The sequence below is a fragment of the Rhododendron vialii genome, chromosome 1a (assembly GCF_030253575.1).
Source record: "Rhododendron vialii isolate Sample 1 chromosome 1a, ASM3025357v1".
In the NCBI taxonomy this organism is placed as follows: domain Eukaryota; kingdom Viridiplantae; phylum Streptophyta; class Magnoliopsida; order Ericales; family Ericaceae; genus Rhododendron; species Rhododendron vialii.
In genome coordinates, this window is record NC_080557.1 from 8,147,008 (window position 1) to 8,259,483 (window position 112,476).

Below are 112,476 nucleotides of genomic sequence, written 5' to 3' on the forward strand. Positions count from 1 at the left end.
TCGAACACCTATAGGTATCGGAATTAGCTGATTTTTTGCGATGATTCTTGAAAAAATGTATTACAATTATTGAACGGCTCGGATTGTTTGTGTGAGATTCGTAGTAGACCCCACAGTGGATCTGCGCACGCAATATGTGTATATATGTTATGTGAGTAGCAACGTTGATGAGAAAATCCTTCTATTTCCTATTATGAACTCCTTTTTGAAGCCAAGTCAAGTATGTTGTTTTCGAATCCCAGCAGCATCAAACAAAATAATTGTGCACTGCTTGCCAGAGAACCAAAATCGGTTAGAAATTTTTTTGACAAACAAAATCATCCCAGATATATTATAGATATCAAATAAACAGTAAAGTCGATTACAAATTACACAAACAGACCCATACAGCAATTGAAACACAACTCATACTGTGTTTCGTATTACACCCTTCGTACGTACTCAACTCTTCATCAAAAGGATAGCCAATAGGAAAATCATATTGTCGTGAATAATTTTCCAAATTTCTTTACACTGTTTAAAAGTTCTTATTAAGGTCTTTAAAACCATGTAAAAAAAATTAAAAACCATACGACTTTAGCTTTTTTCATCCCTATAATGGGAGACTTAGCCAAAAATTTATTATATTTATATTTTTTGAGCTCAAGAACAAGCACCTTTTTACAATCAAACATAAGGACAAATGTTCTTATGAAAGTGCCTAAAACCCTAGGGTAGCCTATGAAAAGGTTTAGAACCCTAGGGTACCCTATATATGAAAGTGCCTAAAACCTTTGAGTAACCCTATGAAAGTGTTTAAACCACTAAAACCCTATAATAGGAAAGTGAACCCTAAACTCCTATAAAAGTGCCTAAATATGTTTGGGAAAATGGCTAAAAAACTCAAAAAGTTGAAAACTATCTTGCTGGCATCCTTCCCCTAAATGAAAAGGGAAAATGATAGCCAATGACGTGTTTTGATAATTAATACCGCCCAGGACATTTTCAGCATTAACAAATGCTCTTAGCTTGTCGTTGGCGGATATAAATTATCAAAACACATCCTGAACCGTCATTTTCCCAAATGAAAACTATTTTGGTTGTGTTTGGTTGGTAGTTTAGTTTAGTTTAGTTTTGGTAGTGGGTGGAGAGAGAAATAGGGTAATGATTGGAGATAGGGGTAATGATTGGAGAGAGATAGAGAGAGAAATGAAATTAATAATTAGAGATATAGGATAATGATTGGAGAAATATATAGGATAATGATTGGAAACAAAACTAAAACTAAAACTAAATTGGCAACCGAACAAAGCCTTTATTGTCTTTATGGCTAATTTTCCCTACGAATAATTGGAACTTTCAAGGGCCTAATCATAGAAGAGACTTGATTAGGAAACCAAAAAAAAAGAAGAGACCAGGAAAAACCCCAATCTGGTCCTGGTAGATTCCATTTGGACCCTAATGCCCTCTACTTCTACCCGTCAATCGCCACTATCGAACAACAGGAAGTTGTGCGCCCTAAACTCTGCAGGCCCAGGAAAATCAAAGTTTATCGTATCTTACGTTAATGAAATGTGTGGAGCAGTACGTTGTGGTACACCTCAGGGCCACTCAAACAATCAAACCTTTGGAACCAAAAGGCCAAACCCACCATGGGCAGCAATTGTCTGGTCCAAACAAATGGTCCCACGATGGGCCTTCGTGTTATGGTTAATTGGCCGTTCAAACCAAGCTGAGTACTAAGGACAGGTTAGCTAATTGGGGGATGTAGGTGGAAGACGAATGTGTGCTCTGCAATAACGCTAGAGAGACTCGCCACCATTTATTTTTCCAGTGTCCCTTCTCCTCTATGGTTTGGCAGCAAGTTCTGGTGAGGACTTTGGTGCGAGGCATTCCTAACACCCTCACGGACATTGTGGACTGGCTTGTCCAATATGCGACGTCCAAGGGTATTCGGAATTTAGTGTTACATAGCACCTTAGCAGCTGCAATGTATGGCGTTTGGATTGAAAGGAACGCTAGTGTTTAAAAGGCCTATCCAAATAGGTTGACGTCGTGTCCCTTAACTTAGTTAACTCTATCAAAGATTTTCTACGCTTCAAAAGACGTGTTAAGAACTCCAGTTTGAACAGGACTTTGGGTGACAAATGGAGGCTTCCAAATAGAATTTTTTTTCAATGTAAATGTTGATTCTGCTTTGTATAGCCAGTAGATACCTTAAAGTTGTTCGTGTTTCCCACAGGGGATGCCCCTATTACGTTTTGTAGTGAGAATTTTGTTTCACATTGGGAGATGCCCCTTTTAGTTTTTAATAGTTTGAACTTTTCAATGAAATTGTGCTTATCAAAAAAAACAAAAAAAAACTTTCATTCTCGCTCAAATAGGGAGTCAAATCTTGTTCATCCTCCCCGAAAAGCTCACGCACTCCACCGCGGGTAGCATAACCGCCCTCTGATTCCGGAAAGGGTGTGAGACCCTGTAAATCACACCTAATCACATTGGACGTAGGGTATTTCCGGAAAGGCCTTTGCCAGAAAATCTTCCTCAACTAATAGACGTGCATCCATTAAAAATTGTTCACCCTCATTGAATGAACAAAATAATCTTCTTCAAAATGGACTCACGTCAATTAAGATACCATAGTTCAGCAGACCATAACATTAAAGTATAGAGCCTTTCCAAGAGTAGCTGAATGTCCCCCACAACGAAAAAGCACAAAAATAAAGATGTACTCGTGATAATGAGGGAAACAAGGCACATTTCATTGTTGACCACCTCACTGATTTCAAGGCTCTATTTCCTGCCTTCTGTAGCTCATCAAACATGAGTCAGGTTTCAAAGAATGGTGCAACAGTATAGAAAAATACAAATTATCAATCTTCTTACGAGCTGGACGCTTAAAAGGGGGGAGGGTGGAAGAAAAAAAGAAATTCAAAAGAAGACGTTCAGCATGCTAACGCTAATAACAAATGGCATCAACTGACCTGAAAGATACCCGATTCTTCCTGTCAGATCCAAAGCTGAACTTAATATCTGCTGTGTCGTTATCTTGTATAGAGGCATTGCTTGTAGAAGGGAAAGAGAAAACAAGAGGTGGTTTCGACCTCTTTGTTCCAAAGCTGTAAGATGGAATAGCAGGCCCATCTTTCGGCTGAGGCGGGCTACTGGCTAAAGTAGACGGCATGATAGATGGCGTTGGCGGCTCTGGGAGAACACCAGAAGACGTGGAAACCGGGAATGTGAACCCAAAGCTAGGCTTGCTGACAGAAATAGAGGCCAGGTTTGGCTTTGAAGCCGAAGAGTGAACTGGAGGCTTTTTCAGCAACTCAGATCCAACAAAGTTGGGGACGGTGTTGGAAATTCCCTGCCTTTCACTTTGGCTGTGGAGAGGCCAAAGTTGATTCTTTCCTTTCTGCTCTATGCTGTCTTTGAGCTTGAACGAAGTAGTCTGCAATGGAAGGATAGTAGCTCTGAGTGAGAGGTTCAAAGTTAAGTTAATTGAATAAATTTTGTGAATGAACCTAACTATAAGTGCATACATTGAATCTAAGAATAAGTACATGCAATGAATTAACATGTGTTTAATCTATCTAAAGGCAAATTAATGCAACTAGTAGATCCATGGGATGAACCTTGAACGACCGATCCTTGAACGAAACCCATGCTGCCCCGATTAGGATCTCTGCCATTACCAAATACCCTCATCTAGCAATTAACCTTTTTTTTGTTGACCTCGTCGTTCTCCCTTCGTTGGAAAAAACTAGACCTTGAGTTTTGTAATGCCAAAGTATGAAATATAAGGAGCATCGGAGTCTAATCCATTAAAATCGATATTTTTAAAGCAACAAAATGCCAAAATGAGAAGGACCAAACGCCAAAATTTTCCCCACCCCATTGGCTCCATCGAACTTATGCAGAAAATAACAAACTCAATGTCAACATTTTCCGTCCCCGAAGAAGCATAGAGTTCAGCCTTTATTTGCTCTCCTTTGGATTTCCCAACTTGCAACTCTTCACAACTATGCTCGTTCATGCCTTCATGGACTGAGACATCAGCTTTTGCTTCCCTGAGGTGCAAGTTATGATCACGATGTTGTTGGTTTCTTGTTTCACTTTCAACACTTGTCTGGATGTCTCTTGCAATGTGGTCAGCGTCCAATTTGCTGGTTTCTTCAACTACATCATCAGCTCCACAAGTTTCCCCTAGAAGTGCGACCATCAATCTTTGTAGTAATGCTTTCATCTCATTTACATCACTTACTAACGTAGAAACACTACTTTTTATTGTTGCCACATCACTTTTCAAAGTAGCAACACCTTCCTGAGTAGCCTTAAGGTCTTTGGAAAGAGCGTCAACCTTGGAATTAAGTTCATTAGTTGTGACCATTGTAAATAAATAAACTTTTAGGATGCAGGATTAAGCTCTGACACCAAACTGATGTAGGAAGGTTTTGGGACACTTGAGTACTACAGCCTACAATAGGAGTCGTGATGGTTTTTGTTGGGGAAATAGGAATAGTACTTGGGGAAAGTGTGGGAACAAGAATAAAGGAAAGAATGAGCAGAAGAAGAGAAAGAAAGGGTGCTTCATCCTCACAAGGGTTGGCAATTTCTACAAGGACCACGGACTATCACAATGACCGCTGCCTCCATACTAATTCAATAATCAAATCTATTCATAACATGAAAGATAACATCCATATTTATAAGCCCTAAGAGCATCCGCATTGAGAATAATCAAAATCAATAATCAAAATGTGTCACGTCAGCATTTGATTATCCATTTAGTTCATAATCAAACTTAACAAACTTTACCTCCACATTGGTTATTTTTGCATCCCTATAAAAAAAACCCCCCAGAATACGCAATGCACCTATGTCCAATTGCAAACGAGTTTTAATCACGCACCCGACCACACCAAATTATTCGTCTCGATAATGTGGGGTGTTTTTTAGTTTTTTAGTTTTGAGTTTGGTCATTGGGTTTGGTTATTGAGTTTTGGTTATTGGTAAAAGTTGTTAAGTTTGGTTATGGAATGGATGGAATTTGATTATTTGCTAAAAGACTTGTAACTTTGCTTATTACAATGTGAGGTGTTTTTTTAGCATTGTTGTTAAGTTTGCTTATCCATACCAATTTGCTTATTACAATGTGGATGCTCTAAAAGGCTATTCTACTTTCTAGTCTAGATAGAACGAACCTGATATGTATCAGTGATCCTTAACTAATGAACACATCGAATATTGGATAAATTATGTGAATCAGTGAATGAACTTAAGTACAAATGCGTACATTAAAACCTGACAAGAAGTACATGCAATGAGTTAACAACATGAGTTTGATGTATCTAAAAGCATATTCATGCAACTAGTAGATCCATGGGATGACCTTTGAATGACCGATCCCTGAACGACCCATGCATTACTATTACAAGTAGCAACAATTTTAAGTGTTCCATATGAATATTTACTTTCCGACATGTGCTTCACAAATTTAGTATGCATCATTACTTTTACAAGTAAGAAAATTCTTCAGAAGTTCATATTACATCAGCCATCAGTTCAACAAAAAAAAAAAAAAAAACCCAGCCATATACAAATCCAATGTGTGAATCATTTTGAAAACAACCACCATATGAGCATGAATACAGGAAGGAAAAATGTCGATAGAGAATGCAATGGATGAATGTGGCAAAAAGAAGTTGACGTAAAATAGGAAAAATAAGACAATGTATCCTGTGTGGTATATAAGTAACTTGCCAAAGCAACCAGGAACAAATTTTGATGAAAACGGTTGTTGAAACCAGTAGTTGGAAAATCGATTCACCAAGATGATAGGTGTCTTCTTTCTTGACTCAATCAGCAACCTCCATTAGCAGATTCATTTTGGTGGTCACTTGGTTTGCATCATCAAACCAGCAGTTACCAAGGAACAATGCAATTTACAGGTAAAGGAAACCGCCAAATACACAAACTGTAGCTAACATGTGACATGAATGCTCAAGTATATTCTGCTCATCCTGAGAATACAAATCCTGAATATGAAAGAACCAAAGCTTCCCAGAGGCACGCTATAAGAAAAACTTCATTGACAAATTCACATGCTCAATATGCATACAACTCAGAGCAATCCATGCAATTATCGACATCCATGGGGCAACTTACAGGTGGTTACAACATGTCATAATGTGCCAATTATTATCATGTTCACATCAATAAACCACCTAATGGTGACAGGCATTAATGATTCACTTTCATATAAACAGTTGCATTTAGAAATAAATAAATTACCTCATTGGTGAACTTGATTTGGGGACTGTTGCTTCTGTTGAGAGTGCTAGAAGTCCCAATATCTTTACTCCCATCAGCTGCTTGACTAGTACTTTTCTCTGCAGGTTTTACTTTAAAATTGGAGTTCTCTCTATCATTTTCTTGAGCAGAGGATCCCTTCTCAACAATGCTTTTGTTCTTAAGAAAATCATAGCCTTCTAAACGTGGCAACGGGGTACCTTCTTTTACCATCGCATCAGTTACTATAGAAGATGAAAATTTCTTCCATTCGGTGGCTAGCTGCAACTCAGCTGACTTCTCTTTAGGTGTGGGCTTGTTCCTATCAAGATGCTCCAATATTGCTCTAACAGCGGGGTTAGAGGATTGGAGAGCTGGGATGCCCACTTCAGAAGTGTTCCTCGTGTTGTCAACTGACTGAAACTCTGTATGTGTGCTTGTAGATCCAACTTCCAAATTCCCACTTGTGTGTGCAGGCAAGAACAGATTAGAAAGGCTAGAATTTCCCACTTGTAAGGGACTATTTTGAGGAAAACGAAGGGAACCAGATCCTCTGGGTCGTGCTTCAGAAACAAACTTACGCCGTGCACGACGAATAGGTCCCACCGATGCATTGACGTCCTTAATTGCATCATCCTTACACATAACAAGCACAGGTAAGACAACAATCAATTCATATGTCAGACGTTGGTCACATGAAAAGATGATGGATGCTGTTCTGTAAGAACAGGTACAAGCATGGCACCAAAAGATTTACTCAAATGGACTGCCACTTACCACCAAAGAAATCAGTTCACCAGCCATTTAAAAAAGGGAGAAGTACAAATAACTCGTAGTTTTCCATTCCAAAGACCATTATGTCTTAAAAATAGTGAAGTCCTCCATTCACAGCGAGTAGCGTCTGCCCTCTTTAAACGATACCCGCATCTATATTTCATACTTTAGTCTTTAGTAGCACACAAAAACCCTCGACATTTTCTTTTTCTCCTCATCCTTCTGCAACTACCACATCCTTGTGAACAATGTGATCATACTTAGACATTGAAGTTGGTTGTCATGAAAATTAGTAAGTAAATTATCTGATTCAGGTTTAATTATAAATAAATAATTGAGTACTTGACCGAGTATCATTCAAAAAGCACAACTTCCTTCAATTTATGGTAATGTCGAGTAGAGCAAAAAGATATAACCAAATATTTTTAAAATGACAATTCACAAACCATTCAAGAACTTCAAATAATAGACATCCAACAAGACTCAACAGGTCATGTCTCCAAACAAATCATATACTCCGTTCTAGAAGCGAACAATCTCTAGACATTGAAACGGGAAATGTCTACCACTTAGACACAAACAAAACTTATTGCAAGTATGAAGAAAATGCCTTGGGTGCCCAAAAAAGGCCGCATCCTCGCACAAAAAACTATAAAGATAACCCCTAAACCCCCATGAACCTCCTATATACTAGTATCTGCAGAAAAAATTACAAATTCTAGTGATAATTATATAACAAGTATGGTAAAAGAAAAGCGTTGCAAGGAAAAAACTTTTCCTTTTTAGCAACATTTAGGGCACTCGCTTTCAAAAGACATCTTGTTCCTATCCAAGACAAGCATCACATCAAATACAAAAGAGTAGCCTCCACTTGGCAAATTTAACAGGAAAAACCCTGCTCCAAGGAGCCAACAACACCCAAACTGATCAAGGCATCATCAACCTAATGCAAATTATAGATAATCTCCCCACTCACAATCTCTCTAGCGACTGGACAATGCTGCATAAGATGCTTCACACATTACCAACCTCTTACACAAACAACCACAGCCCAACATAACTTCAACCTTTTATTCGTATTGTCACGAATAAAATAGCTTCGTGAGCCTGCCACCCAACCAAAGAAAACCAACTTTGAAGGAGCCTGAAATGTCATACTCATACTACCTTCCACGATGAGGCATCCCCATTCATGAATAGAATCAAATAAAAGAGGCAACAGAGAGTACTTCATTCCGTAACTTTTCCCACACACAGCTCATCCCAACACGAACCAAGCTATCCTGAACACCCAGCATAGAGAAATTGTGCATAACCCCAACACCCACCCACCCACAGACCAAAACATGCTAAATAACGCAATTCATACCAAGTTCTTGAAAAGGAAAAGGGTGATGCATAGAAGATAGTATCTGTAAAAGGGCGCCAATGTCCAATGCATCAGTTCGCTGGGGCCTGCGTTCGCGCGGCCCCCATCAAAAAAATATAGGAATTTCCCCTGCTTCGCAAGAATGCTAAACGAGTGATCATTACATCATCCAGCCCAAATTTTTAGGCCTCCTTTTCATTTTCGGAGAAGTCTGCTTTGAAAAAAAAAAATGCTTATATCTTTATTTCTCTCTCCTGTGAGTTCTTATAATTTTGTTGACGAATGAGAATGAAAAAGTATTTCGGGAACTAGAACTGTCAAATTTGAATTCCAGTACATAAATTGCAAGTATCCTGAAAAAGTTAAAGCTCTAAAAACGACTCATAAACTGGGGAACGGAGTATATTTTTATTGGACTTCAAAATAAGAAAAAATTTCAACAGAGAACATTAGGAAGAAATTCATCAAAAATTGAACCGAGATATAAGAAAGGCTGCAAATTTATTTTAAACCCACCACTTTCCAATCACTATTGTGAAGGCAAATGGACTTGCAAATAACCAAATGAGAAGGAAACGACTACATAGGATGGAAGTTTCAAAGCCATCAGAAATACTTCGTTAAATGTCAAATGGTTGGTAAAGAATTAACTGAGCAAATTTTGCAAAATAAAACACAAATTGAAAAAACTTAAATAAGCCATGGAAGCAAATGAAGACAAAAATGATCAGATATACCTTTCCAAAGAGAGTAGTTTGAGGTTGCAGCCGGGGAGTTGACAGAATGTTCAGATACCTTTTCTTGTCCGTTTGTGAACGAGTCAGCTAGGAATATGAAAAGGGAAACGGATCAACAAAAAAATATCACAAACATGCATCGAAATTCTTACAACTATACATAAAAATGTGCATATATTAGCCCACCATAATACAGATTATATGTAGTTCCACAAACCTCAGGTTTGGATTTCGAATACATAGTTCTGGAATATGGGGTCCGTTGGAAGAGATGAAGCCCATATCTGCTACTTTGTGGGGTTGAATAACCATGTTGATCTTGTACCATGGAACCCGGCCAACACACAGATGACTTAGGTGAATGTGATGGCATCAATGGCGAAGCGAATCCACCACTTTGTTGTAAACTTTTTTCTTCATCGGAGATTATTTCCCTAGAAGCAGTGCTTACTTCTGAGACTCGAGTTCTCATATAAGCTCTTGCAATATCAACAGGTGAAGCACCAACAGGTTCTTTGGCCTGCGAATTTCACAAGACTAGCATATTTTACAAATACACGTACATACAAAATAAAAGATCAATGCCAGGAGTAAAGTTGCTATCAGTTTTACTCTACATTTCCGTAAGCTTTTGCCTCATTTACAGTAGTTCCTTACCCATGAAGATGGATCCAAAGCTTTTACTGGTTCAATCCATGTTCTTAGATTCTATGGTATTCCACCCCATGAATCAGAAGTATCACAAAATATTGAATACTTATCAACAGATATTGGAAGCTTGTGGAATGATCGAGTTAAATAGTGAATTGACCTGTGTAATTCTGAAACATGCATTATGATCGACTTTCTTTCTTTAGCACCAATGGAATGCTCTGACTGGCGATTCCAGTACTCAACCAAACCAGGCACCTGTGGCTAATCCAGAGGCTCCCATCAACTCAGGTACCCCACATGCCCTTTTGAATGGCTCGATTAAAAAGGTTTGAGCCCTCTAGGCACAATAAGGACCATAAACGTGCAGCATGGTCATACTAAACACAAAACACTGTCACCAGGACTCATGGGACCTTCTTTATCAGTTTGTTGGCTTTCAAGGGCAAGGCTGCAGAGCAAGACTATATACATCCATTCAAGGTTTGCCGTCAGCTATTGACCTCAGCTAGTTAGACGTTACTTGATTTGCCCCCTTATTCTTCACTCTCTTTTACTTTGCCCAAATTTTCCACTCCCTCGCTAATTTTTCTGTAAGTCACAGTTGCCCTGTCCTAAGCTTCTTTAGTTGACTTCTAACAGTTGACAAGTTTTTTCGCACCTATTTTTTTCAATCTTCTTTTCCAACTATGGAAAAAATTGATGTCATTTCACATTGAGAGTTTAATAGCAGTTTTACCAGTTTTAAGTGCTTAGTATGAGCTTCATGCTCGAGTCTTTATTGAGCAGACAAAAGTTGAAAATGAAATAAAATATGATGAAGAAAGAACCCAAAGGACCTTGCTTTTCTTGATGTAGTACGGCAATGTAGTGTAGAATAAACCTCCCCTTCTCCTTCCCATCCAGAAAAAAGGAAACAGAGAATCTCAAGTAGGCAAGAGACCTTTGGCCCAATGGTATCAGGGGGTGCATTTAGGTGCTAGGGGAAAAGAGGTCAGGAGTTCAACTCCTCTTCAATCGAACTACTATTCTAACATGTTGACTTTCACCAATCAAAAAAAAATAAAACAGACAATCTCAAGTAGGACACTATTTTGGAGAACTTAATCTTTGCATAGTCCATCATTTCATCTTGTCAAATGAGATAACTTGGGGAGAACTACAGGGCATGATATGCTTAGGTACTGAAAACTAAAAGGAAAAAATTGAAAATTAGAAAAATACACATTGAACAAAATACATGTACAAGCATACGCCAGGTTTACCATTGCATCATCTGCTTGCAATGAAAACTGTGGGTAAAGGTCCATAGGTCACATTCAATAATATCATTCGCTAGATGATCAGCACCTTGATTTTCAAAATACTTACATTATCCAATATTTATGCCGTTTGGACTTTAAAAAGTATGGATGTAAGTTGTTCTGCACTGTGCCCTTGGATAAGAGTGCTTTGCGCATATTCTACAAAAATTACAGTCACTAGAAGTTTCTTGATGCACTCACCGCGTATAGGAATTCTAAAGATGAAAACATGTTACATGTGACATGTGACATTAGAAAAATATGAGTCTGAATTTCATTTAAGAAAAGCTAGTTCAACAGGAATACACCAACGATAGAGGACAGAGTTGTCTTAAGAATATACTCACAGCTAATGGAAGTAAAGGTGTTGAGGTTCCTACTCTAGCTCCAACCCAACCATCTTGCTTTTCTTCAATGGACATTCTTCGGTTCTCATGGACCAACACAGCCTCTTTTCCTTCTCTTTTAATGGCTATATTTTGTGTCTTTTCCTCCGAATAAGTATTAGAAAGATCCCCAACCCTAGAATTTAATATCCCTGTCAAACGATTGAGTTCATCCCTGCATAGTAATGCCGAGTTCAGACAAGCATGTTTCAAAAGCACTTGTCATACTTCTGTGTTTGCAGTCCTTCAAAGGTTGCCAAAACAGTGTTAAAAGCTATTTTCGCACTCTGTTGAGTAAGGATTGTACTATTCCAAACATAAATATGTTATGTTTGGTGAAAAAGCACCTTGAGGAAAAACAAAATTTTCAAGACTTAGAGGTAATAAATTGCCAAAAGTTGGTCTCTAAGAAAGCAACTCATTCCCTTGGACATCACAAAAAGGCTTCTTTATTTTAGATTCATGCACATCAGCAAAGAAATGAAACTATTGCTATACAATTATAGAAAGTAAATAAAGGGCACCCACATGAATCGAAAGCTATGCCCCTTCATCTTAAATGCATCCGTGAGCAATATGATTAATGAAGCTTATTCGTGAAAAAAGAGAATTAAACTACGAATAAACCAGAATAATAAATAGCTATCCAGAAACGAGATAAGAATATCAATCAAAATGGCAGCACTTTACCTAGAAAACTTTCTTCCCTTTACCAGCTGCTCAATTTTTGAGAACTCGGTACCGTCAGGTAAGTTGTTGATTTTGTCCCGTCCAAGCTGAACACAATCAGAATTTCCATTCCCTAATTCTGCTCCTTCCTTGGAATTAATTCCTTCAGGTTTGGATATTTCAAGCTGCGGAGATACATTCCCAACAAATTCAAATAGTCCTGATTCGGGTCTTAAAATCAAATAAATGATTAAACTGAAAACGAAATAATTCAACCAAAAACAAAACGAAAGACAACTTTCTTCCTCTTTAAGTACCAAAAGTTCTAAGAGCAAGTTAAGTTTGTATTTCAAACACCAAAAACAACAATAACGACAACGATGATTGAGCCTCTAAGTTACAACGATTAAATGCTATGCATGGGAGAGGATCAGATCCCAAACACATAAAGGAATGCATTTGGATACATACTGGATGAAGAAGAACTAAGAGTCAAATGCTGAAATGTATGTTAGCATCTTCTTCTGTGTATGTGGAGGCAGGCTGGAGCAACAACGGAGTTATTAGTGTTCTTTACCATACTTCCTTATCTCCATGTGCTAAAGTCTCCAATGCTAAAACAAAAATTTGCATATAAGTAACATAATGGATAGCAATTTTTTTTTGTAATGGGCCGAATTGGAAACAATATAGGAGGAGGTGATAGTGGAAGGGAAAACCTCTGCTGACACTATACCACCAACTCCAGTATTTCCAACGTACCAACATTTTCCCAACTCCTTCCACCAACTCCAGTATTTCCAACTTACTAACATTTTCCCAACTCCCAATACCCTCATCAAGAACTAACAGGCCCCCTATTTGAGACACGATGAAGCGTCAAAACAATGCAAGGATGATATTACCACTCAACTTCTCCCAGGATGCAGACATCACCTTTGTCGATACATGTGCCTAACGTGGTTAGGTTGGGAAGCACCATGAAAATTGATTGCAGCGCACTGTTACTGTTAGTTATTTCCGAAACAGTTAACAGCATGCATGAGAAAGTATCAGAAAGACCAGTGTATAATACCCCAAACACATTAAGGACTGCATGTAGAACATGCCACATGAAGGAGTAAGTACTAAATGCTGGAATTAGGTGTTATAACCTCTGTTTGTGCCTGTGGATGAAGAACCAAAGGAATTCATACAGTTCTTTATTATATATTGCATATATCTATGAATAACTATTGCATGCAATAAATGAAAGATGGCATATAGTAAGAAAATAGCAAGATGAAATTTCTAAAATGATCCAACTTGGAAGAAAATTGTAGGAGGAGGAGGTGGTGTGAAAAGGAAACCCAAAGTACTTAGAAAGTAAAATGCAAACAAATTCCCTGAAACTCATACAGTCCATGTCAAGGATTTTCAAAATTACCACAATATTTCTAACTACTACAATAGCAGTACTTAATACTAATTCATTTCTGTCCACAGCATTCTAATCTATAAATGCATAAAACAATATTATTCAAAATAACCCAACCAAAATTAAAGATTTACCACTGGTATTTGTTCCATGTTCGACATTACTATCAACTACAAGCATTGAAGAAGATAATAAGCGTCGATGAATAATATAGACACCATTTCACTAAAGCTCAAAAGTTAATGATCTAAACAAGAAACTCCATCAGAACTGAAATTTGTGGAAGGATGCTCCTGAATCCTGATTGTTAGGCGGCCAAGTAAGAGGAATGTAGGATATTACATTGTCCTCTGAAAAGTTCCTCAAATTGTAACATATGAAAGTTGCCAACCAATCTAATGGAAATGACGCATATACTGACGCATGTAGCTTGGAAATTACCATTACACGTTGTTTAACTTTCACATTCAGATTACAGTTCAAGGAAGTTGGCATGAAGCCATGTTTTGGCATACAGATGTAGTCTGTCGCACATCAGTAAACATACAGATGTAGTCTGTTGCCCATCAGTAAACATATAGATTCCACCACCAAATTCCCGGCAGTAAGAACTTTATACACTTAGTAGACAACATTTGGCCCTTGAAAGACATAGGACAACACAAACATAAGAAGAATGGTATGAACTCACATTCACAGTGTGTCCTTCACTACCGCCATAGGCCGTTTCTTCTACCTCTGATCCCTCACTATCTGTTTCAGAAAAAAAACAAAACAAAACAGAAGAACCCAAGTATTGGCTAAAGATGAACATAAACCTGAGAAAAACAATTGTCCTCCGTGAAAGCAATGTAAGTCAAACAAATGAAAGCTAATACACTACAAGGGAAAGTGTAATTTAAATACTCAAACAAATGATGCAAATAAGTCTACAAAGGCAGTACCGTGTAGAAAACAAATTGAAAAAATGTGTGTTTGTGTGTGTAGAAACAGCATGCTGGCTGATCAAATTTGCCTACAACAGAAATCCAAAGACATCCTCCCTGCATGCTGATGTAAAATGAAATGGAGAAGCGATCCTCTTACAAAGTTCAGATCAAAGTTACTAAAGAATGGCACTGATGCCACAACTGCCATCTCTCTAAACGCTACTGCTGCCTTCACCAATCCCCAATGATCTATCTTCACATCCAAGCTATATTATGGAACTAACCTCCAAATCTGTTGATCACTTAATATGCTCAATGCAATCATCCACTCTCAGGGATATACCCTTTTAAGACTTAAATCATCAGTTCAAGGATGATACAAAACTCAATACAAATACAAAAAAAAAGATGCCTTCCGCAACTCCTTCCATGTTATTTTGAAGCCTGATTTTCATACAATGTGTCCACCAGGCAAAATAAGGATGGTTGTGTGTTAGGCAGCCAAACCGCCAACACGTGAAGAACTCTGTCTAGTCATCTACTCCCTATCAAAATGAATCCAACTAAGATGGGTTCACGTGTGAGCTGTGAAGAAAAATTCAGTCACAGCAGTTTCTGTCCAGACGGGAGTCACGTCCGTCCGGACAGCGATGAAGTGGAAGCAAAGACAGACATTGCAGGATCTTCCGTCCCCCCGGTCGAGCCGCAGAATAATGCGAACAGTGCATTTTGATGTGGGTTTCTCTTGAAGCTATATAAGCATTAGCTAGGGAACTCCAAGTTGTAACTTCATACTTCTCTCATCGTAGTGAAACACACCAACACCCTGTGGAGTACAATTAAGCGATTTGCGTAAGTTGTAACCATGTAAAATCTGTCTTGCTTTTCTTGTTCTTGATTGTTCTGCGCGATTGAGTGTTTGTTGGTTTGGCCGTTTGATCCCCAACATTTGGTAGCCGAACCCAAGAGAATGGGATACAAGACTTGGTTTAGTTAAGTTTGAGTTGGATAGTTTCTCTGTGCAAATACATCTCGAGTTTCCAACTTTTGGGGATAGAATTAAATTTTTTCCACGCCACATCCCTTTACACACATGCTAGAATAGCCTTTTCAACCAAATAAGTCCAAACTCTAACACTTGTTATTGCGCCTTGAAAGAGCGTCGATACACTTGTAAATGAAGTGCTACCCTTATCTAGTAGTCTAGTTGCTAGTTCGTACACTCAAACAATTAGTACGGGGCGCCCCTCCACCACTGTTTATGCCTAAAGAGAACGAATTCCCAAAACTCTCAAAATAGCATACATCCAACATGGGAGCAGAATAGACCATCTCTTGTAAGACGACTACGCCATTACAAGGAAACATCCAAGATAGTAGTTGAGATCCAATTGCCATGAGGGAAATTCCTACTCCTGGTTTCTCTAACTTTGATTATTCAACAGTATTTAACCATCTAAAATGATTTCCTTCCCACAAACATCTAAAAGTGCACCTAAGTTTAATTGGTGCAACACTCAAAATGGAAATCTAGTCTCATCTATGCTTCAGAAAGCATATCACAGAAACCATAATATACTTTCTAGTTCCCATGCACTATGCAAGGGCCTGGCAGGTATAAAATAACAGCACAAGAGGATTATTCATATTGTAGAATTTCCCTGTATTTAGTTGGGATCATGGATGGGGCTGTAAACTGCCATTGCAAAGTTAAACAGCTTGTTTAATAGAACCGACCCAAGTAGTCTTCCTTTTCCAAAAATTGATTGAAGAAGAGTTAGCACGTGAAGATACACGGTTATCTTCTCAAAGCTTTTTCCTTCTTGTTTTCGAGCAGAAGGGGGGAGGGGGGTCTTTTGCATGTGGACGTGGGATTGAGGGGTTATGCATTTCATGTCTTGGCTTTCCCTATAAGCTCTACTACCTATACACATTGTTCATATGGGGCCAGCACTATCTTGAGAAAATGTATTTTACAAGCATGAAAGCTACGTTCAAGTTACCGCTCCACATCTACTAGGGTTTTTGATTCTTGTGTAGCAAGGAAACTTTTGGGTACATTGACGTGATCATCCAGCGGCTTTGGATCCCCTAGTCCCTACTAAGTGGAAATGAAAGGGCAACAATTTACCGCTTTTCCTCTTGTATCCAAGATTGGGAAGTACTTCAGTTATTTTCCTTCAACCAATTGCTGTTTATGGTCCTTGCTCCTACTAAGGATACATGTACAATAACTTTTAAGGTTATTCCGCTTCCTGGATCACCTAACAGTCAAAAACACACATTTATGCCAAGGTACTCATTATCTTCTTGAAACCATCATCCATACCTAGGGTTTTCTAGTGCTGAAAGAAACTCAAAACTACTACATTGTAGCAGCACACCATCGGTTCACTATAAGCAGTACGGAGGCAGCATGTGCAATATCCTACAAATTGCTAGTCGCTACTCAGGCAGAAAATGTGGCTGCCTAATATAGGCGTTGGACCACCGCCTAGAGCTTAGGCGGGGATTAGGCGGGGACTAGGCCAACTTGTAGAACACTGAGCATGTGCCCACCGCGGCCACGCATCCCCACTGCAATTCTTCTTTTTTCAAACTACTTGAACTAGTTTGCACCTTTAAGTTTAAAAACACATTTATCTCACAGCTCAAAGTCTCAAACATCACATACTTATCATTGCAATTTGGGTACGACGGGATTGGAAAGTATGAGCTTTCCTTTGAACAGGTCGACCTTAGCAATAACCCTAATTATTGCTACAATGCATTCAAATACGCGTACAGATATCTGATACATACGACTCACCATGATCTTCGGTGGATGAGGCGGCGGAAAAAGGTGACTTTGAGAAGATAGAAGGGAGGATTCTGGTGGCGCCGCCGGCGATGAGGCGGTAAGCGGGATCCACGAGCTTCGACAACCATCCGCCATCGCCGGAGGCGTGCGACCGACTCGACGGCGGACGGTCGTAAGGAGTCGGCGGCGGCCTACGCGCCGCTGGGTTCCTGAACTTGCCGCCCCCGCCTCCTCTCCGTTCTCCGTCTCCGTATAGCCCCGATGACGACGGCGTCGCTTGTTCCATCGCCGTTGGGAAATTTACAGTACTTTTCTGATTTTTCCCTCTCTCCCTCTCTCTCTCTCTCTCCGTTCACCCGTTCGCGTTTTATAATTTGCTTCGAGGGCTACTGAACTTCCCAACTACGTGAGTTTTTGGAGTATTTTAGCCCAAAAAGAAAGACATTTTAGCTTTGCTTCAAAACCTCCTCCCAATTGTAAGGCCATGCACAGTAGTATAATTAAAAAATGATAATCAAAAGTTAACACATCAGTTTTTGATTATTCATTTAAGAGGTTGCTAAGCTTAACAATGTTAAGCTTCACTATGGTCACTTCTAGTCCATAATCAAAATATGGGGTCCACTACAATTTCATTCTCTCCCCCTCTGTTTCCCGACATTCATTTCCCTCCATTTACGTTTTTTATGAGTTAAAATATATCGATTCCCTCTCTTAATTTTGAAAAAAAAAATCGGTGACTTCCTTCCCTCCTATTATGATTTTTTCCTTCTTTTTTTTTTCGGGGATGGGTAGTAGAAACAGGAAAGAAGAGTGACATACCTTAATCCGGCGACAATGCATTGGATTGTAGATAATCGAGAGATATGAGTTTCACTTTTAGAGGAAAAGAAAGATAAATAGTTTATTGGCGAAGTAAAAAAAATATAGAGTAGCGAAAAAACTTGGCTACATAAAATTTTTATTCTTCAATTTTATTTATTTAACCAAAAAAAAAAAAGAGTGGGCGAAGAAGGAAAGAAGAAAATACTAGTTGAAACACGTGTGTATATAAATTTTGGAACTAGTTAACTTATGTAGTGTAGGATCCACATATTTTGATTATTGAAAAAGGTTGTTAGTTTTGGTTATCCAAAGCCCAAAATTTGATTATTTCTAAGAATGTTGCTAAGTTTGATTATACCATTGTGAGTAATCTTTTGCACCAACATTGTTAACTTTAAAAACAATTGACATTTGATTATACCACTGTGGATGGCCTAATAGGTAGCCTACTAGTACCCCCGACCTAATTGATTGTTTTTTTTGAAAGTTTGAGTTATTTTTTAATTGATTATATCTTGTAATTTATCTATTATAAAACAAATCAAGATTTATCAAACAAAGTTCATATTAAATATAAAATTTATTATCAATTTAAAAATACAACTAATTTTTTTATCGAGTATTTTTTTTAAGGAGTATTATTGTTGATGGATGACCTATGATAATAGCGTGTATTTTTGGAAAGGTGGAATTATATCGATCATTTTGAGTGCCACCTCCAAATTTAAATCCCGAATGTATTTTTGGAAAGGTCGAATTATATCGATTATTTTGAGTGCCACCTCCAAATTTAAATCCCGAATTTGACACTGAATTAATCTTGTGTGTCCACTAAGGCTGCAAACGAGCCGAGCCGAGCCGAGTTTTAGAGTGTTCGAGCTCGGCTTGGCAAAAATTTAGTTGGCTCGAGCTCGGCTCGAGCTCGTGACGAGCAGCAGGACTCGAGCTCGAGCTCGGCTCGATATGTATTTACGGAGCTCGAGCTCGGCTCGTTCGGCTCGTTTATGAAACAAATATATATAAATATATATATATATAAATAAATATAAATATGTAAAAATATATATATATATATAAATATATATATAAATATATTATATAATCGAGCTCGCGAGCCAATTCGAGCCGAGTTTCGACTAGCTCGAGCTCGGCTCGTTTATGAAACGAGCCCAGGACTCGAGCTCGAGCTCGGCTCGTTTTTGTCTTGAACCGAGCCGAGCCGAGCCGAGCCGTTATCGAGCCGAGCTCCGAGCCGCTCGCGAGCGGCTCGGATCGTTTGCAGCCCTAGTGTCCACATACATTTTTAAAAACAATATCATATTACAAAAATACAAGTATCGGGCAAATCTGACAGTATTTTCTCCCAAACTCTTGGTTGAGCGGATATTAGATTGTTCAAAACGATAGGCGGGCAAACTTATATAATTTTAAAAATTTGGAAAAATATTACTATTAGTCTAATTAAAAACTTGAAACATGGCTAGGGCAGTCATTTGGACAGTTGAGCTCATCCGTCCTTGAGTTCATTTGGAAAAACATTGAAGTAGAAAAACTTTTCTTCTTCTTGTTATTCTATTATCTGACAAGCTAGTTAAAAAAATATCCCAATGAAATAAAGCCATATATATGTGGCCAACAACTAAAAAATGAACATTTGGGTACAGTTTATGATCTTATTAGCTAATAAGAATAGTATATCCTACAGCTTTAGGGCTTGTTTGATAACTTAAATTCAGCACTTAATATTGAATCAATTAAGTAATAAGTGATTCAGTAAGTTTGATAACCACATTTCATATTACTTAACAAATTAAGTACCACTTAAAATATAGGCTAAAAAGTTGAAAAAAATTAAGTAGCTTTGAGCTACTTAATTGTGGCTGAATTTTTGTATACTTACATTCAACCGTCATACTACCACCACAACCACTTCCACCAACACCTCCACCACTCCACCACCACCACCACTACCACCACCTCCACCACTCCACCACCACCACCTCCACTACCACCACTCCTCCTCCACCATATCACCACCACCACCACCACCACTCCCTGCACTACCACCACCAACTCCACCACCACCACTTCCTCCACCACCACCAGCTCCACCACCACCACTACCATCACTACACCACCACCACCACCGCTCCACCACTCCACCACCATCACCACCACCGCCACTCCCCCACCACTACCATCACTACACCACCACCACCACTCCACCACCACCACTACCACTTCCTCCACCACCACCAGCTCCACCACTCCACCACCACCACCACCACTCCACCACTACTATCATTACACCACCACACACCACCGCTCCTACCACCACCTCCACCACCATCACCACCACCGCCACTCCACCACCACTACCATCACTACACCACCACCACCACTACCAGCACTCCTACTACCTCCACCACTCCCCCACCACCACTCCACCACAATTACCAAAAGTATATTGTGACCGTTAGTAAATTAAGATAAAATTGGAACAAAATTAATTCATCATTTTTTTAATTTAGTACTTAATATATTTATCAAACAGCTTTTCAGCTTAAAAATTTCAGCATTCAGTTTTCAGTACTTAATTTTTCAGCTTTCAATTTCAGTTTTCAGTTTTATCAAACAGCCCCTTAGTGTCTAACTTCTGACTTTATTGTTTTCAAATCCCCTAAATTCCCTCCTATATTTTGGATCCTAGAATCGGTTCATATTTTTTTTACGGCTGAGATTCATGGTAGAAGGGCTAACAATATATTCGGAAAGAATGATACAAATATTTCTACCTTCTATCTAGCTACCTAAAAATATGGAAAGGATGGTACAATGATTTTGGAAAGTCATCACCTAAACGGTTAAGGCTAAACCTATACGGGTATTCCCACGGGATTTTGGAAACGGCAATTTTTTCACGGAAAATGTCTTTCAAGTGGTATGATTCTTCCACACTTTATTTATTTTTTTAAAAATCTATGTTGTTTGAATAATGATACGTATCAGTAATTTAAACCATGACCATGTACTCTTCTACAAATTTCTGTAATCGTTTACCATGATTTGTTGCCTCCACCCTACTTCTAGCTTTGTGATATACTAATCAAATAAGTTGAACCAAGGCTAAGTCCTTACAAAACTAAAGCAACATATGAAGAATTTAGAGATGCACATAATTATGCTGTGAAAACGAAAAGGAATTAAACATGCACACAGCTTCGGCAAAAATTGTTGACTATAATGTTCCAAAAGAAATAGCTATATAGATATAGATATGAACTGAAGCGCCATTTGTTTTGTTGACAAGTTGCATCGGCTAACCAGTAACAGATAGCTTAGAAAGTCTACAACTTTGTTGATGATTTTGAATCGGAATTACATTTCTATAGTGGATGATTTTGAATCGAACTACAGTCTCTATTTAGGAAGAACAACGTAGAAATCAGTACGTCATGGTTTGCCGTTATTTACTTCTTTTTTTGACAGGTTGTATGATATTAATTTTCTTGCTAGATGATTGAAATGGTATATGAATGGAAGCGTCATCTTTTTTTTTTTTGACAAGTTGCATCGGCTAACCGGTAACATATACCAAATTGGCTTTCGCTAGGTTAATTGCCTAGCTTAGAAGATCTACAACTTTGTTATGAATGATTCAGTAGAAGTGAAATTACATTTTTACATTCAATTGAAGGGCTGATTACGTTTTGCCTTTTCTTCTTGATTTTATAAAACTTGATAAATAAAAGCTAGGTGTTGCTATATTATCATTAAGTTTAATTACTGGTTTTGTATTCTTACATTTTGAAGCTTGATTTTTTTTAAACCCATAAAGTGGATTTTGTGATTACAGTTGGGTTTTGCCAGTTATGATCCGTAGTTTGTAGCGTGGTTGAACTGGCTGTGAATTTAAATAGCTGGCGATAAGTGCCTTCAGGTATGGGCGCTTCAACTACTAGTTTGTTAGTTTGTTTATATGCAAATTCAAATTAACCGGTGGATATATTTGAGCTTTTATTTTTTATTTTTACGTAGTTAGAATTTTGCAATTGGGGCCTTGGCCTTCAAAATTGGATATGAGTTGAATACCGATTTTGAGGCACTGACAATTCCTATCTATATAAACTTGATTTCTTTGCATTCAATTCTATATTTGCTTTTAAGTTGATTCCTTTTAGGTTGATTTTCCTACGGTTAAAAAGAAACAATCATTTTTAGATTCATACGCGAAAAAAAAACAACCCTTTTTATAAGAATACACACAATTCTTTGAATAATATTGATGAGTGAAAGAAGACGATGTGTTGAGATTTTTTTGCCCTTGCGTTAAAGAGGTTAGAGGGATATTCAAGAATAATTTTTTGCCCATCAATTCGGAGCAGGCATGCGCTAATGTTTTCATATTTTAAATTTTATGCGATTCAAAAGGCCGAAAATACACAGGTATAGAGATATCAAGGAATTTTGGTACGGAGGAATTAGAAACATACAACGGTGAGTGGATGCGAACTCTTCCATCAAACTTTCATCCATTTTACCGTTCATGATTTTCATCACTATTAATTGTCTATTTTGCCTTTCCATATCTCCATTATTTGCTATTGAACTCATCTTCCTCTCCGTCTTTGCCTCTCCATACCCATTTGACCGATCCCTCCCCTGTCTGCGACGTCTCCGTTGAACTCTCTATCCCTCCCAGCTTCTCCCCATGCCCTCAATTAAGATCGCTGCCCGGCCACCACCTCACCTCCGCAACTACTGCATGCACCAATTCGTACTTAGTGATTCTTAGGGTTTCTGAAGTATGGGCATGGAATAGATCAAATGTTCCTACTACCAAACACCTACACTTCAAAAACTCAAGTTGTCTCATGTCTGTATACCCAACCATAAGCAAATAGGTTATGATCGGTAATACTCCATTTGTTCGAATTTGCTTGTTCACTTTTTGCTCATCTCGAAATGTTTATTTGACCAATTTTAAGTTAAGACTTCAGAAACGTGACGCAACGTATACCAGCCATTCGTATTTCAGATAGTTGATCGATTTCAACAGTGTCAATGGGTAGCCTGACCCTTCTTTAGGGGCGATAAACGAGCCAAACAGGAGATCAAGCTCGGTTTGATAACTTAACGAGCTAGTTTCAAAAATATTTTCAAGCTTAGCTTATTTTTTAGACAAGCCAATGTCGAACGATCTTTAATCAAGCCAAACACGAGCCGATATCAAGTAGTTTGAATTTTTTTTATACGTGCATAATAAGCTGAACGAGCCAAGTAATAGATTGTTCAAGCTTGACTTGAAATCTTAACGAGCTTCAAAAAAGTGTTCAAGCTTGGTTCGATTATGTAACAAATTAATCTTAAACAAGTTTTTTAACGGATGAACACGAACTCAAACTCAAGTAGCTTCGTTCGTTTAGCAGATCTACCCTTTAGAAATTCTCTCTTTTTTTAAACTCTATCTTCTAGTTTTTTTTTTTTGGAGGTTGATAATGCTCCATTTGATGATGTGTGTCTCTGACGTCATTGGCAACTACATGTATCTGTCGCATCTCTATATGGTGGGGCTTTGGTCGGTTTGGGCTAGAAGCTAATTACTATTGTACTGGTTCGTGTTAATAATTTTGGTATTGAACTTCTTGTTCTTTTTTCATTTTTTTTCATATATGAGGGATATTGATGTGGTACATGCAAAAAATTACTCATGAGTGGAATTCGAGCCTAAATTCGGCTCGGTTCGACTCGTTTAAGTTTAATGAGCCCTAACAAACCGAGTCCAAGCCCAACACGAGCCGGACCTAGACCTTACCAAAAATTTTGAACGTTACAAGGTTCGGCTCATTCACGTCCCTATCTGTAATTGTAGATTGTCATACAAAATATTCTCAATTTCTCTCACATTTACGGAGTTAAGTAGTTTTTGGTTACTTGAAGAAATTGCATTTGGCTAAAAATAAACATATATACAAAAACACAAACGATATGTAATATCAAGAGTGCATTTCTTCGGATGAAGATTGTCTCCTCACCTGGCACCACTTGAATCGAAACCCTAGCTCTATCCTTGAAATCAAAGAAACTAGCTAGTTTGGAAGCAAATGCAAAATACGTCTCTCAGTGAAAATGTTACGCCTCTCAATAGTGGGTGCATATCATATCCCAAAAAAAGAGGTGTGTATTTACCTAAACTTCTTTCTAGATTGTCAACAGTAAGTATTTTTCTGTTAATTAGTTAATCACCTCTACCATTTTAATAGAACTAGTATAAACTTTCAAAACCAAGTCATTAAAGGAAGAGTCGGTAAAGTACCAAAATGGGGCTAGTAGAGGCAACAGCTTCAGGGATTAGAACATCAGCTGATTTGCAGAGCATTGAAGTACGGTTGGGAATGGTTGCCTCATCACTTTTGCCGATGATCAAGGCCACACGCTCCTCCTCCCGCGATCCCAGCATCTTTGTTAGGAACAGAATCCCACGGTCCAGTTTTAATTGTTTTTAGGTTATTTTCGGGACCATTTTAATGATCCAAAACATTCGTATTTTAAAGCTTGTCGAAAATATTGATCATAACTCAACCTAACACACATGGTCACACCAATACGTACGTACACCGTTACTCCACCAAATATCCTCGCATATTCCTCGTCTTCCCTTACCCTGCGTTGTGGCATATCATCTCCCTTCTTGACCTGACCCACATGTTTCTCACCCGCGGCCTCAATGTCACCGTACTAATCGCTCCTCCTCATCTCTCTCTCCTCGACCATCTCCTCTCGTCCCATCCCTCCCCTTCCATCCAACTTTTCCTCCAAAAGTAAAATTAGCTTTTCAATATTAATTTTTATGTCTTTTTAAAAAGTTAGAATTTCTAAAAATAAACAAACAAATAGGGATGGTAGGAGTAATGAATTTTGAATTTATTTCTGATGTTATAAAATTACAAGTCGTACAAAAATCAACTACCTAAATCAAATGCCTCGCAATTCTCTTCAATCCAAAAGTAAAATATGATATAAATTCAAGCTTAGTACTGTATAAAATTAAGCATGACAAATACGTTACAAACAATAACGGTATATACCATTTTTTCGTTATTCCAATGAATACGTTCAAAATAGTAGACGACAGAAGATAGTTATCATGGAAAACTTTTCAGTGCCGGTGGGTACCACGTGGTATCCGTTCGACTCATTCAAGCCGTCCATTGCGATTTTAAACAGATAGAATTTGGAGAGAAAAAAAGAAGAGAGAAAATGTTGAGGTGAGATGAGAGGGAAAGTTTCAATCCGAATCGTCTAAAAAGTATATTAAATAGTCCGAATATGCCAAACAAGTACCACGTAAAACATGCCGTAAAATTTGTCAGTTATCATACAAAGATTGTGGGTAGTCCGCGGTCAAAGAGAGCAGAGCAGAGCATCTGCATGCGCAAGCCATGACGAAAAACAGAGTGCCACATGATGTACTTTTCCATGCTTTTCCATTAAACTACTCAATCAATTGACCTTTATGTCAGGCTCAGAGGCTTGCTTGACTCATCTTCAACCAAAACCAAGACGCAATACATACCTAAATTCCTCAACTGTGGTAGTCTCTTTGTTGTAATTTCTGTTCGTTTAGTTTCCAGACTAAAATCATGTCCACACCTGATCATGTTGGTAGCAGCAGCAGCGGTGCACGCATCCTCGTCTTCCCTTACCCTACGCCGGGGCATATCATCGCCCTCATTGACCTCACCCGCCTCTTACTCACCCGCGGCCTCACCGTCACCGTACTCGTCACCCCCAACCACCTGCCCCTCCTCCAACCACTCCTCTCCTCCACCCACGCCTCCACCTCCATCCACCCCTTGGTTCTCTCCCCACCCGAAACACCACCTAACACTAACACTTCTTCACTTCCTGGAATCGTCTCCAGTGTTTGCCGCTACGGCGCGCTCTACACTCCTATCCTCCACTGGTTCAACTCCCACCCTTCTCCTCCCGTCGCCATCCTATCCGATATCTTCCTCGGCTGGACCCACCACCTCGCCACCAATCTCGGCCTTCCACGTCTCGTTTTCTGGCCCTCCGGCGCACTTACCGCCTCCCTTTCGAATCACATGTGGCGCGACCTACCCAAGGTTGGTGATCCGGCCAATCAGAATTCGACCGTTTCTTTTCCAGGAATCCCAAATTTCCCCACATTCCCTTGGTGGCAGATATCCAATACCTTTCGAGATTTCAAGGAAGGGGACAAAGATTATGAGTTCTTCAGAGACGGCATGGTGGCCAACACCAGGAGTTGGGGACTCGTTTTCAACTCGTTCACCGAGTTAGAGCGACTTTACATCGATCATTTGAAGTGCGATTTGGGTCACAACCGGGTTTGGGCTGTTGGTCCGTTGCTGCCTCCACTTGACGACGTAACCGGACCTGCCAATCGTGGTGGGTCCAGTTCGGCGCCAACTGACAAGTTGATGGCGTGGCTTGACTCGAAGCCGGGTGACTCGGTGGTTTATATTTGTTTCGGTAGCCGAGTTGTTCTGACGAGTAAGCAAGTGGAGGTTTTAGCGGCTGCGATTGAGTGTAGCGGGGTGCATTTTATTTGGTGCGTGAAAAAGTCTGGTAGAGGAGACGCGGAGGGTGATGCTGGTTTCATTCCGGATGGGTTTGAGGATCGTGTGGGAGGAAGGGGTTTTGTAATCAGGGGATGGGCCCCACAAGTGACGATATTGAGGCACCGAGCTGTGAGTGTGTTTGTGACTCACTGCGGGTGGAACTCGGTGCTCGAAGGACTCGCCGCGGGCGTGTTGATGCTGACGTGGCCAAGGGGTGCGGACCAGTTCACCAATGCTAAGTTGCTGGTGGACCAACTCGGAGTTGGGTTTCGAGTCTGTGAAGGAGGAGAGCAAAACATTCCGAATCTGGACGAGTTGACAGGGTTGCTGGCCGAGTCAGTTGGTGTGAATCGGGCAAAGAGAGAAGGGGTTGTGCGGCTGCATGAGGAGGCCTGGAATGCTGTTAATGGAGGAAGCTCAGCTAGAGATTTGGACAAGTTAGTCAAAGAACTCAACTTGCTCGGAGCATCCACATTTGACTCTTGAAGATTTTGTATTTTATACATGTATGGTTATTAAAATCTTACATACGGAATACATATCCTACGATTCGTATCGTCTCCTTTCAAATACGATATGTATCCCAGACTGTATTTTTTTTGTACAGAAATCTTACGATACGGCGACGTATCCTACGATATAATAGCGTATCCCAATTCATAGCATATCCTACGATTACTTACAAAAGAACAAATCATACCATATTTTAAGGTGTGGAACACCAAACACATTATGATCTTTTCATCTAATTATGGTCGTATCCAATTCATTTAAAAGAAACCCAAACCCAAAGCTCGAATAAAAGAAAGAACGTATTTCGATCATGTTTTGCGTGAATCTGATAATGGCTCTTTTCTCTTCCCTTAACCTCAGGCACCAGAAAGTGTCAATGCGATAGACCCTACCTGAAAGACTTGGATTTTTTCATCCTAAAAACAGTTTTTTCATACATAAAACACTTATTTTTCAAATATACACCGAAATTTTAGATTATTATTAATATAACTATTAGAGCATCCGCAATATAATAATCAAAAGTGAATAATCAAAATTTGCCACATCAGCTTTTGATTATTCATTTAGAGGGTCGCTAAAATTAGTAATGTAAAGTCCCATATTGTTACTTTTGATTATTCAAATGTCCAAATTTGATTATTCGTTTGGAGGTTGCTAACTTTGATTACTACAATGTAAGCATTTTTTTAAGCACACGTTGCTAAATTTAATAATCTTTTGATTTTGATTATTACATTGTGGATACTCTTATTTATTACATATTAGCTTGTTAACGTATCTTACGATATGCGATACGTATCTCTATACGATTCGTAAAATGAAATAAACGATACACAATACGTTTTCGATTTGAAACTACTAGTTTTATATGTCAAAAAATAGGAGTAAAAAAATGTTTGTTAGAGAGTTAGGCAGAGTAGAAAGAAGTGGCACATTTGACATTTTTAGGATTCTTTAGTATTAGTTGAGGAGAATCATAACTTTCACATTCACCGAATTGTTAACCACAATCCCTTTTGAGCCAGGATTGACTGGCTAGAGACCACGGGCGAACCAACGCTCGAGGAAGTACGCCTCGCCTTCCATCACTACCGCTCTTCACCCCTCCAATGAAATTTCTTTGGTTTACACCAATTCAGAAGTTGTGGATCCCGTTGGATATGCCGGTGGCATTTGGCATTTGGCATTTGGTTTTGCCACGTGCGTTGCACGTGGAATGTACTTTTAGCCTTCTGTTGACATTTTTATTTTGTTTGGAGCAGCACCTCCAACTAACACTTGAAAAAATGGTTTTCAACATTTCCGAAAAAAAAAGTTCCAGCAATGAACTACCACTTTCAGAAAGTAAAGATCATAGAAGTTGTAGTTTCAGCAGCAATTTAAATAATGTAGTGGCAGTTCCAAGCAGTTGCAGAAAACAAATTCATCAAATGAAGAACTTTTTCATAATTGAAAATGCAGAATTGATACCACAACAGTGTCATGACAGAAAATGATACCACATTAGTCCCCTAGAATTGACGCCAAATGTAGTTCCGTAGCAAAAAAACAAATATCGTTTAAGGGAAAAAACTCATAGCAAAAACGTTCTAGGGGAAAAATTACATGACAGCGTTAATTCCTTGAAATCCTACTTCGCTAGCTATTTCTTGTTTTCCTTCAGTTTTCTTCCCTCAAGCCTCAATCCCGACTTCATTCCATCCTCTGTCATTGAAATTAGTTAGATACCCCCACAACCAAAAAAAACAAGGAAAAAAAGGAAAAGTAAAAGAAAAGGAAAGGAAAGGAAAACAAAAGCAAAATCAAATGAAGCAGAATTTCACATAAATTTATGTAGAAAACAGAATCATCATGAGAATGAGATAACTTATTAAGTCATTGTGAAATCTATAGGGACAAAACATACAAAGTAATCTGGAGGACAACAACATAAAAGGGATGCACATATAGAGAAAGAGGGGATAGTTTGGATTTTCAAGCAGGCAAGCATTTTTTTTATTCCAAATGCCACCTTGCCAGAGAAAGAGGGGATAGTTTGGTACCGGTCCTTCACCATATATACCAAATTCTTAGAATAGAATAGTACCTGCAATGAGAACATTTAAAATGAAAGAAAATGAGGTGCATGGAAACAGGAAGTCATGGATTAGCAATGACAATTCAAGAAGTTGGTGATGTTTGGGATCTCTGGGTTATAAAGAGGCTTGGAGAGGCACAAGCCTTTTTGCATTCCAAACATCGCTTCAAAGCTATAAAGCGCTGATACTCCTAGCTGCTCGCCGAATCCATGTCAAACACTCTAAGGACACACAACACACTGTGGACCCGAGGGGACATACATGAGACACTCTACGTGCAGCATCCAATAAGTTTAATTATTTTTCAGCCGGGGACACCCATGTCACAATTTCGGTATGGACCGCAACATGAGAGGAATCAATATATGACATTGAAAGCTTATTTTGGGGGTATAAGATTCCAAAAATATGAGGAAAAAAGCAAGAATAGATAAATTAAGATCAAATGAAACCATTGTTCAACTTGAGAAAATTTAAATTGGAAACAATGAGAACTGTAAAATACTATTAGTTCTGGTTATTTCCGAATGGAATGTACATATCACTAATACCTAAATATCTATCCTTCTACATAAACACTATTTGATGTGTTTCCTATTGTTTCTGTGTCCCCATTTATTCAAAATTGCCATGTCCTGTATTCGAGTCTGTGTGAATATTCAAGTTCGTGTCCATATCAGCTTGGAATTTACCTGAGGTCTTAAGGCATCTTAGCTAGACTTGCTTACATGTACGTATCTGTAGCTAGTGGGTGGAGCTGTAATTAGCAAAGCCAAGTGGTAAACATTTTCATTAACTCCACAATATGTAAAGTGGTAGAACAATTTTAAATTACACCTACCGAAATAAGGCTTCCCCTAAGGTAGAGTCTATCCAAGAATAGGCAACTGCTATTTTTTGAAGTCCCCACTACAAAAATTATTCGAAAAAAAATAAAGCAAATTTGAAACATTACTGAAGTTTCAACATTAGTAGACTTGACATATCTTAATATCCGCATGAAAGCAACATGTGTAAGTGCAGATATGTTTGCAGAATCCCAAATCCTCGGTAGTTCTAAAAAATTCCGTGGGCTTGGGGAACAGAGGGGCTTTGCGGTACCACAAGTGAAATGTAAGAATTTTTTTGAAAGTATATACATAGTAGAATCTATAATCAATAAGGCTTTTTACCACTAGGTATAGAAAATAGAAAGTATTTCCCACCAAGTCACCTCCAATTAATAAAACACTAAAACTCTATAAAAGTACCTAAAACCTGAAAGTGCCTAAATCCTAAGATACTCCATGAAAATGCCCAAACCCTAGGGCACCCTATAAAAGTGCCTAAACCATAGGGTATCCTATGAAAATGCATAAACCCTCGAGTACGAAAGTGTCTAAATCGCTAAAACCCTATGATAGGAAAGTGCACCATAAAACCCCTATGCAAGTACCTAAACCTAAACCCCAGGGCTCTATGAAAGCACCTAAACTTAAACCCTAGGGTACCCAATGAAAGTGCCTAAATCGCTAAAACCCTATGATAGAAAAGTGCATCCTAAAATCCCTATGAAAGTGCCTAAACCTAAACCCTAGGGCTCTATGAAAACGCCTAAACTTAAACCCTAGGGTATCCTAAACCCTAAAATCTTAGGGCACCCTAAAACCCTAAGGTGTCCTAGGGTGACACTTCTATTAATGGTAAATGTATTTTGTAAAAAGTAGACCTAGTGGTAATTAAGTATTCTATCTTACCTTAATGGAAAATACTTTTTATTTTCTGTACCTAGTGGTAATAACCCAAAAATCATAGGGTGTCCTAGGATGGCACTTCTATTAATGGTAAATGTATTTTGAGTGGACCTAGTGTTAATTAAGTATTCTATCTTACCTTAATGGAAAATACTTTTTATTTTCTATACCTAGTGGTAATAATCTCGATCAATAACACCTTTTATTGCACTTACCAATGGGTTGTCACTTAGTTTGGTGGCCTTCCGGAGGGCAATTTGGCGATGTCATTTGTGTTTGTCCAACAAAGAAATCCTAACCATGACTGATGTTTTGAGATGTGTCATGAATGTTGAGTTTCCACTTCCTATTTAGCAAGGTGTTTTAAGTATATCTACTCTCTGTTCAGTAGTAAATGTAGCATATTGTTTCCTTTGCAAATGTCTCGCTTAACAATTTCATCTGCTCTAAGCCATTCCGAACTTCTATTTTTTTCCATCAACTTCTAGCACAAAACGTGTACTTCGGAGGTAGTTGTATTGTGTCTATTGACAATCCCTCTTATAAGCACGATAACTTACTCCTAAGATTAAAATGCATCAGATCATCCATCGAGTCAAGGGAAAATTGGGTTAAACACTAACACAGCCTACATAACTGATGGGTAAATCATGTAAACTAGTATAAGAACTCCCAAAACAGAAATTTCATCAACCATCTCCAATGACGAAAGAATTGAGCCTTAACAATCTTTCCACCCTAAAAGATCTGTACTTGAAAACAAAATAGTAACCTTGGAAATTTAAATTACACATTATAGTGTGTTGACTTTGGTACATTGGTTGTGTTGACCTTTACCTACCAGTGTATAATCAGTTACCATCACTAAGAGGAGAATGAGGATAACCACACCCTCAACAAACGGGTTAAACGTATCTAATCCTATTCAAGTTAAAAAGTAAAATATTGACTTAAAAGACAACATACGCATAATTATAATGATGCTATGAAATTTGGATAAGAACTCACAAATAAACGTTAGAATTGTTTGACTTCGATTTTCATTCAATTCAAAACAAGCACTGTGGATTTTAGTGCCAAAAAATGCTACGAACCTTTAGGAAACTTTAAGTGTAGAATTCAAGGGAAAAACGCAAGCAAAGCAAAACACAAAATTTCTTATGTTCGCCTACAAATTAAAGGTTTATAATCCAATTAAACCTAACATGTCAAATTGGTTACTCAATGAAGCTCCCAACTCAAAAGGCAAACAAGACTTATATTGGCACACATATTCTTTGGTGGATTTGCAAATTCAGGTAGATGACTTAGTGTCCACCGAAACAAATTAAGCGCCTATTAACATCTACTGTTAGGTCCTCTTTCTCTTTGTTTGGTTTCTCTTGGCAGTGTTATCTTGAATGTCGTCTGCGAAACTTGTTTGGATTATAATCGATGGTCATAGAAGCAATTCATCAAACATCTTAAGTGCAATAACTATTTGGCATGACCAACAATATCCAAACCCAACATTAGATTAACACGTTTTAGAAATGGTTACCATTTCAAATCAGTAGAACACTGGCTGGAAGAGATTGCAAGCACCGAAGGAGCCGTGTTGCGCTGTGTGCTGCTGTTGTGCGTGTCATCCGTAGAAGTCCCTCTGGAGCAGCCGGTGCATTTGATGTTGCATTTGGTGTCTGATGTCAACTTACAGTTGTGCACCGGGTTTGGAATTTGGAGGCGCGACTGTGCAAGAAATGTTTCAGTGCTGGGTGGGCACGGGACACGTGGTGCCCGTGCCCAATCTCGGCCGTCCAATGAAGTGTTGGACAGTTCAGATCTGTTCGGCTGCCGAGGGGTATTTTAGTCATTTCACACTTTAAAATTGTCGAACAGATCTGAGCCGTCCAACACTTCATTGGACGGCCGAGATGGGCACGGGCACCACGTGTCCTGTGCCCACCCGGGACTGAAAATTTTTCCGCAAGAAATGGGATTGGAGTTGCTTCGTTTGTCATTTTGGTGTCGTTTGGGAACATTGCAATAGTTGAAGTTGCATGGACGTTGGCCTTTGGGCGGGTTAGTTATTGAAGATGTTTTGAAAGGGTATTTTTGGGAGACAAAAAGTAGGAAACACTTTCTTTCATACATTTAAAAGAAGTAGTAAAGATTAAACGTAAACTCAACATTAAGGAAGTATTATGAGGTTGACAAATCATGAAAGAGAATAAATTTTTTACACCGCTGGTGTAAACATTTGTTTCCTCCAAATCAATAACATCGCGCCACATTGCAAAACAATGGTCCCAATCAATAGAACATGGCAACATGGCGCAATATAATTAATTTGGAGGAAACAAATGTTTGCACCGGTGGTGTAAAAAATTTATTCTCATTATGAAAACTACTTGTTCAGCATTCCATTTTTTCTTGTCACGTAACTTTGTTGATAAGAAAGCTAGGCCTTATTTTTTCTTTTGATTTCTTATTTTTCGTTAATGGTAGAATCTTTAAACAAAGTCTCCATGGACTATCCACGTTTTTTTTTTTTGTTTTACACCTCTTAACTCTGCCTCAGCCAGGCTTGGGCATAATAGCAAAGCTAGTACAAGTATTACTAGCATAACAAAAATGTCTTCCTCGTCTTAGTTTTAACCAAAACAAAAAAGAGCTTCGCATAAATATAACTTGCGGATGACTTTGGTACAGTAGAGTTCCATGACAAGAGGTTCGTGATGCTAAAAAATATAAGAGAAAGAGTACAAATTATCAATCACAGAATAGGACCTAAAAATTTAACAAAACTTACTTACAATGACAGGTTTTTGACAAAAACTCGTACAAAAACAAGAGAAATAATACCATTTTACCAAAATGATCAGCCATTGTTGACTTGTTAGACGAGGACATTGTGGTAGTTTCTAGCTCAAACTCGAGATTTAGTCTCTGTAATAAACGAGCAGAGCTGTCGACAAGCCAAATGATATTAGCTTTGAAGGAACTGACTTGAAAATGGAAACATCTATTACCACAGTATTTATGTGGGTAGATGTATGAGTGTGCTTTAGATGTTTTACCGGTAAATGGAGCATTAATGGGCTAATAGTAAAGGCCCAGAAATACTAAGGCATTTATGAATTCCGACCATATATTTTTAAATTCTTGTGTAGGTATACAATCGTCAAAGAGCTAGGCCAAGGGTTTTTCAGGAAAACGTGGCTTGTCTCCCAATCGGGAAACGAAATGAAAAGTTGTCCTGAATCTGATTAAGGTAGAATTCTCAATGTTATATTATCTATTTTAGATGTTCATAGTTTGGGAAAAAAACATAATTAGTCCTACAACTCTCACTAGCTTCATTGTTTGTTAGAGACAAGTATATGGCACATGAGCTTCTATTCCACTGGATTGAGGGAGTGTCCTTCGGACAGATGATTTTGAAGAGTGGGGAACACGTTGGTCGATTTGTGGAGTCGTTTGACGACAAGAATGACATATACATTGCTTCATTTTTTGAAAGAATTTCACTTGAGGACCTAATATACGATATCAAAGGAACGAGGCTAAAACGAAGCAACTGGTGAATTTGGTTGAGAAAAACTGATGGGGGGAAAGATCAAGAAAAACTTCTTTTCCAATTGGGAAGCGCTAAACATGTTATGTAAAGTCTTATAAATGAAACAGTTTCACCTTATATAGTTCTTCTATTGTTCTCTTCGAGTTCTGAGTTTCTCTGATTTGCTTCGACTTCAGCGAGTTTCTTCGGCCGGGTTTTTGGAATATTTAATGGTTTATATGTATATGCGTATATATGTGTGTATATATATGATTTTTGTGATTTTCTAGAGGCAAATGGCTAGACTATTGGGTGTTGCACTTGTTTGGTGGCTAGCTGAGACACTTTTCCTAACCAAAATGACTAAAAACATGGTTAGGTTGTTCAAGATGCTCAAAGTGGTGCCGGAGGCAACCAATGCTGTTGTCTCCTTATTGTGAAGTAAAGCCATACTTTAAGTTGATTTATTGCAAAGCATACATTTTCAGATTGTTTACCTTTATATAGCCTTCCACCTCCACAATGGTGGGTTAGGATCGACTTGATCTTACGATCAACGTAAGCTCTCCTGAAGGATCTTAATAATATCTAGAATACTTTTTCTACGATATTTTATAATCTTCTTGAATGTTCTAATAGTATGTAGTAAAATAATATTCTTATAGAATACTTAGGAACAATCCGAACAACTTATAAAAATTCTGGAGTCTTCAAGGTTCTTTGTATATTGAACATTGCCTTAATTCCATGTGTTGCTTTCTTCAATTAAGCTTCTCGTGACATTCTACCTCGAGATCTCCCTGTGACACTCTACCTCAAGATTTGTGGCCATAGTTACCTAGTCAATTGCATGTGTGTACTCAATGAGCTCTACGATTTGAACCCAACAGGGCCGACAACCAACTATACGTGCAAACTGCCGACAAGCCATGTCCAATATTAATTATACTGACACAGCGGAGCAGAATTAACAAATAGATTAGTTACGTAGCAATCCAAACGAATGATAAACTCGAGTCCACGAGAGAAAAAGATAAAGTCTGAATATTATAGCAAAATCCTAACTTAAAAATGAAGTTTTCAAAAATTTGGGGAAAATAATAGAATTAAAAAAAAGAAAGAAAAAACGGGACTTTTCCATAAAGAATCAACTGAAACTGAAATACGGAATCATAGTCTAAGGGGTTGTTTGATATCTCATATTCAGCACTTAAAACTAAAAGAATTAAGTAATAAGTGATTAAGTAGGTTTGATAATCACATTTTACTTTGCTTAACAGATTAAATGCTATTTAAAATATGATATAAATAGTTGATAAAAATTAAGTAGCTCTAAATTCTTATATGCTTACATTCAACCACCACCACCACTGTTGTCACTCAACCACCACTACAATCGCCACCACTTCACCACCATCACTACTCCACTACCACGCTGTCACCACCACAACCACCATCACTCCACCACCACCAAAACGCCACCACCACCATCACCCTACCACCACCAACACTGCCACCGCCACCACCACCATCACTCTACCACCACCACAACTACCATGCCACCACCACCACAACTACTCCACTACCACCACCACCACTACACTACCACCACTACCACGCTACTCCACTCCACCCCTACCACTATCACTCCACCACCGCCACTACCACGCCACCCTTACCACTATTACTATGCCATCGCCACCGCCGCCACCACAACGCCACCATTGCACTACCATCATTTCACCGCCAGTATCACACCACCATCACTCTACCTCCATCACCAACACCAGCACAATCACAAAATTAACTAGAATCAAAACTAAATTTAATTCATCAATTTTTAATTCAGTATTTAATATGTTTATCAAATAGTTTTTCAGCTTAAAAAATTTAGCTTTCAGTTTCAATTTTCGATTTTATCAAACAGCCCCTAAGAGTTATTAACGATTTAATACTTTCCTGAAACGGCAAAGAGCATAAATTGAAGGCCTTAACAAAGGAATTGGGCCAAAAAACACTATGGCACACAACTTAGGGTGGTGAGCCTTGACCGCAACACGAAAATAAGTTAGCCCATCAAGTTTGGACCCGATCCGAGCTCGTCCAAAATTTGCCAACTCAGGGAATTTGCAATTAAGCAATGTTTGGGCTTCCGAGGATTCGACCGGTCCAATTGCTCATGAAATTGGGCCACCACGTGTTCTACATCATTTATACATCGAGCAATCCTCGTGTCCTTTTTTTTTTTGTTAAAATTGAGAAGATTGTATTAATAAATATCTAGTGGCACTTAAAAAACGGAGATCATTGCAAAGAACTTGGACAAAACTAAACTAATCGTCTAACAAATACAAAATGAGAAAATCACAAGGCAATCGATATCTTTCCTCCTAATTCAAACATAACACTACAAGAAAAATTAAAATTGGTGACGAAAAAGTGGCGACGGAATTTAATTTCGTCACTAAATGAGTATATTTGGCGACGAAAAAATAAATTCGTCACTATTTTGATAACTTCCGTGACGAAATAATTTCGTCACCAATTATACCTATTTAGCAACGAAAAAAATATTTTCGTCACCAAAGGTATCCATTTGGTATGAAATACATTTTTTGTTGCCGAAAACTTAAAAAATGTGACGAAATTATTTTTCGTCGCCAAAGATAATCATTTGGTGACAAAAAATATATTTCGTCGCCAAATGAGAGCAATTTAGTAACGAAATATTTATTTCGTCACCAAATGCTTAACTTTGGTGACGAAATTATTTTTTGTCACCATTTTAACGCTTTCAGCGACGAAAAATATATTTCGTTGTCAAATGGGCACCTTTCGTGACGAAATTTATGAATTGCGCTTTGTTACTAAAAGTATTTCGGATGTAACTCTTTACTAAAAACTCTGATTGAGATAATTCAAATTGGGTTTGAACAATAACTCAATTGCCTACAACTTTCATGTTTATCAAATTTGCTAATTTTAATGTTTAAAGGTTCAAAATTACATTCGAAATATATTTTCATATTAAACATATGTGTTATATATTAGATATTTCAAATGTTTATTGAAAAGTGTGTGTAGTGCAGTTGGTTAGAAATTGCGCGAAAAACTCATTGGACTCGGGTTCGAAACCCAGCAGGAGCAAGAAAGAATGATTTTTTTTTCCATATGAAAGCATTTTTTGCAACGAAAAAATTCGTCACCGATGTGTCAAAGAATGATTTTTTTTTCCATATGAAAACATTTTTTGCAACGAAAAATTTCGTCACCGATGTGTCACATTGGTGACGAATTTTTTCGTCGCTAAAAAGAATAATTGATGACAAAAAATTTCGTCATCAAAAAGCACAATAAGAGAGGAAAAAAATTTCGTCACAAATTATTCACTTTTTGGTGACAAAATATTTCGTCATCAAAAGGCACTATAGGTGACGAAAAATAGATTTCGTCACTAGGTAGGAATCCTCGACAACCTTTAGTTGACAAATTATTTTTCGTCACCTATTTTATTTGTGACAAAAAATATACAATTTGTGACGATTTTCATTCATCACCCAATTGAATTTTTGTTGTAGTGTAATCTGACGCAACAGCAATACTTTACCTAACATGTCGCAATCCGATATTAGCTTTAAGGGCAAGTGAAAACAAAGTTGCGATATTTAAGGATTTTTTTGACCAACAGTAGAACCGAATTACTTCTATGTGCTTCAAGTGCTTAATTGCCTTATTTAATGATTTGATGGGCCGGTATATATAAATAAATTATAATAACGTGGTTTCAATAACATGTTAGACTTTTTGATTTTTAAAAGGCATACTCATGACTCATGTGACCAATTACCATGAAATAATTTAGAAAATTCAGTATGAGAAGTTGTCATCAACTTGTGTGGTCGCTATTATGCTATTTTAAGTCAGGTTTCATTCTGTTAAGAAAAATAAATTTTATATTTTTTAAATAAGCACTTATTTTTAAATTAAAAGTGATCTATCATGAGAGAATGACTTATCTCGTAAAACAAAAATATAAGTATTTAAAAAATAAGAATCTTAGCGGAACAAGGACAATTGTACTTTGTATTTCGAATCTATTTCTTTCTTGATCACAGAAAAACCAAAAAAGAAGAAGAAGAACTTGCTAGAAAAAATTGAGGGGCAATTTTCACACTCCAAAATTTACTATCTGGCATCTGCACTCCAAAAACGGTGTGAAAAATCAATCCCTATATATAATTAATTTGCGCACTCCACTTTTGAAGTGCAAATGATAACTTTTGGAGTGTGAAAGTCAAATTTTCTCCATAACTTTTGAACTACTTGAATAACAAAAGTAGTTCTTGGGTCCCATGAACCTAGCGAGTCAATTTTCTCACTATTTGATAGTCAATCATCCATAATGGTGGAACCGATGAAGCCCCGTTCCAAAAACCTTCTAAAAAAATAAGTAAATGAAAGAATATTTTTAATTTAAATGAAAAATATTTTTTCATTTTTAAACTAAAAAATAATGTAAATAAAAAATTTTTTTTTATTTTTTTTACATCGTATAAAAGATCTCATCGAGATCTTTCAAATAAGATCTATAATGCATATTTTTAGATTTCAATAAATTTATAATTTTTGAGCTTGAAATTACCTTCTTAAAAAATAAGAATCTTTTTTAAGTTCTAGAATGGGGCCTGAGTTGTCCCCCAAAGCATACTTTTTCTATTGACAATAAGGATAATGATATAAGACGTGTATTATCGCGTCCAATGTGGTCAGCATAATAAATGATACTACCTCTTATGAATCCGGCTTCTCTGTACTTGTACTTGAACTGTAGAGAGGTCTCTGTCATTTTATAGTAGCCATTCATTTTTTGCATTTAGCGGTCCGGTTTTAAAAAAAAAAACTCTTTTCTTTGAAAGAATTTTGCTAAAATTTGAATCGTTAAAAATACTTTTGAATAGCTAGGATCACAAGAACGGCACTCTACAATCCAACAACAAACTACAGAGAAGCCAGATTCATCTCCTGTTGCAGGTTCTCAATCCTTGCCAACTTGAACGCTAAAGTCAAATGATTATGACTTGCACCGGTAAGGCAACAAATGCGCAGATAAAGATGGCTAAACACCGTTGTGACGTACAATCTTTAGTTACTTTTAATTCTGTTCTACGGAGTAGTTTTATTTCCAATGACTCTAATATATGGAGTGAAATACCCTAGTGGCTAGAACTCTTGTCTACTATTTGTTAGGTTTAATGCAGTTCCATTTCAAAAAAAAAAACCCTAGACTCTGTCTTCTATATGTTAGGTTTAATGCCTACTATATGTTAGGTTTAATGTAGTTAGCCAAAGATTTGGAAAGAAAAGTAGCTCTTCTCATGGAATGGCCGAGAGCCACACTTGATCAAGCATGCAGGCTCACTTAATTACAGGCCCGACCAAACTTTTCCTAGATTTTTCGACATGTTCTTTTTGGTTGTTTTTTTTTTTTTTATTAAATTTGGTTAAATTTCTAAATCATGTTTTCCGTCTCTATGAGAAGAAGTACAGAATTGAATAAAATGTAGCAAAAAATTGAAAAAAAGTTCACATAAAACGACAAAAAAGACCCACAAAGACAATGAGCTAGCTAGTACCCTTGCGCTGGAAATTACACCTCAGTGATACATGGAAGTGTATGAAAATAAGAACAAATACGAGAACAAAACTCACAAACTCGCTTTGTAGAGAAAGCTCTCTGTTTTTCTTGTTATTCAAACTCGACCAATTTTCCCTAGGAGGCTTACAACGCTTATTTTATAGCAATGCATATGAAATTCCACTCTAATTTGAGAACGCGCAAGTAAATAACATAACTCCACGAAGAATAAATAAATCCAGCCTGACAAAATGTCATTTTTAATATGCTTGTGATTCGCAAAATATTTTCAGATGTTTGTGTTTGTAGCAATGATGTATATATATCGTCGAATGAATTTCTTTTTCTATAGCAAATTTCGTATCATAGAAATTTAATTTGTTGTTTACGTTGTTGCCACCCCTGACCTCAAAACCTAGAGCCGCCCCTGATTGATGGAAATATTTTTGAAGATAATTAACCTTTTCTTTCACTTGCTCAAGACCCTGGCCTTCTGCTAAAACAAATTCATTAGTAATTGATGTTCCTATTGAGAAACAGGTTATGGGAAGTGTTCTTCAATTCCCTTTGGTACTTGTGAAAATTGTAGAGTTACTGATACTATACCCTGTCCTTCTGCTTTTTGCCGGTGTGCCCCGTGAAATTCTAGAGTTACTGATACTATACTCGTACATCTTAAATTTTACGGTCTTGATGATGTAAACGTTCCGTGAAAAAGAAAAAAAAAAGGATGATGTAAACGACATGTGATGTATCCTACAACATATGTATTCAAGTCCCATGCATGCGGAGGTTTGTTTTTCTAGCACCTAGTGTTAGAATAGTTAGATTAACATTTTAAAAGAAAATTTGAATTCGAACATCCTTTCTTTTGGCCACTAAGTGCACTTCTAATACCGTTAGATCAAATTAAGGTCTCTTGACTACATGATAGGATTTGTATATATATGGAGCATGATCCTCTCCCGCGGTATTAATTAGAGGGTCTTGTTCGGTCTGTTGTGGGCCTCTTTCATGTCGATTTTAAGTTTTAACTGATCGAAATCCTTCATTAATTTTTAATCCTCATCGAGAACAACAATTACACAATAAAATCAATATTCATTTGATATAAAAATCCGTACATCACAGAAATTAGGCTATTTAGCTATCGCAACCCAAGTTTTAGGAGATGAGCTCCCTTGCACACTCCATCTTTCTGTAACCTTCCGAACTTCTATTTTGTGCTGTCTATTTTTAACCTGTAAGCCTGTGAAACGGCTGTATGAGGGATTAGTTCGAGATGGATGGAAGTTAGCTGGGGACATCCTGTATTACCAAAAAAAAAAAGTAATTGATTCAGCTATTTATTGAAAAGTTATTATTTTTTCTTCCTCACAATATATACGATAAACGATTAGAACCACCGTAAACAATAAGGACCATAAGGGTCAATTTGATTAGCGAGAAAAACAAAATAGAAAGTGAAGCGAAAGAAAAGAAAAAGAAATTTTTTTCAAGAAAATAATAGAGAAAATAAGATATTCTTGTTTGAAGGGAATAAAATTGCCGAAATTAGAAGAGAAAATGTGGAGGGAAGAGGACAAAGAAGAAAGTTAGAGTAATTGCTATTGATTTTCTCAAAAAAATAAAATTTTCCTTCACATTTTGTGAGAAAAAGTAAAGCAAGTTCTTATGCTTTAGAGGGTTGGACAGAAAAATTCATTTTCTATCAGTTTCTAAGATATTCTTATTTAAGTGAAGACAAAAAAAATATGTGTTTTTTCTTTTTCTTGTATTTTCTATCATTATATCGCTAATCAAACGGACCCTAAGGTCCATGTGATAAAAACAAAGAAAAAGAGTAAATAAATAAGGAGTATTACCGAAGGCTTAATGCAATTGGTCAGTCATTGCCTCTCATTTGTGGAAAGTTTTGGGTTCGAGCCCCACAGAGGGCAGACCCTTTAGGGGACCAGGGTTATGGATAGCTTCTGGTCTTCCTGTGCTAACTCTAACACCTCCACTAACCCCCACTGATGTATATATCGCCGTGACAAAAAAAAAACCTAACAATTTCCTTTCTCTATCAAAAAAGAAAAACCCCACTTTCAGGTTCCTAATCACGTCCACGTCATTTTCAGGTTGGGTCCATTTACCAATTTTGACTAAAATTATTTCACATTTCAAAATTTGATCAGATTCATATTTTGCATTCCCAATGATACAACTAACAATATTAAAATGGTTTTATTTTACGTGAGATTATTCTCAGTTTGTTTGGAACACCGTCACATAATGCTTTTGATCATTTCAAAACTACACATTTTCGTTGAGTCTACAATTAATGTATGAACCCCATAAAATATGTGGTCCTTAAATGCTCTTAAACCGACTATGTTTGGTTTGGGTCTACGTGACCCAACATTTTCTCTCGGCGTATGATTTTTGTGGATTATTCTAACATCTGCTCAAAAGGGTAGGATAATAGGTAAAAATGTGCATTGATATCTGAGAAAGATATATTGATATTTGTGAAAGTGTATTATATATCCATGAGATATGAATTGATATCCGAACTTGTTTGGAATTATGTGTATATTATCTTCCGCCCACTGAGCGGAGATCAGCAAAACCGTTCATAAATTTTCTCCCCAACTATTTCTCTCATTTCCGTATCTATTTTTCTCCGCTCAATATTCCATCTAGACCCAACCCTATTTGTCTGTGCACAATTTTCAATAAATTTTTTCCCTAATTATTATTCTTATTTCAGTATTTATTTCTCTCCGCTCAATATATTCCAAAAATGAATACCTTCCCTAAAAACCAAAACCCAAAAGTCAGGGATTGTGCACTTGGACTCCTGAATAGTTTCCCTTTATTTTTAGCCAAAAGTGATACACACATAACGGTTGTGTAAAACATAAAACACAACTAATTTCTAGCCGTCCATTGCTGTAATAAATGGTCAGGATTCGTTCAAACTCTTCCCCATAAAAGTTCAACTTTTTCTTGAAAGGGTTTTTTAAAATCTAAACCGTCCAAATACATCTGGACGGTCAGAATTACGCACACAACCAACACAACGGTGGTTAGCATTTTTTATTTTTAGCCATACTCACACCGCATTTAGCGGTTATAGTCCAGCGCGCGCGCGCGCCCTCTCTCTCTCTCTCTGTCTCTCAACTTCCTTCTCTCTCTCAACTCCTACAAAAATGGGTTTAACTTATCTCCGATTCCCCCGCCGGAGCTCCGGCCATCAGTTATCTTCTTGAAGTTTCCCGATTGACTTCCGGTGGAACCCTCAGGTTTCAGGTAACAATTTCCCCGCAAAATTAGTTCTCGAATGTTTATGTATCTGTGTTTGGAGATAGTAGGGTTATTCGTAATTCGTAGCACTGTTTAGGGTTAATTTATTGTTGATTTGATCGAAGATTAATGTGCGATCGATTGATTTGATAGGGGATTGAGGTGTGATTGAGTGGGAAATGAGATTTGAGGGATAATGAAGAAGGTGATAGCGAGAAAGGTGGGGAAGTATGAGGTGGGCAGGACGGTTGGGGTGGGGACTTTCGCAAAGGTTAAGTTTGCGCAGAACACGGAGACCGGAGAGGGCGTTGCGTTGAAGGTTATGGCCAAAAGCACCATCCTCAAGCACAAGATGGTGCATCAGGTGATTTTGCATAATTCCCTATTCTCCTTTCCTTGGTTTTCTTATCTTTTTTGATAACTCAGTTGTTCGGGTCAGCTTACGCGCACCTCGACTAATCATGGAGGTATCCCACCGCCTATTTGCGGGGATGCAAAGGAGTTTATAGCTCCTGAGAGGTTGCGAATTTGAGACCTTAGGAGAGAGAAACCCTAAATCCCAAACAAACTCCTAAATCCCAGGCTTTAGATCACTAGGTCAACCTCTTGGGGTTCTCAATGTTCTTATTTATTCCAACTTTATAGACTCAATCTATGAAGCACCGATACCTCTAGGGGGCGACGTTTCGCAGTGTCTGGACACGGGGACACGAGGGGAGTGTCCCATAATTTAATATAAATTTTTGAGGGGGACACGGTGGGACACCGACGAGGACGCGGCGGGGGTCAAAGTGTAATTTTTTAAAAAATTAGGGCCAAACTGTAATTTTTTAAAATTTGGGGGTCAAACTGTAAATTTTTTTAAAAATTCCAGGGGTTAAACTGTAATTTTTCAATAGGGTTGTATTGAACTTGTGGATGTCTTGTTTTGTTTAAATGGTATTGGAACTATGGAATTTTCGTTTTGTCCACATTTTGCCATTTAAATTTGAAAAAAAATATAAATAAATATACACGTAGCGTGTGCCCCGCCGTGTCCGTGTCCCCATTTTTTTAGAATTCCCGTATCCATATCCGTGTTCGTGCATCATAGGACTCAATGAATTTGTGGTTGTGTGTGATCCACTTGCAATCAGAAGTAGGATTTGTAATTATGCAACGCCGTAATGGGGCCAAAATCACATGTATTTCTTTGTTGATAAAAGAAAGTATGTTTCATTAGTACATATTGCAACTCGTCAGGCTTACAAAGAGACGGAATTGAGGATATAAACGTAGCCACCACTTAATTTTACATACGTGACCAAAAAATTGTTTGTAACTTGAAATTTTAGGGAATTTTGTTCCGCAAATATATAGAATTGTTTAGAAATTTTTTAACCCAAGGGATTTGGAGGGGTCAATCCCATTGCACTTTTTCAAATTAACCTGAAAAACTAGTACAATTAGTGAATAAATTAGAAGTTGTGCAACTAGGATACCATTCACTAGGTTTTCTGATTAGCGGTAAGTTTAGCGGCACGACGGCAACTGGGATACCATTCACTTGTCGAGATGCGGGGCGTTTGCGGCTGGCTTGGAGCATTTTGGGATTTGTGATATGCAGCGGGTTCACGACGGTCTGTGTGAGAGTAGCGGTGTTCCATATCATGATCGAGTTGTGGGCTGGGGTTGGTTCAGGTGTGGTGACAGTGGAGACAGGTGACATTTCGGGTTTGGGGATGTTTTTAGGGTTTTGTTGGTCTTTGACTAGCCTTGGGTCTCAGGTATCTATGGAGATTAATTAATTTTAATTTTCTTATGCCCTTGTCCCTTTAATCTCTGTAATTTTCAAATTCGGTGATTAATAAAAAAAAATTCTCATCAAAAATAAAATTGAAGTTGTGCAAGGGCCCGGGGACCCCCTTGGGTCTGCCTCTATATGGATTGGTAAGATATAAATTGGTTTGTAATACATGCAAGTAACGTGGAAATGCTAACCAGCGCAGACATCAATGTGTGTGTGTGTGTGAAATGTTTAGTTCTATTAACTGTGGCAGCATCCATCTATTACCCATTTGCATATGGGGTGGTGGTTAGCCTAAACCTTTTGAATATTAGGAAATGAAAGTGCAGGAATTTGCAAAAGGCACAAATAAGAATCAAAGGGTAAACATGGTATTTACATGAAATTTCAGTCAGGCCAATTTCATGGAATCCGTGGGGCAGTGATTTAAAAAGTGCGCTTTGAAGCAAGGCACAGGTATGGGTCTTCAATCTGTTGAAGCGAAGCGTGGGTGTCAAAGCGCGGTTGAAGCGCAAAAAGTGCGCGCCTTGGGACTAAGCCCAAGGCGCATGAAGCGCACACTTAACCGTTAACTCTAAGAAATCTTTGTCTTTAATCAGAGCCGTCCATTTTTTGTCATCAATCTAACGCTGAATAAGATCCAACGCACCAGATTAGAACTTTTTATGAGATCAAAGCACCAGATCTCAGCTCTTATAAAATTCCCTAAATCCTAATACGTTCTCCACTCTCGCTTCTTCTACAAGAGTACAACTCATCATATTAGACTGCTATTAGCCTACTATTACTTCATCACATTTCTAATTTCTATAGCTAAATATTCAAAGATTAGTTTTTGATGGATGCGTAGTATGTTCTTTTGTTACCATTTCATATATGGTAATTTGGATGTCATGTATGATTATTGATGTTCTACCTTTTGGACTTCAAAATGTGGTACTTGGCTTATTATAAATGTTGCTTTCAAAAATAGATGTCATATTTGATGATGTTGGTTTATTTTGTCACTTGGTAAGGTACATTCTATTCTCTTTTTTCAATGCGCGCTTCACCTCACTTAGGCGTGCGCTTTGCGCTTCGTTGCTTAGGCTCCAGGGCCCTTAGCGCTTCGATGTGCCTCGGGCTTTTTAAAACACTGCCGTGGTGGTAACTTGAATATGTTTTTTTATAGGACATACACCAAGTGAGGTTTTTCGAAAGTCAGTTGAATATTAGCCTAATGTATTCCCTTGCTTGCAGCAGATAAGGAAAAACTGTCATTGAAACGTTTGAAGATTTTTTGTTGGAATTCTTAACCTATCTCGAGTGCTTATTATTTTCACTTACTCTTTAGTTTCAACTTTTTTTTCTACAAACTATATGAACTTAGTTTCTGTTGTTTCTTCTTGTTCATCTTCTTCTTTTGATGTTGCTATTGTTTCCCGTGGTTCTTTGATGTTGGATGAACTACCTTCTATTAGTGGATTCATAAAAAACTTGAATGCAAGGATATCATAAATATGATGAAGATATCAGCGCACAAGTAACTAATAAAAAGATTGTGTGCAAAGATTTAAGCTTTTTGGTTGAAGCATGATGCCTCCTACCTTGCCTCGTGTTCTCACTTCACTGTATTTCTGTAATTTTGGTATCTTTTTTATGTTGGTTTCCATTCCAGATTAAAAGAGAGATATCAATAATGAAGATTGTTCGGCACCCTAATATAGTTAGGCTGCATGAGGTATGTGATGGCTTACATCAGTTTGGACCTCCTTTCTCAACCATATGGTTAATATGCCAAGCCCTTGACTTGCTAGAGCTTAAATCGGTGTTTACAACTGATTTCATTTTCTTTTGATATGCAAGGTTTTGGCTAGCCAGACCAAGATATATATTGTTCTAGAGTTTGTGACCGGAGGAGAACTCTTTGATAAAATAGTAAGGCTTCTCCAACTTTCCTTTCTACAGTTTTACTTTGATAGGTGATTAAATGGTACCATGTCTTCCCCGTGGTCTCATATCAGTTGCATAGGGTATTTGAGTTTGGATTGGACTGTGTAGGGTTGATTTGTCTTTGCTTTCCCCGTTAAATCACAGGTACGCTGCTCTATCAGTACATTAGATCTCTGGGCGTTAGAAGTGCACATTGTTTGATTTTTGAGCATGTCAAAAATGGAAATGGAGTATCAGTTTTCATTTGGGTTTAAGCTCATCAAGCGTGCATAAAAATGGACATATGGGAAGTGACGTTTTCTGTAGGTTCCACCAGTACAGGGTAGAGAGACAACTTGGGTGACTGGTAACAATTATTTAATCAGCATTATTTACACAGGATTGATGAGTTAGCTAATCTGTTTGTAAATGTTGACGTCTCGTTGGAACTTGGAAGCCTCACTGCTTAAGCAGTCTCTTGATTGAACTTATGCCGTTGATCTTCATCTCCCTAAGGACTTGCATTGAATATCAGGAAACTTGTTCTGTTGTTCACTTCATTGTGTTGCATAACATACAGTTGATCCTTGTTTCTCATTTCTACAACTGCATCAATTCTTGTATTCAGTCTGCAGGATGACCATGAGATCATGTGATCTAACTGGAAAGTGAAGAGGTAGTTCACTTGTATTTTAGGTCTTAGGTGATAGAACGGATTTTAGCTAAGCTCGAGTGGTAAAGCGTTAACTTATTCCCGTTTTGCCAATGTAAAAGGTGCTCTTCAATTTCACGGCTTTACAGTTGGCGATTTTTTTTTTCCGCCACGTGTATGCAGGTTCATCAAGGAAAGCTCTCTGAGAATGAAACCAGGCGCTACTTTCAACAACTTATAGATGCTGTTGCTCATTGTCACAGCAAGGGTGTTTACCACAGAGATTTGAAGGTTAGGTGTGATGGATTACACAAAACACTTTCTTGGCTTGCAGTGTTTACATTGGTTTTCACCTAAGTTAAGTCTTTTTTGTTTCATTTTAAATTGCAGCCTGAAAATCTTCTTCTTGATTCTCATGGAAACTTGAAGGTTTCTGATTTTGGACTCAGCGCATTGCCCCAACAAGTAAGCAGGACAATATCCTTACGATATTGAGTACAACTCGGGTTCCTTTATCAATGTACAAGTGGGTATGATCTATGTTTCTTTTCGTAAATCTTGTGCAGGGAGTTGAGCTGCTTCACACAACTTGCGGGACACCAAATTATGTTGCTCCAGAGGTACAACTCTTTTAAGATTCTCCACCTTGACTATTTTGAATATGGTTGCATGCACTGCTGCATTCAACTGTTATTGACGGCTATATTTGGTTTCATTTAACTAGGCTCATGTTGAAATTTAAACTAGACTTCCACTATCTGTTTATGAACTGCTTGTTCTATTTTTGGGAATTGATCCACTAAAACAGAAAATTTGCGGAAAATGTTGCACAAAGTCTAGTTGAAAAAGCATGGCTCTGTATTTCTTCACCATCTGAATTTTGTTCCCATTAACCAATGCCTTAGGTTTTAAGCCACCGTGGTTATGACGGTGCCGCAGCAGATGTCTGGTCATGTGGAGTCATCCTTTATGTTTTGATTGCGGGCTATCTGCCTTTTGACGATTCAGATCTTCCAACCTTGTACAAAAAGGTTAGTTGCTCGTGTTCTTTCAATTGCTGATGTTTTTGCTGTAAGTTCTTCACATATCCTTCTAATGCACTTGCAAAAATATTAGTTGCTCGTGTTCTTTGAATTGTTGATGTTTGTCATTTTTATTTGAATGAGCATGGGCTGCAATGCGGTTGAGTTTCTATTTTGTGATTTCTGTCATTAATTAATCTTTCTCACTGGACCCATTTGTATCATCTTGGCATTTGGTAAGCCACGCCATTGTGGGCAAGAACTTATAACTTCTCCTCTGATTGGTGTGCAGATCAATACTGCAGATTTTTCATGTCCGTTTTGGGTTTCTCCTGGTGCAACGTCATTGATACGCAGGATACTTGATCCCAACCCTGAAACTGTGAGTACGAAATCTTTTTTAATTTGACTATACTGAATCTTGTTACCCTTTACATAGATGGATTATTTCATGAGCTGCATCCTTCTGAAGTTGGTTCAAGTGCCAGTTGCTTTGTCAATGGCCTCGTATTTCTAATAGTTTTGAACTTAGAATAGACGTGTGATGGACTAATAAAATATGAGATGTTACACTTTCCTGTTGGTTGCAATCACCACAAAACCATTTCAGCATTTGTGAACTATGTTGATGGCCCATGTTCTTTAGTAATGTACAGTATATGGATTATGCTATGTGAATTAGTTCAACTTCGTGGCTTCAATGAAAAATATTTACTTCCAGTTTAGCATTTAAATTGCGTTTAATATGCTGGTCAGAAATTACAATTATTGAGTGATTCGGAATAACTGCCGGAACTCTAAATTTCAATACGTGGAAGAGTCGGGATATAAGAAGCGTGTCATATAAGCTAAGTTTGTCTAGTCTTTGTATACTACAATAATATTTGAGAAGGGAGATGGGTAATGCAAAATCTGCTGATGAAGGTCAGTAGTTGACTACTACCAATTGATAGCCATCCCATGTTTCCCTCAATTTAGGTTTTGGAGTAAACGTGGAATCTAGCAGTTCTGCAACTTTAAGACTCAGTTTCAAAGTGTGGCATTCCTTAGAACACTTACGTAGACAATGTAGATCATATAAGGATGGAAAGGAAATGATTTTGACAGTTCATTTCTTACAAGTTATGACCTGTTATTGGTTGGGCCAATAGGTATGCTTCAAAGGCTCACAAGTCCCAATAATGCCATTGATTGTTGTAGCCTACTTCCTTCCATTTTTAAGGAGCTGCGCTGGTTCAAGATAATATAAAAAATTAGAAATTCTTGTGAATTGTTATCTTGTTTGAAATATTAACGATGAGTCACTGAGCCCTGTTTTTAAGAGCCATGTGATTCACGATACGTATAGTACGATTCATTTCGACACACCAAGCTATTGACTCATAATTGTAAGGCGAAAATTGTACTAGAAAATCATAAGATTCGCAGTACGTTTCGTACCGTTAGGTTCGATATGTTAAAATGAATAGTTTGAAGTCATCAATTGAGATGTGTGAAAAAGTGTGGTAATATGGGTACTGAAAACCTTTGGAGGTGACTATTATGATGACATTAACTGCAAATTATGTTAGTCACCCACCTCTGTTGCATCATAAGCAAGGGTTTCCCCTGTTAGGCCATGGGATATCCTTAAGTCATCACTTAAGATAAGTTTCTTATTATATTTGGCATACGATAACAACTGTTACAATATTGTTATCTCAATGAAAGACCAAGATATAGATTTCAAGATGAAATTGCAGCAATTCACAATTTGATTCGATTCACGATTTGGGAAAGGACCATTTGGATTCATGATTCTTTCATCCGACAACTGTTAAAGCATCCAACTCCAAACCAATTGGCAATGAGTGGAGAGGCCGCCCAGGCTCGTATACTAGTTTTGGAAGAGATAATTAACCGATGTGGGGCAAACTCCAACACTTCCCCGCGCGTCCGACCCCTGACTCACATGTGGAGAGGTAAACAAACGATCCATAACACTTAGATCACAACAAACAATGGTGCACTTAAGGCACAAATAAGGGGAACAAATTCTCCGAAACCCTAGCTCTGATACCATGTTAAAGCATCCTACTCCAAACCAATTGGCAAGGAGTGGAGAGGCCACCCAGGCTCATATACTAGTATTGGAGGAGATAATTAACCGATGTGGGACAAACTCCAACAACAACTATGATGGTGAGTTCCACTATGTACTTTGAAGCGACGTATGAAATTAACTCTCACACCTAATCCTACAATCATCTTCCTTCGGTACTTGAACTTCACTGTAAATCAGAAAGTGTTCATCTGATAACAAATGAACTTGGCAACAAATTTGAAGCTTTGTTTCCAGAGTACATATTTTGAGTTCTCTACATGATGAAGCTCATTAAGGAAGGTTACAGCTATGTCAATTGAGTTAGTTTAACATTTAGTTGTGTATGCCTCGCGAAACTGCTTTTGTGCGAGAATGGTGTTAGAGCTAATTATCACCTCCAAAAACTTGTCTATGAGCCTATGCAGCCTCTCCTCTCATTGCCAATTAGTTATGAATTTGATGCTTTATCATGGTATCAGAGTTGGGGTTTTAGAGGCTTTTAAGCAAGACTTCCTGTTTGTTTTGTGATTGATTGACTTTGTGTTTGTGCCTTAAGTGCACCTTGTTATATTGTGCTTCTTGTAGTATTGATCCTTTGTTTAACTCTCCACGCATGAGTTGTGGCTGAGTCGGGGGCCCCATATACTGAGGCATGTTTGAGCTTGTCCCACGTAGGTTAGGTTTTATCTCCAAAAGTTAGTTTATGATCCTAGACGGCTTCTCTATCCATTGTCAATTGGTTTTTAGTTGGACGGTTTAAAAACTGGAATATTTTATTGTTATACACTTACATGGTAGAGGCAATAAAAATTTTGCACAACTATCCTTTGGGATTTTTTGGGTATTTTCTTTGTCTACACTTATACTCTGTTTCATGCAGCGCATTACGATTCAAGGGATTAAGAATGATCCATGGTTTCGAAGGAATTATGTGAATGTAAAATATGGAGAAGATGAAGAAGTGAATTTGGATGATGTTCGTGCTGTTTTTGATGACATTGAGGTTGGGCCTTGTTTCCACCACTTTTTGAATAATTTACTGTTTTTGCTAGAGGTAGCACGGTGCTAAAGTTTCCAACTTTGGATCTGATGATAAAATCTCAGCGCACCTGTTGGAACATATCCTTGCTTGCATTAATACTTGTCTCTTTACTTTCTATGCTCTCCAACGCATTAAGCGTAATATTTCGCCATTTCTGCTTGTTTGCAGGATCATTATGTAACCGAACATTCTGCAAATAATGACACTGGGCCTATAATAATGAATGCATTTGAGATGATTACCCTCTCTCAAGGGTTAAATCTTTCAGCCTTGTTTGACAGACGGCAGGTACAATTCTCTCGATTTGGCCAGAGATTACTAAATTAAGGTTTATCATCAGTCTTTGCTTAGTATAATACTATCACTACTTCCTAGCCCATTTAGCATTTCCAATTAGTTAATCATTTTTTTACCAAAATGCTGGAGATATTTTTGGTAATAGGCCCCGTTCCGTTTTCTTTCTAAACCTTCTTTTTCAAAAGAAGGTAATTTCAAACTCAAATGTAACGAAAATGAAAAATAATTTTTTGATTTTTTTTGCACTGTTTAAAAGATCTCAATGAGATCTCTCAAACAAGATCCATATTGGTAGGAAAATTATTTGCGTAAACACATGATTTTTGAGCTTGAAATTACCTTCTTTTTTAGAAAGTTCCTTTTCTATGAAAGTGGAACACCCTCTAAGATGTGCTTACCTTATTGTTTAACTGCATTTATCACAATCCTAAAGTAACCCAAGTTTGTAGCATGTCATGGGTGGAATGTCTGTTCCCTGAGCTTGAAGTGATGTAAACTTGTTTAGTAACTGCATGTCTACGTAATAACAGTGGAAAGATCAACTGTGTTATCTCTGGAAGGGTTATGTGAAGCAATGTGAAATAGCTTGTTCCTTAGTTACAATCTATCTACTAATTAAATGAGGTAACAAAATAGAACAAGATCGACTTTGTTATCTCTGGAAGGATTATGTGAAGCAATGTGAAGTAGTTTGTCCCTTGATTACGTGTCTACTACTTATTAACTGGCGCAAACATGATTTTATTATCTCTGGAAGGATTATGTGAAGCGGCAAACTCGTTTCGTGTCTCGCCAACCGGCTAAAGTTGTAATCTCAACGGTTGAAGCTGTTGCAGAATCAATGGGACTGAAGGTCCACACACGACATTACAAGGTATAGTTTTTAGCGTAATATGTAGTTGATCTTGCTCTGATGCTTCTTCTATTCGTTTATTCCAACAATAATAATCTTTGTCGTGGTATCTGTTCTAATGTCTTGTTTGCTTCTGCAGACAAGACTTGAAGGAATATCTGAGAATAGGAAGGGACAATTTGCTGTTGTTTTGGAGGTAGTTATTAGACTTGAATTCCTTGATTTCTGCTTCTGTTGCTGTTGATAGACAGGGCGTGGCTCCACAATTCTGAGAGATGTTTTGACTTGTCTTTAGGTTTATGAAGTTGCTCCATCTCTTTACATGGTTGATGTGCGTAAGGCTTCTGGGGACACTCTTGAATATCACAAGGTTAGTTGCTCTTATGCTGTGTCCAAGCTGTAGTGCCAAATTGGCCAAAGATTATTGCTTTGTTGGGGAAGTATCTTTCAATGATGCTATATCTAGATTCCAAGTTTTTCAGCCAAAATTCAAAGGAACCATACTCACATGTGTGCAAGACTACATGCATACAGCTCCTTAAAAGGATAACTGATCCTTTAACTTGTCGAATAATTTCTTTTCTAAATTGGGGAACTTCTTATGCCAAGACCAACACCAATTTCTCAATTTGTCTCTGGCTAGTTGCTAGGAATACCCATGATCAAGTTACATACCGTCTATTCACTACAAATGTTTTTTATTCACCACAAAAAACAGTTTTTTACCGTGTTTGAGTGAAATTTCTTCATGTTATTGGTTAATGGCCTAGCCGATCATAAAGCCTCCTTCAAATAGATGTGCTTGAATGTAGAAATTAGTATTACATGGATGTCTTCTCTAATATCCCTATCCGTTTAAGCTAATGGGCTATCCTTTAAATTCTGGTGGGTGCAAATGATAATTTTCTGCTATTTGTTGATCGAAGAGTTATGAACCTGTGTTCTTTCACTGCAGTTTTACAAGAACTTCTGCAGTAAACTGGAGCATATTATCTGGAAACCGAAGGAGGGTATGGCAAAGTCACCTCTGCCTAGAACAATGACTTGCTGACCCAGTTGCTTGGGCGTGAAGCAAACCATTAAGCGGAGCTACTATCTTTTGTCGAAGGAGGCATATCTTGTGCCTCAAGTCATGCAACGTGTTTTATGCAGATTGTATATATTAGTTCACATGTAGATATAAGCCATGTTTGATAGCCGTTGGTAAATCCAATTGATCCTGCATGGTACCCATTTGTTGTTTTGGTCCCCCCAATCTCGTGTTGGGTTTGTTAGCAGAAGAGGGTTTGGCGTGTGATTGCAAAAGCACTTGAATGGTGGGAGTTATAATACCACTTCCGACGTGGTATTGTTAATCTTCCACTAGGGGATTGGAACATCCAATGCTACTATGAATCTAGTCAAACCCTCCAAAACTTATACCAGTTACCAAACATGGCCTTAGTCAACGTGGTTATATGCTGAAATCGGAATTACTTGTTGTATGTAGTTCATCCAAACTAGGTTCGTTGGGGTTGACTGGTTCCCTTTGTTTTTAGAACTGTATTGTATCAGACAGTTGGTTTTTTGGCATGTTGTATTCTTTTTGTGAGCCAAAATTATTGCATATATGACTACAATATACACGTTATATTTAGTGAATTGGAAAGGTGGATTTTGATTTTCATTCGTACATGTTACTCTCTCTCTCTCTCTCTCTCTCTCTCTCTCTCTCTCTCTCTCTCTCTCTCTTCATTTTTACCTTTTTGTTAATCCGAAGACCGCCTAGTGTGGAGGTAAAGAGCCCGGGATTTGTAAATTTTCTTAAGATAGGAAAAGGGAAGTGGTATGGGCAACGATATGGAGCTTTTGGATTTGATGGTTGTTTCTTTTTCCGCTTAGATCTCACATTAGCAAAAGATATCACTATTTGATGACTAACCAATGGTAATTACGATTATTTTTAAGCCTATATTCATTTCAGCCAAGTAATTGCTTCTCTAGGGCCTCTCCACTCACGACTCTCTCTCTAGGAGCTCTCTCCTTTCTCTCTCTACTTCTCTAGTTAGGGTTTTCCTGGGGGTGGGGCTGCCGCCCCTTGTCCCACCTCCTCCCCTCCTCCTTTGCCGGCCACCCCTCCTCACCTCGCCGCCCGTCGAATCCCTTACCAAACCAGATCCGATTTCTTTCTCGCCTCTTCATCTCCTCCTCCACAGCTCCTCCTCCTCCGCCGCCGCCGCCACCGCCTTCTCCTCACCATCTCCTCTCCGCCTCCGTCGCCTCACCCTCTAGTAACTCTAGTTTGGTGTTTTGGGATAGCTCTAACGGAAAGATGAAGTAGGGTGGCTCGGCTCCCTCATGCAATAAGTCTCCAGTGTACGGGGTGGCGTTTCGCTGGCGATAGATCTGAGGCCGGAGGTTCCAGTACAAGCTGTCTTTAGCTTGGTTTCTCCCGGCCGATCTCCCCATTCCGGTAACTGTACCGGTCTGATTTTTCGGATCCGGTGGGCGTGGTTGGTGGGCGAATAATTTTCAGTCTATTTAGTTTGTTTTGTTCTGGTTTGGTGTTGATTTCATCCGTGCTTACGGCTATGGTTTGATCTGGGTGTCCCTTCGAACTCTACTACTAAAATCGGAGATGGGTTCAATGCCCTATATTTATGTATGGTCTGCCTTCAGCAGTATGTGCTTAGGAGCCTCCTAGTGGATGTGCTTCGTGTCTAAGTTTTAGTAGTTTTGGTTCATTCCTGTATTTTTTTTGATGAAATCGTTGTAACGTTCGGGCTTTACCTTCGGGTATCGTAAAATGAATTGATTGACTTATCAAAAAAAAAAAAATGGTACTCCCTCCGTCTTTTTTTAAGTGTCCTGTTTCGTAATTTCAACTTATTAAAAAGACATCATTATTATAACTTTCACATTAACTTTTTCATCAACTTTCCCTACTTACCCATCATCATTACACTTTTACTCACTTACTTTTTAAAAAGAAATCTACTTTTATGGATAAAATAGACAATACACCAACTTTTACCCACTAACTTTACAAAATGGACACTTATTAAAGGACAGCCCAAAATAAAATACTGAACTCTAAAAAAGAGACGGAGGGAGTAATTATGATTTGAAAGACTAGTGACATGACTAGGAGTAAATTACTAAATTCTACGTCTACAGATGAAAAGCGTACAAAGAATTCGGTTACAGATGTATTCGGTATTTACGTGCATCGGACAGTTTGGTTCAGGATACACGTGTATTTGAATTTCTACTGTGTTGTTTGTTTTTGTAGCATTTTTTAGGGCCCGTTCTGGAACCGAAATAAGAACTTATTTTTTGTCTAATAAGAAGCCTTATTCCGGAAAATAAGAAGGTTGGTACTTATTTTGGAAGAATTTATATAGGTACCGACCGGCCGAGGAGGGAAATCATACCGACGGCCGCGCAGGGCCGTCTCCGGCCACCGGACGGCCGATCCGAACCGTCCAAAAATTCTAAAAAAAAAATTCGAGAGGGCCCAAATGAGAATCAACGGCATCCGAGGTGTGTAGGGTGCTTGATCCGAGCACCCCTTTTTTTGTGTGAAATCGTATACACGAAAAATGGGTGCTCGGATCAAGCATCCTACACACCTTGGATGCCGTTAATTCCCGCAAGAGCCCCCTCGGTTTTTTATTTTAGAATTTTTAGACGACTCGGATCGGCCGTCCGGTGGCCGGAGACGGTCCAGCGCGGCCGTCGGTATGATTTCCTTCCGCCTGCGCCCATTCTCATTGCAACAGTCTTATTTTTTGTATAAGGCAACTTCAAGCTCAAAAATCATGTGTTTACGCAAATAATTTTCTTATCACTATGGATCTTGTTTGATAGATCTCATTGAGATCTTTAATACGGTGCAAAAAAATTTGAATTTTTTTTTTCATTTACATTATTTTTGAGTTTGAAAATGTGAAATGAACTTTTTATTTGGGTTTTGTGGAATAGTCCTTCTTATTTTTGAATGAGAAGTTCCAAAATAAGTACTTATTTTTTAAGAAGGTTTCCGGAACGGAGCCTTACTCAGGCTATCATTCATACGTTGACAACATCCGATGGGTTGTCAACTATGAATTTGAATTTCCTTAAAACTTTGTGAATTTATTTACAATCAAAAAGTTCAGACAATAGTTTTTCATTGTTTATATGGTCGTCTTAGTTACACTTTTTTTTTTAAAACTTTGGTCTACATTTTTATGTATTCTTAAATTTTTTACCTTGAGACGAATGATGAATCTCAAATATTTGGACGAAAAAATTAAATAAAAAATCACTAAATACTAAAAACACGACTTTGTCCACTTGGAATTCCCATAACCTTGTCTTTCTTTCAGCAGGATTTTCGATAAGTTTCTCTTCCATCTCTCTTCCTCTCTCAATCACATCATCTTGCAAATTATAAAGAAAAATTGACCGAGCAATGCTACCGACACGACGACATCTTATACTTAAAATAGTCACATGTGTCTTGAGCTTAATTTTTTTTTTTTGTGTGTGTTTAAAAATACTACTAAGGAGAACGAAAAAAGGAAAATGATTTGGGCACTCCATATTTTTCTACGATGATACTCTAAAATTTGTTTGTGAGTATAAAATTATACTAGAGGTAGCAAACGGGCGGGTTTGGGTCAAATTGGGTAAGTTGTTAGTGGGTTGGGTTTTTAATGGGTCATTGACCCATTTAGACCCATTAACTATGAGTCTAATTACCCATACCCAATCCGACCCATTTATTTAAAAGCAAACCCGCCTCGCCCATTAACCCAATTACATATATACTAAAATTCATGATCGAAAAATTGGAAAAAGTAAAAAAAAATTATGATCGAAACTCATAAATTTTTTCAAAAAGACGAGAATAAGTAAATTTTTTTGTCTTATTGATTTATTTTTGTCTTTATTCAAAAAATTATAAGTTTCAATCAATTTTTTTTACTTTCATGATTTCTCTCATTGAAACAAATCAATAAGTCACAAAAGTTTGATACAAAATAAAAAAAATTTAAATAAGTATAAAAAAATAAGTCACTTAATTTTTTGATTCAAATTCTATGTGGGACTACCATGAGAGAAATTTATCCACGGCGGAGCGCAATTTCACCGGTCCATTCGTGCAATCAATGAATGAGATGTATTTTCAAAATAATTATTTCCGGTCACAATTGGTTTTTAATTCAGACCATCCAAAATAATTTTGGACGTGTGTGATTTAGCACAGAATAATTGAATAAACGAGAGAGAGAGAGAGAGAGGGGTAGGCCTAATTCTGCCAGAAGTGAAGCAGCAAAAGAGATGGAAAATCTTTAGGCCCGTTCCAGAACCGGAATAAAAACTTATTTTTTGTCTAATAATAAGGTGTGTTCCACAAAAGGGTGAATAATACTTATTTTTTAAAAAGGTAATTTCAAGCTCAAAAATCATATGCTTACGCAAATAATATTTCTATCACTATGGATCTTGTTTGATAGATCTCATTGAGATCTTTAATACGGTGCAAAAAAAATTGAAAAATTATTTTTCATTTACATTATTTTTGAGTTTGAAATTGTGAAAATAAGCTGCTTATTTTGATTTTGTGGAACAAAGCTCCAAAATAAGTATTTATAAAATAAGAAGGTTTCTGGAACGGACTCTAATTCTGCCAGAAGTGAAGCAGCAAAAGAGACGGGAAATCTGGGAATTGGTAAAGAGGCAGGAATTTGGTGGGTTACTTTCATTACCCATTGGGTCATTTAAGTAGACCCAATTGATGCCCAATTAAGACCTAACTAATAATGGGTTAGCTAGGTTTGGACCCATTCTTACCCAACTAATAAATGGGTTGGGTTGGGTCTATTTTTTAATTGATGAGTATGAATTTGTTAATGGATCTGGGTTCAATTTGCCGCCCCTAAATTATACATAACAATACACACTAAAAGAAAATTTTTGGAGTGATATTATAAAAAAAAATGGAGTGCCAAACTTATTTTCCAAAAAAAACCACATTATTTTTAATCATTAAAAATACTAAGAACGCATCGTACAAGCATCTTCCTTTAGATAAACCTTTATCCAATCCACTGAAAAGTCCATGCACCGGAATTAACCTGCCAGTGGAATTACTCTGAAAAGTCCTTTGCTTCCACTTCAATTAACACCAAAACCCTACCCCCCTTCTTCTTCTTCTTCTCTCTCTCTCTCTCTCTCTCTCTCTCTCTTGTTCCTCCTTCCTGTTCGACCAAATCAATCGAAGCGAAGACCCAACTCGAAGCAAAAACATCTTCTTCTTCATCGCGATCGTCTTCAATTTCAATGGCGTACGTAGATCACGCCTTCTCGATTTCGGACGAAGACATCATGATGGACTCCTCCTACACCTTGAACAACCGGCCCCCGATCAAGGAGATCGCCCTCGCCGTCTCCCTCCTCGTCTTCGGAACCCTGGGTATCATCATCGGGATCCTCATGACCGTTAATCGCGTCGGCGGCGACCGAGCTCACGGTAATTCTCTCTCTACATACATATACATATATGGATATCTATACGTATAGCCGTATGGGTGTGTCAGCGATGAAGAAGAACTCTGGAAACCCCTATTGGATGGTTAGAAATTGCTTGTGTGGCTTATTAGAATTGTTTGGGCCAGCTTACTGGCACTTTGACTAATCCTGGGGCCAGCTTATACGCACCACGCGCTTGCGGGGAGCGCGGGGAACCCAATTAAAGCCGGATCAAAGCTCCATGTGGACTGGCTCCAAAGGAGTTTATTGCACCTGAGAGGTTCGAACCTGAGACCTTAGGAGAGGAGAAATCCTAAGTCCCAAGCCTTGATCTCTAGGCCAACCCTTTGGGGTAAAGGATTAGAAATTGAGGAAAGGATGCATCTTTGTTAGTCCATGATATTTCTGTGTTAGAAACTTGGATATGTCCAGGGTTTAATTGAAATTCGAGTAGAAGTTTGGGGGGAAGTTTGATATATTACTCGTTCACTGCTATTGGTAAAGCTATATCTAAATGGGTTTTGGAAATTTCAGTAAAGATTTCAATTGCCTTGATTTGGGAAAAAACTCCATTTGATATAGATTTGAGTCGAGGAGTTCAAGAGAATATTTGGGCTTTTCTTCAGTATCTCTTGTTTTGTCCGACTGGGGACTGGATGGGTTCTGTTACTTACTGTTACTGTTATCTCTTGTTTTGCCCATTTTCTGTCAGTCTATAATGTGTGTATCTTGGTTTGCCCTTGTTCCGATTAGAAGTTATCTGGAAAGCTTCACTCAGTATGAAGCACTTGAATAGGTAACCATTTGTATCCGGAAAAAAAAAATGGAAACGCAATTGTAAGAATAAAGAAGATTACAAGCTTCATTAATGGTGTAATTCTAGATTTGGTTGACATCAAATGGCCTTCAAAAAAGTTTATTAAAGATTTGAGTTTTCCTTGATTTGGAAAAAACTCAATACAATGTAGACTTGAATCAGAGTTCATTTGAGTTTTAAGATGTTTTTCGTTTTGTGTTGTGTATCTGTTGTTTTTCCCTTCTTCTGTCGGTCTATTCCTGACGTTATTTGCGACTTTGTCATTTATGCTGGAAAATTTTCTGCAGGGATTTTCTTTGCGATACTGGGTTCGGTTCTGTTCATTCCGGGATTCTATTACACGCGGATTGCATACTACGCCTACAAGGGTTACAAAGGTTTCTCTTTCTCCAACATTCCCCCCGTGTAGTAAAGATTTGTTACCCCAAAAACTCCTGTCTCATGTAGACGTGTACAGATGTTTTTTCTTTGTTCACTGCTGTTTCTTTTTATTCTTCTTTTTATTTGTGCCTAAATAACAATTGCTACACTTCTCCTTTGTTTTTGAGAAATAGAAAACTTTTAGTCCTTTTTGTTGGCAAACATGTTGTATAAGTTGAATGTAATGCACACTGTGTCTGTGATCTTTTCTTATTGTTACCTGTTCTGGAAATACATACTTTTGCTGAGAATAATTTAATCGCTATTGTAATCTATTGTTTACATTATGGTTGCTAGAAGAGTGTGTGATTGGTACTCACGCTCGGACCAAATGTTTGAAAGTCTGTTGAAGAGGATTTCACCTACCTTTTCATGATCTTTGTATGACTCTAATTTTAAAATCATGTTAGTAGTGGAATAGCAAATATTCATGGTTTCTATTATAGTTTTATGTGTCTCAAGGAGTTGTTTCCTTTGGAAAGCATTCATTTCTTCTCTTTCTTGCTTTGTTAGAAGGAGGGTTGTCCAAACTTTTGATAGTTTTGAGCATTAATGCTATGTTCTGGATGGCAATAGTGAGAGCCGGAATGATTTGGAAGGTTGGATACTCATTAAATTTTGACAGAATTGCTTTTCATTTTCGCATTTGGGCATACCTCTTGATGCTTTAACTGAACATAACACGATCTATCACGAAATCTGAGTGCCTCACTGCTCCTAAAGTCATCTTGATCACGAGAGCAATTGTCTCTCTATTAAGTGAAGTCACATTAGAAAGAATGACCATTAACCCCAAGTCCACTAAAGATATGATAGACTTACCAAATGTCCCCATGGATGGCAAGGGGTAAGAAGTGGGACTGGGTTAGATTATTCGGGTTATGCCTATGTATGTCTATTAGGAAACCCTAATCAACCTATTGTCGACAGTGGATGGCAACGAGAAGAAGAGAGATGGTGAGAGATTCCTAAGTTATATGCGAGTCTGTTAGGGAGCCCTAACCATCTCAAAGGTATCAAAAATATAGTTATTAGACTTTCGTGAATATTGTATCTTGCTTTCTTGTGAGGCATTTGCTTCCAAATTAATAGATGCGGTTTGGCCTAGCGACTAATTTGATGTAGTATGAGAGCACCTGGAGGTTCTCGATGTGGCTTTCTTGTCCAGGTTTTCAATGTGGCTTTCTTGTGATCTCTCTGTTTGCAAATTAATGTACGCCTTAGGCTGTGGGAGTACCAGCAACAACTAATTTGAAGCACATATTGTTTGGATGTTTTTAAAGTTTGGAAGCTGGCTAACTTTTCCACACAAATACATTCATTTTTTGAAGCTGCTGGTGAGCAGTGAGTAGAAAACACTGATTTTCTGACAGTTCTAGAAGGTAAAACACCTCCAATTTGTAAACACTCTTCTTCAGTCTTCATCCTGTGTCCTTGTTTTTTCTTAGCTTGTTAATGAGTAAATAAGATGAAAATGGTTTCTCTTTGAGCAACTAAGGGGATTGAGCATGGAATATGGCTTCTCTGAAATGCGTACAAGAATTGTTGGTAGGCTCAGTTTTTCACTTCTGGCATCTTTATTGTTACCAAAATACAGACACACTCAGTGATATGCTTATTCAACCATACTGCTCTCACACATGTGTGGGTCTCATCTTGTGTGGATCTTACATGTATGTAGGGCTCACGCATACGAGGGGTGTGGTTGCTCAGTGTGTATGAAACACCCTTGCCAATTTCCACTACTGAAATAGTAATCACCTTGATTGGATTGACATTTTGGGAGTAACTTTTAACTCTCGGCACAGTTTTCAATAAATTTTTCTCTCTATCTCTTTCCACTCATTACCACTCCAACTCTCAAAAATAACTTTCTAAAATCTAAACCAAACAAAGTGAATATTTATTTACCCTCCGTATTTGTCCTAAAATAAAATCCATACCTAGAAAGAAGTTCCGTAATTCAAATCTATTATTCTACTCTTCTAAAGTTTATGATTCACAGACAAAGCTCAATTTCACTTTCTTAAGAATACTCAAGTTCTTTGAAATATAATAATGATTTTTCTATATATCAAGTATTTCAATTGGGGGATGATTTTCACACTCCCCTTTTTGATATCCACATTCTTTTTTGTCTTTTTAGCAATAAAAATGCATACATTTTCAACACTAAAATATAAAATCCTTTTTTGTATTTTTGTGTTGAAAATGTATGTGTTTTTATTGCTAAAAGACAAAAAAGAAGAAGGGAGTGGATATATAAAAAAAGAAGTGTGAAAATCATTTCCCTTTCGATTAATGTAGTTTGGGCTTTATAAATGGGGTTCTCCAATTTCTTAGGGTCTCAAGTTTACGTAGGGAGATTATCTTCTGGTCTTGTCTTTACAAAAAATTATCTTCCAACAAAATTTTTCTTTGGATTAAGGAGAAAATTTGAACCACCTAATTATTTTTCATCCTCGATCAAATTAGGTTGTTCAGCCAACAATGTCTATGATTAAATTAGGTTGTTCAACCAACAATGTCTATGAGTTTTGTACTAGAACAAGAAAAGGAAAAAAAAAAAATGCTTCCATCTTCTAAGATGGATGGATTAACATTCAAAATATAGAACAAAAGTAGTTTAACAATCTATGAACGTGAAACCTAGAGTTCTTCATATTCTGAATATCGCCCAAGACGGATGCTGAACTAAATTTCAGAAAATTTCTTCGTTGACATATACGACGTGTTTGAGAGAAATTCATCCTCCATTTTGTACCAGTGTTGTGTTTCGATAATCTTTCTTCTAACTTGGGCCTTCTTCTCCTTCGGCTTGGGTTAGGAAATTGTTAAAAATCACCGACAAAAAACCCACCCAAACTCAATGATCCACAGTTAGGACCCGGTGATACTGTCAAGCGGGGACAGAGCAATTGATCGGTCCATTTATCTCGATACAAACAACTCAAATCAAATCTAACATACAAATTGCATACGAACCTGAGCTGTTGATATCCGACCAATCTGCACCGCTCTGCAAGAAGACTCCCATTCCCCTGGATGCTGGGAGCGTGCTACGTGCTGTGCAGCGTGCTGCACGGCCGTCGGTGCAACCTTTCTAGCATCGACCCGATGATCGGAGACGTTCACTGCGTAGAGCTCGTCGAATACTACAAGTGCACCCAAAATCAACCCGATCAAATATCGTTAAATACTTCATCGGAACACATATAATTCGAAAAGAATGGATTCAGTTGTTTTGATCTAGTGTTTCGTATCCATTAGGATTCATTTTTTTCCAAGTTATATGTATTCCGATGAAATATTTAATGATATTTGATCAGGTTGATTTTTGGTATACTTGTAATACTCGACGAGCTCTACGCAGTGGACGTCTCCGATCGTCGGGCCAATGCCGGAAAGTGACACCGGCAGCCGCGCAGCACGCTACACAGCACGTAGCTGTGCAGCACGCTCCCAGCATTCCATTCCCCTTGGTCCAAACCCAAAAAAGAAGAAAATAATTTCCTATTACTGGTAGGGGCCAGGTGGCCTCCCCGCCCTTACTCTTCCGTCACGGATTCCCACCTAACGTTCCTCGCCGACCTACAAGTCTTCTTTCTCTCTCTCTCTCTCTCTAAAAACTCTACTCGTATATATCTACGATCATACTTAATTATACGCATTCGTTCCTTCTACGACAGATTAGACGATATCCATGGCGGTGCTTCGGTTCCTGTTCGCTCTTTCCTTCCTCCTATCGACGTCGGCTTTGACTCAGGCCACCGACGTTCATTACTGCGGTGAGTTGTTTTTCTTAATCTGTATTTTTTTTATCATTTACGATGCCTTGATAAATTTCTTCTCTTTTGGCATAGTTTTGCTTAATTTTGTCGCGCTTCATTGTGCTTATGTGTTTCTTCGCGGTCAGCTTAGGTTTGTATCCTGATATTAGGGTCGTGAATTTTTATAAATCGTTTCTGAAAAAGGAAAGAAATTTAAGTGCCTTTTAATAAGTAAACGCGTTGACGGACAATTATTCACGGCCTGGGAATCGGAAACGGACGAATACGTTACGGGAACTGGCCAATACACACGTGATTTTCCATCTCACCGGTATATATCGAGGCGTAACGGTATTGGAAGGCTCGAAAACCGTTACTTGGTTATGTGGTCGCGTTTTACCTTTGGTTGATGAAATTCCTTTGTATTTGGGAAATTTTCTAGGGTTTTGGTAGTTAAAATTTATGTCTGCTTTTGAGGACCTTTCCTAGCTCTCTCGAAAATGTCTTTTTCTTCTGCTGCGGGAAAAGGGAGAAACGAGAGAAATTAAACTCAAATGTTTTATTTTTAAATATCTTTTAGTCCGTCTTGTGTGACTCAATTGAAAAGGTAAGTAAATCAGAATTAACCAAGCGTCGCTGGGATAAGTTGCAGTAGTATTTGGACTTAAATTTTACCAGCTCAAGAAAACTGCAGTAGTATTTGGACTTCACTTTTACCAACTCAAAAAACTTACTTTTCATGCTGTTCATTTCTAATAGATTCTTCTTGATAGCAGCAGAATGGAAAGCTAGGAGAAGGGAATTCTTCCAAATATTTTGTGATAAGATAGTCTGTTTGACTTAAGATGCTAATCCCTCTTTGGGGTGGGGATCAAGCCTTTTGGCAGGTGTCCATAGGATTGATAAATGAAACAAGCTACTCGTGTTCATTCTTGTGTTCGGCTTGTTAAAAACTTGTTTGAGATTGTTATTGTGTCTGCAAATCAAGCTTGAACAGTTTTGAACCTCGTTACTCTTAAGCTTGATTTGGTTACTATTTGGCTTGATAAGCTTATAATGTTTATAAAATTCAAGCTCCTCAAATTATCAAACCAGGATTAAACAATGTGATGCTCAGATCTTTCGCTCGTTTGTCAACCCTAGGTGTCTCTTTTCTGATGTTAAATGGAAATTTTTGCTAATATATATGGGCTTTTGAAATGCACGCAGATAAGAAAGGGGACTATGATGTTAAAGTAAGTGGAGTTGAGATATCTCCTTATCCTATAGTTAAAGGCAAGCCGGCCACCTTCAGTATTTCTGCATCTGCAGGTAACTTACTTGTTTCATATGGTTCATTTGTTTGTTCCACTTTGTTTTTGGTTGGCTTAATGTGCATTTGTTGGGCATTGTTTATTCTTACTTGTAACTACATACGTGAAAGCTTCACTTGGCATGCTTCAATGTTCAACCATTATTTCCTACTTGGAAACATTGATGTGAAATGAAAGAAGTAAATAGTGTGTTTTGCAATGATTATTTAACAGAAGAATACCTGTCTTTGTGATATTGTGTGAAAGATGAGTCATCTTTTGTTGCTGCATCCACCTATAACAATTGGTTTAAATTCCTAATAAAGGAATATGATGCAGCTTCCATTGCATGTTGTTAAGGAAGCAGAAACAACATTGGACATCTATACACACCTGATTTCATCAATTCATGTGACATTACTAGGGGACTTTTGGTACGAGTCAACATTATTTACTTTTCCAATAGGTTATATTTCTAGTCCTAAACATAATGAGTTCTCCAAAAGTCTAAAGTGACTACTGATCGTTGTTTATAATTGGATAAGGCAATTTTCAACGGTTGGAATGTAGTTTGGAGTCTTTGGACCATTAGGACAGAACATTCACTAGTTTCTAACACATTTATTGGCATGTAGAAAGCTCTATATCTTATCATGTATCTATGGTTATTTTTTGTTTCAGGCTTTTAGATGCATCTTCAGTATACATGCAGGAATATTAAATTTCCAGAATTTCCCTGTATAGTCATCCATGTACAGCTGTACATCAAAGTTCTTGTGAATGAGTAGTCCTCATGCTCCTTGTGCTCAATTTGGATATATTTGGACTTCTTTGTTCTGATACGTTCGCTTAGATATGCCTCGTCCTTTGAGCATTGTTTCTCTCATATTACCTTTTCTGATACCACAAGATTTTCTTTTCTTTTCTTTTTTTCCCATCCAGGTAAAGCAGTCTCCAGCGGAAAACTAGTGATTGATGTTTCTTACTTTGGATTCCACATCTACAGTGAGACTGATGACATCTGTGGAAAGACATCTTGCCCCATTTCTTCTGGTGATTTTATTATTTCTCACTCCCAGGTTTTACCTGGGTTCACTCCACCGGTAAGTCATCTGGTCTGCTTCAATGTTTCAGAGAATGGATGTTCTGTTTGCAGCAAATCCTTGTTGAAATCGAAGTAGTTGTTTACGGTTGTGATTTGGAATCGATTCTGAGAAAAAGCCTGCCAATCTCATCTGGAAACCCAAGTAAAAAAGCAAAATTGTTTGGCTTGCTCCTTAGAAGTTATGCAACTTCCAGTGTCAGTGTCATGCCTTTCGGCAAGATAATACTTGCTCACCATATCCTTCCAACTGCATGAGTGCATGATATGGTGGAAACCTTTGTAAAACTTAATTTACTTCCCGGTGATTTAGTATATTTTTGCAATGAAAAACTGATAAGCCTATACTCTTCCAATCAAAACAAAGCCTCTTTAGATGTAAAATTATGCACTGATAACGCACATTACTTGAATGTGATTCGACTTTGAAAATCTTAGAACCTGGAAGAACTTGTTACAACCTGGAATACACATACTTTTAGTCTGGAAGAAACGTTTTGCAACTATTTTACAAATTGTTCATCAACTTGTGACCAAATACTAGCTACTATGGAGTTTATTAGTAGAAAAGGACAAGCATCAGTTTTCAACTGGCATTGAACTTTTTTGAAGAGCTTCTATAGTACGCCATTCACGTTGACGTCTGTACCTGTGCTTGATATGGCATGTAGACTGTGGTGGCTGGTCTTTGAGTTGCCCCCCTTCAAGGAATCTGAATAGTAACAAGCCCCAAGGCTGTCCACATCCGATATGGTGTCTGTTCATTTCCACTAAAGCCGATATCCGTATTGTTTTGATTGGCCTTGGCTCAGGCTGGCCCATTAACGGGTCCCATGGTGGAAGGAGACAGAAAAAGATTGAGATCTGCAGTTCTGCACTATGAAAATAATAAGTGGTTCTCATTGTGTGCTCATATAGGAGCTCGTTTGTTTGACTGAATATACGTATCGGATTGGACTATCTATTAAGGTGGGCTACATTTCTGGTGTTCGGTTGAAGTTCTTATGGTTTGATTAAGTATGCATGGGACATACAATTTTCTGTATGAGTAGATGCATGGTACTATTAGTCTACAGCAGATCTATAGAGGGAGTGGGGGCAGCTGCCTTATCGTGTCTAAGTTGCTTTTTCAATTTTGCACTGCTAGTAATCACTCCTCTTTTCACGTGCCATTGAAGCTTAGTGCCCACAACTGGGCCTGCTCATGATTATGCTCTTTGATTATGTTTGCCTTTTACCTGTTCAAATTCTTGTTGCCATCATTCACTTCACCAGTACATTTAGCAATCTCCCAATTAAATTTGTTGTTAGATAATGTAATTTTCATGCCCATTATGTTGGGACCTGACTTGCTCTCTCAGACAAGCAAATATAAAAACTTGGTGAATCAAGAATTAATATCCCTGTCGGAAAATAAAGTTTTGTGGGCAAAATGTATTAAGGCAAACCATATTAAGTACTGTGAACTATGAAGATAATATTTATTGTGATTTCAATTGGGTAGACATCCTTTTTGCTACAAAGTCTTCATGACATTAGTCAATCTCGTTTGTATTTTCATTTGATCCAATAGTCTCCCCAATAGAAAGAGAGGTATTATAAGAAAACATAAGCCCAGTCTCGTTTGGAAAGTAGTAGTATCATCCCCCCCGTTTTTTTATTGAAATTGAAATTGAAATTGAAATTGGTCCTGCAGTAAGAAGTTGCTAGTTGAACACGAACTGTAGAGTCTCCTATGGTAATACATGTTTTGTGAAGAAGATATGAGAGAGAGCAGATGTCTTGTTATGAGCATGTAGTATGTGTTTGGATCATGGATTTGTAAAGAGATTTATGAAGGAGTAAATTACATTAGTTGCGGAGAAAAGTTGATAATAAAGTGAAGAGGGATATTAATTTTGTCAGTACCCCACAATATCCCTTTCCTGGGTAATAATAACTAAATCCCTCTGTGACTCCGTAATCCACATACACCTCGCATTGCATTGTAAGTTAGCATCGAGTTCCTATATTATTTGCTTAGGCTTATTGGCAGTCATCTAGGGTATTTTTGTATTATGTTTGCCAATCTGGCTTATGGTGTTTGATTTATGCAGGGTACATACACTCTTAAAATGACGATGTTGGAAGACGGAAGCAACGATCAGTTGACATGCATAACCTTTGATTTCAGCGTCGGGTTTTTCCCATTTGAGGCTATAGCTTATAATTAAGTGTTTCGGTGAATGTTCATTAGTCACTACAAATGCCATGGAGTCTATCTTTATGTACTGTTCGGACATTGCATCTGTTTCTGCACTACCGGCTTCATGTGACGTTTTTATGATTTCGGGATTCTAATAATGATACTTGTATATTACTGTTTATAAAGCGATTGCTGGTCCATGTGCATTATAATCATTTTCAATTGCACATATAGCTTCTAGACATTCAGGTCAGTAGGTGCCATTTTGAACTCGAAAATACTGGATCGCTGTCCGGGGAATTGATTTTCCAAAATCTTGGCATAGGCCTACCTCCCTCTAAAGAGAATTACGAATGTGCTAGTTGTTTGGATACGCTTGAAATCGCTACAGTGTGATTCTCTCTAGATCCCAAATATCTCCAAAATTCGCAGCTTTTGTTTTTCCCTTTCTCCTTCGTTGAATAGCGAATGACATGTCAATGGAAACATTTGTCTGTTAGTATAAGTTGTTTCTCCGCCCTTAATTACAGACTGTTACAGTACAAGTCTGTATAATAGCCGCTTCAAACATGTTATCGATGTTAAGAGTAGCTTAATTCACACCCATCAGCGTGTTTTTGCACATGTTTGCGTACGGATGGCTTTACAATGCCAAGGATGGCCTTAGTCCAATAGAAACTGTTTTCTCAGATTCTTCACCAAGACATCAATTATTGGTAGTTTGGAGCTCATCCTATGACCTATCTGCGACGTAAATAGCAGTTTGCAAGCTTTACATTTTTATGGTAGTTTCGTGTAAGTGGTATTTGCTGGCGAATCCAATGTACAGGGATCTGGTAACCTTTACTTGTGCTTGCTCGATCGAATTTCTGGTTTCAAGTATTGTTGCCATTTTTTATGCCAATTTTGGATGTTGAAAACATTTTCTAGTCACTCGACGAGGAGAGCTTATGATGAAGCCAGAGGGAACAAACCCTATACAGGCTCTTATTAGGTTCGATGGCAAGCAATGTAGAGCCCTTCTTAGTTAAAGCTTTGGTCCTTTGGAATCAAGGAAAGTGCAGATCTGGAGTTTGTTTAAAAGGCTTTGCAGCAAACTGAGTTGTACTGAAACCAAATTTTCCGGGCATACGAGAAAGAGTCCAGCCGAGCATTACTTGTTTGTGAGTTTGTTGATCCCAGTAGTTTTGTACTCAGACTCACTAAGTCGTCTGCAAAGAATGGGGTCAAATGCTCGAGCAGAAATTGCATTTGCGTGTGCAAGCTCAAGCCTGAAAAGCAGCCCTGGTGCAACGGTACATCGACCTTCTCCAGATCCTTGGATAGCGGGAGTCTTGTAGACTGGGTAGTCCCTCATTTTTTTTATTAATGAGTAGGAGTGTCAGATGTAATTTATTGGGTGACCCTATTCCTCATTCTAGGTCCTTCCATGATTCCATTATGGATAGTGTCTTGGAACATTTGCTTAAAAGGATTTTATGGCCTGGCCTGCTCATTCTTCGAACAGTGTATTGGGACATTTTGATTATGTTCTTATCAATGCCATACAATTCTATGATCAGATCTTTTCCTCGAAAACCCTATACAAATTATATTTCCCTTCATATTTGTCTTTAAAATTACAACTTTGCCATTGTTATTTATTAAAATACCATTATTATTTACGGAAATGCCAATAGTCATTCATATCCCTTTACCCAAACGAACCCTATATAACTAATCACACCTCAAATAATAATCCCCGCCTTTTACCATATCTCCCCTCTTATCCCCCTAAAATTTTAGCTGCTAACAAATGAGCTAATACTGATTTATTAACAGCTTAACTATTATTTTTAATTATGTCTTATTTTTTATTTGTTACTGCTATTTTTTGTGGGGTGGGAGATTCAAATTTAATATTCACACTTTGAATTTATTATTATTATGTTTTACAATAATTGGGTATGTAGGTCAATTTACGCGCACCTCAATTAATCTCAAGGTTTTAACGTTAACGACTGGATAAATCAATGGCTCCATGGATTTTTTGCAGTCGGCGATAGTCGAACCTGCGAGATTGAGGATAAATAAATCGTAGGGGCTTTAGAATAGAGTGGGGCTTTTTTTTATGGATTTTTTTTTTTTATCTATTTGCTAAAATAGAAAAACTAAATCTATATATACCAAATAAGAGTCAGAGTAAGAAAGTTGAATTAAAATGATAGATAGTTATAAAAATGATGACAATCATGAGAGATTGAAAGAGAGGCGAAAAGCTAGTGTACAACCACCTCCATTCTTCCTCCCACCCAGGGACCATTAACTGTCAAAATTTCCACTTTTGAAACAAAAACATTTTGGTTGGTAAAATAAGAACGTTTGTGGAAAATTTAGTTGGACAAATCTCTAAGATATTGGCCATACGTGGGCCCAATATTCTTTTTCCAGTCCATTGAATCTAACTTCCTCATGGTTACAAAGTTGATAATGGCTTGAGTTCGAAACTTGGAAATCTCTTTGTGTCAGGCCGCAAGAGAGAAATTTCTTGTGAATCTCCTGATTCTGGTATGAATGTCATGCCTTTAACTTCACCGGAATGGGAAATAGTTAGAGGTTCATAAGCTGGCTCAGACACCCGACCGTGGAAGTAAAAAAAAAGTTGATGATGGTGGGTGCAAAGAGTCAACAACATCAAGCTGAGCATTTCAAACTTTGGATTCATTTCACAGTAAGTTTGAGTCATGGGTGTGGTGGCCCTACGTGTTTCTAAATTCATTGAACCTATTTGCCTCATGGATGGTGGGTAAAGAGTCTGAACAAAACCTTTTTCCTAGAGCATTCATAAGAAGTCATTTTCACAATAGATGCTTCCCCTTTGTGCATAGATTTGCCGACACGGTTTCTAAATCTAAGGCTGCGTTTGGATAATTTGTTGGCTAACAACGGTATTCGCAGCTTTTTCACGCCCTCAGTCACGTAAGATTTCGTCAAGCCGTCTACTCTAGCTCTCAATCATCGCTTTGCGTTTGTGCTTTCGATTCTTACTCGCGAATTTTAGTAGCTTAGAATGTTTTTGAAACAACCTTTCACTCTCGGAGTCAATTCACAAACTTAATTAAATAAGTTTACGATTCAAGAGTTTGAATCAGCTTACGTGCACCCTCAGACTCAAGCTCTGTTTGGAAATTGTCGAAAGAAAGGAAGAGGAGGAAAAATAATTAAGAAGAAAAATGGGAGAATAAGAAGGAGAAAATTTTACTATTCTCATCACTCTATTTTGTCATTTTCTTATCTCTCTCTCAAACCAAACAAGGGATATGAAATTTTTTTAACTTCCTTACCTTTTTCCTTCCTTTCCTCATGTTCCAAACAAAACCTTAATTCACCTATTACTTAGATGGAATTGGATACTCTCCGATCTTTAATTGGATTGAACAGATAGTCCAAATACAACGTTAATTGCTGTAATTTATTGTTTAGATTTGCTCAGATCGGTAAAAGTCTCTGAAAAAATTCAAATCATTATTTATACTATAGACAATCGTCCGGTCCAGTCCAAAACTTAAAACTTAAACATGAGAGAATCCAAACCTCACCCATATCGCTCACAAAGCATCCATTGATATCCCCCCAACCAAAATGTCCATTGCAATTTTGCAAAGCTTCACCACAACTTTTGGTATAGTATTCACCTTAGAATGGGAGGATCTGTCCACATCCTTAGATTTTTGACGTTCATAGCCCAAAAAAGTTGCCTTCAATAAACCAAACATGGCTTACAAGAATAGAAGAAGAATCACATAACACTTGAACAAATGTAAATTTCATTCCATTACAAGAAACATAGTTGCTTGCAGTGTACAAAGTTCACAAGCAGGGAGGCCTGGAAAAATGGGAATTGATGAAACAATCCCTACCAAAAACTAGGACCCGGTTGGAAAAAACAACCCAGAACAAGGTTGTCATGGCAAACTAAATGAACTAGCCGCCATGGCCGGAGCCCGTGAATCCAAGGCACCCTACATTTGGGAACTCCCCCTCCTAGCAACTACCCACTAAGAAGCAAGCACAACATCTCATAAACAAACCCACTAGAGTTCTAGGAAACTGATACAATATTCAGAAAACATAATTTCGATATCTAGGGCACACCGGAAAGAAGGATGATCTGCAGACACCTGAAACCAGGACTTGGTAAGTGTATTCTCAGGGAACGATGGCAGTGAAAGAGGAAGCCCCCCGTCGATGGGGAGACAAAAATGATTTGGAACAGGCTTTCTTGTAAACCTGCAAAAAAGGGTGGAAAAAGGATCTGCCAAAGGTCTGCCGGACAACAACCAAGCCACCGGAATTGAAGGAGGCCCACTTCCGAATGTGCCAAAAACAAACTTCTATGCTGCTGCTTCTTTTTTTTTTGTTTTCCTTATTTTTCCCCACTTTTTGAACATCGAAATCTAACTTCTTTGCTCCTAATATTCGCTAACTTCATACTGAGTGATTATTTCCCTTGATCTAGGATAAGATATCGCATTTCCACAAGTTCTCCATAAGCAACTCAACCATGCTGGTGCTGATTGAATTGCAGTGTTGGAGATTTAATCCCACCAGAGTCCTGCCCAATTTTAGAAGGGAAGGCAGACTCCGGTCAGATACCTTAGAGCAACCGGAAAGAGAAAGGATCTGCAAATTCAGCTGGTCCCCACAAGCCAACGCAGCAATTCCAGAATCAGTGATAGAACACTTCGCCACGTCAAGATCATTTAGTACCAAGCAGTTGCTCACAACTTCAGAAAGGCTTTTATCGGTAACCTTCATGCAACCATCAAGATTCAGAACTTCTAGGGTTCCGCCATGAAGCCTAGCAATGGCAGAAACCACCTCATCTGTCAAATTAGAACAACCAGATAGATTCACCTTAACAAGTCCAGAAACACACCCCTCCACAAGTGGAAGAAGCCCAGAATCATTTATTCCACAAAATCCACTCAGATCAATGTATTGTAGCTTTGGGCATAACTTTCCAACCATAGCAAAACTAGTGTTACCAAAACCAGGGCAGCTTTTAATGGACAAACATCGGAGAGAATCACATGGAGAGAGAGAGGACGTTTCCATGGGTAGATCCCTGATTCCCAAGCATTTTACAAGGGAAAGGGACTTCAATTTCGATCTGCAATTGGAGAGTGCGCCCAAAATCCCAAACTGGGTGATCCGGTTGCACTCCTCCAACTGCAAGCTTTCAAGAGATCCAGCAACTTTTGCAAAAGCTACCATCCCGCCATCAGACACAAAGCAACACTTTGTTAGGCACATATGTTTCAATTTAGCACAGCCTTTCCCTATAGCCTCAAGACTCACGTCCGTCGTACCTCGACAAGAAGAAATTGACAGGGTGATCAAGTTCTCCAAACCCTGAGCATTACCCATGACCCAGAAGCCCTTTTCGCTCACGTTTCTAAGCCCGCTAAGGGTGAGACTGGTAATAGCCTTTCCATAATGCCCAATTACAGCCAGCGAGAAATCTGTGATGCTTAAGGCCTGAAGCTTTACTTTCATCAAGGTAGAAGAGGCAGATGATAGGAGGCTTGCAACTCCTTGATCCCCAACAAAAGGGCAGTCTCTGATGGAAATGGACTGCAGCTTCGGGCAGCACCGGGCAATAGCTTGCAACCCTTCATTGCTGATATTGGGGCATGATTCGATCGTTAAAGAGGTCAAATTGGGGGATTTCTGTGCGATTGCAACCAATCCCTTGTTGGAAACAAGAGGACATTTCGTGATGTCTAGTTTCTCCAACAAGTGGCATTCCTTGGCTATCTCCACTAAACCTTCATCCCCAACAGATGGGACATTCCACAGAGAAAGGACCTTCAAAGAAGGGCAACCACGGGCAATAGCCGAAATACCAATATTGGTGACTCCACGAGTAGAGTTGGTTCCCCTTATTGAAAGCTTCCCGAGACCCCCACGGTTGGAAGTTCCGACGGCAATTGCAGCAAGTCTGGTATCGGTTGCTTTCTTCCCTTCCAAACACCTTGTGAGGTAACCATGACTCTCAGCTTCCATACCTTCATTACTACATACCATATCAGCTTCATTTGATGGCTCGTTTACTTCGCTCCTCTCCGAATTCCGAACACTACCCAAGAGCATGAGCCAACGCTTGGATACACAGGCTGAGGCACTCCTAGCTTGGCCTCCAGGGAGGCGTCTGAGAATTTCAAAGAGGCATTCGTTGGGAAGAAGATCGATGGATGTTTTTTCCTCCTCAAAGATGTTATATGAGGAAGCATAAGCGGAACAGATTCGAGCCCGCTTGCTGGGAGGGCAATACATGTCCAGATGAGAACTGATGCTGCACAGGCGGCTCGAATCCATCGAATAAATGGACCCTCCAGAGTGGAATTCATCGTCCCCTGCAAACCCAATAACCAAACTAACATCAGCTAAATTTATCTATAAAAACATCCAACGACTCATTGGAGCAATTTGACAACAAAGACTTATTAATTCTCTAACCAATAAGGCTCCGTCGGGATCAATGAGAATTTCAAATAAGGGCTTTGACATAGTTACCCAATCAGAATAACTCGAATTTAGGTTTGATAGATTACATACAGATTTAGTGAGACAATGAAGCTTAATTATTATGGATTACCATGAGTGATTAGAAATCCTTCATCTTAAGATTGTAGTTATATAAGGATCCCAACAATCTACAATCTTCTACCTCTAATCCATCTTCTACAACACTTTCATGAGTCATTTTTAGTGAGACAATTTTTGTTACTGAAAGTGAGCACTTAAGCCCCTCAGTTACAAAACACATCTCGAGCCTAAAATATCGAAACAATTCCCCTACTTATTACCAATTCATATTAGGATTCGTGTCATAATGGCCTTTACGTGCTGGCTGTTATCTACCTAATACAAAACCCTCCTCTTTTATCCCGGCTTGGGACCGGCTGTAAAAAAGATAAAGACTTCTAAGCACGGCACGGGCGGAGTTAATTTCCCTCCTTATCAGGCTTATTAAAAGCTAAAACAACAATTGACAAATACCCACAAGAATTTTCTTTCTAATATGCAGATCAAATCAATCTTAGAGTCAATCTTTAGATCCAAAAGTTCATACCGGTGATTACAATCAGCAACTTATACTATTGCTAACAGGCCTAAACAACATAATCGCATAATCAGGACTAGATCCCAAATCAAGCTCGACCCACAAACCAAAACCAACAAAAAAATTAGAAAACCCACAAAAAAAAAAGGGATTGGAAATTTACCGCTATAATTGACGAGAGCAGGCATGTTTGGTTGCGAGAATAAACCCCAGAATCGAGAGCAAAAACGATCAGATCGATCACCAAAAACGACACAGAGCAGAGCAGGTACACGTATAGATATCCGAGTAGTACCGATTGCATTTACAGGTATGGAAGGCTGAAGAACACACCAGAAAACCCCAACCCAGTAGGGCAAAAAGGGAGGAGAGGGAAAAATAGAGAGAGAGAGAGAGATGGGTGGAGAGAGATTGTGTGTATGTTATACAATTGAGCAGGTACATGTACATATACTCCTGTATATATATAACGTCGATTGTGATGTGGCAGTCTAGTCTAGAGAGAGACTCAAGGCGCGTGCTGTCTCTCTCTCTCTCTCTAAAACAGCGTGCAATGAATCCTTCCCCAAAACCAGTTTTTGCCGGCTTATGATATTCCTCAGGGCGCGCCACTTGTACTAAACAAAACGACTACTGACTAGAAAACCCACTTGCGTGACCTAAATTACCACAATTTCAGTATTTTCTTTACTTTTCTTCTTTAAAAAAAAACACATTTTCATTGAAAACTTTTCCAAATTAAAGTTCCGAGGATTTGAAACTAGAGGGCTTCACGCCAAAATTGTATCGGATTACGGATCAATCGTGTCTGTGCCATCTCAACTTTTTCAACGGAAATTAATGTTTGAGGATTTGAATCTAGATCGAGTTTCATGTCAGATTCATATCAGATTACGGACCAACTGTGTCTGTGCCATCTCAACTTTTGACGTCATACACCCGTTGTAGTGGAGGATATGTACATTTGGACACCGCAGACTCTCTTCCTTGTGCAGCGAAGTAGTTCTTTGTACAGTGTCGATCATGTCTTCCCGAGCCTTTCGATGTTTTAAATGACAACCTCAACGTTTTCGCATCTCATCCACAAGTTTCAAATATGGACATTTGCAGTTTCATTCTAGCGAGTAGCTAATCATTTAATTATGTGTCAACAACCCACCTTGCCGACCCCGTGTCAATCCGTTATAGTTTCTAAATAAAAACCACATTTTATTGAAAAACCTTTCCAATAAAAATTAACGTTTGAGGATTTGAATTATTAGAGAGCTTCATGCCAAAATCATATCGGATAAGGGACCAATCGTGTCTGTGCCATCTCAACTTTTACATCATACACCGTTGTAGTGGAGGAGATACGTACATTTGGACACCGCAGACTCCTCCTTTGCAGCGAAGGACTTCTCCCACGTGTCAATCGTGTCCTCCCGAACATTTTCAATGTTTTAAACGACAAATTCAACATTTTCACATCTCATCCACAAGTTTCAAAAATGGACATTTGCAATTTCATTCTAGTGAGTAGCTAATCGTTTAACAATATAGTATGTGTCAACAACCCACCGTGCCAACTTCGTGCCAATCCGTTATAGGATAAAATTTACACAATATGAATGAATCCGAATGATACATATATAAGTACATCAAAACACCATGTTGCAGTACTTTAAACACAAGAACTAAGTTCAAGGTTAAACCTTAACCACGAAAGCAGAATATTCAACAACAAACACTCAATTTTAGCCCCAAAACCCAATCAAACGATATTCGAAACTGTGAAATGATGCGAGGATTAGCAAAGCTAGGATGTTAGCAAAATAAGTCATGAAGAAAACATTGCCTAAAAAAGCTAAAAAAAAACGAGGTAAATATTAGACCTGATAGAGGGAACTGATACGAAACAGGATCAGTTTTAGGAAATTTACATGTTGAAATACAATTTAAAGGCCTTATTTTCAGTTTCTATTTTTTCTTGATATTCAACACAATAATGAAACTTTCAGCGCAAAAATAAACTAAAATGGATTTTTGTAGAGATCTAGGGAACTTTTTTAAAATGGACTGTTAAAATGGAAATTTTAACAGTTTAGAATGGATTTTAGTTTATCTTCAAGTCTCTTCTTTTAGCAAGAACTCCACATAGTTTTAGCCACAACCATGAATCCAACATAGGGAAAAAATATTTAAACTATCAAACAATATAGTTTCACATGCGTAACACGAGTTTAACTCATAGAGATATAAAGTCTATATAATGGGTTTTTTTTTTTTTTTTGAACGGTGAAAAACATCTAGGTAACTTGAAAATTTAAGCTAGACATGGATATTAAATAAAAATTTAAGCTATATAATGGTAACTTGAAAATTTAAGCTAGACATGGATATTAAACAACAATAAATTTGAAATTTGAGCTACTAAGAATGATAGGTTAATCTTTCATTTTCTTACTTGAAAGAGAGATGCTAGAACTAGGATGAATATGGTGAGAATGAGTCATTTCTTTCCTCCTCCTCCTTCTTCTTTCTTTCCTCTCTAAGTTTGAAATACATGCACTCTATGATCACCCTTTTCCTTCTCTTAAATCAGCCAACAGATGAAGTGTAGAACAGTTGGTTCAAAAGCCTGTTATTTATAGGGAAATTGTGCTAAAATGTCCAAAGCACCCCTAGTTAAAATAGAATGGTTTGATTAAGATTGGATGGAGCTTGGGTCAACTAATTTAAAACTTAAAAACAATATTTAATTAGTGTATTGGTTATGATTTGGGGAGTAGTCCTCCGAGACACAGTATACGACGTAAACCCTGGATGGCACGGACACGATTGGCCCCGATTCGGATATGATCGATGTTAGAATAAGGGAAGCATTTTACCATTTTATTCATTGGAGCTGGAGGATGCTTGAGTACTTTTAAAACAATTTTTACCTGCTCTTATATTTGCACTCTGAAAATCCTTGCTTGTAATGTCATTACTTGTTTTGTTCTACCTATAATTGGGATCCCGCATTTGACGGTGAGATTAGTCCCTTGAATTAATCAAAGTATGTGTAAAGCTGACCCAAACACAATTGTTATAAAAAAAAATGATTGTTTACATTTGCCAATCTTTTTATCTTTTACATCAAAAGAAACAAAAGGGACCAAATGAGGGAGAGAGAACAAAATTAAGGCTCGCTAGAACTCAGAGAGTTTACTCTCTTCCAAAAACTCTCCTTGCCAAAATCTCTTGAGTCCACCTCATGTCCTTGCTCCTTACGTCCTTGCGTAAGCAAGTGAAAAAAATGTGGGACTATCGAGATTCATTTAAAGTGTGCGTAAGCTGGCCGGAGACTCTCTGCATTACTAAAAGAATGAACAAATTAGGTTTTGCATTAAAAAAAGTTAAATAAAAGTAGCACACAAAAACTTAGAATAAATTAATATCACTGCAGTGGATTTAAATGGTAAAATATGCTTTATCTGCAAATTAAGGGTAATATCACTGCCGTGGATTTAAATTGTGGTGCACAAGTTGCGATGGAGCAATCTTTTTGTTTTGTCTAACAAAAAAGATCTTATTGTTATGCAAAAGCAAGCTCTCAAATGATAGAATAATTATTTAGGATAATCTTCTGCCTCTCTAAATTAAAAAAAGGAGAAGCATTATTATGATTAGGTGTCTGGATCAGTTAATGCACACCTCAATTTATGAGAATCATTCTTAATGCGATAAGCAGTAATCTGTAGCTAATTCCAAAAGATTAGCTCAATTGGTAAAAAGGGTGAATGTATTGTCTTGTAAGTATAAATCTCTAATTCGACTCCTAGCCTTTGAGTGGACCCGGAAAGAAATTAGTAGTTGATATGCATGTAAACTAACCGAGTACGTATGAGTGCATTTTCGGCCATTGAATCGCATAAAAAATCTGAAACATAAAACGAAAATACTCACACAATTTAATGACCCAAAATATCTCGGTACAGAGGTAAGATAATTTCTCGGCACAGAGGATCTTGGATGGAGCGGAAGACATGCATAAAAAAGAAGGGGATAACACCCAAAGAGAGTAGAAATGGAAAAAGGATAGAAGAGGGAATGACAGTGGTACTTTCATAAAAATATGAAAAGAGGAATCAATGGAAGTAGTTAGAGGATGTTTATATATATTTGTAATTAGTTAGGTTGGGTTAATTGTATCTTGTACGTACTAATCAAGCAAGTGGTATGAATGCAAATATTAAGAGTTTCGTGCCTTCTACGTGTAAAACCAACTTCGATCTTTTACCGCTGGTGCAGTGTACGCGTCCTTTTACTAATTAAATTTCCATACCAAATCTGGTTAGACCAATTAATATGGGTTTAGTATGTAGTTTGCGTTCATTTTGGTTGTGGGATTAGTTGGAGTTTCGTAATCGTAATCATAATCACAATCCAAACAAATCATAATGACTTTTTTGTTAGCAAATGGCTGTGCAGACTAGTGGTGAAAAAGCCTTGTAACTTTGTATAATTAGCACTTAAACATCAAGAACACATGCATGCATTTGTCTGACTTGATCATATGGGTATAGAATTGGAAAAATATTTTATGGGTGGCGAACGGGTATCACGGGGCGGTGGTATGCGTCAGCGATTCCAACCGTCCAAACATATTTTGGACGGTCCAGATTTATTCCCTCTCTCTCCCCTCATCCCACCACTCTCCCTCCTCATTTTCTCTCTTTAAAATCCGAACCATTTAAAACACGTTTGGATGGCTCTGATTGCCGATGGGCTACATGTGTGGCACCCATCTGGCACCCAATAACTTCCCATAGAATTGAGCTATATACCTAAGCAGACTATATATTTGAAAATTTTAAATATATAACTATTAGGACACCTGTAAACGTTAAATTTCTTGTCGAACAAACACAATAAGAATGCATCCATAACAGGTGACTCACTACTTACACAAATAAAACTAAAACTAAAAAATAGTTGACTTTTGACCTCAGTGGTCAATAAGAGAGAGAGAGAGAGAGAGAGAGAGAGAGAGAGAGCGTGTATACTTTTGTTAGTTTGACAAGGGCGTCTAGAGTTGGTGTGAAAAGGGGGTTTTGGGCCACAGGTAAGTTGGTGACGTTTTGGGTTCTCTTCTCTTAGACTGGAAGTGTGATTGTGCAATGAATTGTGTTTTCGGTTTATAAGATTATATGGCAAGTCCAATGTATATATGTGACGTTGATCCACAAGGAAGGGTGTGATTTTTTTATTTTTTTTTCCCGAAGTTTTGAAGTGTTTACATTGATACGAAAGTCATACATCGAAAACGGGTAGCCACCCCAGATGAAAGCAATCATAAAAGAGGCCTAAACTCACAAACGAACATCCAGGACCTCACACAAACAAGACTCGTCTCCGACCTTGAAAAGCCATCAAGACGACATAGAAAGCCCACTACAAAAACACCCACAAGGAGTGAGAAAAAATCCCACGCGGGGGAATAAAATCAACAAAAAACAGCAAATAAAACTAAAGCAAAATCTCGAACAACAGATCTACATTCCTAAGTCTAGCCGCCCAAAACTTCGATCAAGACTCACTGCCGCCGCCGCCGCTGCTGCCGCTGCTACAAGGGTGGCCGAGACACATCAAAGACCACAGAACAACACCTTGATCATCATAGTAGCCACACTCCACTGTAAAACACTACCAACTGCTATCTCTGTCCCAAGAGACTACGCTCTAGTCAGGGCGTGAACTTATGTGACGCCCAAAACAACAAGAATGGGGCCGGTCTAATAACATTGATGGAACTGCAGGACAATCAGAAAGAAGAGCACACGGTGAGAAAGATCAAACAAATGAGCACACAGGCAGACTGCTCTAACGACGATCGGCTCCGTCGACGTAGGGGCACGCCAAAATTAGGGAGGGATAGATTTGAAGGGGGGGGGGGAAGAAAACCCTAACCCTAAGCGTCAAAACTCAGAGAGCTAATTTGCTAGAATAGTCACATGAATCCGTGCTTGTAATGTCATTACTTGTTTTGCTCTGGCTTTAATTTGAGCTCTGCATTAAGCAATGAGATTGATCCTTCAAAATTAGTCAAGGCATGTGTGAGCTGATCCGGACACGAGTTATCAAAAAACGATTATTTACAGTTGCCCATCTTTTTAACTTTTACATCACCTTTTTTTTTCTTACTTAGGATCTAGATATATGGAAAGGATCGGGGAAATTAGGCCAACGCAAAAACAAAAGGGACCAAATGAGGGGGAGAACAAAATTAATTACTCTGGGAGTTTACCCTCTTCTAAGGTTTGGAGTTCAACTCTCTTTGTCAAAAACTCAACAAAATTAAGGTTTGACCTAAAAAAAAGTAAAATAAACGCAGCAAACACAAATTTAAAATAAATTCCGAGAAGATTATCATAAATAATTATTCTTTCATTTGAGGGCTTGCTTTTGCATGACAATAAGATTGCTCCATTGCAAGTACTTGTGCACCACATGCAATTAATTTCACACTATGGATTCTACCTTATTATTTACCCTTAATTTGCAACTTTTTATGACATGAACGGCCCCTCTAAACTAAAAAAAAAAAATTGTATCTTCTTCTACTATTATCGGGTAATTGGGCCAATTAACGTGCACCTTGATGCGTGAGGATCATTGTCACGTCCTCGAATTTTAACATAATTATAAATGATTTTCATAATAAAAATACTCACAAATATCCGTACTGTACCCAAAAGATCACTGTGTTCCCATTCCCTCAATTAAGCTTCCAAGTCCATAATGTTCCAACATATTACAACATTGGCTCGACGGCCCCAGATTATCATAAGTAGCGAAGTTCGAAAAAGAATTAGTGGTTACAATATTTCGAGTCAAAAGAATTACAATTTTAGTTACAAATACATCTTTCAAAATAAATTTACAAAGATGAATAGGCAACTCCTTCGGTTAACTTTCAAAAATAATGTCCACACTCCAAGCACGCCAAGCAATGCAAGCTATGGTTCCGGGTTAGCACCTGAAAATAATATAAGGCTTGAGCTACACTAGCCCAGTAGAAAAGTCTACGCAAACTCTATGTGCAAATGAGATGAAAGATGTCGATGAAACATAGACTTTCGAATAACAAAGGGAGCATGGATGAGACACAAGTACTATATTAGAAATTTAGAACGTAAACGAACACTTCACTCTTGACAGTTAACCTATCTTTGTCCTTCGAATTCATTTTTACTCATCTTTCGATCTTCACGCATCCACCTCATATGGTTACGTTACAACCGCTTAGTATCTCATAAGTTCCCTATGGATCCTTGATGGGCACACAAGAAATCCTTCACATCGTCGCATCACGATATCAATCAAAAGACATTCCGGGCATTAGGACCCCGTATACCCAATTTACATTCCGGGTGATAATGACCCCGTACATCCAATTCTCATTCCGGGTTCTCAGGACCCCGTATATCCGATTTTCATTCCGGGTTCTTTAGGCCCCGTACATTTGATCACATGTTTTGTTCCCAGCTTCAGGTTCAACAGAAATCAATCCTTACATTACATGTTTCTCGTTTCATTGATTAGCTACCGTTTCTGTCATCTTATCATTCACATGTTCTGAAACCGTCATTAATTCCCCTTTAAGCGATCTACTAACCTTTTACTTCAAGTTAAACCCATGACCCACGCATCAACTACTCACTGCGGTTTTCAGTTCAAATTAGGCGGTAGCATATCACATTATATTCGTAATCCATTAAAGTCAATCCGTTGATCCTAGTTTCCGTGACAATTAACTCAATAAGTTCATTCAAGTCCATCGGGCATGTTTTTAGGTATGAAATATGTATTATTCTCCAAACACTAGAAATGATGCGTAAACGAACCCAATAGAGTCAATGAAAAGCTTCGACACGCGAGTTGAAGGATATAGGAAAGCAGCTGAAAGATACTGCAGCAGCTCAAGGAAGCAGCTGAAAGCAGCTCAAACTCCTAGTCTCCTACCGGTAGGCAGGCAAGTCCTACCGGTAGAACTTGAAGACAGAAAGGCCAACATTTCGGTAGAACCTAGACCTACCGGTAGGTGAACAAGTCCTACCGGTAGAACTTGGAAACAGAAAGGTCAACATTCGAATTTGTGCTTGACCTACCGGTAGGTATGGAATTCCTACCGGTAGAAGTTCGATACGTTGAGCAGCTTTTGAGCTGCTGCTGTACGTTTGAGCTGGTTACGAAGAAATTTCTCAATTGTTCTACCGGTAGGGAAAAGGCTCCTACCGGTAGGGAATCGATTTTCTGGTAAAGTAACAACGTTCTACCGGTAGAAAGGACGGGCCTACCGGTAGGAATCTAGGAAAAACAGACAATTCTAACAGCAACTACGAATTTTCAATCCAAACTTAAACACGACATTACAAGCACGATTCAAGCACCAAATCACCCATAAAACATATAAAGAGAGGTAGAATTCCCTACCTCGAGTATCCAAGCCGAAACCAAAGAGATTATGCAAGCCCTAGCTTCCGGAATCCCAACCGAGCTAAATACACCGAACCGAGCTCTATCCAATGCGATACGAGCCCGATTACACAAGTAGAAAATGGAGTTGAGGTTGATAGTTTTGGGTTTTGAGTTTAGAGGCGAGTTTTTGGGTGAGAGAGTGAGAGAGATGAAGAGAGCCGGGAGAGGAGAGAGAGAACCGAGAGATGGAGAGGGAGGAGAGAAAATGAATTTTCTCTCCTGGCACACACACACATATACACACATGCACTATATTACACTAACACCCATATTTTCCATATTCTTGCACATTAACCTACAACCACAATCTCCACACTAAACCATCACTTATCCCTTTATAAAATATTAAAATTAAAAAAAAATAAGGAAATTTACGGGTCTCTACAATCATCCTCAATGCAATAAGCAGTAATCTGTGGCTAATTCGAAAAGCATAGCTCAATTGGTAAAAAGAGTGAATGTATTGTCTTGTAAGTGTAAATTTCTAATTCGACCCCAAGCCTTTGAGTGGACCGGAAAAGAAATTAGTCGAGATGCATGTAAACTAACTGAATAGAAGGGAATCAAATCCTTTATACGGGTGCATTTTTTGCCATTGGATCGTGTAAAAATTCTAAAACATAAACCAAAAATACTCGCATCATCTAATGACCCAAAATATCTCGGTACAATTGTACACTAATTTCTCGGTACAGAGGATCTCGGGTGGAATAGAAGACATGCCTAAAAAAGAAGGCGACAACACCCCAAGTGAGGAGAAATGGAAGGGGGGTAGAAGAGGGAATGATGGTGATTGACAGAGTGGTACTTTCGTAAAATGAGATGAAAGAAGAATCAATGGAAGTAGTTAGAGGATGTTTATACTTGTAATTAGTTAGGTTGGGTTAAGAAAATTGATATTCGCGCTTCCAAAATTACTAATGGCGCTCCACTTTGTTCATGAAGTGGAGCGCCGGCCATCAGTAATTTTGGGAGTGCGAATATCAATTTCCTTGGGTTAATTGTATCTTGTACTAATTAGCAAGTGGTATTAATGTAAATATTAATTAAGAGTTACGTGCCTTCTACGTGTAAAATCAACTTCGATCTTTTTCTGCTTGGTGCAGTGTACGCGTCCTGCATGGGACTTAAATTTCCATACCAAATTTGGTTAGACCAATTAATCTGGGTTTACTATATAGTTTGCATTCATTTTGGTTGTGGGATTAATTAGTTGGAGTTTCGTAATCATAAATCATAATCCAAACAAACCTTGTAACTTTGTATAATTAAGCACTTAAACATCAAAAACACATTTGTCTGACTTGATATGGGTATAGAATTGGAGAAATTTTTGGGTATAGAATTTTTGGACGGTCCAATTTTATTTCCTCTCTTTCCCCTCACCACCCTCTCTCTCCTCTTTTTCCTTCTCTAAATCCTGACCGCCGAGGGAATACGTGTGTGGTACCCGCCCGGCATCCAATAACTTCTCATAGAATTGAGCTATATACCTAAAGAGACCATATAATTGAGATTTTTAAATGCGTAACTGTTAGGACACCTATGAACGTTAAATTTATTGTCGGACAAAGACAATAAGAACGACTCTTAGTACATAGTATTGGTAATTGACTCACTACTTACAGACATAAACATCTAAACAAGCCTAATTTATTCATTATATATCAGGCCCAAGTAATATCGTGCAAACTCTGCAATTACTTTCTTACGAATCTAACAAGTAAGACTTTTCGTGCACAGTGACACATCAACGGTAGCATATAACCCAAAGGTTTGATCAGGAGGAATCTCTACACGCAATTCCCCTAAATAAAACAAAAAAATAGCTGACTTTTGACCTCAGTGGTCAATATGAGAGAGAGAGAGAGAGAGAGAGAGAGAGAGAGAGAGAGAGAGAGAGTATACTTTGGTTGGTGTGAAAGGGCGTTGGGGCCACAGGTTAAGTAGGTGACGTTTTGGGTTCTCTTCTCTTAGACAGAAGGGTGTGATTGTGCAATGAACTTTGTAGTCAATCGGTTTGCAAGATATATATGGCAAAGTCCAGTGTATATATATGTGACGTTGGTCCATAAGAAAAGAGAAAGAGAAAAAGTATTTATGTGACGGAATAATACTACGTACTAAATATCACAAGAAAAGGACTTAATCAGACTAGGTATGCAGTATGCTAGAGGGTTAGAATCAATGGATCTCAATGACTTCATCATAAAAGCCTCTAGAGGTATCCCCAAACTTGGTTTTCCTTTTCATTTAATTTCTAGCTTGACCCTGTCAATATTGCCAAACCAACCCCTTTTTTTTTTTTTCGGACGGTCAGAGTGTTCGGGGCTAACTTAAGCGCATTTCAACGAATTCCTTCATACGTCCGGTCAAAAGCAAGTCATTCACGCTGAAACTAAAGAGTTCACAGGAAATTACTTTCTTGCGGCCTGATGCCAAGAACTGAACTCTAATAAAATTGTGTCGGGAGTAAATTCACCAACCAACTGACGTAACGGTTGGGGGTATTGCCAAAACATCAGCCTCCCTCCCCACACCATCCAACCGCTTTAATGGCATGGCAGTTTTCTATGGCACATAATACATTGTTGATACAAATATGACAACCCAATTCCTTTTTTTTTTTTTTTTTTACAAACCCAATTCCTGTTAGAGGCAAAAATTAATGTATATATGTGACGTGGATCCATAAGAAATACATAAGAAAAGAGAAGGTATTTATATGTGACTAAAAATAAAAATCACAAGATAAGGTCTTATCATACTAGCCATGAGAGAGGGTTAGAATCAGTGGATCTCAATGTATTGAACCTCTAGAGGCATCCCCAAACTTGGTTTTCGTTTTCATTGCTAGAGTCTGGCCAGAGCCCATCAATATTGCCATACCATCGATCGCCTCCCTCCCTCTCTCTTTCTCTCTCTCTCTCTCTCATCAATGATATATTTGGATCATCTTAAGGGCACCTTGATTAATTCTCTCCTTGGTTCGGTCAAAGATGTGTCATCCACGCCGGGGCTAGATAACTCACAATAAATTATTTTATCTAACTCTAAGAATCGAACATTGATCAATTGTATAAGGAGCAAAATCACCAACCAACTAGACTAACATTGGGCTATTGCCAAACCATCCCTCTCTCACCACACCATCCAACCACTTTAATGGCATGACAGTACCCTATGGCACATAAATCATTTAATTCCATTATTACCCTGTGCTTGATACAAATATGACAACCCAATTCCCGTTAGATGCAAACATAAATGGACAGCCCAATTTTGAGCAAAAAAACTGGTTTCGAGTTCTTAAAACCTATTGCCGCTAGAAACTAAGGCTCCGTTCCGGAATCGAAAATAAGTCCTTATTTTTTAAGAAGGCAATTTCAAGCTCAAAAATTATGGGCTAATTGAAATTTAAAAATATGCTATATGGATCTTGTTTGGAAGATCTCAATGAGATCTTTTATACGATGAAAAAAAAAATTAAAAAATTATTTTTCATTTACATTATTTTTGAGTTTGAAAATGTGAAATAAGTACTTATTTTTTAAAAAGGTGTTCTGGAACGGGCTCTAAGGCCATTTGAAAATAGTAAAAATTTGATTGGAAAAAAAATTGTTACTTGAAAATCGAAAGTATATTTTTACAAAGAGTAATGCTAAAACACAATTCTAGACACAACAGTGCCCGAAACAGTTTGATGCATATGGGGCTCACCTCACGTACATGTACCGACTCCGGACACTGTCGTGTCCGGAGTTGTGTTCGAAGACTTTTTGTTTGTTTAAAAAATGCCCTCGATCATTGTGGCTCCAAAGTACCCACTTGTTAAAAGGACCATCCCAACGTTTGGCTAGCTTTTTTTTCCATTGAACCTTTCCATACTCATAAATTATTCCCAACATGGCCACTCTATTATTCTCAGCCAACTTGATTATCTAGAAATATTTCTAACTCTTACAAACTCAATGTGCCACTTGCAACAGGGCCATCCCCATGGCCAGATTCATCAGTTACACTGCCAGAAAGCACTGCTACCGAAATTCATTACCTAACCTTTGGCTTTTGCCATCCACTTTTCCTAAAAAAATTCACACCCCAAACCCCTCACTGCTCTTATTCTCATCCAACTTGATGATTTACAAACATTTCCAACTCTTTACAAGCTGAAAGTACATCTGAATCTGAAATACAAATTTGCTTTTGTTTGTGTTCCACTTGACATTGATCTAGTGGTCTAGAGGTCTAGTGGTCTTCTGCTTGTAGTTCCCATAGTTCCATTTTTTTTGTTATTGAATATTAAAGAGTTCAGTTAATTTCCAAGCGTGGTTGGTGAATTGAATCTGTCAATTTCATCACCGCTTCATCGTAAGTGTACTTTTTGGCTTTTTTCCATCCACTTATCCCAAAACTAATACTCCCAACCCATCACTACTATTTTTCTCATCCAACTTGATAATTTGTAACTATTGCGAACTTTTACAATCTGAATGTACATCTGAATCTGAAATATCAATAATGCTTTTATTTGTTAATTTGCTACTTGACATTGATCTAGTGGTCTTATGCTTGCAGTTCCCAAAATTCCATAATTTTTTGGGAAGATTAAAGAGTTCATTTTCAATGTGTGGTTGGTGAATTGAATCTTGCAATTTCATCCTCATTTACAACGTAAACTCATTTGCAATTCCCATTAATGTTTCAACCAAAACAAATAGACACTAAAACATAGAGGGACCAAATGAAGTAACGGGTGAAAATATAGGGCATAAACGTGTAAATTGTTTCTTGTTCCTTGAGCTTGAGTAATTGTAGGTATTCAATATCCCCTTTATAATTGGTCACGGAAGATTGGAAACACAAGTGTATATAGGTTAAAACTTACCCCAAAATAAGCAATCAGTGATTGAGAATCACTTTAATGATTGGGTCACACACATCAAAGTAAATCTCAACCACTAGTTGCTTTTTTCGGGGTACTTTCGGGGTAGATTTTCTTTGTCCCTAGCATTTCTCGGTTAAAAAAGCAAAAAAAGGGAATAATTTTGGAAAAATAAGTGAAGTTGGAATCAAGAGGACCGAAGTGAAATCTCACCAAAACTACTAGAACCGACGGTGTAATTCACCCAAGGTATAGTGGAGTTAGATAATTACATCATAATTGTCAATAAAACTCGAGTTAGATAATGGATGGTTCAGAAATTAATCTTGGTCGAACAAATCTCAACCGTCTAGCCGAGATGAAATTCGAGCCATCCATTGCCGACCATGAACGGCTCAAATGTGACGAACACCTACGATAGACGACTTGGATGAGACGAACACCCATGGTCCCCCATTAAATTTCCTTGCGACCTCATCACACATAAAACAAATAGCAACTTGGAAAAGGATCATCCCCTCCACCCTGATTCCTCAGTTCACTGCCACAAACACAGCTACCAAAAACCATCATTATCACCTTTGGCTTTTAGCCATCCACTTTTCCTATTCTTATTTTCATCCAACTTGATAATTTAGAAATTATATTGTCGGACTCTTCCAATCTATATTTACATATATATCTTAATTATCAACAATGATCAATGGTTCTATTAATTGTGTGCTACTTGACATTGATCCAGAGGTCTTTTGCTGGCAGTTCCCATGTTTTCGATCAAGTCTAGAATATTATAAAAAAAAACATTAGTAGTTACTATTTAATAGCAATTTAATCACAACTTGGTGACATACCCTATGATGTCATGTACATGTGCACTCTTTTGATCAAGCAAGTGTAGCAATTTTGCCTATTAAGAACCTAAGAAAATGTTGTATTGATTGATTGAGAGAGAGAGAGTACGCGATAGATATTCAAAATTTATTAAGAGAGTGAGATACGTGGGCAGTGATCTGAACACTCCTACCTCTAGCAAAACAGAGCTTGTAAGACTGAATGACTATAATGTCTCTAATAATTTTGGTTCGTATCCTTTATGGTCCAAGTTTGGAACCGTCCAAATCTAGACCATTTATTTCTATAATCAATCGTTCAAATTTTACAAGTAAGAGTCTTCGAGCAAAATCCAAACCATTGAATTTCTCTAATACCTAAGTTGATTAAATATTCGGTGTTTGGTTGAAATTCTTTTGGTATGGATTAAGCATGCAATATCGACGCTATTTCCTCCTTTTTTTGGCTGTAAAATTGGGAAAATAATATTTAAAAAAATGTATTTGCCGAAAAGGATTCACCCTCTAAGGGCATGTTGGATTGACCAAACTAAATATTACTCCATCTGATTGCAATCTAATTTTCAATGGACTAAATATAGAACGTAGTACGCCCACTTGAACTATTGAAAATTTGACAAATTAAAAAGTCAATTCCTTTTCTTGAAAACTGATAGAAATCTATTTGAAAACTGATAGAAATCTATTTGATTAATTAGTATTATGTCACAACCCCCTTGAATATCCACTTTTTTAATCTACCAAGTGTATTGTGTCATGTGCAATAGAATCCAAGAAACCCATTAATTCCTGCTATTGGTTTTGTATATGTGTGGATCTTTAATCGGGGTGAAGCCAAATTTAAAGAAATTATAAATTAACAGAAATTAAAATTTTTTTTTTTTTTTCAAACAGATGTCTCGGCCAACTTGCACATACCTTGACTAATTCCGGGCCGGGCCCCTGAAGTTAGTGTCTACAAGGTTTGGATATATCGTTTGGCCTTCATGAAATTTGAACTTGCGACCTCTTGGTGGTAAGCCCTTTAATTGCTTTTTCATATTCATTTGGGCAAAACTCTAGGGATTAATAATACCTAAACTTGTACACACACATAAAGTCTAGAAATAGGACCGATAAATGAGCTGAACAAGCCTAGCTGTGAATTGTTTGAGCTTAACTTGAATGTTGAACGTTTATCAGCTTGACTTGTTTAATTACTAGGCAAGAAAAAAAAAAGACCATTAATCGAGCCGATTACAAGTCAAAATTAAGTAGGTTGAAATATATATTTTTTAATCATCGTGAAAGCCAAACAACGTCTACAAGAAAGTAGGTTGAATTTGTTAGACATTATAAATTGGTCAAGTCCAGTAATAGCTTGCTCAAGTACTCTTAATTTAAAATTTTAACGAGCTTAAAAATTAATCATACAAATTCAGTATATTTACGTAACAAATCGGTATTGAATGAAGTTGTAACGAGTGAATAAGCTCGAATTCAAGTAGTTTAGTTCGTTTTATCGGACCTATGATTGGTACCACCAACAAAAAGGAAGAACCAATAAATATAATTAAGTTATATAACCAGCCACATGGTTAAATGCATTGAGTAATTCTTATTCGTTTTGGGTCTCAAAATCCCTGCGCACAATTATTCCTAATATATTTTTTCTATTTATTTATTTCTATTCATTACTCCCAAAAACGTATCTCAAAACCCAAACCGCGAATAGGGTCTAGACTTAAAATGGGTTCAACGGTAGAGTGGGTACAAACAAATTTCCAAGGAACCTAGCTAGTTTTCCTGAAATCGCTGCCTTTTTTATAAAGCTAAACTCAGTTTTAGCCCCAAATTTAGGTATCGGTAACGTAACAGATGTTTGCATGAAAATGTGTTCTAATATAATACCAGGTTAAATGAAGTAAAGGAAAAATAGACTTATTTTCTGGTACGAGTTCTGTTGACAAAAAGAAACTTCGCAAGAAATTAAGCTAGAAATCTTTCTCTATCTTTTCCTGTATGAAGGTTCGAAACCTTCTAACTTTTACGTATTATCAACTCTTCTAAGATCAGACCGCATGAAATTTTGTTTCGATTTTAATTGGTTCTCGCAAGTGGACGACTCAATGGTATTAAAAAAACAAAAAAAGGTTAAACGGTAAGGATTACGTATGGATTTCAGACGGAGAGAGGTGCATGCATTGAGCAGGAGGTGGCATGGCCTGAGCTGATGTAGTAGTAGTAGACTAGTAGTAATAAAATACCAGGCCTTAGAATGGGGCCCAATTATTAATAGAAATATGTGAATGAGAAATTGAGTGAGAAGGTCAGGTGGGACAGAGAGAGAAACAGAGGGCTAGGATCATTGCATCTCTTTCTGAATTTGGAGAGAGAGAGAGAGAGAGAGAGAGAGAGAGAGAGAGAGAGAGAGAGAGAGAGAGAGAAACATCTGTTAATTCGATCACTTTCTCAGTTCCCACTTGTGGCCTCACTTTCTTCATTTTATATGCCTGGTCGGTATAAGAAAATGGGAATAATGAAAAGAACAAAAAAAAAAACTTGGTCGGTAGGAGAAATGAAAGGGAGAAACTATTCCAATAAAATACTTATCTCTGTTCAAAAAGAGAAATTAAATACTTGTGAAGCTTCATTCTTTCCTCTCTCCTTTTTTGTTTTTGGCCTTTTTTTCAAGGGATTTTTTTTTGGAAGAGGAGGATCCTCTTGATAATGAAGATGACCGAATTGTTTTCTGTGGGGCTTTTGTGGGTTTTTCCAAAATAACTTCGATGATCGAAATTGTTCTTCCTTTAGAATTCGTCGACAGCTACAACTACGCTGCAAATTTTGCAAATCGAATTTTGATGGTATTACTATATAAAAACACTTTTTTTGAGATTGTAGTTTACCTTTTGTCAAAATAAATACGTTCCTAAACTATATTTATTGAAAGCCGATAAACATAATTTTAGGTACGATTAATGTTCTCGACAAACTCAAAGAATGAACGGTTTCAATAATCAGAGTGGTGCTGGAAATGACGCACAAAATGATGTACCGCTGTAACAGTGCTATTAGTCCCTTCTAGGAACAAGAAAAGATTTGAATCCAAAATTAATACTAACAATTAAGAGGCAACCTTTAAACCAAAAAAGACTCCACCAAACATAAAATGGTAGGGTAAACAAAAAGAAAATGATCTCTAGAAATATTTGTTCACAAAGAAAATAGATTCTTTCCTTCTTTCAAAGCCAAAATAGATTCTTTCCTTCTCTCTCTCTCTCTCTCTCTCTCTCTCTCTCTCATTTAAAAATATCTCTCTCTCTCTCTCTCTCTCTCTCATTTAAAAATCTCTCTCTCTCTCTCTCTCTCTCTCTCTCTCTCTCTCTCTCTCTCTCGTTTAAAAATATCTCTCTCTCTTTCTCTCTCTCTCTCTCTCTCTCTCTCTCTCTCTCTCTCTCATTTAAAAATATAACCAAGACACAAGTTGATTGTTTTCAAATGTTGTCTGCCCATTCTTTCAACCTGAAAGTATATTTATATATGATTCACTCTTCTTGTCAATTAAGGCAGACATTAAGTGCATTTGCACCATATGAGTCACTATCATTCATGACTAATTTCCTTGTCATTCCCTAAACTTTGTGCTAATTTGTCCAATTTAATAGCTCTTCCCTTTAAGTTGAGCATATGATCAACTTGCAATCCAACTAATAATAAATTAATTAATTAGATTCATTAATCAGATCATTAGCTTTAGGTCTAGGCCATAATTCCAACTGCCCTTGGAAAAAAAATCTTGATTTTTCCTGCTTTGACAAGTCACCAATTAGCTGCAAATCAGACAACTTGTTGATCTCAATGTGAGAAAATTAGTGTTGCCAGTTCATTGGTTAATCCTGTTAATTAATCAAGGTCTTTTGCAGAAACTAACACAGCATTTTGTCAATAACAACCGAACATCATCAGCATTAGGTAATCCCGAGAGTTGGACTAGTGGTTAAGGCCTGAGAACTCGTTTGATTCGTGAATTAACTATCTAGGATATGACTAACTGTACCTCATCTTGAGTTAATCCATTTGTTTTTGTTGGAGTTGTTTCTCCCCCTAATAGGGCTTGTAGTTGGGCTGGACTTCTGTAATTGTGAAATTTTTGGGACTGTTTCTACCGCTAATGGTGTTAGTAGTACGTTGGACTGGACTTATAGTGATTGTGAAGTTGTTTTAAAATTTACGTAATTCTTATTCTTATACTTGTATTCTCCTCCTGTTTGGCGAAGAAAAAAAAAAACTCAAAGTGAATTTAATTAGTTTGACAGGCTCGAAGCTTATCAAACAAATTAACTTGTTATGTTTTTCAAACCACAACAAAATGGTTGATCGCTCGAGACACACAAATTGCGAAACCACAAAGCAAAGCATTTTCATTTCCTGAAACCAAGAAGGAAAAGAATGTATAGATAAACTAATGACAAAAAGTCTACGACCACAACTCCGGACGCAGTTGCTATGTCCGGAGTCGTTCAGTGAATGTAGACTCGTGTGCATTGAACGCTCCGGACACTTTTATTTCCGGAGTCGTGTTTTAAAATTGTGTTACTAGCATTGCTCTTACCGGATCCTAAGTATAATGCATTGATTTGAAAGTCGCAAAGTATAAGGTTAGGATAATCCCGTGAAAAGCTGAGAATCTACGCGGTTTCCCAATTTTTTTAAGAATCGCAAATGGAAGTTTAATTAATGGATAAACAAATTCCTACAGTATTCTATAGCTAATTAATGGATCAGCACAATATTTTAATGTTAGCAGAGCCGGCGCTGAATTTTTTTAATTGAGTAATAAAACTAAATATTTGGGAAACAATTTAAAATGAATAGTGGCCAAATTGGTCTGTCGGATTAGGGATCATTTGGAAGACTAGGTTCATTGTAGTTTAACCCTTGAACCATCAAGTTGCAATTTAATTTCATTCTTTTGTTTTTTTGGAAAGAAAAGGTCAAGTTGTTATTAAATAGTAGTAATTATAGGATGCTGTTCGGCAGCATCCCTTCAAAGTTGTACTGAACAGTCGATCCAGCCGTTCATTTTGGCACAAATAGGTCGAATTGAATATGAGCGCAGACAAATTTAAACCATCAATTGCTCGGTTAATAGCTGAACCATCGAATGCCAAGATGAACAGCCGAATTGGCTGCTCTACATTCGCTTTGCAAGGTGCTGCTTCATGCTTGGCAACCATCCATTGCAATGGACGGTTTAAATTTAAAATGAGGCCCTACGTACATTTCATCGACGGTTAAATTTAAACCGTCCATTGCTCGGTTTTACAATTTAAACTGTCCATTATTCGGTTAATACCAAGCATCTGGAGGGCCTCATTTTAAATGTATTAGAAACAAAATTTACAAAACTAAGAAATCGCGATGCCCAGATTATAGATACCATAAATTTATGAAGGACAGATGAATAGAAATAAGGCAAATTTCTCCCTCTATTTGATGAATAAAGAGAAAACGACTGTTACATATCTAACGATGAAAATTGTAAAAACTATTGTTGTCTTTTATAAGATCGAAAAAATTACTGTTATCCGATCGAATGCCTGTAAGAGTGGTAAAATCTATTCAAATTACGGGAATAGCTAGCACGAAATGAATTACTAGTACAAGCTTTTAGAATGTCAACAACTTAAAATCAAAATTGCCGCTAAAAGGGTTTGTCGGGCCGTTAACTTTAGTGTCCTGAAATTAGTCGCGGTGCACGCAAGTTGGACATCCGACTATAGAAAAACATTCGTGTAAAACAAGATACTATCAATTTGCTGTTGTAGCTGTTGGAAACGGCAGATCACATTGCTATACTAAATGAGCAAAACCATATTACCGTTATCAATGCACTATTTGGATGTATGAATTAGTCAAGGGAAAGAAAGAAAATAAATGGAAAAAATGAAATTAAAGTCCGAACCTCCTTTTAATAGGGTTGCGCACGGTCCAGATCGGATCGGATTTCTATGAATCCAATCTTAATCCGCGAGTCACTGTTTTTTTAAAATAAAATCCGTGTCCGGACCAAAAGTCTCACGGTTTGATTTCAATCTAAACCGTGACTCACGGTTCGGTCCCGATTTTGTCCACAGATTGCATCAACCAACGACCAAGTAAGCACTTAGCAAGAATACAATCTTCAGTTTCTACAAGTTCCTCAAGCATTTCAATCTGCCATCTTCCACGGAAGAAAGAAACATGGATTTTCAATTTTTTTGGTGTAATCTATGGCACATGAAGTCATTACATTGCAGTCCACTTCCAGTTCCATTTATATAAAAATAAGTGTTAAAATTATAATTATTTACTATATGTTACATATATACTATATTTTTTATATTTTTTTTAAATATTTCATGGTCTAGATCGGATAATCCGCGGTTTTCAAATAAAAATCCAATCCTAATCCATATCTCACAGTTTTTTAATTTTCGAATCCGTGTCCGGACTATTAATCCACGGACAAAATCCAAAAGGCACGAATCGGTTTGGTCCGGACCGGTTTCATAGTTCACCGGATTTTTTGTGCAGCCCCACCTTTTTGGTAATTTAAAGCTGGCTAACAAATGTATAAAAAATTTGAACGAGCTATTAACTAGCTGAACTCGAAATTGAACTCAAAGGGAGTAGTTTATTTAACAGCCCTAATATTACTCTGGAAAGAGGAAAGAAAAAGAAAGGAATCGTTTAATGAAACCCAGTTACTTTTGGTTTGAGCAATCACACGAATACAATTTTAAAACACATCTCCGGACACAACTGTATCTAAAGTCATTCGATGCATATAGCTGGGTCCAAGTACATTCAAGGGTTCTCGGCATAGTTGCGTCTCGGAATATGTATTTCTAGACTTTTTCCGATTGGTTTCTATCTTAGGCCGTGTTTTGGGAGTATCTAGTGCGGTATAAAAGCTTTGAAACGGAGATGAAAGAGAAGAAAAAAAATAAAAAACAAAAACGACTACATGATAAGACTCCTTAAAGTCAATTGCAAAAAGAAAAAATACAATCAGAAGAAAGATTAGAACATTTTTAGATTCATGGTAGGAAGAAGCTTGCAAGAAACATAGCTCAATTTAAAATTAAAAAAGAAATGTTGATTCATGCATTAAGACACCACCCTCCATGCATTTTGAAACCAAAACCATGATTCTGCTTACATCCAAGTCAAATATAGTACTAACTGATATAAGTATGTCGGCAGACGAGCGCATATACCTCATGTCCGCACGTACAATTTGCCCGGACATTCTGAGCTATCAAAGAAAAACAAAGTTCACATATATAGCTGATGATACCATTGAAGTACACAATACTCTATGCTAACACTATTGAGTGAAGCGCATAAACTTACCCGAACACTCGGTTATTAGAAGAAAAAACACACACTATTGTGTGAAGAGAATTGCTCCGGCGATGAACCAAACACTGGCGGACGCAGACACACACCCCTCTTGTGAAAAAGAATCAAGCAAACAAACAAACAAACAAAAGCGCGCAATATAAATTTACAATACTGGGTTCAACAACAGTACATAGAGTGCTGCTTTTGGATATCAAGAATCTCATGAGTCTAGTTTTCTGCACTTCAAGAAAATGAACAGCATAAACTCCAAGGGGTTTGGCCAAAAATACATAACAAAGGTGATAAGTGCTTGTTCTCCATGCATTAGCATGTTGGCATTCCATGGAAGCCAAGCATTCCAAACCTTGGGATCATTGGAGGGTCGTTAACTTCAGGGCTCTGGAATTAGTCAAGGTACGCACGAGCTGACCCGGACTTCCGGTTATCCAAAACAAAGAAAAGAAAATGAACAGCATAAACCAAGTACTGTTCAGTAGTTTTCTCTTCTGCTACTTCTTTGAATAACATCCACTACAAGAGTGTGTGCGGAGTAAGAGGAAAAACGAGCAGTTTCTTACGAGAGCAAAAAGTAGAGAGCCATTTCCTTTGCCAATGCAAATAGAATCATGCCAACCTTTTTTTGATGGTTAGAATTAAGAGTTGGCTGTTCTCTTTCAATAACACAGGCACAAAACGATCAAACCGGCCAGAAGAAAAACCCTTCCCCGAGTTTCTCTCTTGAACTTAATGAAATCATAAAGCACAAGTGAAGCAAAACCTGATATAAGAGGCTAAATTGGTTCAAACTTGTCATCATCTCCATGTTATTGATAGCTCAATTCCATGCCAACGTTGATGCTTCCATATATTCAGATAAGATGCACGGGGGAAGATCTATTCAAATACTAGGTATTTACAGAGGAGGAAAGAAATCATAGATGAAAAATAGAAGGTTGATCTCAAATTGGTTTGTCACATGGCAATTGAAATGCAACCCTTCACCTTTTTCACTCTTTTCATCCGTAGGACCGTTGACAAATCTTTTGCTCTTTTTTTTTTGTGCCCAGATGCAAACCCAGCTCCTGAGTTAAATCTTGCAAAGATGGTAGTACTTCAATATATACGATGAAAGCTATAGTACAACATCGAGGAGTTCCTCACTGGTACAAACCCTCCTGCTCCCACATGTCTGCTAGAAATTCTACCATTTCCTGTCCATTAGATTTAGGATGCTAATAACTGTTAGCAACAGCCCAAAAGTTACCAGATATAAACCTAAGTGATTAAAGAACCAAATGCCGACTTACGGGTAGAGGGATTGGTTGAGGACATCGTTCGTTGGACCCTAGCATGTTCTCACAAGGCCCATCCCAGCTGCGAAAAAGACACAATTCCAGTAGAAATTGGATAAGAAACACAGGATTGAAGGGAAGAAGTATCAAGTGAATACACAGAGAGCAAATCATAAGCATCAGAAACTTGATAAATGGTTGGGATTCTTGGGAAGAAGTATTAAGTAGGTGCCTCTATTCCGCTCTCACAGAATCAGTATGGTATTGAAAACAACATAGAGACCTTAATCTGGGTTTGCGGAATGGTCTATGGTTGTCAGTTTTTCTATTTCCACTCCACTGAAGCCTGGTCTGGTTCCAGAGAAGAAGACCTGCAACAAAAGAAACTACCATACGTTACACCACATGCTTCCAGAGAATGAGAACAATAAATTCTGCGAAGAAAAACACACTTCAATATTAGTCAACCACTATTACGAAAAGCACAATGACAAGCCAAGATGTCAAATGAGTAACAGACTTAAGCCCAAAACTTTCATGGAGACCATGGGTGGATTGTAAATTAAACAATGACCGAGCATGACAGCGATTCGTTTCTTGGCATTCTTAATAGAATGGGTGTCGAGTGATTTAAACCTTAATGTTTTGTTTGGATAGATGTGGATTTCAGGTGAAGGGATTTGTCCATTATTATGCAGATATAATAACTCAAATTTAGGTCTTATCGTGTGACGATTTAAAATTACATTCATATAGGAGAGCTTTGAAATCATTCATTCCAAGGACCAAGGTTGCATCATGCATCATGCATCCTTCATTAATATATATACTTGGAATAGGATACCTTTAGAGGCACATATCTGTTTTACCCCTAAACTAACCGAATTGTATGATGCGCATCATAGCATAATCTTCATTCAAAAATAAGATACGTTTTGAGATACAAAGTTTTACATCTAAACGCATAGAACCATAGGATACTTATCTCATATTGTAGGATTTTGCCAACACTGATAAGGACATTAGTTAAACAAGGATTCCAAAAATATGCATCTCTTCTACCTCTAATCCATCTGTTACTTAACAAGCTATCAAGCATGGCCTATGTTTTGTGGGAATTGAACTTTCAATCTTTTGAATCCACATCTGTCAAACCAGAACCTAAAACTTACCATGGTTTACAAATTCAGAATGGTTGCTAGTGCTGCCGGTGCCGAAACTGTGACTCAGGCTCTGGTTCGATATACTGATAGATGACATGCTTTTCTGAGATTGAACTGTGCTATTATCCATCTCATATGTGCTTGTGCTCCAAAAATCGTCAGATGCACTGGGTTTCTTTACTGTCTGCCCTTGGATTCTGAGTCCCTTTGAGGGCTCGTCCACAGCAGTAATTGGCGTGGGTTTGATACAGCATCCAAAACAACCTCTGCTCTGATACAATTTAGTTTTATTTACATATACAAGAAAATTCCAGCAGAGAGGTAAACCTAGTTTGTGGCCAGAACTAACAGCGTTGGCAGATCAATGAAAAACAAAACATCAGCATTCTAGTCATCAAGACAGCCATGATGGCTCCCTGTTTTTCAATTGAACTTTCGTGAACACAACATAAAGCAACCACACAGATGAGGAAGGAAAACCTCTCTAATACATCTACAAATGTAAATGCAGCATCGATATCAACATTCTCCTGAACTGTATTTCCCAGAGGTTCGGGTATATCACTATACCCAGTGAAGAAATGTCGAAGAAATAACAGACAGCACACAGATCTGCCTGAATATGTCAATGTTCTACATCCATAACCCAGACGCAGCAATTTGACTATACAGGCACCAAACAAAATAATTCATGGTGCAATTTGATTTTGCACAATGCAGTGTGTGTGGGGCCCACCCAGAATGTGAGAGTGTGTGTGCCTGCGCACATGCGCAAGTAATTGTGTATATTTCTGTCGTGCTAGCAAAATTGGAAGGGTATATGGCAGCGAGGAGTTGCAGCCAAAATAAGGATCAAAGCGTTAATGGGTAAAATGCTCCAGTACATGAAAACACATGCATCACCTACTAGCAAAAGATAAATTACTTTCAATTTGAAAATCAGAAACAGGGAAAGCACATGTGCAATCCCTAAACGCTAGGAGTACTTATAGGTATTAAGTTTGATGTGGAGTAATTCTCCTTCCTGAAGGATTACTCTTATTATTCCCTTCACCTTTTCCTTTCTCCATATCTGAATGCTCAGATACAAAACTAATATCTGGATCGCACGCCTAAAATATTAAGGAACTCAAGCGACCCGATACTATGATTAACAACATTTGATCTCAGCCATCAGATATTCAACGCATACCTTTCATTTCTTTTTTGGATCAGAATGAAAACATGCCTTTCTCCTCAGTCAGAATTCAACTGCTTTTATACAACAAATAGTGTTTCATGCCTTCCTCATCTGGTCAGAATTCAAATGATTTTATACAACTCGACTGTTTCCCATGCATGGGGCAGATGCTTCTGCAATAAGGAATCATCACATACTCAGTGCCCATCCTCATTATTGAGCATCAAAAGCGCCACCTCGAAACCCCTTGCCCAATAGTTGTGAAACATTAAGTGAATTAAGTTCCTCCATTGCATATTCATAGTCCAAGTCTAGTCAAGTTTGTAGTCTATCAACAAACTAATGGATGGCCAAGGAAGTTTTTTCAACGGCTTTGAGTCTCATTGACCTAACTTTAAAAAACCTGGTACCCGACAGTGTTGCGGCCACTCAAGAATGACATATACAAGCCACGACTGAAAGATTGCAACCTTAAAGAAAGTTCCAAGTAAAGGCTATTAGATTCCAGACAATGGCCATCTCATCATCAACTTCTCATTCTCCAACATGTAAAAATTGTGCAATTATAAGAATATTGAGGCATCACTACTAAGAAGGACCTAGGGTTAGCTCTCTCCATATTACAAAATAAACCATCACAACCACTCCTGCATTTCACCACCAAGTTACAAGCCTTCCATAATTGCACCTATCTCAACATTCTTCCCCTAAGAGGATAAGGTTTTATATCATATATTGGGCTATTGGCAATCGAAGCACATACATCACCAATTGAGTGCAATCAATCTTTAACCTCAATTTTCTCCAAACTTGTCTGTTAACGATAAAACCCCAACTGGCTTTTTTGTACACTCCTAAGCTTCCAGCCTCGAGCTTAAAGATAGATCCATCTATCATCGGCTGAAAGTATACAAGACTAATGCTACTGTCAAAAATGAGTTCTAGATAACTTTGGTTCTCGGCCAAAACTAACACATTTACTGAGTTTAGGTACTTCTAATGGAAGTAAAGAGGCAAACATCATGCATTAAATTCAGCAAAAGTGCTTTCCTTTGACATTGCTGAGAAAAATCCAAGTTGGCAACATTTTTTTCTGTTGCCACCCAGCTCCCTTGCTCAAGCTATTGATCAAATTATCAAGTTGATTCGTCAAAAGCTCAGCTAATCAACTCATATAGCAATGTGGGCACAACCATAAAAGAGTTCAGGAATTGGATAGGTGAAGAAAGGCAGTTTCTTCGGAATTCTTACTTTAGGTTATTTTTCTGGTAACTTTGGTGGTTCAGCTACCTTTCTAAGAGAACAGCATCGTATGAGGCGCTGAGGTAAGAAAATCTAAAGGTCAAGATTGGTAATCAAAGACCATTTTTCTCCAAATATTTGTTTGTTCTGCTTTCAATTAAACAAACGCATAAATACATTCCACAAGCAACTAACCACTTTGGTCATTCATGGGAATTAAAATACACATCTAAATGGACCAAGAAAGAATAAGGCAATTTCAGCTTCCAAAGAACTCACAGCTGCCATCAACTAACGGATTTCAGTTCCTATATGGAAATGGATCCTCTCCAGTCCAAACCACGAGACTATATGGACCGTCCATTTGCTGCAATGAATGGTTTGGATTTGCTCATAAACGCTTACTGCTGAGAGTTTTTGAGCATTGATTATACCAGTGAATGGTCCGATCTGAACTGTCTCGTGCAGTGCAAAATTCGGACGAAATTTACCAATCGCTCAGACCAATTTATTAACATCTCTATTGTAAGTCTACTCCCTCTATATTCTCATCATCCAAACATAATCCAAAAGTCAACAAAACAGAGAAATAATGAAATCGAGTGTACTAAGCACGTACCTAGCGCAATTGATAAAGCGATTGATCCAAGCGGTGAATGAAGTGTTCAAAATCATCTCTCTCTCTCTCTCTCTCAAAAACACTTGTCGAGACGCATCGAATCCCACCACAAAGTTCCAATGCGAGTAAGGATCTGGAAATCGTATAGGGTTTCAAATTACATGAATTGACAGACACAGAAATGTCTGGCTGTGCAGGTATATGTGTATATATTGTAGGGGTATGTGTGTGTATAGACAGAGAGATAAGGTGAAAATGATGGTCTGAAGCTTTGAGGACCTTTGTAAGAGAAGTTTCTCTCTCTCTCTCTCTCTTCTCTCTCTCTCTCTCTCTCTCACTCACACTGGGGAATGGGGATTAAGCTGAAAGGACGATAACTGCCGCCGCCACTTGATCTTCTGCTTTCCTGCCCAAAGTGGTTAAGTTACTGTTGTGCTGTTCTGAGCGGCCGTTAGCATGAATCAAGATCTGGTGATTACCCATGTGACAGTATAAGACACAAAATGGACGGATCACGAGTTCATTTGACGATCCAAACCGTTAATTTTGTAATTCTTGATGCGTTTGACGTCCGACAAAAAAAAAAAATCAAGAATAGTGGATGTTGGTATTCGTTTAGAAGAATCATATTTGTCGCATGAGGAATAGATAGTCATGCTCTGATTGTTTATTTCTTTTTCTGTCTGAAAAATATGATCAGGGCCAGCTCTGAGATTTTGGAGGCCTAAGACGATCTTTGAAAGTGATGCCCTTAATTATTGTAAACGAAAATCAAATAAAAAGTCAATCACACAGAATAATTTTGATTCGGATATAGTATTTGTTTGTAATGAGAATTATCGGAGTAGTAGCGTTTAAGGGGGCAAAAAGATGCATCCATACATCCACCACACTGAATAATTTTGAAGGGCTCCAGAGATTTTTGGCGATCCAGTGACCTTTTACTCCTCTTTTTTGTTTGTTTTTTCCAGCATTCTGTGTTCCATTTTTCTGGGCCATTGGGGTTTAAGTATAAAATGTCTTATTGGGTTTAAAATTGGTCCCTAAAACAACACATATATACTAGATCCTAAAAATAAGTGGGGGCCCTATTTTTTTGACATTTTTGGGGGGCTTAAGGCCCACGCCTCTTGAGCCTTAGCCCAAAGCCGGCAGTGAATATGATGAGACCAAGTTTTTGCCGAGCTCTCCTTTTCTGTCTGAAAAATACGATGAGACCAAGTTTTTACCGCGCTTCACCAGCTTGATTTTTTGTATGAACGTTAACGCATCAACTTGCTACATGAATGATTTATATCGTGAAACAGAATCTTGACGGTTTCTGTTTCTTATCACATGAGAAAACCTTGATTGTTGTTTTTTTTTTTTGGTCAAAAGGAAATTGAACCTTGATTGTTATTGTAGTCTAATAATATATTCAATGTGTCTAAAATAATTACGTCTGAAAAGTTATTTCATATCATATGAGATAAAATAAAATACTAGTAATCCATAAAATACAACAATTCCGAGTTATTTTTACGAGGGTAGTAGTTTTGTTAGTTTACCGAAACTAATCGGAAGAGAAATTTAATTATCCAACTCTACGAATACTCACGATTGTAAACAAATATATGGAGGTATACTTGATGTATTTTTCTTTGTATAAAATTTCAGTAAATGTAAGGTCACATATGCAAAATATTATACTAACAAATTAAGCCTATCCTATGAAGAAATTTCAACTCCTTGGGATCGCGTGACTCCACTCCCCACTATGTCGTCCGCCTTTGTGATTACCTAAACACACATCTTGGCCCGGGACTTTTAGGGTTTGCTCTTTCATAAGGTTTTCGTGTTCAGTTCTTATTACTAGCAACACTTGGGCCACCTCACTCATTCCACGCATAAGCATGTGAAAGAACTGTGGAAGAATCTGTAAAGATTAGTTCGAGGCGTGCACAAATTTGTTCAGAATAGCCGGCTTTACCTATAAAGAAAAAAAACATTGGTACTTATAAGATACCAATCTCCCCTTAAATTGTTCTTGACTTTTGATGTCAAATAGTCTGAGGTCCATTCCCCTCTCTCTCTCTCTCTCTCTCTCTCTCTCTCTCTCTCTCTCTCTTACTTTTTCGATGGGAGAAAACAATTCTAGAGCTTGTCAAAAAAAAAAAAAAAAAACAATTCTAGTGAAATTTGCAGCCGACAGTGGCATGTAGTACTTCATTGGCAATTTGGCATACAATTCAGGAGTGAAAATTTTGCAAAACAAATCCAAATCAATAGTACTACTGTGGGAGCCCTTTCATGTGTACATACCACAGACTTGTCACCAGTCAAGAAATTTGAAGCCACTTCGCATGTATCTGCTTGTATGAATTTTCAGGATGAGTTACATTGATGACAATTTCTCGGCCTTTTTGCCCCGTATCGAGAAAATAAAAATGGGATGGAGATGATCTCTGTTTTCCTAGACCCGCCTCTGGTTATAGTAATTAATACTTTTATATATGTCTATGTTTTTAAATATAATGAGAATAAAATACCAATGAACCACAATTTTATTTCGTGTTTTCTTATCTTTTTAACTCTCATCTGTCATCAATAAATTTGGTTTTCTTGTCAAAAACCTTTCCCTTTTTTTTTTTCCACAACATATTTTGGGATAGCATTAGTATAAAGGTTTTGATTTTCACACCCTTTTTTTTAATATCCACACTCCATTTTTTGTCATTTAGCAAAAAAATACACTTTCCATACTAGAAGAAAAAAAAGGAGTGTAGATATCAAAAAAGAAAGTGTGAAAATCAATTCCCTTTGTATAATATAGTAAATTATAACAACAAACCGATATTGCTCCATCAACTCAAACAGCTTGGGAAGCGGGGGCGCTGCTATCCCTTAGGGGCAGCAGCTTGCGGCTGTGCCCGAGCTGCGGATCCACTCCGGTCTTGCCCCAATGATCGAAAGTGTTCATTTTGTAGAGCTCGTCGAGTGAAACAATTGTGCAAAAAAAAATCAACTCAATTGGATATTATTAAGTACCTGATTGGAACACATATCACTCTCGGTCCATTGGTTATAATGGATTTGATCAAATGTTTCGGATCCATTTTTTTCAAGATAAAAAAGTTCCGATCAGGCACTTAATGATATCTAATTGAGTTGATTTTTTGCATAATTATTCTATTCAAAAAACTCTATGAAGTGAATGCTTCCGATCATCGAAACGAGACTGGAGTGGACCCACAGCTTGGACATAGCCGCAAGCTACTGCCCCTAAGGGACAGCAGCGCCCCCGCATCCAACGGCCTGAGACCTCTCCTAAGGGCACCAAGGCTATTCTTTGGCTCCGCCACCTTTCCAACATTTCCCGCCCCGACTGTCCAAATAAGGAATGGGGCGAGAACTGGCAATTAATGGCAATGCGACTCTGACCTAGCTCATTGCCATTCCTAATCAATTATGCAGACAAAAATTCAAAACCTGTTTTTCCAAATAAAAACTAATCATTATTTTACTTGTTATTTATGTTTAGCAGATATGATTTAAAAATCCGAAAACATCACTCTTCCCAAAAATGAGATCTTACTCAAGAAACTTTTTTCTTTTTTCAGAAAACAAAAAACTAATTTAAAACAGTGAAAAATAAGGTTTTTGAAAAAATGTACCAGTAACCAAAACTGTGCTCTTTTGATAGTATGTGCACAAATGGGGCTTGGTCCATACGATAGATAAAATCAATTTAATTACCACTCGCTCCGTGAAGTATTTGGTACGCAAACTTAGGCTTTTAAAAAAATGTAATTGTTTTGTTAAAAAAATAAAAAAAAATTTTCACAAATCAATAGATAACAATAAGTTCTTTTACATTGTGAAAAAAAAAAATAGATTTTTTAACAAAAAATATAATTTTTTTGTAAGGCCTATGTTAACACGTTGGATGCTTATTTAGGAATGGAGGGAGTACTATATGCTTGCCAATCCATATACCCAGCTAGTTAGTCAATCATCATTATCCAACCAGGCTCAATCATTAAATTGATAATTCAGTGGATGCAATTGGCATGTTTCAATCGACTTAATAATATCTACAATTATGAGGTCTTTGGCCTCCAGAAGCTGCAAACGGAAGTCAAGAATGCATTTAGAGAGGCCAATCAATGAGCGGATGCGAACGTCAAATCAAATTTCGGTTGTAACAGAGTTATTTTGGTTTCTATTCGAAAATGTATGCTGAAGCATCTCTCCGATGATGCAAACGGGGTGACCTGCCCTGTAACTTTGTCCGTTTAATCATTTGTCTAAGTACCAGTTTAACCACACACCAAAAACAAAACAAAAAAAACTCATGATATTTTGTCGGGACATACGTGTTACAAGGATACTTCGAAATGATTAAAATACAAGTGTACGATACTCGGCACTCGGATAAGGGTAGAAATTCTTGTCCGAGATATCACGTCAGACATTCAACCTACTAGCATATTTTATAATTCGAAAGAACTATGCGTGGAACTCCTATATTATCCGTGAAATGATCTAAGTCAGTTCGAAAACATTATATACGCGAAAATCAAAAAAAAAAAAAGAAGGAAATTTGGCCACCCGACGCCCATACCCAAGTCTCTGTAGAATAGTTGTGATCCAATAAGCCTTCAGATAAGAGTTACTACACTTAAATATGTACCCTTCTATTTCAGAAGCTAGCCAAAACCACCCTGTGGGGCTAAAAAATAACACATGCTGAAAACTTTAAAAACAATGCACTTACTATAATACCAATGTGAAGTAGATTTGTTCCATAGCCATGGCATGCCAGGTCTAAGATTCCTTTGAATTCTTTTGCAGAGCGCAGAGTCAAGAGTTCCAATTATGATTCCTTTTTCATTCCCAAAATATAGAAGAAGAAACTAACTTAAACAATATTATCAAGACTTCCCTAGCAATATATGAACTGGAAGATAGGATTCCAAACAGGAAGCAAACACAAAAGTTTTTACAGCATTCTTCTTCCCTCGTTACCGTGAAATAGTGTGCCTCGGCATCCAAACTGATATAAATCGAGAGAGGACGAGAGCAAAGGATGAGTGCGCAAGAGAAATACAACAATATAAGAAGCAAAAATGCCATTCAAGGAACCCCAAACATGGGTACAATCTGTAGGAAGTTTCACATTTCTTCCGTACCTTCTAATGCTTACTGCCCTGATTGAATAAAAGAGAAGCCAGGCCCATTCTCCGCCCAAACATAACAGAAGGTTCATTATTTTTCTGTATAAGAGAAGGAAGACCAGCTCTGAAGCTGTAGATAAGTGAAGTCTCCTGATTGGCACTTGTCTCTGAGGACCTGGAACAAATTACAATCATATAAAAATAATTAGAAGGATATTAAACTGCTTACGTTTGGCTATATTGCCGACCTAAAGAACCTTTGTTAGCGATATTGTAATCTTAGGTCATGCGCCATCCAATTGTCCACCTGGTGAAAGGGTGGCTTCCTTTGAATGAGGAATCAGGATTACATATCCACAACTAGGGAAATCTCCTAGTGACTATATAAATGCATGCACAGAAGTCACGTGCTTGTTTACATGCATGCAGATATTGCCATTAGTTTGAAATCAATAGATGAGTACTTCGACAGAGACAATATCAGATGACTTAAGGTAGAGTTCTGAGATCACATAGAATTCTCTCCCATTCCAAGAATTGTTGTAGATGCAAAAATTTTGGAACTACTCCGGATTACATTGGGAAAGAAGCTGTTGATATCAAAACAATTGAAATGGCCAGAAATATGATTCAAGCAGCACAAAAGAACTGAGGAAAGAGCAACAATGTGCAGCTAAGAAACAAGGAACCCGGGTCATGCCCAGCAGAAATTAACCCACATTAGATAACATTAACTTATGCATTATAAGCAAAAGGAACTCCTATACAAACTAGAAAGATCATGGAACAAGTTCTGTAAAATATGCCCTTTGAACAATTACATTTTAAGCAAAAGGAACTCCTATGCACACTAGAAAGATCATGGAACAAGTTCCTTAAACTACACCCTTTGAGCCATTACATTTCCTGTATACTGTTACATAGTTTACTATTTGTGGTCTTCATTAGAGTTAACTAGTGACTACAGAGTATGATAGTGCTACGGGAAACAAAACACCAATGGATAATCGAAAATCTCAACTAACGAATACGCTCAAGCGACACTAGAAGAAAGGACTGAAGAGAAATTTTTTACTATCTTAATGATTTGTACAAGGTAGAATTCCCAATGATGCACCAGTACTTCAAGGAGGAAGGTGATTTTCTTCATAGTTCATACGAATAACAGCATGGGTGAGTCAGCACACAGTTGCACAAATAAATGGCTTACAGTGAAGTGAGGAAAGAAACAAAAAGCGACCGTACAAGAGTACTTACGTTGGAGGCAGTGGGCTTTCACACGCAAATGTTGACATGCCTTGTCGTTGTTTGTGCTTGGGGTTGACTGTGCACAGTACATATACCCGCCCACGACGTTTCACTGTCCTACAGAACTCACACATCTTCTTCACAGATGAACGCACCTTCATAGCAACTGCGGATGGAAGTAAAGCACCGATAAGCCATTTATCCAATAAGCAAGGGTGAATCACAAAAGCTGTGGTTATAGTACAAGTTATCTCATGGAATTCATGTTTTACCATGTACAAACAAGATCCACGGTCCATCTAGCATGTTATAAAATTGCTTGCGCATTGGCTGCCCATCTGAAATTCATCACTGCTCCAACAATTCCCATGGTATTCCCAAGTAAAATACCATGTGAACACCATCAACTGAAAACCAAGAACTCGGAGTACCAGCAAAAGCTGCTAAACTACCAAATCCTAAAAACTAATTAATATTGTACACCAAAAAATAGGATAAACTCCGTCGTTTCTCTAGGGAACCCATCAAATACCATGCGAACCCCCATCAGCTGAAAACGAAGAACTCGCAGTACCAGCTAAACTACCAAATGCTGAAAACTAATTATTATCTACCAAAAAATAGGATGAACTCCGTCATTTCTCTAGGGACCCATCTTCCCTACCTAAACATCCTTGATCATTTTAAGGAAACATCCTAGGAAACTTATATATTGCTTCTCCAATTCGTACAAGCTAATCTACTCTTCGTACCCTGATCTACTCACAGAAAACACAGCTTGAGCTTATCATTACAATACAAAAGTAGTCATGTATCATTGAACCACTTAGCTACGAGCGATACTACTGTCCTTGCAGAAATAGCGAAACGATGCATATATTTCCACAAAAGGTTTCCATAATTTGATCAAAATTTGACACAGCATCTCCAATCAGGTGCCAAGGTCTACCTACTAGGGTAGAATCCATCCTCCCTGTACTACTTAGAATCCAAATTTCACAGCGTTGAAACCTAAGACTCAGACATGAGTTCAGATGACCAATTAAAACCCAATGTCAAAAAATTATCAATCTTATTAAGTCTATATGTTCAGAAAGAAGCACGACACGCAGAAACAAATTTCTAATCGAATCTCCATTCTAACAGCCTCAAATGATAATTATCAAATTCCATTGCAGCATTTTCACCAAGACAATGCTCGAAAACCCTAACCAAAACCCCTATTTACTAATAATAAGTAAATTAAACCCACGTAGAAATACTAAAACTTCGGACCTTCCTACTACTGGCGAGATCACTCATCCATGATCAATCCCTCAAACCCTAGAACACGTGCGGTAACAGACAAGCAGAATTTCGTATTGCTCTGAATCGTGTATACAGCATATCAAATCAAAACTAACATATGCACACCCGAGTAAACATGCATGCATAAACCTAGTTGTTTACATATAGAGAGAGAGTGAGAGTACCTTGCTTGATGAGAGAGAGAGAGAGAGAGAGAGAGAGAGAGAGAGAGAGACTTGAGCTTGGAAAGGTGTTGCTGTGAATCCCAGATTGCGCAAGTGTTCTGGTCTAACGAAGCATGTTGATGGGCTGGGCTTGAAATGTAAGAAAATCAATGGGCTTTAACTGGCAAACCCAGATGGCCCATCGTTTCAAACTAGAGGACCTTATTCGTTTTTCCAATTGATTTTCGATGTGTTTGGATTCCAAAGGGGTTCATTTACATCAGACGGCTCCGAATACGTCTGATGTTTACATCAGACGGCTCATACTCTCAGGTGATGCGTTCATTAAGTAAAGATTTTCCATTAGGGATTGATGATTAGGAGGATCGATCCAATTCGAAGCTGTTGATATATATATACGTGTTGATCGTACGATAAGAGTTCTAGTTCATTTCGATTAACTTGGCTAATAGAAATTGTTGCCAAACCCTGCGCCAATTGACTAGATTTGATTAATAAAGCGAGGAATATCATTTTGCTAGATAACTCAATTTTTTCGCAAATTGTGACCGTTGAGAATAAGAATATTATATTATGTACGAGTCATATTGGGGGTACCAAGGTTTTTTTGGGAGCCGCTCATGGAATTAGTAAATGGTCGTAGTCAATACACAACTATGCGTATAAGTTGTCACTTACGAAAAGGTTGAAGAGAAATAGCAGATAAACCATCAATTAATTAATCCGCAGTCACGATCATATTTACATACCCAAGTGTACGCACACCACCAATTTGTATAAGACCTAACACTCATGTAGTGTGTATGTAACATGAGTTTAGTTGGTTTAGTGACTTAAACAAATGATTAATTAACGCGTTAATCCTTATCTCCTAATCACAGCCCCTTACCCATCTTCTAATATATTAATGCTCTAGCAATTCAACCCTTTACATTTGTTAGAGCTGGAGGAGGCTTTACCCACCTCTCCACCTAAAATTGCAATTTGAGGGCACTTTAGTTAGTTAAAAATTAAGAATATTATATCATGTACGAGTCATATTGGGGGTACCAAGGTTTTTTTGAGAGCCGCTCATGGAATTAGTAAATGGTCGTAGTCAATACACAACTATGCGTATAAGTTGCCACTT

At 37.9% G+C, this 112,476-nt stretch overlaps 8 protein-coding genes and 1 long non-coding RNA gene across 12 annotated transcripts; 4 read left to right on the top strand and 5 right to left on the bottom strand.

The window, feature by feature from the left end:
• Positions 1–2,724: 2,724 nt before the first annotated feature.
• On the bottom strand, positions 2,725–17,718 carry LOC131315979 (nuclear pore complex protein NUP1). The gene is made up of 8 exons (XM_058345247.1): positions 17,313–17,718; positions 14,266–14,327; positions 12,179–12,342; positions 11,450–11,663; positions 9,365–9,667; positions 9,148–9,234; positions 6,271–6,903; positions 2,725–3,427 (listed from the first exon to the last, which is right to left on the bottom strand). The coding sequence occupies exons 1-8, from the start codon at positions 17,587–17,589 to the stop codon at positions 2,939–2,941; spliced, it is 2,229 nt and encodes a 742-aa protein (XP_058201230.1). The 5' UTR covers positions 17,590–17,718; the 3' UTR covers positions 2,725–2,938.
• A 7,934-nt stretch (positions 17,719–25,652) lies between these two features.
• On the top strand, positions 25,653–27,401 carry LOC131315987 (UDP-glycosyltransferase 89B2-like). The gene has a single exon (XM_058345255.1). It carries the CDS (start codon positions 25,772–25,774, stop codon positions 27,218–27,220), a length of 1,449 nt encoding a protein of 482 aa, XP_058201238.1. The 5' UTR covers positions 25,653–25,771; the 3' UTR covers positions 27,221–27,401.
• Positions 27,402–28,678: 1,277 nt separating this feature from the next.
• Positions 28,679–32,798, bottom strand: LOC131315997 (uncharacterized). The gene is made up of 2 exons (XR_009196959.1): positions 32,602–32,798; positions 28,679–29,336 (listed from the first exon to the last, which is right to left on the bottom strand). It is a non-coding gene; the product is annotated as an uncharacterized LOC131315997 (long non-coding RNA).
• A 10,546-nt stretch (positions 32,799–43,344) lies between these two features.
• LOC131316020 (CBL-interacting serine/threonine-protein kinase 24) lies at positions 43,345–54,837 on the top strand. 2 transcript variants are annotated; one of them, XM_058345295.1, is made up of 15 exons: positions 43,345–43,524; positions 43,679–43,889; positions 46,969–47,031; positions 47,157–47,228; positions 48,058–48,165; positions 48,265–48,339; positions 48,441–48,494; positions 48,780–48,905; positions 49,189–49,278; positions 51,860–51,982; positions 52,190–52,309; positions 53,076–53,192; positions 53,311–53,367; positions 53,467–53,541; positions 54,127–54,837. In XM_058345295.1, exons 2-15 carry the CDS (start codon positions 43,722–43,724, stop codon positions 54,220–54,222), a joined length of 1,344 nt encoding a protein of 447 aa, XP_058201278.1. In that variant the 5' UTR covers positions 43,345–43,524; positions 43,679–43,721; the 3' UTR covers positions 54,223–54,837. The 2 variants fall into 2 exon arrangements, with proteins under 2 accessions (XP_058201278.1, XP_058201272.1); XM_058345289.1 differs by having other exon boundaries at positions 43,346–43,531.
• A 4,380-nt stretch (positions 54,838–59,217) lies between these two features.
• On the top strand, positions 59,218–61,188 carry LOC131316078 (uncharacterized). Its single transcript, XM_058345355.1, has 2 exons — positions 59,218–59,670; positions 60,774–61,188. The coding sequence occupies exons 1-2, from the start codon at positions 59,481–59,483 to the stop codon at positions 60,893–60,895; spliced, it is 312 nt and encodes a 103-aa protein (XP_058201338.1). The 5' UTR covers positions 59,218–59,480; the 3' UTR covers positions 60,896–61,188.
• Positions 61,189–64,425: 3,237 nt separating this feature from the next.
• LOC131316053 (uncharacterized) lies at positions 64,426–69,440 on the top strand. Its single transcript, XM_058345322.1, has 4 exons — positions 64,426–64,694; positions 65,886–65,987; positions 66,911–67,071; positions 69,167–69,440. Exons 1-4 carry the CDS (start codon positions 64,610–64,612, stop codon positions 69,281–69,283), a joined length of 465 nt encoding a protein of 154 aa, XP_058201305.1. The 5' UTR covers positions 64,426–64,609; the 3' UTR covers positions 69,284–69,440.
• A 3,604-nt stretch (positions 69,441–73,044) lies between these two features.
• On the bottom strand, positions 73,045–78,958 carry LOC131316010 (EIN3-binding F-box protein 1-like). The gene is made up of 2 exons (XM_058345281.1): positions 76,527–78,958; positions 73,045–75,653 (listed from the first exon to the last, which is right to left on the bottom strand). Exons 1-2 carry the CDS (start codon positions 76,549–76,551, stop codon positions 73,750–73,752), a joined length of 1,929 nt encoding a protein of 642 aa, XP_058201264.1. The 5' UTR covers positions 76,552–78,958; the 3' UTR covers positions 73,045–73,749.
• A 19,813-nt stretch (positions 78,959–98,771) lies between these two features.
• On the bottom strand, positions 98,772–103,929 carry LOC131316034 (uncharacterized). 2 transcript variants are annotated; one of them, XM_058345307.1, is made up of 5 exons: positions 103,472–103,929; positions 100,440–100,696; positions 99,551–99,638; positions 99,283–99,349; positions 98,772–99,186 (listed from the first exon to the last, which is right to left on the bottom strand). In XM_058345307.1, exons 1-5 carry the CDS (start codon positions 103,525–103,527, stop codon positions 99,133–99,135), a joined length of 522 nt encoding a protein of 173 aa, XP_058201290.1. In that variant the 5' UTR covers positions 103,528–103,929; the 3' UTR covers positions 98,772–99,132. The 2 variants fall into 2 exon arrangements, with proteins under 2 accessions (XP_058201290.1, XP_058201295.1); XM_058345312.1 differs by having other exon boundaries at positions 100,440–100,701.
• Positions 103,930–108,371: 4,442 nt separating this feature from the next.
• LOC131316068 (uncharacterized) lies at positions 108,372–111,696 on the bottom strand. Of its 2 annotated transcripts, none has more exons than XR_009196997.1 (3): positions 111,348–111,696; positions 109,885–110,041; positions 108,372–108,802 (listed from the first exon to the last, which is right to left on the bottom strand). XR_009196997.1 is itself a non-coding variant. In XM_058345342.1 (3 exons), the coding sequence occupies exons 1-3, from the start codon at positions 110,200–110,202 to the stop codon at positions 108,646–108,648; spliced, it is 369 nt and encodes a 122-aa protein (XP_058201325.1). In that variant the 5' UTR covers positions 110,203–110,947; the 3' UTR covers positions 108,372–108,645. The 2 variants fall into 2 exon arrangements, 1 of the variants encoding a protein (XP_058201325.1); XM_058345342.1 differs by lacking the exon at positions 111,348–111,696 and adding an exon at positions 110,148–110,947.
• Positions 111,697–112,476: the final 780 nt, after the last annotated feature.

Coding starts and splice junctions, on each gene's coding strand:
- LOC131315979 (XM_058345247.1), bottom strand. CDS start 17,589: ATGGAACAAGCGACGCCGTCGTCATCGGGGCTATACGGAGACGGAGAA. Junction 12,343..14,265: donor GTGAAGGACACACTGTGAAT/GTGAGTTCATAC, acceptor GTATCTCCGCAG/CTTGAAATATCCAAACCTGA. Junction 9,668..11,449: donor CACCTTTACTTCCATTAGCT/GTGAGTATATTC, acceptor TGAAATTCGCAG/GCCAAAGAACCTGTTGGTGC.
- LOC131315987 (XM_058345255.1), top strand. CDS start 25,772: ATGTCCACACCTGATCATGTTGGTAGCAGCAGCAGCGGTGCACGCATC.
- LOC131316020 (XM_058345295.1), top strand. CDS start 43,722: ATGAAGAAGGTGATAGCGAGAAAGGTGGGGAAGTATGAGGTGGGCAGG. Junction 47,229..48,057: donor GAGAACTCTTTGATAAAATA/GTAAGGCTTCTC, acceptor ACGTGTATGCAG/GTTCATCAAGGAAAGCTCTC. Junction 53,542..54,126: donor ACACTCTTGAATATCACAAG/GTTAGTTGCTCT, acceptor CTTTCACTGCAG/TTTTACAAGAACTTCTGCAG.
- LOC131316078 (XM_058345355.1), top strand. CDS start 59,481: ATGGCGTACGTAGATCACGCCTTCTCGATTTCGGACGAAGACATCATG. Junction 59,671..60,773: donor CGGCGGCGACCGAGCTCACG/GTAATTCTCTCT, acceptor AATTTTCTGCAG/GGATTTTCTTTGCGATACTG.
- LOC131316053 (XM_058345322.1), top strand. CDS start 64,610: ATGGCGGTGCTTCGGTTCCTGTTCGCTCTTTCCTTCCTCCTATCGACG. Junction 64,695..65,885: donor CACCGACGTTCATTACTGCG/GTGAGTTGTTTT, acceptor AAATGCACGCAG/ATAAGAAAGGGGACTATGAT. Junction 65,988..66,910: donor CAGTATTTCTGCATCTGCAG/GTAACTTACTTG, acceptor TTTCCCATCCAG/GTAAAGCAGTCTCCAGCGGA.
- LOC131316010 (XM_058345281.1), bottom strand. CDS start 76,551: ATGCCTGCTCTCGTCAATTATAGCG. Junction 75,654..76,526: donor TGCTCTCGTCAATTATAGCG/GTAAATTTCCAA, acceptor TTGGGTTTGCAG/GGGACGATGAATTCCACTCT.
- LOC131316034 (XM_058345307.1), bottom strand. CDS start 103,527: ATGATTTTGAACACTTCATTCACCGCTTGGATCAATCGCTTTATCAAT. Junction 99,639..100,439: donor TTCTGAATTTGTAAACCATG/GTAAGTTTTAGG, acceptor CTTTTGTTGCAG/GTCTTCTTCTCTGGAACCAG. Junction 99,350..99,550: donor TTCCGCAAACCCAGATTAAG/GTCTCTATGTTG, acceptor TCTTTTTCGCAG/CTGGGATGGGCCTTGTGAGA.
- LOC131316068 (XM_058345342.1), bottom strand. CDS start 110,202: ATGCGCAAGCAATTTTATAACATGCTAGATGGACCGTGGATCTTGTTT. Junction 110,042..110,147: donor GTGGATCTTGTTTGTACATG/GTAAAACATGAA, acceptor TTCCATCCGCAG/TTGCTATGAAGGTGCGTTCA. Junction 108,803..109,884: donor GAAAGCCCACTGCCTCCAAC/GTAAGTACTCTT, acceptor AATTTGTTCCAG/GTCCTCAGAGACAAGTGCCA.